Below are 101,077 nucleotides of genomic sequence, written 5' to 3'. Positions count from 1 at the left end.
GCTCAGTCATTAAGTGTCTGCCTTGGGCTCAGGTCATGATCCTGGGGTCCTGGGATCGAGCCCCGTATCGGGCTCCCCGCTCCCTGCTTCTCCCTCTCCCACTCCCCCTGCCTGTGTTCCCTCTCTCACTATGTCTCTCTCTGTCAAATAAATAAATAAAATCTTTAAAAAAAAAAAAAAAAAAAAAGGAAGCCACAGGTCCCAGGTGCACCAGCTGAGCTGCAGAGCGCTGATTCGTAGACTTGATGTTTGTAGACTTTCTCTTGGGGTGCTCCAGGTGAGAAGAAAGGACCCTGTGGGGCATGGACAAGGCTGGAAGTACTGAGCAGGGAAACAGAGTCGGGGAAACTGTCAGGAAAACAGTTTCTTTCTTTTCTTTTTCTTTTATTTGTTGAAGCCTAATTTACATATATCAAATGCACAATGAGTTTTTTAAAAAATGTTTTTGCTGCTTTATTGACGTATAATTGACATATAATAAACTGCACATATTTAAAAGTGTAGATCTGGGGCGCTGAGGTGGCTCAGTCAGTTGAGTGTCTGCCTTTGGCTCAGGTCATGATCCCGGGGTCCTGGGATCGAGCCCCGAGCTGGGCTCCCTGCTCAGCAGGGGAGCCTGATTCTCCCCTCTCCCTCTGCCCCTGCTTGTGTTCTGCCTCTCACTTGCTCTCTCAAATAAATACATAAAATCTTTTTAAAAATGGTTTAAAAAAATATAAAGTGTAGATTTGATGATTTGGAACATATGAATACATCTGTAGAACCAGCACCACAATAAAAGTAAGAAACATACCCATAACCCCCCAGTGTTTCCTCCTGGCCCTTTGTAATTCTCCTTCCTCTCTCCCACCCACCTCACATGGAGGCAGCCACTGATTTGATTCCCATCACTATAGATGAGTTTACATTTTCTAGAATTTTATATAAACGGAATCATACACTGTTCTTTTTTGTCTGACTTTTTAAAAAACTCATATCATAATTTAAAAGATTTTATTTTTAAGGAATCTCTACACCCAATGTGGGGCTCGAACTCACAACCCTGAGATCAAGAGTCGCATGCTCCACCGGCGCCCCTTAAAACTCAGTATCATAATTTTGAGATTCATTCATGGTGTTGCATTAGTAGTTTACTCCTTTTTATTGCTGGCTTATATTACGCAGTAAGATTGTACCATATTGTCTTCACCCATTTGCCTCCTGATGGCCATTTGAGTTGTTTCAGCTTTGAGATATCATAAATAAAGCTGCTGTGAACAATTGTGCATGGCTTGATGAGGTTTGTTTTTTTTTTACGATTTATTTATTTATACGAGACAGTGAAAGAGTACACGTGAGCAGGGGGAGGGGCAGAGGGAGAGGGAGAGAATCTCAAGCAGACTCCCCATTGAGCATGGAGCCCACAGAGGGGCTAGATCTCAGGACCTCAAGATCACGACTAGAGCCGAAATCAAGAGGTGAATGCTTAACCGACTGAGCCACCCAGGCGCCCCACTTGATGAGCTTTATCTATGGGTGCTTGTGTGCAGCTATCACCCGGATCAAGATATGAAGCGTTTCCAGCACCCCAGAAGTTCTCTTACGCCAGGTGATACTCCCCCAAGGGTGATCGCTGTTCTGACTTTCACCATAAATCCATTCTGTTTGTCCTAGAACTTCATATAAATGGAATTAAACAGCAATGCGGTACATTTTCCTTTGCGTCTGGTTTCTTTTGCTTAACATCATGTTTCTGAGATTACCCTGTGTTGTCCCCTGTAGCTGCAGTTCGTGCCCTTTTTCTGCGTGTAGCATGCCACGGTGTGGACACATCACAAAGAGTTTATCACATCCTCCTCTTGATGGACGTGTGGGCTACTCCCAGGTTTTGGCTATTATAAAGATTCGATGAACATTTGTGTTATAGTCTTTTTGCAGACACATATTCCCTTTCTTCCTGGTGCCTGAGTCATAGCTAGGAGTGGAATTTCTAGGGGAAGTATGCTTGTTACATTTTTTACGTACTTACAACATTTTTTTCAAAATAGTTGTACCATTTCATACCTGCACCAACAGTGTAAGAGAGTTCCAGTTGCTCCACTTTCTTGCCAACATTTGGTATTGTTAAGCCTTCTGATTTTATTTTTTTTTAAAGATTTTATTTATGTATTTGAGAGAGAGAACACACATGCATGAGTGAGCATGTGGGGGGGAACGGGCAGAGGGAGAAGCAGACTCCCTGCTGAGCAGGGAGCCCCAACTCTGGGATCATGACCCGAGCCAAAGGCAGACACTTAAAGCCCCAAGCCTTTTGATTTTAGCCTTTCGACTGGTGAGTGGTGGTATCTCATGGCGGTTTTGTTTTGCATTTCCCTTATGACTAATGATGTTGGGCATTCTTTCATGTGATATTGGATTTCATTTTTCATTTAAAGGCTGTGTAATTACGAAACATGCTTAACATAAGACATTCAACCACAGAAGTATATGAAGCAAGCACAAAAAGAAAATTTTACCTTATTCTCCCAATTTCACTCTCTATCATTAGCTAACAGTTTATTATATAGCCTACACAAACAGATATAATTGTACACACACACACACACACACACACACACACACACCCTTACATTTCTAAACCACACATACACACAAAAAAATCCTCATTTTATTGAGCATATACTATGTGCAGATTTTAGGCTAAGGGACTGACATGCAACATTATCACTGAAACTGTATAGTAAGGATGATAATTAGAAGAGGAGACTGGGGCCCAGAGAGGTTAAGACAGTTGCCAAGGTCACACAGCTCGTAAGTGTCATTGTCTGTACTTGAACTCAGGTCTCTAACTTCAAAACCCCAGGTGGATTAAATGAGGTGCTATCCTCTTCCAACCTTAGATTCACTCACTCATTTGTCTTTTTATTCAACCATAAAGTATTCTTAGAGCCTATGCCAGGCACTCCCTTGCCTCTCAGAGCCACAGATGAGCTGAAGAATCAGGTAGATTGACTAATGCAATTTACGGAAAAAGGAGTATGATGATAGATGTAGAGGGGGCCAGCCTGACCCACCTTTTGGGTCTAGAAAGGGTCCTGGAGTGACTCCTAAGGGATGTGTCAGATGCCCACAGGAGAGGGGGTCAGGCTTCAGAAACAGCACACATGCAAGAAGGTGCACCTGCAGGGAGCCCATCTCTTCCATAAGGCGGGGTGGGGATTGAATGGAGGCAGGTGAGGTGGAGAATGCCAGCAGCAAGAGCTCATGGCCACCTTAAGGAGCCTGGCCCCATCCTGAGCCTAAAGGGCTGGAGTCATGATTTTCAGATTCCAGGGCTTTAGATTTTAATTTCCTTCCATTCCCATCCTACAAGATTCTTCTGCAAGGAGCACAGTGTCCCGGTGACTTGGAAGCCACCCAGGCAACAGCTCCACAGCTGTCCCCAGCCCCAGATGCTCCTGTGGCGGGCTCCAGGCTGCCTTGCCAGTCAGGAAGGACCTCATTGCCCCCTGGCGGTGACTGGGACACAGATGTGGAGGGAAATCTGACTTCTCCAGGGCCTGGGGAGAGGGAGGGCAGGGAGGGGTCCAGTGGTTCCCTTCCTCCCCCAGACCTCCCATCTCAGTCAGCAGCACCCCCCGCTCCCCCAGGTGTTCACTTGGGGTTCACTCTTGAACCCCCTCTTTCATTTCACTTCCTCTTTGCTCTTCTCCCCCTGTGGCTCCCCCAGTCACCACTACTCTAGTCTCTACACAGAAGCCAGAGTGGTCTTTTTTATTATTATTAAATAAAATTTATATACAATAAATTGTACAAATCCTAAGTGCATAGCATGATCAATTTTTATGTATGTAATCACACATGTAAACACCCACCCAGATCAAGATACAGAACATTTCCAGCTCCGGAAACCCACCTGGTCCCCCTCCCCCCACAGATCGCGACCACTACAGATCCATTTGGCCGGTTTGTCGAACTGCAAAGAAAAGGAGTCACCATATAATGAGCACTCTTCTGTGTCTCGCTTGTCACACTCAGTGTTACAGCTTTGAGGTTTAACTGTGGTGTTGTGTGTACTTTGCACTGGGGTTGTTTCCCATTCGAGGCGAGTAAGAATAAACGGCTATGTACCTTCCAGTACAAGTCTTAGGTTGACATAAACACTCATATCAATTAGGTACATGCCCAGAGGTGGAGCTGCTGGGTCGCTGGGCAGGCAGAGGTTTAGCCAAATAATTTCAGGAAGTAGACGGACGAACCAATCCCCAGTCCACTCATCATGTAGGAAACGAGAGCAGTTTTTTGAACTTTTTATTTGGAAATGATTTTAAGCTTACAGAAAAGTTGCAAGAATGAGAATAGTACAAACAGCCCACTTGTACACCCTTTGCTCAGATAAAATTATTTCATATCATGGGGAGATACATATATATCCCTAGATATACACAACCATTTGCACGCATATCGCAAGAATGTATAGATAGAAACACGTCACGTAGGGTTATATATGTATGTGTGTTATATGTTATAACATTCACACATGCAGGGGTATGTATATATGCTTGTATATAACTTGTTCTGAATGATTTAAGCATAGACTTTATACCTCTGGTTCTTTATACATAAAGACTCCAGTGTGTATTTCCTAAGCATAAGGATATTCTCCTACATAACAATAGTACAGTTAGCAACTTCAGTGGAATTATGTTGATTTAATAGTTTTATTTAATCCAGCACTCATATTCTTTTTTTTTTAAGATTGATTTACTTATTTGAGAGAGAGAGAGAGCACAAGCAGCAGGGGTAGAGGGAGAGAGAATCTCAAGCAGACTCTACTCTGAGCATGGAGCCTGACACAGGGCTTGATCTCATGACCCTGAGATCACGACCTGAGCCGAAACCAAAAGTCACCCCCTCGACTGACTGCACCACCCAGGTGCCCCAACCACTCACGTTCTTACTGTGTCAGTGGCACCTTGTCTTCTCCCCTCACCCTGCTGGATCCAGTCTGAGGTCAGGCATTGCACGTAGCTATCAGGTTTTTGCAGGCTTGTTCAATTGAGAACATTCCATGGCCCTTCTTTGCTTTTATGACTACAGCAGTCATTCTCAATTGGGAGCGACTTTTGCCCTCCAGGGTCCATTTGACAATATCTGGAGACACTCTGGGTCGTCATGACTAGGAGTGTACTACTGGCATCTAGTGGGTAGAGGGCAGGGATGCTGATAAACATCCTACAATGCACAGGACAGCCCCCCTACAACAAAGAATCGTCTGGCCTAAAACATCAATGGGTTGTCAAACCATATACTAGGGTGATCCTTTAAAAAACATGGAATTACATCTCATCACCTTCGTGCTGAAATCCCTCCATGGCTTTCCATTGCTCTCGGAATAAAATCCAAGCTCTTTATCACAGCCCAACTGTGTGACATGGTCTCACACCTCATAGCCTCCCTCGCTCTTCCTTGTTTGCTATGTTCCAGCCACACCAATTGGTCTGCTCCATAAATGTGCCTTGGTTAACCCTACCCCAGGACCTCTGCACTTCCTGTTTCCTTCACCCAATATCCACGCAGTAGATTCCTTAGGTTCAAGTCTCATTTCAAATGCTCCACCTTCGGAGAGGCTGCCTGACAACACAGATTCTTTATCCCATCATCCTGCTTTAGTTTTTTTCACGACACTTTTTATTATCTGAAATTATCTTGTTTATTTAATTACATGGTTATTGCCGGTCCTCCTCACCAGAGTGAATGCCACATGGGGGCAGGAATTTTTAACCATTTTCTTCACTCCTTATCCCCCGCCCCTAAAACCAGTCCTATCACATAGTAGGCATGCACCAATTTTGCTGAATGACAAATAACGACAAATAATGATTACAAGAATCAGCTCTGAGTCAGGCAGACCTCAGACTGAATCAGTGTGCTGCTCCTTACCAGTTGTGGAGCTTTGAGTAAAGACTTTTCATTTCTGAGTCTCTACCTCTACCACAGGGGAGCCATTGATCTGATGAACTAGTGCTTCTAGACTATTTCTGGGCCCATAGTAAGTGCTTAATAACTTGTTATTTGCGGTTCAGACATAGACGAAGCAGCAGGTATGGATGGGAAATAGGATGGAACCCATCTAGACTCTTCTCTTCCCATGATCCCAGATGCAATCCTTCTCTTGGCCATTCAAATCTCTTACAACACTTCACTGCATTTTCTAGATGCCTCCTTCCTTGATAACTGCCTAAGGGCAAAGGCCCTCTGTCTACTTAACACAGCACCTGAAATACAGGAGCTAGAGAAGGCAGGGAGGGAGTAAGAGTAGGAGTGTTTCTGCCTGTGTTCTTACCACAAAAGAGACGAGATCCTCTGATGAGATGCCAGTGCTGGGTTGGGGGAGGGAATGAGAATAGGAATGAAGGGTCCAGGTTTTAGAGTATAAGGTAATGGGAACGGGAAACAAGTGAGGTACTAGTCTAGGGTGCAAAACTTAAGGGTGGGGCGTGTATGTGCCAAGAATCTCAGTAATCAAGATAAATAAGAGTTTAGGGCGCCTGGGTGGCTCAGTTGGTTAGGCGACTGCCTTCGGCTCGGGTCATGATCCTGGAGTCCCGGGATCGAGTCCCACATCGGGCTCCCTGCTCGGCGGGGAGTCTGCTTCTCCCTCTGACCTTCTTCCCTCTCATGCTCTCTCTCTCTCTCTCTCTCAATAAATAAAAATCTTAAAAAAAAAAAAGATAAATAAGAGTTTAATGAAGTATTTTTTAAGATTTTATTTTTTTAAGATTTATTTATTTTAGAGAGAGGTGAGTGGGGGGAGGGGTAGAGAGAGAGGGAGAGAATTCTCAGACTCCCTGCTGAGCATAGAGCCCGATTTGGGGCTCGATGATCTCACAACCCTGAGATCACGCCCTGAGCCAAAACCAAGAGCTAGACACTTAACCAACTGAGCTACCCAAGCACCCCAATATTTTATTTATTTATGTGAGAGAGAGACAGAGAGAGCACAAGCAGGGGGAGGGACAGAAGGGCATGGAGACGGAGAAGCAGAATCCATGCTGAGTGGGGAGTCCGACATGGGGCTCCATCCCAGGACCCCGAGATCACAACCTGAGCCGAAGTCAGACACCTAAGTGACTGAGCCACCCAGGCACCCCATTAATGAAGTATTTTCTAAAGATTTTATTTATTTATTTGTCAGACAGAGAGAGCACAAGCAGGGGAAGCAGCAGGCAGAGGGAGAAGCAGGCTCATGGCTGAGCAAGGAGCCCGATGTGGGACTCAATCCCAGGACCCTGGGATCATGATCTGAGCCGAAGGCAGACGCTTAACCGACCGAGCCACCCAGGTGCCCCTGATGAAGTATTCTTAATTAAAAATTAATGCCAAAAGTTCCATGGTGAACAAAATATCAAACATTTAAACAAAACCAGGACCCGGGCAAGAGGAAAATTACCCATCCCACTACCCTAGCCCTGGCCCTCGGGATCCTGCAGTTCCTGCCGTTGACCTGCAGGTGGTAGGGTCAGCTTCGTTTTAGAAAATAGTCTTTGCTTGGCTTTTGCTTTCTGGATCTGTGGAACTGGTGCTTGAAGTCCATGCTGACCTGGCTGGATGGGCCTTCTGTGAAACTGGGTAAGGCCCTTCCCTTCTCTGGACCTCCGTTTTCCTATCTGTAAATGGCTAGGAGCTCAAATTTCATTTCTAGCTCATCAGCCCTGGGTTCTCCTTCACCCTCACTCTTCTTGCCATGCCATTTGGAATGTCATTGTTTTCAATTTAGAACCCAATTGTGGTCTCTCTCTTATCTTATCTCTGGTTGACTGAATGCTCAACTACAGGAAACCTGTGATTTTTCTGAAGGGCAGAAGCTCCACTGTACAAACCATTACAGCCTTCCCAATGTGGAGAGCATGGTATGAGAGCTCATGCAATGCTTAAATAACATATTTTTCTGGTTAGAGAGTTATTTGTGTTTTTTCTTTTTTAGTTTATTTATGTATTAAATTGACTATGTTCCTAGTGATGAAACCTCTTTTTTTTTTTTTATTGAGAGAGAGAAAATGATAGAGAGCATGAGAGCGGGGAGGGTCAGAGGGAGAAGCAGACTCCCTGCTGAGCAGGGAGCCCAATATGGGACTCGATCCCGGGACTCCAGGATCATGACGTGAGCTGAAGGCAGTTGCTTAACCAACTGAGCCACCCAGGTGCCCCTCTTTTTTTTTTTTTAAATTGTGTTTTAGTACCAAGGTAATGTTAGTAAAATGGATTATGAACTCTCCATATTTTTCCTGTGGTTTAGAACAGTTTACATAACCTAAGAATAATCTGATCTTTAAAGGCTAGATAAAATTCAGTTGTAAAACCATCTGGGCCTGGTGCCTTTTCCCCACCTCTAACTTTTTATTAAAAATTTCAACCCTAAGGGTGCCTGGCTGGCTCAGTTATTAAGTGTCTGCTTTCGGCTCAGGTCACAATCCCAGGGTCCTGAGATGGAGCCCTGCATTGGGCTCCCTGCTCAGCGGGAAGCCTGCTTCTCCTTCTCCCGCTCTCCCTGCTTGTGTCCCCTCTCTCGCTGTCTCTTTCTGTCAAATAAATAAATAAAGTCTTTAAAAAAATTTCAAATCTATAGAAAAGTTGAGCACTCTTCACCTACATTCACCAATTGTTAACATTTTGTTACATTTGTGCGTTCTCTCTCTCTCTCTCACACACACACACACACACACACTCTCTCTCTCTCTCTCTCTCTCTTTCTCATGTTCTACTTTGTCCTGTGTCGACTTAGCTGGAATCAAGTTTCCTAGAATTCTTTCCCCTGTGGGTTGGCCACAGAATCAGTTTGCTCAAGATTTGGAAGGAGCAGCCATTTTTTGTGCTCTGAGGTTTGATGGAAGGCCTCAGGCTCTTGCTGGAGGCGGCATGTGGCTGTCACTGATCTGCTAACTTACCTTGTTGATTCTGGGCATCCTGGGCCTGTAACCTCCCTGGTTCCTGCCAGGTCTTCTCCTTTGACTTGTCTGAGTACTAGGATCAGGTAGGTGTACAGCCATGGCAAAAGACACCAGTACTCCTGCAGGTCACCTGTGTCACTGAGGTTGAAGAGGGTGAGAGACAGATGTGAACTCTATTGTTCTTGCCCTCACGCAGATCACTGGCATCCCTCCAACTACCAACAGGTATAGAGGCCTTGCACAGTCTGTGCACGAAGTCTATTATTCCATGTCACTCATAGTGGCCCTGTTCTTCTTCACACACACACACTCACACACACACACCACATTTAACTATTTGAAAGGTGAAATGCAAACATTAAACACTATTCCTTAGCACATTTTTAAAAATGTATCTCGTAAGATTTAAGACATTCTTCTACGTAAACAAAATCCCATTATCCCAACCAAGAAAATTCCATTATCCATCCAGCAGAAACTGAATGTAATAATAGTATCTAGCACACTGTCTATATTCAGATTTCTCTGTCCCAATAATGTCTCTATAGCTGTTTTTTTTTTCTTTCTAACTCCAGAATCTAATCAAGAAGCTTCCAGTGCATTTGGTTGTCATATTTCTTTAAATTTTTAAAAAAGATTTATTCATTTATTTTAGAGAGGGTGAGGGGCAGAGGGAGAAGGAGGGAATCTGAGCTCAGAGCCCAACTTGGGCTTGATCTAAGAACCCTGAGATCATAACCTGAGCCAAAACCAAGAGTCAGACCCTTAGCTGACTGAGCCACTCAGGTGCCCCAATGTTTCTTTAATTTTTGAATCTAGAATAGTTCTGTCTCTTTTTTCCTCTCTTTCATGACTTTAATTTTTTTAAAGATTTTATTTATTTGATAGAGAGAGCACAAGCAGGGGGAGCGGCAGGCAGAGGGAGAGGGAGAAGCAGGCTCCCCACTGAGCAGAGAGCCCAATGTGGGGCTCTACCCCAGGACCCTGGGATCATGACCTGAGCCAAAGGCAGACGCTCAACCAACTGAGCCACCCAGGGGCCCTGTCCTATTTTTTTAAATATTTTATTTTTAAGTAATCTCTGCACCCAACATGGGGCTTGAACTCACAACCCAGAGATCAAAAGTCACACGCTCTACCTACTGAGCTAGCCAGGTGCCCCAGTTTGTCCTATTGTTGCCCCCAGAGTCTTTTGGGATGCAATCTCTTTGTCTTTCTAATCTCTTCCATGGTTCTTAGTCTGTTATTTCCACTTTTAAGTCAATTTTGATAGTTTATGTATTGTTAAAAAAATAATCTATTTCCTTTTGTTATTCCAATTTATTACCGTAATATTTAAAAATAATTAATAACACCCATATCTGCATTTGTATTGCCTTCCTCATTCCTAACATTTCATATTTTTACTTTCTCTCTTTGCTTTCTTTCTTCGGACTTACTTTAGTTAAGATTTCTCCCATTTTGGGCGCCTGGGTGGCTCAGTTGGTTAAGCGACTGCCTTCGGCTCGGGTCATGATCCTGGAGTCCCTGGATCGAGTCCCACATCAGATCAGCTTCTCCCTTGGACCCTCCCCCATCTCATGTGCTTTCTCTCTCTCATTCTCTCTCTCTCTCAAATAAATAAATAAAATCTTAGAAAAAAAAGATTCCTCCCATTTCATTTTTCTCTTCAAACTGACCTTTTTTCTTTTCAAACAAATTTTATTTATTCTCTTAGTGTGTTTTTCCCATTTCATTAGTGTTCCCTTTCATCTTTTTTTTCTCTCTCCTTTTATTCTACTCGTTTTTCTAATTTCTTAGGCTGAGTCCTTGTTTCACTTACTTTGAGTCTTTTATAAATAAAAGCATTTAAGACTGCTAATGTTCATCTAAGTACAACTTTAACTGTGTCCCATGGGGTTTTAGTGTAAAAAATTCTCTTTATTTCCTTTTTGAGATTTTTTTAAATAAATTTTTAAAAGATTTTATTTATTTATTTGAGAGAGAGAATGAGAGAGAGAGAGAGAGCACATGAGAGGGGGGAAGGTCAGAGGGAGAAGCAGACTCCCTGCTGAGCAGGGAGCCCGATGCGGGACTCGATCCTGGGACTCCAGGATCATGACCTGAGCCAAAGGCAGTCGCTTAACCAACTGAACCACCCAGGCGCCCCCTTTTTGAGATATTTTTAACAATAAAGGTGTACTGTCTTACTTGTGTAATGAAAAGTGATGAAAAAAAATTACACATAGTCCAATGACATTCCAGGATTTCTCTGCTGCTGTAAGAGGAGAAAATGCAGGGATCAGGAATGGTGATGGGCACAGCCATAGCAGAGGATTTGGAGATGGGCTCTCTTTCAGCACAAGCTTCAGAAGTTGGGTCAGCAGAAGAGGGGGTGGGTAGCAAGATATGGGTCTCATAGAAAAACTGCAAATGGCAAGAGATTCATCTTCAGAGTAAAATAGGTTTGTTTGTTTGTTTAAGCAAAGAAAACAACAAGGGAAAAAAAATAAAAGCAAGCCATAACCCATAATGCAGAATGTCAAGCCCTGTCTCCTCCTTCATGAGGCCCCATCAGAGGGAAGGTTGGGGGTGTGGGGGACTATTTGTAGTCTTCCAGTGAATCCAGGCAGAGAACTACTTATAAATATGCTCAAACAGCTCTTGGGTGGTCGTGCTTTTGCCATGGAAGGCGGCAGGCATTTTTAGGCCCTAGGGTGGGATGTCGAAAACAGATGGCTTCGATTGTTGGCAATCCATTCAACAAAATAACCGCTATTTTTGTTTTGTATATTAAACATCTGCTCAAACAGCTCCTCCTGTATTGGGGTGTGGCTGTGAGGTGTTTAAGGGGGGGGGGCCTTATGCACAGCTAGGGGAAGGGTCACTGCTTGGAAGGGAGGGAGGGAGTTGGGGGTCAAGAAGACCCCACCAGGAACCCCACACGGGGATGTCCCAAAGGTCTGGGCAGTGAGCCCTGAGCTTGAGGACAATCAGACCCAGGACTCAAAGCCTGCCTCACCTGCTTGCCCAATGACAGGCCCCTGAGACCCCTCTGGGGTGGCCAGCTGGTGAGGAGGGGAGCCAAGTCCCCCCTAGATGGACCCCCTTGGCTACCTGCTTCCTGACTCAGGAGAGAGCTGGAGACACTCAGTGTGACTCAAGACAAGGAGCCCAGGGCCCAGCTTATGCATAAATGGGAGGGAGGGAAACTGACACCAGAGAGAAAAAGTGCCAGGCCTGGGCCACTCAACATGGCAGGACCAGACTCTGAATGCTGGACTCCTGGCTCCCCCGAAGCTGAGAGTCGGGCTGAGTCTGAGGCAGGGTGGGGAGGGCTCTGGGCCCTGACTCTCTGTAGGGTAAGGTGGGAAGGCGGCTGCTGTCAGGGAGAGGGGTGAGTAGGGAAAAGCGGAGGTGGGAAGACAGTAGACAAAAAGAGGAGAGGGAGGGAGGAGGGGCGTGGAGAAGAAGCAGGAAGCTGGAGGGGCCCAGAAAGACAGCCTGTGTTTCATCTGAGTTGGGAGGGGCGGGCATCCCTGCTTTTTTTAGGCTATGAGAGATTTTCAGGGTCTGCTTTAGAAGACACTGGTGTGGGGGGTGGCCTGTGATGAGGATCCCAGGTGCTCTGTCAGGAGGTGGAGCACGGGTTAAGGTATTGCAAAATAACTCTAGAGTCTCGGGCTGGAGCAGCCATTCCCCCAAGCCACCCTAAGAGCCAGGGCAGGTCCAGGTTTTGCAGGTAGAAGCCTGAAGCTTCGACAATATGGGGTGGGGGTGGGGGGGAGTGCTCTCTTTAAGAAAGAGAAAACACAATTCCAAAAATGAAGTTAGGTATGGAACCTTGAAAGGGGCCTGGCTTCACAGCACCTCCAATGTGCTCAGAGCCTTCTCTGGTGTCTCCTGCTTCATCCTCTGTAACCCAAGGCCCACCACTCCCCTAGGGGGAGGTGGGAGCAGGTGGTGCCAAGAGCACAGACTTGGGAAAGTCAGACAAACCTGGGCTGGAATTCCAGCTAAGTCACTTCCTGTGTGACCCAGACAAGTCACTTCATTCTTAAAACCTCAATTTTCTCATCTGTAACATGGGCAGGATAATATTTCTCTCCTCAGGACCACAGTAAAGATTAAACAAAATAATAACATGTAGAGCAGTTAGCACAGTGCCTGACATATCACAAACACTCAATAAATAGTATGCCTGATATGCCATAAGCATTTGGTTTATGATTATAATAATCATCCAAAATGATTCCATTTCACTTCAAATGGCACTTCCTCCAGGAAGCCCTGTTTTAAAAAGATTGAAGTATAACATGGGGTGCCTTCCAGTTGGAAGAGCATGTGACTGGATCTCAGGTCGTGAGTTCAAGCCCCACCTTGGGTGGGAGATAACTTTAAAAAAAAAGTCTTTAAAAATTGAACTGGAGCGCCTGGGTGGCTCAGTCAGTTGGGTGTCTGACTCTTGATTTTGGCTCAGGTCATGATCTCAGGGTTGTGGGACTGAGCCCTACATTGGACTCTGTGCTCAGTGTGGAGCCTGCTTATCCCTCTCTCTCCCCCAGCTTGTATGTGCTCTCTCTCTCTCTCAAATAAGTAAGATCTTTTTAAAAAATCTTAAAAAGGGGCGCCTGGGTGGCTCAGTCATTAAGCATCTGCCTTCGGCTCAGGTCATGATCCAAGGGTCCTGGGATCGAGCCCCGCATCGGGCTCCCCGCTTGGCGGGAGGTCTGCTTCTCCCTCTCCCACTCTCCCTGCTTGTGTTCCCTCTCTTGCTGTGTCTCTCTCTATCAAATAAATAAAATCTTAAAAAAAAAAATAAAAACAAAAAATCTTAAAAAAATAAAAATTGAAGTATAACATATATCCAACAAAGTACATAATTAAGTGAGCAGCCTGGTGAACTTTTATACAAATATCCACCCTTGTTACCACCACCCAGATCAACACATAAGACACAGAACATTTCCAGAGCCCCAGGGGCCCTCTCATCTCTCTTCCCAGTCAGTATCCTTGCCCTCCACCCGCATGTGATAGTCGTTATCCTGAGCTCTATCATCATTGATTAGACGGTTCTTGAAGTTTTATATGCATGGAATCATAGTGTATCCTTCTGTGTCTGGCTCAAAGAAGCCCTGAAATCTGGAGGTGCAACAGAACTGTGTGGTTAAGGGGCACCTGGGTGGCTTCCAACTCTTGGTTTCTTGGTTTCAGCTCTGGTCATGATCTCATGGTTGTGGGATTGAGCCCCATGTCAGGCTCTGTGCTCAGTGCAGTCTGCTTCAGATTTTTTCTCTCTCTCCTTCTGACCATCCCTGCTCTCATGCTTGCTTGCATGCTCTTTCTCTCAAATGAATAAATAAAATCTTTAAAAAAAAAAAAAGAACTGAGTGGTTAAGAGTTCAGGCTTTGGGCTCAGATGTGCCTGGTTCAAATCCTGGTTTGGCCAGGAATTTGCTATGTGCCCCAGGATGTGCTGAGTCTCAGTGTCTGCATCTGTAAAGCATATAAATCATCATACCTACTTGATAGTATTTCGAGGGTGCTTAAATGAGATATTGTGCTTGAAGCATTTGGTGAACAAGGGTGCCCAGGAAGTGGCAGGTGCTATTTTGATTCACCTTAATTATGTTCAGCCCCTCCCACGCCCACCACAGAAGAATCCCAGAGACTCCACAGCTCTGACCTGAACTATTACCCTAGCCTCCCTTGGTGCCCTCATCTCTGATCCAGCCTCCAGTCTGGGCTGCTAAGTGGGCTGTGCCAACATGGCCACAGATGGGTTACTGGGCCTTCACCCATGCTGTTGCTTCTGTTCCGGATATGTCCCATCACCCCCACCCCTCTTTCCCATGCAAACTCAGCTAAGCTTCAAAGTCTCAACTTTGGGGCGCCTGGGTGGCTCAGTCGTTAAGCGTCTGCCTTTGGCTTGGGTCTTGATCCTGGGGTCCTGGGATCGAGCCCCGCATAGGGCTCGCTGCTCGGCGGGAAGCCTGCTTCTCCCTCTCCCACTCCCCCTGCTTGTGTTCCCTCTCTCGCTGTGTCTCTCCCTGTCAAATAAAATCTTTAAAAAAAAAAAAAAAAGTCTCAACTTTGCCTTTCCCAAGAGTCCCTTCCAGATCCCTGGCTGGACTGGGTGCCCCTCCTCAGGCCTCACTGGCTCCCTGTTCCTGCCCTGGCTCAACCCTGCACTGTGTCTATATGCTCACCCTGGAGTGCTCAGCACCTGGCAGAGGGCCCAGCATACCACAGACACCTGATGAATATTTATGAAATGTTAAACGGATAAATAAATAAATGTCACTTCCATATTTGAAAACCTTCCGTGGCTTCTCATGGAGAGAGAAATAAAGTCCAAACCACAGAGCACCATGTTCTACCGTCCAGCCTCACCTCCCACGTGGCACGGTGTGGATCCTGGCCCTTTCTTTTGTTGGCTGTGAGCCCTTGGACAAATGGCCTGGTTTCCTCATCTGTAAAATGGGGATAATAATAGTAAATAACTTATAGGTGACCATTAGGGTTAAATGGATCGATATATGTAAAGAGCTTGGAATGGTGACTGACACACAGTATGTCCCACACATGCTTGCTGTTGTCCGCAATAGTCTCCTTCTCCTCAACACTATTCTGCTGGGGGAGGGGCAGTCGCCTGGCTCTGCGGATGAGGACCGGGGACCTGGGCCTGGCGGCAGGACTGCTTTTCTTTACAAGTCCTTTGTTTACTCAGCCCTATCCTTCATTCGCATCTTCCAAAGTACCTGGTACCAACGAATCCTGAGCTTCCTACAAGGTATGTGGTTGAGTCTGGTCTCTTTTTGAAGATTTGTGTTTCTACCTCCTCTTCTCTATGCCATCATTAACCCTCAGCCACATGCTGTTCATCTTCCAGAGTTTTGTCACTATCTCTCATCTCCCATTCCCTCCTTTTTCTGTTCTCTGTGTCTTGTTTTGTTTTTTGCAACTTTTTTTTAAAGTAGGCTCCATGCCCAATGTGGGGCTCAAACTCATGTCCCTGAGATCAAGAGTCACATGCTCTGCCGACTGAGCCAGTCAGATATCCCCATTCTTTGTGTCCTTATGGATTTAAACTTCTTATAATTCCCCTGCTATTGCTTTAGCGGGGTTTCAGGAGGGAAAGGATTCCACATTATATAACCAGATCTATTTTTCTATCAACAAACAAAATTCTAAAGCTAAACATTGATTTATTTTGGGGGAGGAGCCACATGGGAATTTGCTTTACTGCTTTGCTGTGTTTTTAAAATGTTTTGTTTAAAAAAAAGAGAGAGGTGGGGCACCTAGGTGGCTCAGCCGTTTAGCGTCTGCCTTCGGCTCAGGTCATGATCCCAGGGTCCTGGGATTGAGCCCCACATCGGGCTCCTGGCTCAGCAGGGAAGCCTGCTTCTCCCTCTCCCACTCCCCCTGCTTGTGTGCCCTCTCTCGCTGTCTCTCTCTGTCAAAGAATAAATAAAAATCTTAAAAAAAAAAAAAAGAGGTTCTCCCCTATTCAAAAAAGTGCCCTTGATCCTGATCTGTGGTTTTCATCTAGCTGTTCTTCTGCTATCCTGTCTCTGTGCACCCCCGGCTCCCCTGTACTTCTCTGGCCATTTCCCTCCTGCCTCCTTCTGGTGTCCGCTCCTTCTGCTCAACCTTAAACTGAGTGTTTCCCAGTGTCCTTCACATAACCAACCCTGGGTCATCCCAGTCACTATTGCTGGTGTCATCCATAGCCTATGTGCTGACAGGGACATCAGATCTGGCTTCTGACTTTTGAACTCACATCCAATGGCTTCTCATTGAAGCCCAGCCTGCCTGTCTCTCCCCTTTAAAATGCAAAACTAGGGGTGCTTGAGTGGCTCAGTCAGTTAAGTGTCCAGCTCTTGATCTTGGCTCAGGCCTTGATCTCACGGTTGTGAGTTTGACCCCGCGTTGGACCCTGCCCAGCATGGAGCCCACTTAGAAAATAATAATAATAAAATAAAATAAATAAAATGCAAAACTATTCCCTGCCCTTCTCCAGGTCTACTCCTGATAACCCTACTATTTTTTAAAAATATTATTTATTTGTCAGAGAGAGAGAAAGCACAAGCAGGGGGAGCGGCAGGCAGAGGGAGAAGCAGACTCCCTGCTGAGCCGGGAGCCAGACGCGGATCTCCATCCCAGGACCCTGGGATCATGACCCACGCTGAAGGCAGACGCTTAACCGACTGAGCCACCCAGATGTCCCTCACCCTACTATTTTTATCATAGCATTTATCACCTTCTAACACACTATATAGTTTATTATTTACTTATTTATTATGTTTCTCCCTCTAGGATGTCAGCTTCATAACCAATGGGAATTTTCTTTCCTGTTCACTGCTGCATCTCCAGTGTCTAGGATGCTGTCTGGAGCATAGTAGGTGCTCAATAAATATTGCTGCATTGATGAATACCACTACACTTGGCTTATGCCAGAGGTTCCCAAGCATGGTAGCCTCTCTGTCATTTTTTTCATAGCATCCCAGACTAAAAGAAATACTTATCAGCTTTGTTGGTAGCTAACTACCAGTTGTTTAGTCCTAACTACTTAATAGCCATTTGAAAAAATAAGGGGAGCCTGGTTGGCTCAGTTGGGAGAGTGTGCAACTCTTCATCTTGGAGTCATGAGTTCAAGCCCCATGTTGGGTGCAGAGATGACTTAAATAAATAAATAAATCTTTAAAAAAGGAAAGAAAAAATAATGCCCATAAGTTGAAAGAAAAGATATTTTTAAATAATTCTTTTTTTTTAAGATTTTATTTATTTATTTGGCAAAGAGAGAGAGAGAGAGAGAGACAGAGAGAGAGGGAACACAAGCAGGGGGAGTGGGAGACAGAGAGGGAGAAGCAGGCTTCCCGCGGGGCAGGGAGCCCAATGTGGGGCTTGATCCCAGGATCCTGAGATCATGACCCGATCCGAAAGCAGGCGCTTAACGACTAAGCCACCCAGGTGCCCCTAAAATAATTCTTAAGTAACCACCATTACTTACTAATGGTGTAGGTGCATCTTCTCAGACCCTGGAATCACATCAGACATTGACTCTCTCCTTTCCTGTTCTACATTGATTTGCATGAGTTATTTGCTTCTTGTCACATCAATTGATGAAAACCCAGCTTTATAAAGATGTAATGTCACAGAAAGGAATGTAGGAAAGTCTGATGTTGAAACTGTGAACTACTTCCAGCTACTAGTTTTCAGTGTCCAACAGATGATATCATTGTTTCTCTCCAAAATTTAAAATATTTTGCTATGCTCCTGTTAATTTGGGAACAGTTTGGGAACCATGGGTCTATGCTTCTTTTTTTGTTTTGTTTTTTAAGATTTTATATATTTATTTGACAGAGAGATAGAGCCAGAGAGCACAAGTGGGGGGCGGGATGGCAGAGTGTGAGGAAAAAGCAGGCTCCCCGCTAAGCAAGGAGCCCAATGCGGGGCTCGATCCCAGGCCCCCAAGATCATGACCTGAGTGGAAGGCAGACGCTTAACTGACTGAGCCACCCAGGCGCCACTATGCTCTTTTCTTGATTGGATTTGATCTCTCTCTTCTCAGCTTCTAGGCTCAGCTCAACTGCCACTTTCTTCCATGAATCTTTCTAACCAAACTGGCCAGAAGCAAAACACATCTAAACAAAACTATTTCCCCAGTTGGAATGAAAATTCCTTCCTCTGGGATCTTATAACAATTCAATGTAAAGTATAAAAGACACAAATTGTTCTCTGATACCCACAGTGTAAAAAAGTCATATTTCTTTCTTTTTCTTTTTTTTTAAGATTTTATTTATTTATTTGACAGAGAGAGAGAGAGACAGCGAGAGCGGGAACACAAGCAGGGGGAGTGGGAGAGGGAGAAGCAGGCTTCCCGCGGAGCAGGGAGCCTGATGCGGGGCTCCATCCCAGGAGACTGGGATCATGACCTGAACCGAAGGCAGATGCTTAACGACTGAGCCACCCAGGCACTCCTTTATTTTTCTGAATCAAATAAAAGCAGCTTTAAGAGGGTGCCTGGGTGGCTTGTTCGGTTGAGCATTTGCCTTGGGCTTGGGTCTTGATCCCAGGGTCCTGGGATCGAGCCCTGCTTTGGGCTCCCTGCTCCACAGGGAGCCTGTTTCTCCCTCTCCCTCTGCCTGCTGCTCTCCCTGCTTGTGCTTGCTCTCCCTCTCTCTCTCTGTCAAATAAATAAAAATCTTTTAAAAACAAAACAAAAACAAAAAAAACCAGCTTTAAGCCCCCACTGGCTGAGGTCACTGAGACTTCTAGTATCTGACATGTGGGGGTAGCTTTTTCCTTATTCCTGGGATTTTCACAGTCCAGGCAAATCTGAACTGCCCACATCAGCTATCTGTGGAGGCTTCCACTACAGTGTTCACTAGTCCATTCGAAAGTGGCTGGCCCTAATCTCTGCCCCAGAGCCAGGCTGAGCAAAGGGACTCTTTCCTGGCTCTCAGGGCTGAGTGGGAAAGGTTTTGGTGGTTGATGCCAGGTATTCACACTACCATTACGCCTGTCCAGAGCCCTGCCCACAATGGGGCTCTATGTGAGTTGGGTAAAAGTCAGGGCCTCTCTGGGAGCCTGCTCAATGGGGGAATCCAACCTTTCCCTTTGGTCCCCCAGAGTTTTGCAAGTAGGTGCCTTGGGGGCTGCATGTGGCCCTCAGATGTGTTTTGTTTGGCCAATGGTGGTGTTACTAAAAAAATTTTTTTTAGTCCATAGCAATACTTAACCATTGGGAGATGTCACAATTCTTACCATCAAGATCCTTGGCCGCTGCGTGGAAACTATTGATTAGAGCTGAGTAAGGACTGCCTCTCTGGGCAAGGCATGTAGTCTGCAGTTGGCCACATCTGTGGTTGTTACCTCCACATGGCCTCTACAGTCTTTGGAATTTGAGACCCTGGCTAGACTTTGCAAACAAAGCCCTTTTGATATTATATTCTGACCTAAAATACAAAAATCTGTTAACTCACTCTTGGGCGCAAAGATGTACCAAACTCAAGGACTCCAGGCCCAGCAGCTCTTTGTAGGTTTGGGGACTGTGGGTGGCTATGATGGAGACAATTACTTTTTCATCCTCTGCCAAGAATCTACAGCATCAATAAAGGCAGGACACAGCCTCCTGTTATTTTTAATGATATTAATAGCTAACATTCATTGGGTCCTTACTAGGTACCCAGTACTAGGTAAAGAATCTTATAAATATTATCTTGTTGAATTCTTTAGAAACTGCTTCTAAAAGAATGTAGCAGAATCTAAATGTCCAGTGGCCATGGGAAGGGATGGAGGTGAACATGGAAAAATGCAGTTGATGATGCAGCTTTAAAGCAGAAGAGGTAGGAGCAAGCCCGAGACTGCGGGAGAAGGGCTCTCCAACAGGCCCTGGGTGTGCAGGGGACCCAAGCCAGTGGGTCCACAGTATCAGTAGGTTTGGTGGCAACAACTATACCCGTTGCTTCTGTCTCAACTTGGTCAGCTCCATTGCCAATTCAGGCTCATCTGTTCCTCTCTCCCCTCTCTTGGTCCCTTCACGCTGCTCACAGCCCTTATGCTCAGACCTCCAGTTTCTCCCCGCTCTGCTCTGCATCCGTTCCGCCCCCCCCCCCTCACCTGCCGGTCTCCTGGAAGTGCAACGGCCAAGCCACAAGCCGGCTCACCGCCGTCACATGGCCCGTGCGTAAACCACAGGCCTCTTCCTACCCCCAGCGGCTACTCGGCACCAGGGCTCTGCAGAGGCTGCAGGCCGCGCATGCGCAGCTGCAAGCGCACCTGCCCGGCCGCGGACAAGCCCAGCGCATCCTGCGGCCGGCCGCAGCCCCGCGCTGAGGGCTCGCCTAGGTACGAATTCCCAAGAGGTCCAGGTTCTGGTTGTTGATATGCCCCCAGCTAGCAGTCCACACAGCCAGACCTCTCTAAGGAGAGGGTCAGGGCACTGGGGCTGCGCCTAGGCGTTGGACGTTCTCCCCTGGGCATCAGAAAGTCAGAGCGCGAGTCCCCGGTCTGCGCTTAGAGCCATGTGACCTTGGGCAAGTGACTTGACCTCCCTGCGCAGCAGGAAAATTAATAATAGCACTGACCTCCTGGGGCTGTAGTGAGAATTCAGTGAAAATTCATGAGGGCCCTTTTCTTGGTGCCTGGGGTGTATCAAACGTATATGCAAATAAAGAATACAGAGCAGGGGCGCCTGGGTGGCTCAGTCGTTAAGCGTGTGCCTTAGGCTCAGGTCATGATCCCAGGGATCATGGGATCGAGCCCCACACGCGGCTCCCTGCTTGGTGGGAAGCCTGCTTCTCCCTCTCCCACTGCCCCTGCTGGTGTTCCTGCCCTCAGTATCTTTCTCTGTCAAATAAATAAATAAAATCTTTAAAAAAAAAAGAATACAGAGCAAAGGGTAATAGGCATGATGACTGATGGAGGATTTTACCTTAAGGTGTAGGTCATCTGACTGTCTCCTCTATTGTCCTTGCTTCACAGATGTGGAAACCAAGGCTCAGAGATGTCAGGAGGTCTCAAGCCAGGCTTGGATTCCCCATGCAGGAAGATTCCAATCCGCCACTCCAGAGTCAGGGGTTCCTGAGTGAGCTCACAGTCTGTCACCCCACTTGCTTTTTCAGCCATCCTATTTAGAATAACACCCGTTCAGATTTTTGCCATCCCTAGTGAACATCTCAGGTACACATCCACAGGCAAATATTTCTTTTTTTGTCCTTTCCTCTGCAGAAAATAACAAGCTGCTATACTTTATTTGCCTGTGACCTTTGAGGAGGTCCTCATACAGATTCCAGGCTACCAAAATGTCCTGGAGCCTTGCAGTGAGGCCTACCCCTGGGGGCTTTCCTCTCTACCTGCCCCTCAGACTCTCCTCCGGCCACACTGACCCCCCTCTCCGTTCCTGGAAAAGCCAAACTCCTTTCTGGCACTTGGTCCTTTCATTTTCTGTATCTGCCTGGGACACTCTCCCAGACCCCTCTTGCTACCTGCCCTGACTATACCTCACCAGGTCCACTGCGTCAAGCGCTCCATCACTCACTCTCACAGCCCCTGTCCTGCTTTAGCACTTATTAGGACAGTAACTCAATGCTGTGACTGACTCCTTGATTCCTGTCTGTCTTCTCAGCTAGAATACTGGCTCCTTGAGGATAGTCTCTGCTGGCTAAGGGGGGAGCATGCAGCATTACAAGTGCATCCTAGGTTCCCTCACATTTACGAATTATCTCCTCCTTCCCCAAATGCACCCTGAGACTATCAATACCTTCCTTGGGTAAAAGGCAGAGCCCAGACGTGAAATGATAGACAAACACTTACTCTCCCTGTGAAGCCATGTGAAAGTTCTGTTGGGGTAGATTGGGGTGGGGACAAGAAGATGGTCAACTCTTCCTGCCCTGGGGCTGGTAGCTGAACTAGGACATGTGGCCTCTTGTCCTGGCTCTGCCATTCTTCATTGTGTATGACCTTTGGAAAGTCCTCCTGTGGGCCTCAGCTTCTTTAACTGCTCAGTGTAATATAATGATTCAGAATTCAGATTCTGGAATTGGATCTTTCCTTTGTCACTAGCAAAGCTCTTATCCTCTCTGAATCTCAGTTTTTTCATCTGTAAATATTATATTTCTTAATAATATTAAGAAAAGAGGACTTAGGGACACTTGGGAGGCTCAGTTGGTTAAGCATCTGCCTTCAGCTCAGGTGCTGATCCCAGGATTCTGGGATCGAGTCCCACACTGGGCTCCTTGCTCGGCAGGAAGCCTGCTTCTCCCTTGCTTGTGCTCTCTCTCTAACAAATAAATAAAATCTAAAAAAAAAAAAAAAAGATAAAGAAAGAAAGAAAAGAGGGCGCCTGGGTGGCTCAGTTGGTTAAGCGACTGCCTTTGGCTCAGGTCATGATCCTGGAGTCCCAGGATCGAGTCCCGCATCGGGCTCCCTGCTCAGTAGGGAGTCTGCTTCTCCCTCTGACCTTTCTCTCTCTCATGCTCTCTACCATTCTCTCTCTCTCTCTCAATAAATAAATAAAAATCTTTAATAAAAAAAAGAAAGAAAGAAAAGAGGACTTAGCTCACAGAGTTGTTCCAAAATTTTAATGAGTAGTCAGTGATTTTATGACTTCTAGCTCTCCTGTCCTTTTTAGTTTTTAATTGGCTCAACTCATTTGCTTTTCTTTGAAGCCAGAGGTGAGTCCTGTGCCATATTTCAAAAGTAACATCCCTCGGGGCGCCTGGCTGGCTCAGTCGTTAAGAGTCCGCCTTCGGCTCAGGTCATGGTCCCAAGATCCTGGGATCGAGCCCCACATCGGGCTCCCTGCTCCGCAGGAAGCCTGCTTCTCCCTCTCCCACTCCCCCTGCTTGTGTTCCCTCTCTCACTGTGTCTCTCTCTGTCAAATAAATAAATAAAACCTTAAAAAAAAAAAGAAATAGTTAAGACTTAAAAAAAAAGTAACATCCCTCATTAATAAAGAAAGTCCATCAGAGGTGCACCAGCTGGGTGGCTCAGTCAGCTAAGCATCTGTCTTCAGCTCAGGTCATGATCCCAGGGTCCTGGGATCCTGCCTCCCTCTCCCTAATAAATAATAAAGATTTTATTTATTTATTCGACAGAGGGAGAGAAAGAGAGAGCACAAGCAGAGGGAGTGGCAGGCAAAGGGAGAGGGAGAAGAAGGCTCCTGGCTGAGCAAGGAGCCCAATACTGGGTTCGATCCCAGGACCCCAGGATCATGACTAGAGCCCAAGGCAGTCGCTAAACCGAGCCACCCAGGCGCCCCAATAAATGAAATCTTAAAAAAAAAAGTCCATCAAGAACTGACTTGAGACCACTTTGGTAATGTGGACTCCTGCAAGGAGATGCTGAGACCTGAGCTGTCCTACAGCATATTCCTATCAGACTTGGGACTTCGAAATTTCTAGCCTTTTGAGCGCCCAAAGACTCGAATCCGAGTCTGCCTTATACATGGCTGTAGCTCCAATGCCCAGAATAGTAGCTTACATAGAGTAGTGGGAGACCACTCAATATTTGCTAATGAATGTTACACAGCCCGAGAGCAACCCTAGTGCTCAATTCTCTGAGCCTCGGGTTTTTTTAATCGGAAAATGGAGATTAAAAACAATTCTTAATTACTGTGAGGATTTAATGAGATGATGCAGTAAAGCGCTTAGCGTGGAGCCTGACACATAAGAGCTCAGTGAATGGCGGGTATGTGGATATAGGTACCCAGAGAGAGAGATGATGTCGATAAACCTCCAGTTATGTTGTGGTTAGGAGTCTCTGAGTTCCTTATGTGGGCAGGCGAAAAATGGAGGGTTCCCAGAAAGAGGAAAGACAGGACATAACGTGGTTTCAGGAAGAGGGAGCTTGTCAGTATCCTGTGGCCAGGTGCGGAGGCGGCGGAGGGGACTTTAGGACCCTGAGCCCCAGGAGCGCGCGACTGGCAGCAGGGTGCGCGCTGCGCGTGAGGTGAGGGGGAGGGCGCGGCTTTCGCGCCAGCCAGGGACCGCCTCGCGCTCAGCCGCATCTCGGCGGGCGGGGCCGAGCTCCCGGGCCGCAGTGCGATTGGCGGAGGCGCGCGGGTGACGCTAACGGCTGGCACAAGGCCCCGCCCCCGGCCAGCCCCGCCCGCGCGCGCGCCGGCAGGTCGGCAGCCTCGCTCTGGCTCGCGCCGCGCCTCCGCGACGAGTCCGCGCGTCAGTCGAGCCCGAGCGCGGCTGCGGAGCGGAGGGCTGTGGCCGGCAGAGCGCGCTGACCCGGGGAGGTAGCAGTGTCCGCGGGCGTCGCCTGAGGAGACCCGGAGCCCGGAGACTCGCGCAGCACGATGGCCCCCATTGGCCTCAAAGCCGTGGTCGGAGAGAGTAAGTGGAGTGGGGGTCCTCCCGCGGGCGAGGGCTGCGGCTGCCCGGCAGGAGCGGGGCGCAGTACCTGCCCGCGGCGCCCCGGCCTCCGCGCGGGCTGCTCGCCCCGCCCGGCCGGGGGGCTCGGGGCTGGGAGGGTCCCGTTATTCCGGCGCCGCCCTCCTCGCAGGGAAGTCCCTCCCGGCCTCCTGCGGCCGGCGCCCGCTTCCCTGCTTCCCCCGCTCTCCCCTTCCCGCATTCCTCCCCCTGCATCCCACCCCTCCCCTCTCCACCCCAGCCTCCTTCACCCATCCCTCCCCTGCATCCCCCTCCCGCTCTTCCCTCTTTACCATCCCATCGCTCCCTCCTCACCCCCATTTCTCTCCCCCCACCCCATCCCCCTTCACGCCATTCCTTCTTCCTCCCCCTTCACGAACCCCCAGCACCCCATCCCTCCCCTTCACCTCGCCTTTATCCCCTGCAGCCTATCACCCACCCCTTCTGCACCCATCACCCTCCCCTGCACCTCCATTCTTCTTCACTCCTATCACCTTCCCCCCCTCCCCTCTCCCCTTCCTTGCCTTCTTTATTCCCCGAGTTCCCTGATTCCGTTCCGTTTTCTGCCTCCAGTCCCTCCCTCTTTCCCACTCTGCTTGGTGGTGAATCGTGACGAGCGAGATCGCGGCCCGCGCCGCCACCCCCACCCCCTCCGGGAGCCCGAGCCGCGGTCCCCGGCTGCGGAGACCCACCTGGGAGCCGCTCGGCGCGCACCGCCCGCGACGCGCCGCTCGCCCAGCCCCGGCTGCTGCTGGCCGCTGGGTAGGAGCAGCCTGTTTTTCCAAAGGCTTGGCTCTGCTAAGCTGAGGCCGCCTCTCTCCTCCTCCCGTTCCGGGGTCGTGGCTGCAAGGGCGGGGTCTTATCTGGGTCCCGAACCCTCTTAAATCACTCGGGAGGAGGCGGAAAGCTTTAGTGTGCGGCGGCTGGAGCGGCCCTGCCCTGCCCAGCACCGCAGTCTGCAGTCTCCCTGTTGGCAGGACTCAGCCCTGGCTTGGCTGGACGTTTCGGGCAGTCGAAACCACTGTTGCAGGGAGGAAATGGTTGTTGATGGGTTTGGATGAAAGGCTCAGCGTAAATGGATTTTTAAAAATGGGTGGCGGTGAGTGTCGGCTGCAGCGGAGTGAGGGCTGTTGGTGATGATATTTGGAAACGGTGTCCTCGGTGCTAAGTAAGATTGATGATAGGTGTAGACACATAGTGCCTCTTCAGTATTTTGGCGATTTCTTTAATAAAAAACGTGTAAGGATTTCTGTGGCTTTTGCTACCTCTTTCGGATTTAGGAAAAAATTAAAACTGGGTTTTTCTCTTCAGGAGAGCATAAGAAAGGAAATAGAATAAAAGTGGTGGAAATGACGGTTTCCTTTCCAGTGGATTGTTATTTCAGCGCTCTCTCATCAAATGTTTTTTAGCTGTGCAGCGTTCCTTTTGAGCATCACAACTGTTTTTCTTCCCCAGTTTTTCCGTTAATATATAGGAAATACTCCCACTTGTACAACATTTCCTGACATATTGCATCAGAAGAAAATTGTTATAAAAACTAAAGCCTAAATGGGCAAGTTTTTAAAAGTGCCCACAATAACACCTGCCCTCCTCATGCAGTAAAGTTTCTGAATCATCTACCTTCTATTTTCTTAGGAGAATCAAGGCGTTTAGGGCTGGAAGTACCCATGAGGGATCCTCTAATGTCATTTTACCTGTGGGAAAGAAATGGAGGCTCGTAGCAGTTAAATGACTTGCCAAAATCAGTGTTAATTAATTTTTTAAAACCTGATGTCCATTTCCTTGCAATATTAGTAAAAAAATAAAACAAAAACCACTTTCTTCATTATTCTACATACACCATTTCCTTTCAGTAGCCTTTTTAAAAAGTTTTGAAATATGGAATGTTGTGTTACATGTTACATTCTTTCAGATGTTATATTTGAATATTGTGCCTTTAAAATAAAAACCTTAAGTGTTATAGAAATAAGTTTTTGCATCCTTTTGCCAGGACCCTTGTTGATGCGGTAGCATCTTAATACACCACTTAATACACTACTCCCCTGCCTTTTTAGAAGCCATCATAAAGGTTAAAAAAAAAATCAATAATGCAATATGGCCAAAATTTCTTTTCTGAAATAAAGCAAGACCACTGTTTATGGAAAGCAAATCAGTTTTACATAAAATTGGTGAATGCGTGAACAGCATCTATTCTGATAACATTTGAGTTATGTATAAATTTTGGGGAAAATATTATTGCAATTCTTTGTCAGTGACACAGGTTAATTCTGGCTCCTAATTTTGGACAGGGTTTCTAGTTTTTCCATTCTCTAAAAATAAAAGTAAAATAAAGAATTTTTTAACCAACATGCACCAGTTTAAATGTCCACTATGCCGCCTGGTCTTCCCAATCTAAATTAACACCGGATAGTCACTGTTGATTGTGTTTCCTCGTTTTATTTTCTTTGTAGCATTTCAAATTAACTGAAATGATCTTGTTCGGGCTTGTTTTGTTTTTGTGGTTTTCTGTTTGTTTGTTGTTTTGGTATTTCTTTGATTGTTTCATCCACTTGAATGAGAACAGGGTCTTTATGTGGCATGTTAACCACTGTACTCCATGCTAAGAACAGTGGCTGACTCCCTCAGCCATCAATAAATACTTATTGAATGTCAATGAATGAAGCATACAATGGAGAGCAAGATAAACGTAGTTTTCGGCTACTTGTCACATCTTTCTCATTTGCGTTTTAATGGCCATAGCTACAGACCCAACAGAAGTAGAGGAGGTAGGTCAACTCGAAACTGTTCATTCAGCAATGTTTGTTCACAGCCTGCTAGGAACTATGGGAGACTAAAGTAAGGGAACACTCATACTGTTGTGATAGACATAGACAATCCTGGGGAGCTTTCTCTGTTACTCCCAAGTTTTCCCTGTCACCCCCTCTTTAACTTCTCCCACACAGGATATACTCAGTGTATTGCACGTCTTTGTTGTTAGTCTTGCCCAGCTAGACCAGAAGTTCCTTCAGGGGAGAACAGAACCTTGCCTTACTCTTGTCTATCCTTAGTGTTTGAATTAGTGCTTGGGACTCAGTAGATATTGAATCTTTACGTATAGCAATTCAGAGAATGGCCTCTTGGAATTAGACTATCTGGGATAAAATTCTGGCTCACTACCTATTAGCCACGTGACTTTGGCAAATAAGGGAACCTTTTTGCGCCTCAATTTCTTAAACTGTAAAATGAGTAATAGCACCTACCTTGTGGGGTTCTTTTTTTTTTAAGATTTTATTTATTTATTTGAGAGAGAGAATGAGAGATAGCATGAGAGGGAAGAGGGTCAGAGGGAGAAGCAGACTCCCTGCTGAGCAGGGAGCCCAATATGGGACTGGATCCCGGGACTCCAGGATCATGACCTGAGCCGAAGGCAGTCCGCTTAACCCACTGAGACACCCAGGCGCCTACCTTGTGGGGTTCTATGAGTGTTTATGAGATAGTGCAGCACTTAGTACAGTTCTTAGCACACAGTAAATTCAGTAAATATTATCATCATGAAAAGATCCACAAAAAGGGTCAGTACGGGTTAGAGGATTTTGAGCACAAGATAGACTAGCTCTGCCCTCTGGGGGAGGAAGGAGTCTCAGATAAATTTCTTCTTGAAAGGGGCACCTGGGTGGCTCAGTTGGTTAAGTGTCTGCCTTTGGCTCAGGTCATGATCCCAGGGTCCTGGGATCGAGTCCTGCATCAGGCTCCCTGCTCAGTGGGGAGCCTGCTTCTCCCTCTCCCTCTGCTCCTCCTCCCTGCTTGTGTTCTCTCTCAAATAAATAAACAAAATCTTTAAAAAAAATTATCTTGGGGCGCCTGGGTGGCTCAATCGTTACGCATCTTGCCTTCAGCTCAGGTCATGGTCCCAGGGTCCTGGGATCAAGTCCCACATCTCCCCCTCTCCCTCTACCTGCTTGTGTTCCCTCTCTCCCTGTGTCTCTCTCTGTCAAATAAATAAATAAAATTTAAAAAAAATTATCTTGACAGAGGTGCAAATGAACTGGAAAATGGGAGAATTGGCCTGAAGAACCTATGGACAAATTGCAATCTGATCCAACTTCTATTTCCAGTTCTACTCTTTATCTTTACCCTTTCTTTATTTTCTTTCTATAAGATGTATTTGTTTTCTGCTCTCTACAAAGAGAGAGCAGGGAAGGAGGATTTCATTTCCTGTGGCATTTTATATCTATTTTATGTCAGTAGATGACGTTTCGGTATGTAAATCCATGTTGTAATCCAGAGTTTATTTCTGTTCCCTGAAGTTTTCTCAGTGTGTTACAATGATGCAAGGAGTTCAAAATGTACTATTTGTCTTTCTTGTTGTTTCCTAGCTGCTAGCAATTTCTCCTCATGTTTGTTTGTAAGAATCACATTCCCCTGGAAAAGAATGCAGTTTCGATTTGCACATTAAGCACATACCTTTTTCACATGGGTCCATGATTCATAGGATGTGTCAGAAATTGAGAGGACACCTAGATAGAAGCAGTCTTCATTCATTCTTACACTTCTCTTTTTTCTGTAGAAACTTTGGTTAGCATACATACAACAAGTATTTTTTGAAATATATTACATACATACTGTATTTTTTCCAGTTTTAATATCTATGTATAATTTGCATACAGTAAAATTCACCCTTTTTAGTGAACAGCTCTTCACATTTCAGCCATTACATACAGTTATGTAACCACCAAAATACCCAAAATTCAGAACAATGTCATTACCCCCTCAAATTCTCTTGTGCTGCCCTTTCTAGTCAACCTCTCCTTCCACCCGCAGACCCGGGCAAACACTGAACTGTTTTGTGTCCCTATCGTTTTGCCTCTTCCAGAATGTCACATCAATGGAATCATACAGTATGTACCTTTTTGAATATGACGTCTTTAACCTTAGTATCATGTGCTTGAGAGTCATCATGTTGCATGTTTCTATAGTTTGTTCCTTTTTTGTTGACTGCTTTTCTTTTGTGTGTCTGCACTACTTGGGTTATCACTTTGCCAGCACTTTGCCACTTCTAGTTAGTTATTTGCATTTGGACAATTGCATTCACACACAGGTTTCTGTGTGAACAGATCAATTGGATATGTAAATATCTAGGAGTGGAATTAATGGGTCATATGATAAGTGTATGTTTAACTTTATAAGAAACTCAAATTGTTTTCCACAGCCATTTTGCATTCCTACCAGCATCCTTGTTAGTACATGGTATTATATGTTTTAAAAATTTTAGCCATTCTGGGGAGCCTGGGTGGCTCAAGTTGGTTAAGCATCTGACTCTTGATCTCAGCTCAGGTCTTGATCTCAGGGTGGTGAGTTCAAGCCCAGCGTTGGCATACATGCTGGGCGTGGAACCTACTCTAAATAAATAAATTAATTAATTAATTAAATAAATAAATAAACCAAGCCATTCTGATAGGTATTGGTATGATGGGTTTTTTTTTTTTTTTTTTAAGATTTATTTATTTATTTATTTATTTGAGAGAGAGAGGGAGAGAAGCAGGCTCCCTGCTGAACAGGAAGCCCGATTCGAGGGCTCCATCCCAGGAGTCTGGGATCATGACCTGAGCCGAAGGCAGATGCTTAACCCACTGAGCTACCCAGGTTCCCCTGTATAATGGTTTTAATTTGCCTTTTGCTAATGACTGATGGTGAAGAGAAGCATTTTTCCATGTATTTAGTGTCATCTGTATATCTTTGGTGAAATGTCCAAATGTTTTGTATATTTTTTATTGGGTTATTTTCTTATGATTGAGTTTTAAGAGGTCTTTATAATTCTGGGTGCAAGTCCTTTATCAGTTATATGATTTACAAATCTTTTCTCATAGTTGTGTCTTGTCTTTTCATTCTGTGAACAGTATTTTTCAGAAAAGAAGTTCTAATCTATCAATTTCTTTTATGGATTGTGTTTCTGGTATCCTATCTAAGAAATCCTTGCCCAGCCCAAATTCACAAAGCTTTTGTGTTTATATTATAAATTTTCTGTGTTTTCTTCTAGAAATTTTATAGTTTTAGGCCTTATATTTAATCTTTGATCCATTTTGAGTTAATTTTTTTGTATGGTGTGATTTAGGAGGTTCATTTGTGTGTGTATGAATTTTTTTGTATGTGAGTGTCCAGTTCTAGCCCCATTTGTTGAAAAGACTATCCATTTTTCCATTAAATTGTCTTTGTTCTTTGTTGAAAATCAGTTGGCCATATATGGGTGGGTCCATTTCTGGACTCACTGTTGTGTTTCATTGATCTATATGTATGGTTTCACCAACATCCATTCTGTGCCAATTACTGTAGCTTTAAAGTAAGACTGGAAACCAGGTATTGTGAGTTCTCCAACTTTGTTCTTCTTTTTCATAATTGTTTTGGTTCATTTGCTTTTCTGTATAAACTATAGAATCAGCATATCTGGGATGCCTGGGTGGCTCAGTCAGTTAAGCATCTGCCTTCAGCTCAGGTCATGATCCCGGAGTCCTGGGATTGAGTCCCACATCTGGTGGGCTCCTTGCTCAGTGGGGAGTCTGCTTCTCCCTCATCCTGCTGCTCCCCCTGCTTGTGCTGTCTCTCTCTGACAAATAAATAAATAAAATCTTTAAAAGAAAAAAAGAATCAGCATATCTATTTCTATTTAAAAAAATCTTTCTGGGGTTTTGATTGGAATTGTGTTGAATCTATAGATCAGTTTTTTTTTTAAAGATTTTATTTATTTATTTGAGAGAGAGAGAATGAGAGATAGAGAGCATGAGAGGGGGGAGGGTCAGAGGGAGAAGCAGACTCCCTGCCGAGCAGGGAGCCCGATGCGGGGCTCGATCCCAGGACTCCAGGATCATGACCTGAGACGAAGGCAGTCGCTTAACCAACTGAGCCACCCAGGCGCCCTGAATCTATAGATCAGTTTGGGAAGAATTGACATTTTAACAAACTTACTTTTAATATTTTAGTTTCTTAGGTATATTGCAATGTGAAAATCATAATTCTTCAGCTTCACAAATAAGGGAGCAACCCGAAGAAGAGAATTGCATATAGTTTAGCAAAGTTGTGGAATACAAAGTCAGTTTACAAAAATCTATATAGAAATTGAAATTTAAAATAGTACCATTTACAGTAGAATGAAAAAACTGAGATATTTAGTATAAATCTAATGGAATGTGTTCTAGATCTATATGCTGAAAGCTATAAAACACTGATGAAAGAAATCAAAGAAGGCTTAAATAAATGAAGTGATATACCATATTCATGGAATAGAAGAATTTATGTTACATTTATTTTTATCTTATTTTTATTTTTTTAAACATGTCATTTCAGTTCTCTTGGGTAGATACCTAGGAATAGAATTGCTAGGTCACATGGTAACTATATTTAAGTCTTTGAGGAAAGAGTTACCTTTTCCTTTCCCAAAGTGGCTGCACATTCCCACTAGCAGTGTATAAAGATTCCAGTTTCTTTTTTTTTTTTTAAGATTTTATTTATTTATTTGACAGAGAAACACAGCGAGAGAGGGAACACAAGCAGTGGGAGAGGGAGAGGGAGAAGCAGGCTTCCCGCCGAGCAGGGAGCCCGATGCGGGGCTTGATCCCAGGACCCTGGGATCAATGACCTGAGCCGAAGGCAGACGCTTAATGACTGAGCCACCCAGGCGCCCCAAGATTCCAATTTCATAATGTCCTTGCCAACACTTGTTATTATCTGTCTTTTTTGTTATAGCCATCCTTGTGGGTATGGAGTGGTATTCCATTGTGGTTTTAATTTGCATTTCCCTGATGGCTAGTGATAAGCATTTTATTCATGTGTTTATTGGCCATTTGTATATCTTCTTTGAAAAGATGTCTACACAGATCCTTTGCCCATTTTTATTTATGTATTTATGTAATTATTATTTTTATTTTTTAGAGGGGGTTGGGACAGAGGGAGAGAGAATCCTAAGCAGGCTTCACACCCAGTGTGGAACCCCATGCAGGGATCAATCTCACAATCCTGAGATCATGGTCTGAACCAAAATCAAGAGTCAGACACTTAACTGGCTGAGCCACCCGGGTGTCCCTCCTTTGCCCATTTTTTTTTTTTTTGAAGATTTTATTTATTAGAGAGAGAGTAAGTGAGAGAAGGAGCAGAGGGAGAGGGAGAAGCAGACTCCCTGCTGGGCAGGGAGCCCAATGTGGGGCTCAGTCCCAGGACCCTGGGACCATGACCTGAGCCAAAGGCAGATGCCCAACAGACTGAGCCACCCAGGAGCCCTTCTTTGCCCATTTTTAAATTAGATTGTTAAAATTACATTTCTAATCTACATATTATTTTCATTTGAAGTTATTATTTTTATTCTGTCTTTTAAATGTAAAAGTAGAAAGCTTCAATAAACGGTATGTACTTAAATCTAACCAGTTATCTATTTCATTAATCTTCTACCTTTTATCTTTTTTCTGTATACTTTTGATTCAAAACAATTTTTTCTTGGGGCACCTGGGTGGCTCAGTCCATTAAGCGTCTGACTTCAGCTTAGGTCACGATCTCAGGGTCCTGGGATTGGGCCTGTATTGGGCTCCCCACTCAGCAGGGAGTCTGTTTCTCCTCTCCCTCTGCCCCTCCCCCCCCCACTTGTGTGCAAGCGCTATCATGCTCTCTCTCTCAAATAAATAAAGTCTTTAAAAACACAAAAACAAAAAAAAACCAATTTTTTCTTGTAGTGGTTTTGATTTGGTCCTTTTAGACAATTCATTTAAAATTTAAAAGTTATTGTTGCTGAGTGGTCCCATTGTGTCTTTATTTCCAGTTTATTAATTATATTTTTAAAATTCCTTATTTAAGGGTGCCTTGGTGGCTCAATTACTTGAGCGTCTGACTCTTGATTTCAACTCCAGTCATAATCTCAGGGATCTGGGATTGGAGCCCTGAGTGGGCCTCCCAGCTCAGCACAGAGTCTACTTGAGATTCTTTCCCTCTCCCTCCCTCTCTGCCCCTCCCATTGCCTGTGTGCACGGGTGCACTCTCTCTCTCTCGCTCTCTCTCTCTGTCTCTCAAATAAATAAATAAATACATAAATAAAATCTTAAAAAAAAAACCAACCTCGTGGTGCACCTGGGTGGCACAGTCAGTTAAGTGTCCAACTCTTGGTTTCAGCTCAAGTGGCGATCTCAGGGTTGTGCGATCCAGCCCTGCATTGGGCTCCACCCTTAGCATGGAATCTGCTTAAGATTCTTTCTCCCTCTGCCCCTCCCCCTTTTCTAAAATAAATACATAAATAAATAAATTGATTGATTAATTTTTTAAAAACCTCCTTATTTATTTATATTACATTATATTTTATTTTTAGTAGGCTCCATGCCCAACATGGGGCTTGAACTCATGACTCCAAGAGTCACATGCTCTACTGACTGACTGAGCCAGCCAGGTGCCCCTAAACTCCTTACTTTTTTAAGGGATTCTAACGTTGTTGTCTTACAGATAGTACAAAAAATAGTTACAATTGTGCTAAGAATTACAAAGAAATGGTACAGGACACTATGAACACATTTAACAGGGAGGCCTGGCATAAGTCAGGGAAGGTTAGAGAAAGCTTCCCTGAGGAAGTGATATTTGAACTATTTCTGTTTAGTTCCAGCTTACCAAGAGTTCGTTTTTTAAATCAGTATTAACTACTTTTTCAGTTTCTTTTGAAATGATCATATGCTTTTTCTTATTTAATCCATTAATGTAATCTAATTAATTATAATATTGGATATCATTGCATTTCTGAAACAAAGTTTACTTTGTTGTCATGTATAATCCTTTTTCTGTATTGTTAAATTCTACTTATTATTTTTGCATATATATTTATTAATATTGGAGCCCTCTGGCTATTCTTGGATCATTTCAATTATATTCCCATATCAGGGCTTTGTATTTGTTGTTCCCTATGTCTGAAATAGGCTTGTTCCCTTAATTCCTTTAAGTCTCTGGTCAAATGCCACCTACCCAGTGAGATTTTCTTTGACTACTTTATATAAAATGGAAACTTTCCTCCAGAATTTCCTATCCCCTCCTTACTGTGCTGAACTGCCACTCTCTGACATTTCATACTTGTTCGTCGCTGCTTCCTCCAGCCAAATGTAAGCTGTCTGAGAACACAGACTGTTTTGTTCACTGTTTTATCCCTAGCACCTAGAACAGTGCTGGTACACAGTAGGCACTCAATACATATTTGGAATGAACAATTTAACACCATATTTTATGTATGTGTATTTTTTCTCTCTTTTATATCTTTTTCAGATCTTCTGTATCAGAATTTCTCTCTCATTAAATGAAATGGGAAGTTTCCCATCTTTTTGTGTGTTTCAGAATAGATGAAGTAACATAAAAATTCCCTTCCTTGAATGTCAGAAGTGATTTATCCATAAACTTAGTTGAATTTGTTGCTTTTTGAGGAGCGAGGATAAATATTTGATTAATTTATTTATCCAGATTGTCTACTGTCAAATAAATAAAAATCTTAAAAATTTTTTTAATTTATTGACTTTATTTTTTTAAAGATTTTATGTATTTAAAAAATTTTTTAATTTATTGACTTTATTTTTTAAAGATTTTATGTATCTTAAAATTTTTTTTAATTTATTGACTTTTTTTTTAAGATTTTATGTATTTATTTGACAGAGAGAGACACAGCGAGAGAGGGAACACAAGCAGGGGGAGTAGGAGAGGGAGAAGCAGGCTTTCTGCAGAGCAGGGAGCCTGATGCAGGGCTCAATCCCAGGACCCAGGGATCATGACCTGAGCCGAAGGCAGATGCTTAACAACTGAGCCACCCAGGCGCCCCTAATTTATTGACTTTAAATTAAATTTGTTAATTTAGAAAATATCTCCTTTATTAGTTGTTATGATCCTCTTTGTCATTTTACCCTGTTTGTGCTTTTATTTTCATGGAAATATGTGCTAGAGACTTGTCTATTTTAATTCTTTTTTATTTTTATTTACTTTTTAAAAATTTATTTATTTGAGAGAGAGAGCACATGCAAGCACACACACAGGGGAGGGGGAGAGGGAAACTTCAGCAGACACCCTGCTGAGCACAGAGCCCCACTCCAAGCTCGATCCCATGATCCTGAGATGAAACCAAGAGTCAGACACTTAACGACTATGCCACCCAGGCACCCCTTAATTGTCTTTTTTATTTTTATTATTATTTTTTAATTTATTTTTTAAAAGACTTTATTTGAGAGAGAGAGAGCATGAGCAAAGTAGGAGCAGAGGGAGAGGGAGAAGCAGACTCCCTGCTGAGCAGGGGCCCAATGTGGGGTTCAGTCCCCGGACCCTGGGATCATGACTTGAGCTGAAGGCAGGCACTTAACTGACTGAGCCACCCAAGTGCCCCCCTTGTCTTTTTTAAAAAAACAGTTTTTTCCTTCTATGTTGTGTGCATATGTGTTCTTATTCTAATTTCTTGAATCAAATGATTGGTTAATTTTTTTCCTCACAAAGTATCAAAGGATATGAATTTTCATCTGAGTACAGCTTTGGCTTGCCATTTTTTAATTTATTTGTTTGTTTATTTTAGAGCACACAGGAGGTAGGGAGGGCAGAGGGAGAGAGAGAATCTTAAGCAAGCTCCACGCCCAGCACAGAGCCTGACACGGGGCTTCTTGATCTCACTACCCTGAGATCATGACCTGAGCTGAAATCAAGAGTCAGAGACTTGGGTGCCTGGGTGGCTCAGTTGGTTAAGCGACTGCCTTTGGCTAGGGTTGTGATCCTGGAGTCCCAGGATTGAGTCCTGTGTCGGGCTCCCTGCTCAGCGGGGAGTCTGCTTCTCCCTCTGACTCTCCCCCCTCTCATGCTCTCTCTCAAATAAATAAATAAAATCTTAAAAAAAAAAAAAAAGTCAGAGGCTTAACTGACTGAGCCATCCAGGCATGTTCCCCACCTCTTTTCTAGCAGTTTAAATTGGGGCAAAATTCCCTAAGAGGTGGTCTGGGACTCAGGTAACATGTGTTACCCATCAGATGTAAGAGAGCATGTATCTGCCACAGGATCTATAAAGGGCTTATTGAATGTGCGCTGAAAGATTTTTTCTCTGGCTTTTTTGGCATGTAGCACCTCTTAGACAAAACAGGTGTTTGGCAGCTAATGAAGTATCTTTTCTTTAGTGGAGCAGTTAGGTCAAACTTTATAGTCATCACTAGCAATTCAACAGCCATAAAATTTGAACCCTAGTCCCATGGCTCACCTATTCATTGAGAAATGCTTGGAGAATCCCTAGCTTGATCTTTTTGATTGCTTCAACAAGTTAGTTGCTACTGTGTAGGGCTGTTCCTAGCACTAAAGTTAGGGTGAGGTGTCCAAGACTTCATCTGAATTTCAACATGTAAGAGTTTTACTTACCTTTTTCCCCTCTGTGCATTTTTTTGGAGTGTGTGTGTGTGTGTGTTTGTGTGTGTGTGTGTATTTTTTTTTTTAATGAGAAGCAGTATTGGGTAAGTGGAAAAAATTCTGGACCAGAAGTCAGAATATCCAGCTGACAGTCCCAGTTCTCACACTTAGTGGCTAGGTGACCTGGACATCTTATTAAACCTCTTTTTAATTAGGAATGCTGATCACAGCATCACGCAGTTCTTTCAAGGCTCACATTAAATAATATACAAAAAAATTGCTTGGAAGACAATGAAGAGTCACTATAAGGAGTTATTATTACTTTACAGATACAATTCCAGAGATTAGTTTATTGCTCAAGGTTAGTGAATAAGTTATTAGAGGAATCAAGGAAATGAATCGCTATGCTTTTGATAGACACAGGATCTAATAATCACTAGACAACAGCTAGCTGTTGTCCATTCTGATGCCCTTTGGGAGAGTTTGCATTGCTTAAAACAAAGCAATTTGCTTCTGATATACACTGATCTGATCTTAATATGTGTCTCTGGGGCTCTGAAGCAGGAGTAACTATGGATGGCTCAAATTGCAAGCTCTCGGAGGGCAGATTTCCAGTATCCCTTTTTTTTTTTCTGTTTCTCATGCCACTGATATTTCACTTTATTTATTTATTTTTAAGTAAACTCTACACCCATTGTGGAGCTCAAACTCACAACTCCAAGATCAAGAGTCTCATGCTCTACCAGCTGAGCCAGCCGGTGCCCCATGATGTTTCACTTTAAATCTCTACTAATTATTTGGCCTAAAAGCTGACCTTGTAGGAAGTGAGCGAGATATTAAGTATTTATCACACTAGGAAAACCCATTTCAATCTTGGGAAGAGCAACAACAAAATTAGAGAGAGATGGAGAAAAGTAGAGAAAAACAAACAAATTTTTAAAAAATTCGTGGAGCCTAGCTGTGAAGATAACAGATTTGAAATCAGACTTTCCAACAGTCACTCCTTGTTTGGAGGATTTCTGAGATGTCAGAGAAACCCCAACCATATATCACAGCTTGTTTCCATTTCAGCATGCTTCAGAGGGTTCTGGGACCAAGATTTTCACTCATTCAACCAGTATTTATGCAGTCCTCTCTGTGCCAGAAGCTGTGCTAGGGGCAGTAGATATGACGGCGTATAAGTAGATCTGGTCCTAGTGGAATTCAGATAGGCAATGGTAGCACATCGGGGTAAGTGCCCTGAGAGGGGCACGATGGTGGGATGATATTGAAGCACATGAGGGAGCCTCCGGCAAGGCTGGGGAATGAGGGAGGCTGAGGGAGACCTGGAGGATGAGAGGAGTTAGCCAGAAGGATGGTGTTGGTGGGGCCCCGGGGAGAGTCAGTCAAGTAGATGAATGTTCCAGCTTGGCAAGAGAATGAGAAAGAAAAGTTCAATGTGGCTGGAGCTATGGGGTGAGGGAGTGTGCAGAGAGAAGTTGGAGAGGTGCTTGGGGCTTTCTTACCCTGTGAAGGACTTTTATCTTTATTCCAGGAACAGTAGAACACCACTGACGGTTTTAAGTCAGGAGGCGACATGGTTAGAATTTAGTTTAGGGGGTACCTGGCTGGCTCAATCAGTAGAGCATCTGACTCTTGATCTCAGGGTCATGAGTTCAGACCCCACATTGGGCATGGAGCCTACTTAAAAATTAAAAAAAAAATTTTTTTTAATTTAGAAAGATCTTTGGTTGCTGCATGAAGGCTGGTGGGAGGGAGAGAGACTGAGCACAGAGGATCCCATTAGGAAGCTCCTGTGGTGACCCAGGCGGGAACTCTGCCAGGGGTGGAGAAGTAGCAGTGGCTGGAGAGAAGGTTGACGTGAAGGAGTCATTGGAGGTAGAAGGGTCGGGTCATCGTGAATGCTTGGATGTGCAGGATGAGAAAAAGGAGTTGGGAGAGTTCCATTTTTTGGCTTGGGCAGCCAGTTGTAAGGTTGTGCCATTCACTGAGATATGAAAGGAGAAGAAACAGGTTTGCAGATGTGCCCAGAAGGTCTGGGCTGGAGATTTGGATCGGGGCATCATCAGGTCACTGAACCTGTGGGATCAGATCAGATCACAGGAGAGGGTGTAGGCCAGAAGAGGGCCTGGGTTTCCCCCCAAGGGACACCAGCATTTCGGATGGACATAGGAAGAGTAGCCAGCTGCCTTGAGAGTCAGAGTCAAGAAGGTGAATCTAGCAGAGCAGTGTCTATGATTTTGTGACTCATCGGACCCATCGTCAAACTGTCTGAAAGCAAGCTTGAGTCGGCAACCCAGACACCTTGTTTAAGAGTGAGTCTTTGCTCTCCAAGCTGGGAGGCTTGGCACTTGGGTACTTTTCCAGAGTTTTTCTCTCTGTGTCTTAAAGTCTGTATGAACTTCATTGTTCAGGATTGTTGGAGGAGGAAATAAGGATAGAGTTGTAAAGCTCTGAGGATTTGGGATTTATACTATGTCAAGGTGGCATCAAAGTATAAAATCTTGGCTCTGGGAACAATCTTAGAAGTGTCTAGTCCAGACTCCCACCCAGAGCAGGAAGTCAGATTGTACTAGTCTGTTGGATGAAACACGGTGGCAGGTTTTTTTCCCTTCTCTGTGGCTATTGGGGACAAAGTATTATTTTCATGTCTGTGCCACTGTAGATTTTCACAGTGACAGGTATAAGCTACTAGCAGTGTTACAACAGTGAGGGAGGAAAGGCCACTTATACTGTGCTTAGATGTAGCTCAGGACTTTCCAGTTGATTCTAATCCAGTCACAGATGATCCTCATGAACTTCCTTTAATGGCAGTAGGAACAAAGCTGCTTCTGTTTGGCAGCTGAGGCCGGGGGGAAGGAAGACCTTTTAGGCTTAGATGGTTTTCAGAGCCCCCGTACTGAGAGTAACACAGAGAAGCAGAGCTTGGCCCCTGCTCTCATAGTGCCTTTTCCACCCATCTTCTTGAGTCCTAGGTGTAGCCCTAGGAGAGGAAGGAAAGAGGCCTCTCGCTGGTCTCGGGACACATCAATATTGTTGGGACTAGTTGCTAGGGATTTGAGGAAAATAAAACATTGCAGCTGAGCAAGAGTCGCCCTCTGCTCTGTTCATTTCACACTCTAGGCTTTCCGCAATAGACGACTGTGAGGCTGACCCCTTAAAAATTACTCAGTCTGCAGACCTAATCATGTTTTGGGTAAAAGTCCTTCAGGATTTTAAGATGAGGCAATCATGTAGCTGCTGAGAGTTTCCAGTTTTCCCTCAGATAATCCTAGGGTGAGTTACTTTGAACTTTACTGTTTTGGTTATGTGGTGGGGTGTCCCTCCCTCTGTGTCATCTCACCCTTCCTACTTATCCTTTAAGGAACTTTGAAATTCAAGTTAAAGTCATGAGTTTTTTTTTCAGGCTTTAACTGAGGCTGAAAGATCTGGTCAGTTTCTCATACAGTGGTAATACCCATTCTTTCCCTGCTCCCAATCTTATTAAAAATGTCCAACATACTTGGGACGCCTGGGTGGCTCAGTCGTTAAGCGTCTGCCTTCGGCTCAGGTCATGATCCCAGGGTCCTGGGATCGAGCCCCGCATCAGGCTCCCTGCTCTGTGGGAAGCCTGCTTCTCCCTCTCTCACTCCCCCTGCTTGTGTTCCTTCTCTCGCTGTGTCTTTATCTCTGTCAAATAAATAAAATCTTTAAAAAAAAAAAGGTCCAACATACTGAAAAATTGAGAGTAGTATAATATCACCTACTTACCTTCTAAGTTTTAAAATCTAAGTTTTAGATTAATTTAAATTAAATCTATAGATTTAACAATTATTAACCTCTTGCTATCTTCGTTTTTATCTCTCTTTTTACTGAAGAGTTAGAGTTAGGGGTTAGACATTGCAGAAGAAAAAAAAACAGTGAACTTGAAGATATAGCAATAAAAACTGTCCAAAGTGAAACATAGAAAAAGACTGGAGAAAAAAACCAAAAAGCATCAGTGAGCTGTAGGACAACTTCAAAGGGCCCAGTATATATAATTGGAGTCCCTAAAGGAGAGAAGAATGGGGCGGGGGGGGGGGGGGGGGGGGGGGGCCGGCATGCAGAAAAAGTATTTGAAGAAATATTGGCTGAACTCTTTCCAAATTTGATGAAAACCATAAACTCTTAGATCCAAGAAGTTCCGTGAACCCCAAACATAAGCAACTCTGCACCAAGGCACATCATAACCAAATTGCTTAAAAGCAGTTATAAAAAGAAATTTTTTAATTAACTAGAGAGAAAAGACACATTATATACAGAGCAGAGATAAAGATGGTGCAGATTTCTTGCCAGGAACAATGTAAGCTGAAAGTCAGTAGAGCAGTAACTTTGAAGGACTGAGAGATACAAAATATTAACCTAGAATGCTAAACCCCAGAGAATATACTGTATCCTTCAGTAACAAAGCCAAATAAACACTTTCAGACATTAAAAAACAAAAACAAGAAACGTAGAAAGAACCATCAGCGGCAGACCTGCACTACGTGAAATAATACTACAGGGGAACCTTTCATCTACACAATGGAATGCAGGGCACCAGGCACGATGACTGTGTGGGTGGCTATAAAGCCACATTATGCTGAGACTGGTGGTCTTCCCTCTAGTGCACCGCTGTTACTTGGGACCTCCATCTATTCACCATCCTCCTGGGATTTTTTTCACCTCATTTGTTTTTTAATTAATTAATTGATTGCTTAATTAACTAATTAAAGTAATCTCTGCACCCAGTGTGGGCCTCAAGCTCAATGACCCCAAGAGCAAGAGTTGCATGATCTACTGACTGAGCCACCCAGGCGCCCCACCTCTCACATTTTGAATCATCCTGTCTTCTGTATTTCATATCTTCCTTTCTTGGTTTACTCTCTCCTGTTTTGGTGGAGCTCACTTCCCAGGAACTTCTGGAAAAAGGGAGGTAGTTTTTTGGAGACCTTATGTGTCAGAAAATATCTTTATTTTACTCTCATACTTAATTGTTAGTTTGAAGGAACATAGAATTTTATGTTGGAAATTGGTTTCCTTCAGAATTTTGAAAGACTGCTGCATTGTCGGGGCACCTGGGTGGCTCAGTCGTTGGGCGTCTGCCTTTGGCTCAGGTCATGATCCCAGGGTCCTGGGATCAAGCCCCGCATTGGGCTCCCTGCTCAGCGGGGAGCCTGCTTCTCCCTCTTCTGCTCCCCCTGCTTGTGTTCCCACTCTCCCTATCCCTCTCTGTCAAATAAATAAAATCTTTAAAAAAAAAAAAATACTGTTCCATTGTCTTGTTCCAGTTTTGCCTTTGAGAAGTTTGAAGGCATTTGATTATTGATCCTTTAGTATGTCTCATATCTTCCCCTCTGAAACTTCCACTCTGTCCTCAATATTCTGGACTTTGATAGTGATTTGCTGTGGTATATGTCCGTCCTTATCCATTGTGCTGGACGAGGGTCAGAAAACTTTTTCTTTAAAAGGTCATGTAGTAAATACTTTGGTTTTTGTGGTCCATATACGATCTCTGCCACATCTTCTTCTGTTTTTCCCACCCCTTAAAAGTGTAAAAGCTATTCTTAGCTTAAGGTCTGTACAAAAACAGACTGCAGACTGAATTTGGCCCACAGGCCATAGTTTGCTGATCCCTGTACTAGACATTCAGTGGGCCTTTCCCTCTGGCAACTTACGCTGTTTACTTCTGGGAACATTTCAAAAATAATTTCACAGGGGCACCTGGGGTGGCTTAGTTGGTTAAGCATCCAACTCTTGGTTTCGGCTCAGGTTGTGATCTCAAGGTTGTGAGATCGAGCCCCAAGTTGGGCTCCATGCTCAGCGTGGAGTCTGCTGAAGATTCTCTCTCCCTCTCCCTCTGCCCCTCCCATCCCACGCTCTCTCTCTCCCTTGATGATTTTATTTATATGAGAGAGCAAGAGAGAGAGAGAGCGCGCAAACAGTAGGGAGAGGCAGAGGGAGAGGGAGAAGCAGACTCCCTGCTGAGCAGGGAGCCTGATACGGGACTGGATCCCAGGACTCTGGGATCATGACCTGAGCTGAAGGCAGACGCTTTACCAACTGAGCCACCCAGCCACCCCAATAAATAAAATCTTTAAAAAAAAAATAATTTCACAATGATTTCCTCTCCTGAGTTTTTTCTTTATGGAATTAGTACTATTTAGATGTTGAAGCTCTTGGACTAGTCCTCTAATTTTCTTTTCAGTTATTTCTCTCTTTGATTCTTTGCTGTGTTTTCCAGATTTCCTCAACTTTATTTTCCAACCTTTCTATTTAATTTTAAATTTCTGCTGTCATATTCTTTAAAAATTTCTAATAGCTCATTTTAGTTTTTTTTGTAGCCTCCTATTCTTGATTCATGAATATGGTATCTTCCTTTATGTCTCTCTCTTTAAAAAAATATAAAAATAAAAAATTATCTGCATAGTCTATTTCCTCCAGGTTTTGTTGTTGTTTTGGTCTCTATTTTCCACGTAGGAACTTTCTTTAGTTGGGTCTGGCTGCTTATGATGAGAGACTTAAACACTGATTGGAGCTCTGGCCTTCTGGATGGGGCTGAAGAAGGTGGGCTGTTGGGGAATCCCCAGTGTCAGTGTCTTTGGATTTTTCTTCCTGGGCTTGACTCCTGAGAGAAGTCTGTCTCCTGCTTGGAGATAAAGGTCTGGCTACCAGAATTCTGGGAGCTGAGTAGATGAAGAGGACCAGAGGTATGGAGGGTAGTTCTCAACAATCTGTACACATGGTCATTCAGTACCTCTGTTTTCAGTATTAGACTCAGGCCCCGAACTATGCCTTGAGTCTCACAGTCCAGGGACCTGCAAACTCTACACTCTCTGGAGAGGAAACTTTCGGTGTTCTGCCATGCTGGGAGGACAGTCACTCAGTGATGGGAAGTGATAGAAGAGATTTAGGATATAACTGTTTCCCAAATACCTTTCTACCAACATGCCTTATACTTGTCACACGCCACCCCCCTCGCCCCACACACATTCTTTTAAGTTCCAGAGGTACCTGGTGCTTCCAGTTCTTGAAACTGTTGAGGATACTTTTATGTGCATTTGGTTGGTTTTCAGTGTTCCCTACTGCTGGCTTAGGATTCCACTTCAGATGGATTCAGCTTTCCTAGGTTTGCTAAGTCACTTACCACACATCTACTGTAGAAAATAAGACTATCATTTATAAGAACTGCATTCTAGGAAGGAAGGAGAGGAGTGGCCAGCAGCCAGAAGCTGGGGACCACCACACCCTAGATTCTTAATATAACAAAATGACTGGCTCTTTTGGCCACTTTCCCCCTGCCCCTTTCTTGCAGAGAGGACAAGAAACCAACTCTCTGTAGTAAACAGCAGCGTCTTTTCTATAGGGTATGGAAGACTGGCTTGAGGAAAGCCCCAGCCTGCATATTCAGTAAAAGTGCAAACTCAGCTGCTTCTGGATTTTCAGTCTTTCTTCCCAGAGCTTCACCTTCTTCCCATGCTTGATCCTGGGCTCAAATCCCTGGAGGATGTTTTCTTTTCCTGGTATATAATTGTAACCAGTTACATGGATTTGGGAAAAGGAAGCAGCCCTCCTGGAATTAGACCTTTTTATGTGTTGGGGGCTTGGAGTGGTGGTGGGGGGAGCATTTCCTCCTTCTGGAAGCTTCCCTGAGGCTTTTATCTTCTGTCAGTTTGACATCTCTGCAATAGCTGAATTGTTGGTTCCAGAAGGAGCTTGAGCTTATGGCCTTGCCATGCTGTGTAAGATTAAATATTTTTTAGCATCTCAGACCTGATTAAATCTTAGAACAGAACAAATTGGGCTGGTGAGAATCTTGGACTTGAAAATAAGATGATTCCTACTACCACTGTCACAGACAAGTCACTTATCTCTCTTGGGTTCATTTTCTTTATAAAATGGACTGGATCAGGATTTCTCAGCCTTAGCACTATTGACGTTTTGGGCTGTATGAGCTTGTGCACTGTAGGATGTTTGGCAGCATCCCTGGCCTCTCCCCCATAAATGCCTGTAGCATCCTCCAGCCGAGGTAATCAGAAATGTCTCCAGACATTGCTGAATGTCCTTCTTGGGGGCGCATAATCACTCCCCCACTAAAAACCACCAGGCTAGATCTTTTGTCTGCTCTGGGTTTCTGGAATTATATGAAATATCCCATTCTTTCTCCCTCTTTCCAAAGTACATTTTCTCTAATCCTTAGTACTTAAAGGGAGGAAAACCCCCACTTAGGTCAGGAAATGTGATTTGAAGCCATTAAATGCTGCATCTACAAATTTAAGATACTGGCCACATCTTGTGTTCCTGCCAAGATCAAGCTAGATACCTGTTCTAGGTCCTTGCAGTTCAAGGAGGAATTACTGCAGGCATCATAGTCTGTACTAAGAGGAGGACAAGCTGTTTTTTTGTTTGTTTTAAGATTGATTTATTTATTAAAGAGAGAGAGGCAGGGAGGGGTAGAGGGAAAGAAATTTCAGCAGACTCCATGCTCAGCATGGAGTCTGACGTGGGGCTCAATCTCATGACCCTGAGATCAGGACCTGAGCCAAAACCAAGAGTTGGACGCTTAACTGACTGTGCCACCCAGGTGCCCTGAGGACAAGCATTTTGCAGAAAAACAGATACAGGCTGGCAAACCAAATGGGACATTAACAGATGAGGTCTGCTGCTGTTGGTGATGTATATGGGCAGTGTGTTTTCTTTCTTTCTTTTCTTTTCTTTTCTTTCTTTCTTTCTTTCTTTCTTTCTTTCTTTCTTTCTTTCTTTCTTTCTTTCTTTCTTTCTTTCTTTCTTTCTTTTTCTCTCTCTTTCTCTCTCCCTCTCCCCCTCTTTCTTTCTCTTTCTTTCCTTCTTTTTCTTTAGCCAATGCAAAATGCTTCCCAAATAACTGCATGATAGTATCACTATCTTGTATAAAAATGGCCCTCATTCTTTTTTTTTAAGATTTTATTTTATTTATTTGAGAGAGAGAGAATGAGAGACAGAGAGCACGAGAGGAAAGAGGGTCAGAGGGAGAAGCAGACTCCCCGCCGAGCAGGGAGCCCGATGTGGGACTCGATCCCGGGACTCCAGGATCATGACCTGAACCAAAGGCAGTCGCTTAACCAACTGAGTCTTGAGTCCTTTTAAAAATGTCTTATTCAACAATGCTTATGAGATAATAGTAGTGCTGTCTGTCCTAGAATAATTATCTCCATTTCACCATTTTGTGTCTTTGGTCTTTTGTGCAAAACATTAATATAACTAAATAATATTTACTACTATAAGCTGTTGATTTTTTTTAAGATTTTATTTATTTATTTGACAGAGACACAGCGAGAGAGTGGACACAAGCAGGGGAAGTGGGAGAGGGAAAAGCAGGCTTCCTACTGAGCAGGGAGCCCAATGGGGGGCTTGATCCCAGGATTCTGGGATCATGACCTGAGCCAAAAGCAGACGCGTAACGACTGAGCCACCCAGGCGCCCCTTAAGAAGATAGAAATTGTTTTAGTTTCCTTTTTTATTTTTATGTTATTTATTTATTTTTTAAGATTTTATTTATTTATTTGACAGAGAGAGACACAGCGAGAGAGGGAACACAAGCAGGGGGAGTGGGAGAGGGAGAAGCAGGCTTCCCATGGAGCAGGGAGCCCAATGCGGGGCTCGATCCCAGGACCCTGGGATCATGACCTGAGCCGAAGGCAGACGCTTAGCGACTGAGCCACCCAGGCGCCCCCTAAGTTTCCATTTTTAATTGATTTTTCTATTTGTGTGTATTTGGTGATTTCACAGCTCCTTTAATCCAAGGGATATTATGTGGAAAGCAACCTTAGGAAGAAGAAAATTTCTTCTTTGGAGCTGTCGCTTTTTTAGACTGCATCTAAAGTGCTACCAGGAACTCCTATTTCTAATCTCGTTTTGTCCTCACTTTGGGATTTCCTTTCTACTAATCAAAATTCCAGGGTCTGTGAGGCTTTGCTTTAGAGAGTAGCTCCTTAACTTTTTGGCTCTAAACTTTAGGAAGCAGAGTGGGGAAAATTAGATGGGAAATGAGACTCTCCTGTAAAAGAGACAGTAAATAGTCCTCCCTGTAACTCCATCTGGCATCTTCATGGGCCTGAGGTTAGGATTTGGTCTCTCGGACATCAGGCATTTATTTATCATGCTCTCAGCAGCCCAAGTGTTGGATGTCATAACTTTGGGCATTTGAGTCTTATGTAATCCGTGGGTGTGCTTACAAGGGCAATGTAATCAAGTCATTGTTCACCAGTCTCTGAATGTTCTAAAGCTTGTGACAACTCCAACAATCAGCCTTTCCCTTCCCTCCCACTCCCCACCACCCAAAAAGTAAACCTAAACAAGAACATTCCCAGGTTAGGCAGTTGTCACTGAACAATTACAGGGAGCGGTACCTTGTCCTTGCCCTGTGGCTGACAATTTATGATTTCTATTTTGGTCTCTCACTTTCACAAAGTACAGTTCAGATACAAAATTATAATAAAGTATAATTTTAGGTAACTGATGTTTTACAGGAGTGAGCCAGGGTACCTGTCTTTAGATTAAGACACTGGAACAATTTCATAATAACCAAAATGGCATTTGTTTTTTGAGTTTGAAACTTTCATCTAAAACTCTCTGATGACTTTTTTTTTAAAGATTTATTTATTTGAGAGAGAGAGAGAGGGAGGGAGCGTGCACATGCAAGCAGGGGGAAGAGCAGAGGGAGAGGGAGAGAGACACTCCAAGCACAGTGCACGCTGAGCGCGGAGCCTGATGTGGGGCTCAGTCTCAAGACTCTGAGATCACGACCTGAGCAGAAACCAAGAGTCGGTCACCCAACCAACTGCACCATCCAGGTGCCCTTCTCTGATGACTATATGTGTGTGTGTGTGTGTGTGTGTGTGTGTGTGTGTGTGTGTGTGTGTGTGTGTGTGTGTGTGTGTGTATATATTTTAAGATTCTATTTATTTATTTCAGACAGAGAGAGTGTGCACGAGCAGGGGGAGGAGCAGAGGGACAGGAAGAAGCAGACTCCCCGCTGAGTGGTTAGGGGCACCTGGGTGGCTCAGTCGGTGAAGCATCTGCCTTTGGCTCAGGTCATGATCCCGGGGTCCGGGGATCGAGCCCCACATTAGGTTCCCTGCTAAATAGGAGCCTGCTTCTCCCTTTCCTCCGCGCTCGTGCTCTCTCTCGCTATGTCTCTTTCTCTCAGATAAATAAAATATTTAAAAATAAAAATAAAAATGGGAGTGATTTTTTTTAAAGATTTTTATTTATTTATTTGTCAGAGAGAGAGAGAGAGAGCACAAGCAGGGGGAGCAGCAGAGGGAGAGGGAGAAGCAGGCTCCTCACTGAGCAAGGAGCCCAATGTGGGACTCGATCCCAGGACCCTGGGATCATGACCTGAGCCGAAGGCAGACACTTAATGACTGAGCCACCCAGGCGTCCAAATGGGAGTGATTATAATACTTAATCTTGGAGGGTCACAGTGAGATGATTCATGTAAAATGTATAGGACAAGGTATTCCACATAGTAACTCTTCAATAAATGTTAGATGCTACTACTATTGTGGGCACTTTTAAAAAATTAAGACTGAATTATTGATTGAGCTTTTTCTTATTATTTTTACTTATTTGACAGAGAAAGAGAGAGCACAAGCACAAGCAGGGAGAGGGGCACAGGGAAAGGGAGAAGCAGGCTACCCGCTGAGCAGGGAGCCTGATGCGGGGATCGATCCCAGAACGCTGGGATCATGACCTGAGCCAAAGGCTGATGCTTAACCAGCTGAGCCACCCAGGTGCCCCTGATTAAGCTTTTTCTTTAATATGAGTTTTTGGAAGTATTTAGGTTAGGTTGTGATATCTCAGACACTGGTTAAAAAAATTAATAGAGAAATGCTAAGATGGCAGAAACTTTGGATTTGAGCATTTGTATTTGTATATTCACATAATACCCACACTCCTCACTGCATTTGAGTGAGGAGAGTTAAGAGAAGAACATTTCTAGATCTTTCCGGCTTGCAAACTTGGGGCTAGCCAGAATAACCATAGTGTACCTGTCATGTTCCTCAAGAATGAAGAGTTCTCTCTCCCCAGCAGTCCCTGTGAAAGAGTCCCTGAGACTTTTTTTTTTCTGGCAGTCATCTTTGAACTGGGAGTTCTGAAAATTGGGGGGTGTCAGGAGAGTGGCGTCCCTGGGAGGGGGTGTGTAGGTGGTTGCAGTGAGCTACTGGGTGGAGTCACCTTACTCGGTCCTGAGATACACTATGAACAGAACCGCTCATTTCACTCCCAGCAAGCACTGCTCAGTTATGCCACCCGGGGGTTCATTCATTCTACAGGCATTTGCTAGATCATTATTTTATGCCAGATGCCAGCGACAGGGTGGCAGTTGAAGGTACAGGGATGGGAGGGAGTTGTCATGTTTGAACGTGAATGAATGAGGCTTAGTATTCCAGGAGCAGAATACTATGTATGACTTGTGGAGTCCCTAGTAAGGAGTTACTGCTTTAAAGACAATGTGAGACTCTGGGGCAACCTCTCAGAGCGCATCCTGAACCTTTCTTTCCCTCACTGAGCTTGCTGGGTCTCCCCATAATTGCTTTGTCTTTATTCCTGGACTGTACTACTCTTGATCCTGACTTGAGGATTTTGCACCTGCTCTTCCTATGCCTGGAAAACTCTTGCCCCCAGAATGACAGTGTCGGTCCTCCTGTCACCTCCTGAGAGGACCTTCTCCCAAACCCCTGTCACATTCTTGTTGATTAACCTTTGTAATTTCCTTTGAGCACATGTCACTCTCTAGAATGATCTTGTTTACTTCCTAGTGTTTATTGACTGTCTCTGCCCTCCATATCAGGTGTAAGCACCTTAAGAGCAGGAATCTTGTTTAGCTTGTTCACTGTGGTCTTTGCAATGTTGGGAAGGAGGTCTAACATATAGGTGTTCAATTAAGTCATCATTGTTGAGTGGATGAAAGAATTTGTATGCAGAGAAACAAACTGGAAAACAGGAGACGTCACAAACTCCATGGAGAAACAATAAGAAACCAGTTGGGGGGCGACTGGGTGGCTCAGTCGTTAAGCGTCTGCCTTCGGCTCAGGTCATGATCCCACGGTCCTGGGATCGAGTCCTGCATTGGGCTCCCTGCTTGGCAGGAAGCCTGCTTCTCCTTCTCCCACTGGCCCTGCTTGTGTTCCTATTCTCACTATCTCTCTCTCTCTCAAATAAATAAATGAAATCTTTTAAAAAAAATAAGAAACCAATCGTAAATTTTTGGCTTCTTCCATCCTAGGGAGGTCAAATACCATTTGAAATAGATGATGATATTGATGGTGATAACCAACAGTGTTAAGTACTGAACTAAGTGCTTTACACACATGAACTTATTTAATCCCCACAATAACTCTATGGGGCCTGTGTGGTCATTCCCATTTTATAGATGGGAAGACTGACACAGATTTAATAACTTGCCCAAGGTCACAGCTGGTAAGTGGAGGATCTGGCTCCAAAACCCATCTGAATCACTTAGCTTTACTGTGTCAAGGTGATCATTGAAATGAAACAGAAAAGCACACCCAGCTTCAATTTCAGAGTCCAGTCCATGCTAGAGCCCAAGAAACAGTATGTGTAGTGGGAAGAACATTTGTATGGGGATCCAGAGACCCATTTCTGCTCACTCTAGAGTGACCATTTAGTGGCCTTGCCTACTCCAGAAGGCTCTGTTTTGCGAGGGGTATTTCAATCCCAAAATGAGGGACCTAGACTCTGGTTTTAAATGGTCTCTAAGGTTCTTTCCAACGTAAGGGTTCTTCAGCACCAAAGAAGGGAGAATCATGGAGAGTTACTTAACCTCCCCAGGCCTCAGCCAAGGAGCCATGAGTGTATGTGCCTATATTCCCATATACACTTGTATATGCATAGAAGAGGACCTGTAAGGGTGCCCACTAGACTTGTTTGTGGTGGTTTCCCCTGAAGAGTGGGAGTAAGGAGGAAAATTTCATTTTGTATTTATACATCTATTTGAATTTTTCAACAAAAATGTGCTACTTCTGTATTATGAAGAACTATGTAAAGGCAAAATGGTAAATAATTTGTAGCTAGGTTACCAATAGTCTGTATAAATAGGTATTTCTAAGGGAAGATCCTTTTTTTTTTTTTTTTGAAAGATTGTATTTATTTGAGAGAGAGACGTGCGCGGGCGAGCACAAGCAGGGGGAGAGTCAGAGGGAGAGAGAAAGGGAGAATTGGACCCTTCACTGAGCAGGGAGCCCAATGCAGGGGCTCGATCCCAGGCCCTTGGGATAATGACCTGAGCTGAAAGCAGCCGCTTAACCAACTGAGCCACCCAGGCGCCACTCTAAGGGAAGATCTTGACAGGACTTGGAAGTCTTGTTTTCAAGTATTTGAACCATTTCCTCATGTGTTGTTTAGCTCTAAACTCATTCCACCTGGGAGGTACCGTTGTTTAGCAAGGAGACTTTCCAGCCCAGAGCAAAACAGAGACGTGGTTGCCATCTTCAGGTATTTGAAGTGCTGCCAGGGAAAGAGGAATAGACTTCTTGTTGCTCAAAAGCAGAATTGCCAGTGGCGGGTAGAATCGAGAGGGGTGCAGTCCCAGCCCAGTATGCCGTGGTAAGCAGCGGAGCTGTCTTCCTGAAATCTGGTTCTGGTTGCCCCGTAAACATCCTGCTGGTTGTTTTGTGTTTATTTTGTATCTGCCACCTTCATAAGGGTTCTAATGTGATTCCCATGATTGCTGCAGGCAGATATTCTGCGTCCTCCTTACCAATTTTATACGTCATTTTGTTTTCTTGTCTAAGCGAATTTGCAGAATGTTAAGTAATAGCAATTTAAAAATATAGTCCTGTGTGTCTGTGTTGGGCCCCCACCTGTGCTTCCGTTTTAATGCATCCCTTCCTAGATAAACAAAGGTCTGTCTCCTCAGAAGGGGTAGAAGGAATCTTCTGTTCAATTTTATATTTACATTTAAGATTTATATTGTACACATTGACACATTCGTGCTGTTATTCCAAAAACGTATTACATGTGTGTTGGGGGGTCAGAGAAGCTTTGAGGTTTTAGGTGAAATACCTGTAGAGATTGTTATCTAATATTCTTGTGATTATTTATTATTTATTTGTTTATTTAAATATTTTTAAAATTTTTTTAAAGATTTTATTATTTGAGAGAGAGAGAGAGAGCACATGAGAGGGGGGAGGGTCAGAGGGAGAAGCAGACTGCCTGCTGAGCAGGGAGCCCGATGCGGGACTTGATCCTGGGACTCCAGGATCATGACCTGGCCTAAAGGCAGTTGCTTAACCAACTGAGCCACCCAGGCGTCCTCTTGTGATTATTTAAAAACTGTATTTTGAATATGTATTTCTTCTTAATAGGTTTTTACATTTTATTAAAAATCTTGACTGGTGGAAGCGATGTGTCATAATTTTCATAAGGAGGTAATTCCTTGTCTGTATGAATAACATATTTTATAGTGACATCACAATAGGTGCCTTTTGTGGAATGCCAGGCACCAACTAAACATTGTATTTTATTAATCTTTATAACAGGCCATTATAATTTTGCAGATAAGAAAACTGAAGCTTAAAACATTTTATTTTTTTTTTTAAGATTTTATTTATTTGAGAAAGAGAAAGAGCATGAGCAGGGGCAGAAGCAAAGGGAGAGGGAGAAGCAGACTCCCCACTGAGCAGGGAGCCCGATGTGGGGCTCCATACCAGGACCTCGGGATCATGACCTGAGCCAAAGGCAGCTGCTTTACCGACTGAGCCACCCAGGCGCCCCAAGCTTAAAACATTTTAAACTTGCCCAAGTTCACATAGTCAGCAAATGCCTAAACCTGGATTTTCCTTGGTCTAACTTTAGCGCTTCCCATGATTTTTTTTTTTTAATCATGAGGGGTGGGGGTGACCTTTTCTTAACTACCCTTATATTCAAGAGGGTGTCTTTTAGAAGAACTCCCCACTGTTTTTTTAAGATTATTTATTTGTTTATTCATGAGAGACAGAAGAGAGGCAGAGGGAGAAGCAGGCTCCCCAAGGAGCAGGGAGCCCCATGCGGGGCTCGATCCCAGGAACCTGGGATCATGACCCAAGCTGAAGGCAGATGCCCAACCATCTGAGCCACCCAGGCACCCGAAGAACTCCCCACTATTAAGCCAGAACGACTCTGGAAGTTGCCTGTACTCTGAATTGGTAAAGAGAAGGGCATTTGTGGCCTGAGTTTAGACTCCCTTAAATCTGTAGATTTCTTCTTCCTGTAGAAAACTTCTTCCTGTCTGGTGGCATGGGACTCCTGGTGCATCTGACCCGGGCAGAGCATTAGCATATTTGAATCCCCCACTTAAGGGGGGATTTTAAGGACTTTAGTGATGCTCACATTTCTCCCAAACTTCCAGCCCATCTAATATTAGTCATGCTATTTCAGACGTTTTGGTGTGCCATGGGCTTAGGTGTCCTGACACACGTCACTGTGAAAGGCTTCCCAAGAGGGGACGGGTTTGCAGCTATCCCTAGAGCCTTTCCTTTAGGACTCCACTTAGTATATTGGGTACATGTGAAGATGTCCCAGATAATCTTAGCTACCTATTTTTCTCAGGGCATGGGAAAGATTTGTTGAGTTTGGGAGTCACCCAGGACCTAGAGCCTGTGGCTGAGAAGGAACCTTCTTGTTTACCCCTTGTCCATGAGGGAAGCAAAGTCCACCAGGGCTTTGGTCCTCGTGATTATGGAGAAGTTGAAGCTGCCCTGGTGTCTTCTGTTCTATCTATATAGACTAGCTGGGTGGTAGAATGGACGTTTTGGCTGTTTATACACACGGTTTGGTGTGCAGAAATAAGACTGCTGGTTGGACTGGCCTCAGAAGACTTTGTTTCTTTCCACAAAGAGGACTTACAAGAGAGATGAAATGTGATTGCCAGGGATTATTTGTGGGGAAGTAGCCCAAGCTACTTGATTCTTAATGCAAATAGGGCTCTAATCCTTGTTTCCTTTTCGGTATTGGATTAGAAAAATGTAGGGCAGCATTGGAACTGGCTGTTAACAATAGCCACGACAAATATATCTCCTGAGAATTTTGGAATGGGAGTACCTAGGAAGGAAGGATTGAAGTCCAAATTTTTACCTCCAGCTGAGGTCACTCTTCCAAGCTCCAGAGCTACTTCCAGCTACCGGCTCTCCATCTCCCCTCAGATGTCTCTCAGCCATCTCAATCTTTAATTAAAAAAACAAACAAAAAACCTCTTGGTATTCTCTTACAAGTCAGTTCTTCCTTTAAATCTTTTCTCTATGTATCTCCAAATGTCTTTGCATCAATTTCTTTGCTTGTGCCAAAAACCCAGGAGTTATCTGTCTCTTCCCCATCCCCCAGGCCCCCACATCCAATTCAGCGGCTAACGCTGTTGGTTTTACTTCCAAAATATGTTTCAAATCCATCCACTTCTCACCATGACCCCTGCCACCAATCATGCTGATTTTTTTTTTTTCTGATTGCAAAGGCCTCCTAGCACTACACCCTGCTTCTGTTCTCATCCCCTCCAATCTCCCTTCTACAGCACATCAGATTACATCCCTGCCTTCAGTGGTGTTCCAGTGCCCTTCAGATAAAATCAAGGCCCTAAATGATCTGGCCTTCAATCTCGAAGCTTATAGTGATCTCCAGTTCCAAGAAGATGTCCAACTCTTTTTCCAGCCCAAGCCTTTGTGCCTACTCCTTCTCCTTTCCAGCCTTTGCATAGCTGGCATCTTCATTATGAGGTTCACTTCCTCAGAGAGGCCTTGGCTGGTCCTCCCTTTTGGGTAGCTGTCCACACCTTTTTTTTTTTTCTCTATCATAGCCTTTGTTTATTGACCTTGGAGAACACTTATGAGAAGCTGAGATTGCACTTGATTCAACGTCTGCTCCCTTCACCAGGCTGTAAGCTCTGTGGGAGCTGTGCCATGTCTTCTGTGTTTTCATTCCTGGTGCCTAGTGGAGTAACAGTGGTTACTCAGCAAATGTTATCGAATGAGAGAGTGGATGAATGAATAGATATGTTACCATATCATTATTTCTAATGAGTACATTGTATTCCATTATATGAACAAAACCTAATTGACTTAAGCACTGCCCTATCATTGGATGTATTTGTTCCCAATTTTTCACCACTGAAATATGGGAAGTCATCTAAATGGCTATTGGGGAAATTGTTGACTAAACTAGGGACTATTATGCGGCATTTAAAACCAGGAAGCATTTTTTATTAACATGGGGAAAATGAGCTTATTCATGAAAAAACATAATAAAAATTATATATACAGTATGATCTTAACTATGTAGAGTTGCATGGAAAAAACTAGCAGGAAATAAACTAAAATGTTAATTATGTACTTGAAGTTGGTAGGATTACAGGTGATTTTTCTTTGATTTTTTTTTATGTACACAAGTAGTACATGGTATTTTCTTCTTTATACTTTTTTTCTGTTTTCTATGCTTACTGCAGTGTGGTTTTTTTATAATCATGTAAAAAATTCTTAAAGATTTTTTTAAAAAGACTTTATTTATTTATTTGACAGAGAGAGCACACAAGCATGGGGTAGTGGTAGAGGGAGAGGGAGAAGCAGGCTCTGCAGGGAGCCTGAGACAGGACTTGATCCCAGGACCCTGGGATCCTGACCTGAGCTGAAGGCAGACGTTTAACTGACTGAGCCACCCAGGTTCCCAAGTTCTTAAAGATATTAAGAAACTTTCATGACATGTCAGATTATTGAACATGATCAAAAGCAGAATTCAGAAATGTGCTCTAGATAATGACCTAAATGTTTGAAACACACTTGCTGGTGGCAACTGCTCACCTTTGAGTCCTTCCAGGCCTTTGTATTACCTAGATTTAGAAAGAGTGGCAAAAGTTTTATTTCCTGTGAAAACTTCATGGTAGACGGTGTGTGGTATGGAATTTCTAGGAACTGTGGCTTAACAAAATGGTGATTTGGATTGGGAGCATCCCACAGCTGTGCTCAGGGTTAGAAAGACATCATCACAACTGCCCTTCACATCTGTTTTTGGAGCTTGAGGGGGCTCATGTGGCCTGAGGTATTGTCATAGTCTCTTACCCACTTAACTTAAGGCAGTGGTTCTCAAAAATCCGAGATCCCGTGGGGAGTCCCTGAGCAAAACTGTCTTTATAATAAGACTAAGATATTATTTGCCTTCTTCATTCTTATTCTCTCACAAAGTGCACAGTAGAGTTTTCTAGATGCTATATGATTCATAACAGATTGCAGAACCAGATAGGAAGGAGAACCCAGCTGTCTTTTATGAAGCCAAAGAGAGTTGCAGAAATGTTTTTTAAAAAAGCCAGTATTCTTACTAAAAATTGTTTTGTTGTAGAAAATATAATTACATTTCATTAAAATGCTATTTATGTTAACATATAATGAGTTTCTTGTATGTATGTATGTATGTATTTGTTTATAAAGTAAGCTCTATGCCCAATGTGAGGCTAGAACTCATGACCCAGAGATCAAGAGTCAGCATGCTCTACCGACTGAGCTAGCCAGGCACCCCTCTTTTTTTTTTTTTAAGATTTTATTTATTTATTTGTCAGAGAAAGAGAGAGAGAGAGAGAGAGCACAAGCAGGGGGAGTGGCAGGCAGAGGGAGAAGCAGGCTCCCTGCAGAGCAAGGAGCCAGATGAGGAACTCGATCCCAGGACCTTGGGATCATGACCTGAGCTGAAGGTGGACACTTAATAGACTGAGCCACCCAGGCATCCCTGGGCACCCCTCTTGTTATTTATTTTTTTTTTTAAGACTCAAGGCTCAAGACCTGAGCTGAGATCAAAAGTCAGACGCTTAACCCACTGAACGTCCAAGCACCCCTCCTCTTGTTATTTTAGGTGAATTAATGATTACTTAAAAAATTTCTCAGTTTAATTTTTTAAAGATTTTTTAAAAAGATTGATTTATTTGAGAGAGAGAGAGAGAGAGAGCATGAGCAGGGGGAGGGGCAGAGGGAGACAAGCAGACTGCCCATTGAGTGGAGAGCCTGACATGGGGCTCGAACCCAGGACCCTGAGATCTTGACCCGAGCCGAAATCATGAGTCAGATGCTTAACCATCTGAGCCACCCAGGTGCCCTTAAGATTTTATTTTTAAGTAAACTCTATACCCAGCGTGGGGCTTGAACTCCCAACCCCTGAGATGAAGAGTTGCACACTCCACTGACTGAGCCAGCCTGGCACCCCTCTTAGTTTAATTTCCAGTATGGTAAATATCAATAGATATCTACCCATTTAACAAACATTCTTTGGAGTCCTCAATTTTTAAGAGTGTAAAGAAGTCCTGAGACCAAAAAGTTTGACAACCACCAAATTAAAGGAACAGGAAGAGGGGCACCTGGCTGGCTCAGTCAGTAGAGCATGCAATTCTTGATCTTAGGGTCATGAGTTCAAGCCCCACATTGGGCCTTGAGCTTACTTAAAAAAATTTTTTTTTTCTTTTAAAAGAATAAAGGAAATAGAAAAGTTTGTGGTAATTTGATTACGGATCAGTAAGCAGATTGGTTGAATTGCATGACAGAGAAAACAAAGCCTATGGGGGGAAATGACCTAGTCTAATATAATAAGCAGGTGTTGAAAGTCGTTAATATTGCATTAAACTTTCCTCCCTCCTTCCCTTCCTCCCTTTCTTCCTTCCCTCCTTCCTTCCTTTTTTTCTCTCTCCTTTTTTAGAGATCATGCATGATGTGATAAAGAAGGTGAAGAAGAAGGGGGAGTGGAAGGTAAGTAGAGCACAATTAATGGCCTTAACAGGTGAGTTCATGTGGAAAATATAAGAATGGTGAAAATATAAGAAAATAGAGTTGGAATAAATAGGAAATCAAGACTTTTGCTGTGTCCAGAGAGTACCAAAAAAAAAAAAAAAAGGTAATCTATTCTGCTTCATTTTATGCAGTCCTGGTGAAGAAATCTCTTGGTCATAAAGCTTCTCTTAAAGATCATCTGGTAGGACACTTTAGCAGTGGAAACTCTTTTATTCAAACAAAATGTTGTCTGGAACCTCTTCTGTGAAGTGGAAGGAGGTGAAATTATTCTGCTTGCTACAAGAGAGAAGGAAGTCCCTCTGGTGACCCGAAAGCATCTCCATGGAGCCCACATAACAGTTTGGAAAGCCCTCGTCTGGGCCAGCCCTATGTATCTGTGACTATATACGACAAAAGAAGGAAGCTTGTTTATTCATAGAACATTGAGAGCCATGCTGGAAGCAAGTCCTTAAGCCGGTCAGATTGATTGTGTCCTCACTTACCAGAGTGGGTGATTCAAGTGGGAAAGCGTGCTGTCCTCCACTCAGAAATTCACTTGGTTGTCTGGAGCCAGGAAAACACGCTGTTTTACTTGAACTTCCCCATGTGTCATTGGAGGGTTTGTACCAATCATTCTTGCCCCTAAGTTGTCCCACAGTCAAGAGCCCACATATTTTCAAGTCCACTTGGTCCAGGAACAGCAGAGCTGCGTGGACAGAAGGGTTTTGGTCTCCGCTTCAGCCTCGTGTGCTTCTGTTTTAGCCAGCACGTCCATCCTCCTTTTATCTGTGTCCTGCTCTTTCTCCCTGGGGACTTGTCAGTTTTATTTTTTAACGGAGATTTTTCTTTTTCTATTGGTGGCCTGCCTTCTTCCCCTTGATTTAACCTGCCTTTCGGCACAAGAAGGGGGAGCAGCAGGGGGAGAGGGAGAAGCAGGCTGAGCAGGGAGCCCGATACAGGGCTCGATCCCAGGACCCTGGGCCAAACCTGAGCCGAAGGCAGTTGCTTGACCAACTGAGCCACCCAGGCACCCAGGGACTTGTGAATTTCAAACTAATCTTGAGGAAATTGCCTCATAAAATGAAAATTAATTGGTTCTTAGAGCTTTCTGGTCCCCACTGTGTCTAGCTCCTGTTACCTCGGTTTATGTCATTAAAGAGGAGGAGAAATAGCCTTGTTTTAGTTAATGGCTTCTTCTCTTCACTGTGGGCTGAATGGAGATCGGAGTGGTTAGCTGAAGAATCACGGGTCTGGAGCTTTTAGACCAGGACTGACATGTTCTTGTTCTTCCAGTCTGGACTGAGGTAGAGAATGCTCCCAGACAACACATGTGCTGGTACATCCTCATGGTGTTGGCAACAAAGTCCTCATCTTCCATGCCATATGTGTGGCACGAGTGTTCATTCTTCTTGTTAAAAAAAAAAAAAAAAACTTATGCTCTGAAAAAATAATCTCCAGTATGGTTTTCTCTGAGTGTGTGGGTGCTGTAGATGATTTTTTCTTTTTTTTTTTTTTCCTGCCTTTTTTATGAGTAGTCATTTTCTTCATCATGGAAAAACTTTGATTTTGTAAGCTTATAAAATTAAGTCAGCAAGAACAAACTCAACTCCTAGAAGGTTAGGTTTGGGTGTGGCTTGGGAGAGAAAATCTAGCATGTATGTTAGCAAACTTCTGGCCCATAGGAAATATTTATAACTTAATATTCTATTTTTCTGGGGCACTTTTTGAAGTCTGACACAGCAAGCTGATGAGAGAATCATAGCAAATCCCATGCAGGCCGTAAGCTGTTCTTTTTGCTTCCAGGTGCTGGTGGTCGATCAGCTGAGCATGAGGATGCTGTCTTCCTGCTGTAAGATGACAGACATCATGACCGAGGGGATAACAAGTGAGTGCAGCTCTCTCTCCGCCCTTGAGTGAAACTCAGGCCTCCTCTTTGTGGCGAGCTTTCCCCCTCCCTATTCGTTATTATCTCACTTGACTTCACATTCTTCCAACAGCCGGGGTGGTAAGGCTGTCTCTTGAGAGAGACCCAAGGCTTTCTTGTTTATCGCTAAATCCCTACCACCCAGTATAGTACTAGACGATCATTAAATATCTGGTAAAGGTGCCAAAAGGCAGATTAAATTAAGGGGAAGAAGGCAGGCCACCAATAGAAACAGTGCACAAAAGACCTGAACAGCCACTTAACAAAGAAGAGATCCAAATAGCCAAGAAATCCATGAAACGTTGCCCTTGGTTAAAACCAGAATGAGATCTTGCTATACATACTCATCAGATTGGAATATTTAAATTCTGTTGATGCCAAGTGACAGATAGGATGTAGAAAAATGGGAACTCCTATATGACAATGTCCATTAGTATGGTTACTTTGAAAAACACTGGCAGTGTCTGATAGAGTTGAAGGTGTGTGTGTCCTACAAGCCAGACCATTAGACGTGTGTCCTAGACAATCTCAGGCATGTGTGCCCAGAATGTACATGCAGGGATGTTCACGGAGCATTGTTTAAATAAATCATAATATAGTCCCATAGAATACCATAGACAATGAAAATGAACGAACTCTGGCTATTCACAAGCACATGGGTAGATCTGATCTGATACACATAAGGTTGAGCAAAAGAAACAAGATACAAAAGAATATTTACAGTGTGATTTCATTTATATAAAGTTCAAAACTAGGCAGAACTAAGCTATGTTGTTGTGAAATGCAGTGTACGTGTTAAAACCATGAAGAGAAGTGATCTCATTCAAGTCAGGACAGTGGTTCTCTCTGGAGGGAGGGGAGTGAGGGTATGGCAAGTGCACTTCTATTAGTCCTGGCCAGTTCTGTTTCCTGACTGGGGAGGCACTGACGCAGGTGTTTAATTTGTAATTATTTGTATGTTTATGTGTTATTCACTCTTTGGACTGTGTGTTATAATTTCGCAACAAATAGGCTTTTTAAAAAAGTTAAGTCACCTGCTCAAGGTCACTGGCCAGTGTCTCACATCTGAGACTAGGACTCAGACCTCTGGCTCCTGTCCTTGAGCTCTTATTCACATTTGTGTGTAGCTCTTGTGTTACTCAGGGGCTCCTTTCAAGAGGGATCCTGTATTTTAATCTTTGGAATAACATTCTCTTCTGAGTTATCTCAGAAGATTGAAAGGCAATACCTTCTGAGCTATTGTTTCAAACAAGGAAGTTAACCTTTATTTTTCCTCTGAAAAAAAAAATGTTGGGTGGAACACACCTGTTGCAATTCACTTCCTAATTTTTTTCCCCTGGAGACTTCATATGATGTGTGGCTTGCAGACTGTTGCTGGTCTTTATCAAAATTACTACCAAACCACAACCATGGGAGGAAGAACTAGGAGGGTTGAGATTTCATTAAGCTAAATGAATTTAATTCAACGGTTTGTCCTTTATTCTAAGATTATGTCTTTCCTATTATTTGGTGTTAAAATGTTTTTAAATTGTGAAATTATGGTGATAATATATCATGGATTTTCTTATTGATTAAATTCTATGTGAAATATATACATATGAATATATATGTAATAATTTGGGGGGTATAATCACACCTTGGAATGAGTCCTTCATTTTTACTTTAAATTTTTTTTAAGATTTATTTATTTATTTGACAGAGAGCAAGCACAAGCAAGGGAAGTGGGAGAGGGAGAAGAGGCTCCCCACTCAGCAGGGAGCCCGATGTGGGGCTCGATCTCAGGACCCTGGGATCATGACCTGAGCCGAAGGCAGTCACCCAACTGACTGAGCCACCCAGGCACCCCAAGTCCTTCATTTTTAAAAACACTTTTCCAAATGCAGTATATCTGTCACCAGAAACCTAGTCCTATAAATGAGAGTACATAGTTTTTACTGTGACTCCTTGTCATTCAGTGAGCGAAGACTGGGCTTGCCCCTGTTTTGAGATTACAAAGTTATTTTCTTCATTTTTTTTAAGATTTATTTATTTATTTATTTCAGAGAGAGAGAGAGAGAGAGAGAGAGAGAGCCAATCCCAAACAGACTCCCTATTGAGTGAGGAGCCCAATGTGGCTCCACCCCTGGACCCTGAGACCACAACCTGAGTTGGTCACTTAACTGACTGAGCCACCTAGGCGTCCCTCTTCATTGAATTTTTAAAGCTATTTTTTTCCTCTCTCAAAGCAAAAAATGCACAAAAGTTAAGGGGGGATAGAGCCAAATGGAGCTAAGGAACTTCTAAGGAAGAAGCAGCAGCATCCTGGCCCCCACTCCTTTCTCCCTCAGGGTCTGCTCTTTCTTCTGTTTATCCTTTTGATATTTCTAGATAAATACTTAGCCTATTATCTTTGGATTCATTGATGGCAGATATTATCTTTTAGCTCCCTGTGGTAGATGAAGGTTCAGCTCTTCCCCTGCTGCACACAGACTTTTCCCTACTCCCAAAGGTGCGTTCTAAAAAAGGTCCCTTTGCTTGGCAAAATTGAAAAGTTAGCAATTCCTATGTGGAACCCCCAAAACATTTTGGGGGAAGTATTGTTTGTATATGAAATTCAGAAATCTATAACTACTGGTAAAGTAGGTGGTTGAAGGATTTTGGTATTTGAACATTATTTGGGGTGAAAAGTCTTTATAAATGTTACAAGGTATCATCCTAAAGTGATACTTGTATTTGCTTAAATCCTCTGCATGGGAAGAATGGCACCAAGTGATTGTGCTATTCTCTCTGGACCAGAGGACGGTACAGCAGAGATAGAGTACCCTAAGCTTTATCAGGCAGCTGGTAAGGTGAGGATTATCCCAGAAGCTCTTCTTCCCAGGTGAAGTAGCTGATATAACTGTAAAAGAAACAAGCAAACCAAATGCTTGTGGTTTAACAAAATATAATGTTTAGTCTTTGAACTATTGGGAAGGACTGAGTTATATAGAGGGCATGTTTGGAATATCTTCATGTGACATACAGAAGAAAATGATAAAAACTATCCAATTGTTGATAAACTCCACCTGGAAATTCTAAAGGAATTGGGATTATTTAGGACAGGTGAGAAAAACCGAAGGAAGGGGTAAAAGACTGTTGGTGACAGAAAGAGGTAGGATTTTCCATTTTTAACCATGAGATCAAGGGGTTTCCTTAAACTGAAAAGGGAAATACTTAGTGTGATAAAATTTCAGGTTTTCTAACCTCTTGAGCATTGTGAGGCAGTGGAATGTGGTAACTCCAAGGAAGGGGCAAGTGATTTCCAACCCTCGCCCCATAGATTTTCACCTGCAGCAGTCTGAAGGGGGCCTGTCTAGATTATTTCTAGATCTATGATCACTGGTTCTGTTTTCTTATTGATTGTGGGTTGCTGTTTGTTGTCTAGTTGTGGAAGACATCAACAAGCGCAGAGAGCCACTCCCCAGCCTGGAGGCTGTGTATCTCATCACTCCGTCTGAGAAGGCAAGTCCCACCCCCAGAGGAGCTTTGGCTGAGGTTGTACGTGCCGGCCTGGCGTCTGTGGGGCAGTGTCTGACATTTCTAGGTTAAGTGCGCATTTAACACACTGCTCTGATTAAGCGTGCAATCCACAAACAGGGAAGGAAGGGTTCAGTGTGGAGTGAGAGTGCATTAAGCTCTCTGAAATACCACCGCTGTCCAGAAGGCCAGGCCCGGGTCAGTCTAATTCCCCCCTCTTGCACTCCTTCTCTAGGGAGGAGATCCACTGTGTCTAATTAGTGACCCACCTTCAGAACTCTGGCATTTTATACTTTTGGGTCTATATCATCATATCCAGGTTGTGTTGAAAATTACCTGTCTTAACATTTTGGGAGGTTGGTTCAAGTCTGTATCCAGACAAGATGCACCTCCTTGCATTTGGTCGATAGTTTTCTTAGGTCTCTTAATCTGTATAAATTCCCTTCAGTTTTCCATTCCCTTTCTTTTCACTTTTGAAAACTGGCTTACATCTGAAGTTGCCAGAACTTCATCAGTGTGAGTTTCCTGGAAAGTATTTGACCCGTTTCCTCTTCTGTGAATATCTTCTCAGGAACCCAAGTTATAGTGGCTCCAAAGAACAGACTCTGTCTTCCGGAATGAGCTAAGAAGGCTTTGTTCATCTAAAGTCTGAAACAATCCTAATTTTAAGTCTTCAGAACTCCGTTATGGGCAAACATGAATTGTACATTAAAAATCCCCTGCTATTTTGCACAAGCAGCTTGGATTTAACCCAGTTCGGGTATAGGTCCCATTTGCTTCTAGAACTGGATTCAGTTCCCTCTTTTTTTCCTCTACAGTCTGTCCACTCTCTCATCGGTGACTTTAAGGACCCACCAACCGCTAAGTACCGGGCTGCGCACGTCTTCTTCACGGACTGTAAGTAGAGCTGGCAGGTGCCACCCCTGTCCTTCCAGGTTAGTGTTTCTGCACAGCAAGGCTGATCAGTAGGGAAGAAATGGGTTGTTGCCATGTTTCTCCTGAGCTTTTATACTCTCTTCAGAAGATAAATTGCATAAGAGACAAAAATAAACACATACAAAGACAAACCTACTCGGTCATGCCGTCCTTCCTGATGAAAAATAGCATCTCTTCTAAGGACTAGAGGGTTTAATGCTGAGAATAATTTTCCAGTGCTAGCTTTGATGTTTCACTGTATAGACTTCCAGGTATCACCATAAGCTGTTGTATTTCCATCAGTTTTTCAACTACAAAAATAGTCCAGTCTGGCGGTGATGGTAGCAGACGGAAACTGCATCATTGTCCTGGAATTCACTTTCTTATTTTGTGGAGGTTTTGCACATGGAGCCTAGTGCAGAATCGTCTTGGTCAGTTTTGTTAATAGCAAAGAGAGAGGAGTCGAGCTGGCTAGCTTAAAACTTCAGCAACAGCAGTGCTCCCACCATTCTTCTCTTTAGGGAAAGCCCCACAGAGCTCACCACTGAGAAAATGGGAAAGGTTCTTGCAAAGAGTAATTGTATACTATTTGAATATGCATAAAAAAGGAGCAGAGAGGTGACATTAGTAATAATAAACCAAAAATGCATTTCTGAGAATGCAAACCCATTTGTCTGGCCCGGGAGAGCCCCTGGCAGTCCCAGTTTCCCCATCAAGTGGGTCTCTTGTGCAGCCGAGCTCCTGCAGGTGTCCCAGAGAAATGCCTGCACCACCTTGCCAGTGGTGTCACTTTTCCTTATTGCATTTTTCATAAACTTGTCAGATGTGTGGTGTCTGTTCGTATCACAGGCCTTTTCCTCATCCCTTGGGTTTTTTCCTTTCCTTGATATCAGAAAGTAGTTTTATTAGCTTATTAGCTCTCAGTATCTCAGTATCTTTTTTGCCATTTGCTTCTGTTAGATGTTGAGGGCCTTTTAGGTGGTTTTACATTCCTTTTGTACTCTAGAGATTGGGGATATTCTAGGATGGGACGAACTTTCTAGTTGCCTTCTTAAACTCCTAATAAAATAGAAAATCCCCCAGATGTGCGCAACTGTTGAAATGGATGGGAAAACTTGCCTCCTTTTGTGCTTCTTGCAGCTTGTCCAGATGCCCTGTTTAATGAGCTGGTGAAATCTCGGGCAGCCAAAGTCATCAAAACTCTGACGGAAATCAACATTGCGTTCCTTCCCTACGAGTCCCAGGTGCGGCTGAGTGGGGAGTGTGTAGAAAGTTTGCATCCTCGCTGCTCCGTAAGGAGCTCTGGCAGGTCCTGACAGGGGTGCAGTAAGCAGAGTGGGGGAGGAAGACATCGTATTCTCAATTGCTGAATGGACGTTGATGGAATGGAAACAAGTGTTCCTTATGCTCTGCCGGAGGCCCTCATCTTACTCTCTAGTTATTTCTGACTTTTTTTTTTTTTAAAGCCCTCACGCCTTTCTCTGTGTGCATTTCATCCTTGCTCACAGTGTTCACTTCTACTGGCTGACTCCTTGAATAACCAAAGGTAGCCAGTCCAGAAAGAGCAGGGAAGGAGAGCAGGGGAAGGGATCAGACAACACCCATCTGCTGCACAGGAGACTGGTTTTGTGCAGAGATCACCTCCCTCACGCTCTGCTGGAGGAGCAGATGGTAGCCTTCGTCAGTGGCTGTTAACACTTCAGTTGCTGGAGCGTGGCGACAAACCTCTCCCCTTGGGAAAAAAACTAGGCTTTTAAGCCAGTAAAGGTGAAGCTGATTGTGAGAGAGCGTACAAAATTTATATCTTCATTTTGTAAGATCGGTTAACATGTCTTCTCCTGGCAAATAAGAAACAAAACTAACAGAACTCTTAGGCATTTTGTAAAAGTTGACTGTGGCTTATGGCATCTTTATAGATTAGCTTCTAGACATAGAGAGTGACCTGTTCTTGGGTAAGGAGGGATGGAGAACATACAGTGTGAACGCTTAAAGACAGTGTCTTTCCCTTAGCACTTAACGTCAAGGCTGTTTCCAGCTTTAAAGGCAGGAATTTTTTTCTCTGTGTGAGCCTACCTGGATTTAACAAAACACAACTTTAGTATATTCAACCAGATTACATTTCATATATTTTTAAAAAGTAATAAACTTTTTTTTTTTAAACCACAGGTTTTCTAGAAGATCAGGGTAGTTGACAAAAGTGAGATTCTGAGAAAATACTGATAGCTGATAGACTAGGTAATTTAAGAGGAAATTTTAAACTTCTAGAATAAGAAGAAAAATACTGACAGTGTATTACTGAAGATAGGAAATTATTAAATCCATAAAAAGCTCCTTTATCTGCCCCAGTCACAGATGATTTCCAGCTTGTCCCTTACTTATAAAAACCTAAACTTATAATGGCCTAGAAGGTTTTATACTAACCTCCTCTCCTGTTCTTCTGGCCTCCTCATTGTTCATCAGACACTCTGAGCACATGCCTGCCTCAGGGCCTTGCCTCTAGCTATTGCCTCCATGTGGAAGTCTCCTGCTGGTGAGAAACTCCTCACCTCCTTGAAGCCCTTGCTCGTACATCACCTTCTCAAGGAGGCCTGCTGTCCTCCCTCCCGGCTGCCCTCCAGGCATTCTTTCCCTGCTCTGTCCTGTTCTCATACACTTAAACCAGTTTCTCACATATCATATAGTTTACTTTTCATTATGCTTATTGTTTATGGTTATGTTATTCTTTTGTAAGATTGTACACTCCTCGAGGACAGTCATGTTTTGGTCACTGATAGTTCCCAAGTGTTTAGCACAATGCCCGGCCTGCCACAGACACCCAGGACATATTTGTAGAATAAATGAGAATATGTTTTATAGACTCACTACCAAGGTTGGAGAAAATTCCCCAACGGTTCACCATTCTGGATGCAAACATGATATATATTATATAATTTTTTTTCTTGTTTCTTTTCCTTCTCAGGTGTATTCCTTGGACTCTGCGGACTCTTTCCAGAGCTTCTACAGTCCCCACAAGGCTCAGATGAAGAATCCTATACTGGAGCGCCTGGCAGAGCAGATTGCAACTCTGTGTGCCACCCTGAAGGAGTACCCAGCTGTGCGGTATCGGGGGTAAGGCAGCGCGCCAGTCTGCCTTCAGTGGCCTCCATGTGCTCACCGGGCGAGTAGCTTCCTTTTGTCTTGAGATTCCTCTGGCGGTTGTCTCAAGAGGGTCAAGATTTAAGTATCTTGTATTATAATCGTTCTTCCAGTGTTTTTGATAGTCTTTAAATTTTATTGTGAAATGTAATAATGCATCCAGAAAAGGGCATGAAATATATATATTCAATTACTGAATAGCTAAATGTGAACCCCTGTGTAACCACAATCCAGGCTTCCTGTGGATTTTTAGCTCTTTCTAACCTTTCAAAACAAATACCGTCTTTGTAGAAGGTATTCTGGAGTAAGATAAAATACAAGGATAATTCTCCAAAGGACATATTCCCTGGATTTTATAAAGTCATTCACTTATTACTTATCTGCTATGTGCTTAGTGCTGGAGAGAGAGTACTTACCTTGAAGGCACAACCCCGGCGCTTAGAAGCCCTTGATCTAGAAGTGTGGGTAACATGCATACTGACACATGTGTGCATAAGCTGTGCATACCTAAACTACAGGGCCTACAAGACCAGTGCCTTAGCACAGGACAAGGGCCTGGACATCCAGAGTCGGGAGAGGGCCCTTTGAGCCGAGGGGTCAAGAAGGGCTTCAGACCAGAGGTGACATTTGAACAAGGTCTTAAAGGGCAGTTTCAGATCTCAGTAGACCGATGAGGAGCACAGGGTACTTTGTGTGGACAGTTGGCTCTTGCCGTTGAGATGAATAGAAGTTTGGAGTTGGGAAAGCAAAGGGCAAATTTGAGGAGGATTGGCATTCTGGCAGAGTGACTGTGGAGGGCTGTGGGGCGTCTCTGGAGGGCAATTCAGTGGGCCCAATCTGAAGCCATTCCTGGAGGCCTTGGAGGCCAGGCTTGGGATTATGTTGTTCAGTGGTTATCACTGGGGACCTTTGGGGGAATTTGCATGGGGGAGTGAGAGCAGCAGTGAATCAGGGAGACCCGGGGGGTGGCTGCTGCAGGGGGAGGGAAGGGCCTGAACTGGTGGTGCCGAGGACCATTGTGGCGGCCTGTCCTTACTGACTCCTTGTCTGCTGGAATGTACAGCCATGGAAAAGCCCCTCCCTCTATTATTGGTATTCGCTGACAAAAGCCCGGTGGAAATTAAGAAATGGGGGCCAGGCCATATCTCCTGACAGGATCGGGAGAGCTTGGAGTTCATTCGTGGAGGGAGTGGAATGGGAACGGAGCTGCTTCAGCACTGAGCCTGGCCAGGTGACAGGCAGCAGCCACACACTCTATACAGTTGGGAGGAGCCCCGGGAAGTGCTGTCAGGCCTGGCCAAGGGGAAAGGTCCCCCGGCTCTCACTTACATCTTTCTGGCTCTACCAGCAGAAGTGTCACCTGCCAACAACACAAAACAAGACCCAAGAGGATTTCAATTGAGGGAAGTGAGAATCGGGTGGGTTGAGGCTCAGACAACCTGATCATGGGAGGAGAGTGGATGGCCAGGACCCTCTGCTGAAGTGTGGTGGTTTTTCTGAAGCCAGTGGGAAAGACTGCCTCTATATCCGTTTGGATTTTTTTTTTAAGTTGTTATTTATTTATTTGACAGAGAGAGGCACAGTGAGAGAGGGAACAAGCAGGGGGAGTGGGAGAGGGAGAAGCAGACTCCCCAGTGAGCAGGGAGCCCGATGCAGGGCTCGATCCCAGGACCCTGGGGATCATGACCTGAGCTGAAGGCAGATGCTTAATGACTGAGCCACCCAGGTGCCCCTGGATTTTTTTTTTTAAAAGGAACTAGAAAATCATTTATGTTCCAGGCACTGAGCAAAGTGTTTTATTTGTCATTTTAAATTATATGTGTATTACATGAATATATCCTCCGTGTAAAAGAAGAATACAGGTGAAGCTTATCTCCCCTGACCCTCCTTGCACTTCCTGCCTTCCACCCTGAGGACAGTCAGTGCCGTCGGGTGGGTGCATGGCCAGTTCACCCTGTGTCACTCCTCCTTTGTCAGGGAATACAAGGACAATGCTTTGCTGGCTCAGCTAATCCAGGACAAGCTCGATGCCTACAAAGCCGATGACCCAACAATGGGCGAGGTAAGTCTGGAGTTGGTCCACGTGGCTCTCTCGCCAAGTGACCACAGTGTTTGTATGGCAGTCCTGGGGACAGCTGGGTTCTGTTGCTCACAGAGTGTGCATGAGTGTCACTGTCCTACACATTGGCCTTCAGTGAGATGCTCGAGCCCTTGGGTGGGGGAGATACAGATTCTGCTCCGTGTAGCCAGGGTGCCCAACCTGTGTCTGTTTGCTGGGACTTTCCCAGTGTTAGCACTGAAAGTCCTGCATCCTGGGAACACCCTCAATGGTAAGTACAGTATGAAAACCAGAAAATTGATACTGGCACAATCTCCAGCCCTTATCACATTTGACTAGTTTGTATGTGTACTCGCATGTGTGGATGGTTCTGTGCAATTTCATCACAAGTAAAGATTCACATAACCCCCGCTGCAATCAGGACAGAACTGTTCTATCACTATCATAATTTTAAAACTAAAAGTCCCAGGTCCTGGGAACCCCCTGGGTCCCAGGCAGACTGGATGGTGGGTCACCCTATTTATAACAAACCCAGGTGGTGCTCTCCTTCATAAGCTCACTCTGGACCTCAGCCACAGTTTTGGATCTACTTTAAAGGACCCTCATTAGGAAATAGACATACTGGATTTTTGCTTGGTGTTTACTGGTGTTCCTGTCAAGCAGCAAATGAACTAGTCAGTGCTATTTTAGTAGGTTTTATCTCAGAGGTCACTTCCTGGGGCTGCTTTTACAGGAGGGGCAGCTGCACCAGTGGGAGAGGCTGGAGTTGTATGGGTGGCTTGTGAAAGCCTTCCCTGTGTCTGTCCTTCCAGGGCCCAGACAAGGCGCGCTCCCAGCTCCTGATCCTGGACCGCGGCTTCGACCCCAGCTCCCCCGTGCTTCATGAATTGACTTTTCAGGCTATGAGCTATGACCTGCTGCCCATTGAAAATGATGTATACAAGTAAGTGTACAGACCCGGTACACCTTTGCAAGCAAACCAAATGCACCTCTGACCTAAGAAAAAGGATGTCTTTCATCCCAGGGAAAGCAGATGCATTGATAGAGTCTTGCTAATAAACCTGCAAGCTTTTCTGTGAGTTCCCAAATCTATGTGGCATCAGCAGCCAGGAGCTCGTGCCTGTTTGGGGAGAACAAGAACTTTAGATCTTTAGTTCACGGCTCATGTCACCTCAGCTCAGAGCCTGCTCGAGGGGTTCATATGTTGGGGGTGTGTGTGTGTGTGTGTGTGTGTGTGTGTGTGTGTCTTTGTGCGCACATGTGTATGCATATCTTATTCGGAGTTAAAACTTCTTATTTATAGGTCATGAAATATAATAAAATATATCAACAGAAGTTTCTTACTTTATTTGCAAAGGAGCTGTTTTCTTCATTATAAACAATATTTTTCTTGGTAACAATCACCCGAAACTCAGTTTCTAAAAACTAATTTTTCTTTTTTTGGAAACAGACTGTATTGTTCTCATGTGGTTTCAAAACTAAGGTTCTAAAAATGTGACTGAATGTCAGTTTTCCTCCCTGTTGGTACTTGTAATTCTTGCTTTCCCTTAGATGTTCGTGATTTCACATGTAAAAATATGCTGAGGGCCTGTTGCAGGTACCTGATTTTAAAACTGAAAATTTAGGTACCACATGTTTGAGGATGGTATCCTGGTCCTTCCCAGGAAGGAGCAAGCGTGATCTTTGACTTTCCCTTACAAGTAGCTCTGAACACACCTGTATCCCGACTTGAGTACATACCGGCTGCCCCTGCAGATTTTAAAACATTGACTCTGGGTCTCTCCCTGCCCGAGAAACTGCTGCTGTGTCAGGTGCTGATCCAGCAAACCTGCTACGGACAGTGACCCCTCAGGTGGCCGCAGGCCTGTGGTAGAATCATCCGTGAGAACATCTCTCTGCTGAGGCCCGTAAGCTCTCATCTGTTACAAATCGGCGGGGCGGTTGGATGAATTTTGTGGGGATGCCTCCTCTCTAGGTACGAGACAAGTGGCATTGGAGAGGCACGGGTGAAGGAGGTGCTCCTGGACGAGGATGATGACCTCTGGATAGCCCTGCGCCACAAGCACATCGCGGAAGTGTCCCAGTAAGAGCCCCTTGCCCCCACCTCTCCCCAGGGACCCCAGCCACCCCCACCACCCCAGCTCCAGGGCTCGCCCCAGAGTACAGGCCAAACTTTTTCTCCAGATGGCAGTTGCTCATGTGCACACTCTGGGCAACTAGCACAGAGCTGCTCAGTGGATGAATTCACCCACGTGATAACCGGTGATGATGAAGCCCTTCTAATCTCAGCTCGAGGGACACCAACTTCACCAAGTGAGAAGGTCCACTCTGTGTTCAGGTGGCTCTTAGTATTTTTAGAAAACATCGGTAGCTCTCAGGAAATGCTTTGTAAACACTAAATGTTTAAAGCCAGTGCCTGGGGTGTCTGGCTGGCTAGGTCAGTAGACACGAAACTCTTGATCTAAGGGTCGTGAGTTCAAGCCCCACGTTAGACATAAAGCCTACTTATAAATAAATAAAGCCAGTTCCTTCCATTGAAAGATCCAGATTACACTGCATCAATTCGATTTTCTTTTATATAGCCTGTGTGTCATCTTCTTCCACTATTGTCATCCCTAAAATTTCCAAGCAAGAGCTGATGTGTATATATAGAACCGTACCTTGCTCTGAAGATGTTTCAAAATGTTTATAACACCTGAACTTTTTTTTTTAAGATTTCATTTATTTATTTGATAGAGACACAGTGAGAGAGGGAACACAAGCAGGGGAATGGGAGAGGGAAAAGCAGGCTCCCCACCGAGCAGGGAGCCCGATGCGGGGCTCGATCCCAGGACCCTGGGACCATGACCTGAGCCAAAGGCAGACAAGAGGTGCCCCTTTCTTTTTTTTTTTTATAAAGATCTTTTTATTTATTTGACAGAGAGACAATGAGAGAGGGAACACAAGCAGAGGGAGTGGGAGAGGGAGAAGCAGGCTTCCGCTGAGCAGGGAGCCCGATGTGGGGCTCAATCCCAGGACCCCGGATCATGACCTGAGCTGAAGGCAGACGCTTAACGACTGAGCCACCCAGTCACCCCCAATTTTTTTTTTTTTTAGATTTTGTTTATTTGAGAGAGTGTGTGCACAATCGGGGGGGAAGGGGCAGAGGCACAGGGAGAAGCAGACTCCCTGCTAAGCAGGGACCCCCCCCCCAGACTGGCACCAGGGCTTGACCCCAGGACTCCCAAGACCATGACCCGAGCCAAAGGCAGATGCTTAACCAAATGAGCCATTCAGGTGCCCCTAACACCTGAATTAAGCTATAAATGAAAATTCTGCTTTTGCAGAAAGACATTCTTTTTTTAAGATTTTAGTTATTTATTTGACAGAGACAGACACAGCAAGAGAGGGAACACAAGTAGGGGGAGTGGGAGAGGGAGAAACAGGCCTGCGGAGCGGGGAGCCCGATGCGGGGCTCGATCCTAGGACCCTGGGATCATGACCTGAGCCAAAGGCAGACGCTTAATGACTGAGCCACCCAGGTGCCCCTTGCAGAAAGACTTTCTGTCTGCTACATTGAGTTGGTGATATCCTCAGTAAATTCACAAGGAAGAGTGGGAAAATAACACAGTCTTGGATAGTTCAGTTGTTCATAAAGTGGCCCCAAACTTTTTGGATCACTCAACCTTAGGAAAATGTTGCTTCACATTTCCAATACGCAAGTTTATTTATGAATTTACTATATAGTTAATTGTAGTAATATATATGTTTTACAGTATATACAAAAGCATAAATTTAAGAAGGATGGAGTAAAGTAAACATAAATAGATGTACTAATAATTTCTTCTCTCAAATCATCCTGTACACCCCCCTCTGGAGACCTTGGTTTAGAATATTAGTTAGGAAAATGATGTATCCCTCTCTCTCTTCTTCACAAATCACTTTTAACTGCATACCTTACTGGCAGGAAAAGTTGCCACATATTCCTAAAGGAAGAATCTCGCACCACTTCTGTAGCGTCCACATGGAGGCCCGAGGCGTTGCTGTGAAACTTAGCTGCCTCCTTCTGTCTTCTAGGGAAGTCACCCGTTCTCTGAAAGATTTTTCTTCCAGCAAGAGAATGAATACTGGAGAGAAGGTAAATGCATACTAGAGCTCCAATGTCCTTTAGGCTAATTCTGTCTTCTTTCTGGGAGCTGGTTGGCAGGGTGCCTCCATGGCACAGGACTAATGAGTTAGGGGCTTATTGTCACCTCTTCATCTAATATCATTTTGTCTTATTTTTGCAGTCAAGATTGAGATCGGAGCCCTCATCTTTTGATGTTTATAGAGATCTTCATTTTGTTACCCTGAAGATTAATATTTACTGTTTTAGATCATAATTCAGTTTAAGCCAGAAGAACTGAAAACCTTTTTTAGCTTGTGGTGGAATTAGAATTCATAACTTACTGATCCTCTCCTTACCCTGACATGGGTTCATCAGAGGTGGTTTACCCATCGTGGTCAAGGCAAATACAGCTCTGATTGTATTTTAAGCTTGCTTAAAACCATTTGGTGACTCTGTTCCCAGTAGAAGTCTCACTCACTCATGGACACACCTTATAGCACCAGGCCATCAGGCTCCCCAGACTCTCAGGTCTGCCCCCCACCTGCTTGTACCCACCACCTTGCTCCAGCCATGCCTGACTTCCTTGCCTAGGCCTTGCCTTGTGAAGTCCTGGTCCTTTGGCTCAGTCATCATTTTCTCAGGGAAACCTTCCCTACTCCCCCCTAGACTAGTGAGGTGCCTCTATGCACCTATGCAGCCACACTTGTGATTTCCTGAAGAACACTAATCATCTCAGTCAGAATGGCTCCTCTGCTAGATGGTAGCTCCTCAAAGGCAAGAAGCTCTCTTTTTTGTTTGTTCTGTTCTTGTCTCTCTAGCACCTCATCTGGTATATAGTAGTAATTCAATAAATTTTTTGCTGGCTAAGAGTGGAATTAGGTGGGTCACACAGTTAGCAAGTAAACTTTCACCTGTCAGGGTGCACATCCCAGCCCTTTCCCAGCTTCTTCCTTCTTTCTACCTGTCTAACAACTGTAGCCTTTCTGCTGGGATGAAATGTGAACTCAATTTCAAGACTGCTTGAGCTGAGTATGCAGAAAAGCAGCATGGGGAAGAAAAATTGCTCTTTCCTGGCAAGAATTCTGCTCTCAGTAACTTTCTAGTCCAATAAATAAAACATAATTGCTACCCTTTGGAGTTCAGTTCCCCACCTATAAGATGGTTACGGTATTTGGATCAATAATTTTTTGAACCAGAGGCCTGGAAATCTAAACCCATGGTGATCTCGGGCTTAATAGATTCGAGAGTTTCTGAGCATGCACTCGGGAAGTCTGGTGCTGGCTCCTGTCCTGCTCTGTGCCTCCCACCCTTGCAAAGCCTCCTAGGTCAGGACCATTGGAGTGAGACCATGTGTTTTCCTTCCCCTTGTAGACTACCATGCGGGACCTGTCCCAGATGCTGAAGAAGATGCCCCAGTACCAGAAAGAGCTCAGTAAGGTACAACCATCCCAAATGATGGGTTTGAATCTTGAGTATAAACAGTTGCAGTAAGACCTCTCAGAGCCCCTCTGTACTGACTGATACATTGAAATCCACAAGTTTTTAATCAACTTCCAGTTTTATTAGGAAAAGCTGTGAGGCTGGGTAACTTACTTCCTATGACTTTCTTTTCTCCTCTTCATCCTTTTCTCTCTTTATCCTTCAATTCCTCACCTCATGAGCCTCTCCCCTGGGCTGCTTGAATGTGCTCATGACAGGGCAGCTGGCCTCCTCCAGAGTGAGTGACCTGAGGGAGAGAGCCAGGAGGAAGTCACAGTGCCTTTTCTGTCCTGACCTGGGATGTCCTACATCATGTCCTCCACACTCTGTTAGAAGCAAGTCACTGAATCCAACCAACACTCGGTGTGTGGGTTGGGGGCGGGGGGATTAAGCTCCACCTCCTAGAAGGAGGGGTATCAAAGAATTCTTGGACACATTGTAGAACCATTGTATCACCCTACCCTCATAAAGGATTCCTCCCTCCACTTGCCTCCTTTAGGAATGCGATTTGTTCCTCTCTTTTGACACACAGAATTTTCTGTCATGATATTTGTGTTCCTGCTGGAAAGCATGTTTTATCTCCTTTATGAGGCTGGAATCTCCTCGTGGCATTGCACAGTGTTTATACGTTGTAGGAGCTCAGTAGATGTTGCATGAGTGATTTCTTGTGAGCGAGTGATTTCTTGATTACACACTCTCTGCTTTTTCCCAGTATTCGACTCACCTGCACCTGGCCGAAGACTGCATGAAGCATTACCAAGGCACCGTGGATAAACTCTGCCGAGTGGAGCAGGTAGGACCTTTTCCTTCTCTTTCTGCCATGCCCACTGACCCAGCTGAATGGTAACATCTGACCTTGAACATCCCGCAGAATCATAGGATATAGAAGTCTACTAGATCACGTTGTCTCAACTCTGGAGCCAATCAATGCACTTCCACTCTCAATGGTAGGGACTAGATTGGTCTGGAATGCTGTGTCATTTGGATTTTGCATGTCTGACTTTCTACTGGCTCCTTGGAATGTCTGAAGAGAGATACATGGATCTCTGAGCCCTACACTGACAAGGCTGGCTGAGTTTTATATTCTGAGTGTATTCTTCTCCTGCTGTGACCACACCAGCTTTGGAGACCTAGATGCTGAGAAAAGCTAGTGCAGTAGCATGTCAGAAACGCACCCACAGCCTCCCTGATCACGATTAGGACTGAAAGTCAGCAGTTTGGGATTTGAATTCTGTTGATTGTTTGATGTGCCTATTTCTGCTTTATTTTCCTCATCAGCAAAAGGAAATAACAATGCTGCCACATTTTCCAGGAGTGTTGTGTGGAGTCACTAATCCTGGCCCTCCATTCTCCAAGTGTGAGAACATTCCTCAGCTAGGGTCAGCTTCCAAGGCAAGGGAGGGCATTAAGCAAGTGTGAAGCCGCAGTGAGAAAGAATGGCTCAGGTTCTCAGTGTGAAGCTAAGATTTGCATCTTCTGGCGTGATGTGACAGGCCAGCTTGGGTTTGTCAGACCTGTCCTGATTCATTGACGCTCTTCTAAGGGGAAGTGACCCTGCAGAAGTCCATCAGTTTCATGGGCGATCTTGGCAAAAGAACTGGACTGTCTGGAAAATCCCTATATCAGTAAAAATGCCGTCGGGGTGAATCCTTCAAAGCATACATTTTTTCAGAAGTGCTCCATAGTATTTGTTGAACTTGTTATATTTGATTGGACCTTTAGAGAGTATTAGACTCAGGTCCCACTGCACAAATGTCTGTTGAGGATGGTGGTAGCTCTGAGAGGTGAAGGGGCCTGGGGGCACCCACCTTCCTCGACCTGGACAGACCATGAACTCGAGACCATGATGGTTATGGACTCATGGGGTCTTTAGAGGAGGGAACCTTCAGGCAAGCCCTGTCTGGGCTCCAGGGGGAGTTGCAGCCATTGGTCTCTGAGAACAGAGTGAACGGTTCATGGTTTCCTGAGGCTGATGTGCCACCGTCTCTGGCCTCTCTACAGTGGATATGACTCTTCCCTGAGTCGTGAAGTCGGGGCCGTCACTGTGCTCTCTCTCATCCTCCCTCTTTTGCCAGCCCCTCTTTCCTCCTTCATCTTTCTGGGTTGGATTTGCAAGTTTGGGAGCCCTTGTTTTTCTCCTCGCCCTGAAAGTGGTTGGAAGATTAAAAACAGGTCAAAAACATAGAGTAGCTCAAAACTCAAAAAACATGGCCTTCAGCGCCAAGCGGGAGCACATGGGAAGAGTCTAGCCAGGCAGTGGCCCCTTAAAATGCCAAAGCTTTTCATGTGTGGGAAGGCAACCCTTTCAGCCCCGATCCCTCAGCAGGGCTTTGTACCTCTAGAGGACCCACCAGGATTGAATCTTGACCCACGGAGTCAGCACAGCTACACGGGCACTCACCCGGAGGGAGCAGCCTACCTTCAAACAAGATGGCAAAAAAATCATGGTGGTTTCTGTTTTTGCAAAGTGAACCCTGGGGCTGTCATCACTTTTCACTGACGCTATATAAAACAATGCTGATGACACCAGTGCTGATTACGGGGCATTGTGAGAGCAGAAGCCCCTACATAGGACCTTCCCCAGCCAAGTGGCAAATCCCGTTTACAGACCACCAGTTGTCTAATAGTTCCCATCCATCCAGACCATCGCCAGGGATGGGGCCAGTGTGGTGTGTTTTCTGCAGGACCTGGCCATGGGCACAGATGCTGAAGGGGAGAAGATCAAGGACCCCATGAGAGCCATCGTCCCCATTCTGCTGGATGCAAATGTCAGCACTTACGACAAAATCCGCATCATCCTTCTCTACATCTTCTTGAAGAATGGTAGGAATGGTGGGATGGAGAAGAGCGGAGAGGCCCATCCTTGGGCAAGTGAGGCAGGTGGGAGAGAGAAGGCAACGTAGAAAAGTAGTTTAGGAGACATGGAAAGGATATTTTTTTTTTAAGATTTTATCTATTTATTTGACAGAGATACACAGCGAGAGAGGGAACACAAGCAGGGGGAGTGGGAGAGGGAGAAGCAGGCTTCCCACAGAGCAGGGAGCCCGATGCGGGGCTCGATCCCAGGACCCTGGGATCATGACCTGAGCCGAAGGCAGACACCTAACGACTGAGCCACCCAGGCGCCCCGGAAAGGATATTTAATACGGAGATCCCAGGGGCTCTTTACATTTGGGGAAATGTAAGCAAATGAGTTGCAACTAGAGGCAATTAATTCTAGAGGTAATAAAGGTGTGGCATCTCTGGAAGAGACGGGTGGGAGCGGGGAGAGGCCACTGACTGCAAAGCCAGTTTGTGAGAGCATGTCTGCCAGATACTGGCATCACATGGGTAACTCTGCCTTTAAATAACTGATTTTTACCCACATTATAGTTGCCCATAAGTGTCCATTGTGCAGGAGATGGACACTGAGACTCTTGACTTCGATGTGGGTGGGGGTGGGCAGGGATGGCTGAGAAGCAGGAGACAGGTGGAAATATAGACCATAATGGGGCAGTTGCTGGTGGTCAAAGCCTGGGACAGAGTGGCTAGAGTGGAATCAAAATGCTGATTTTGTCCTCATCTTACAGTAAAGTTGATGTGGTGAAGATTCATTTCTACTAACCCTGAGAAGGGGCACTGTCCCCCCTCAGGCGACTGGTTCTGCTTCTGAGTGTGTGATGCATGGTGGTTGGGTGTGGTGACCAGGGGTTTTGTTCTCGCAGGCATCACTGAGGAGAACCTGAATAAACTGATCCAGCACGCCCAGATCCCCCCAGAGGACAGCGAGATCATCACCAACATGGCGCACCTGGGGGTGCCCATCGTCACTGATGTAAGGCGCCAGCCTTGCATATGGGGAGGGAGAGGCAGAAGAGAAGCTGGCGTGTCTTATCTTTTCTCCCAATTTACTTAAGGTGGCTTATGATACATACACTCAACATTGAGAAAGAAAAAACATAAAATCAGAGGAATAAAGGTATAGAGAGATGTAATAAAATAGAAGTGTTACTCCCAGAACCAAGATCTGCACAGAGTCATTAAAGCTGAGCTGTGTCTGCACCAGCCTCAAACAGGAGTCACGCTGGCTTCATTCTCTGTGTCTTGAGGTCAGTCTGGCTCTGCCTTTGCACACCCACGTCCAGCATCTTCTCTGAGGGTGAGAGCACAATGCTTAGTTAGCATCAAGCAGGTTTGCCACTTGGTTCTTCACTGGTGATGATTCAGAACCAGGCCAGGGCAGGCTGTCTGGGAAGCCCGACCCCACCGCATGCTCTAGAAGAGGCTGGGGGTCGGGGGGGCTCCAGAACTCAAGGAAGAGGCCCAAGCACTCTTCAGATCTCTCTGCTAGGAACCTCACTCTATACTTTCTTCCTATGGGGAGTTGTTCACACAGTGGTGCTATAAAGCTGGAGTTGCAAATGTACTTCTTTTGGAATATTAGAGTCAAAAACTTTGTCCCTGAGCCCAGACCAGGGACCTAGAACTGGAGGTAGTTTGGTGTTTTTAGATTCTTTTTCACAAGAGGCACCCAAATGGGAATGGAGATGGTTTACTCATGCACCCAGACTGTCAAAGCAAAATCAAAGACCAAGTCCTACCCAAAACAGTCTTTTCTCCTATAACTGAAGCAAACTATGTTTTTAACTACCAGGATTTTTTTTTTAAAGATTTTATGTATTTACTTTAGAGAAATGGGGAGAGAGAGAGAATGCATGCACCAGTGGGGGGAGGGACAGAGGCAGAGGGAGTGGGAGAGGGAATCTCTGTCTCTTTTTTTTTTTAAAGACTTAATTTGTTAGAGTGAGCGAGCACACAAGCGGGGGCGGGGGGGTGACAGGCAGAGGGAGAAGCTGTCCCCCCATTGAGCAAGGAGCCTCATATGGGACTTGATCCCAGGACCCTGGGATCAAGACCTGAGCCAAAGGTAGATGCCTAACTGATTGAGCCACCCAGGCGTCCCAGGAGAGGGAATCTCAAGCAGACTCCCCACTGAGCACAGAGCCCAACGCAGGGCTCAATCCCATGACCCTGAGATCCTGACCTGAGCTGAAACCAAGAATCAGATGCTTCACTGACTGAGCCACCCAGGGACCCCACTACAAGGAGTTTTTTGAATGACACTTATATATTTGGCCCACATTTGCCATTTTTCCTGGCTTTAAAGAACCAAGTTTGCTCCAAGTTCTTGGGCAAAAGCCCAAGGGGCACACGCTGGACTTTTCCAGGAAAACCCCTCCCACTTCGTACTCTGCCAGTGCTGACTCTCTGAAGGGAGTCCTCAGGAGCAATTTCGAAGGGCCAGCAAAGTCGCAGGGGCCCAGATGACCCCTGACTCCATCTAATGTCACGTGTGTTTGCACTCAGTCCACACTGCGCCGCAGGAGCAAGCCAGAGCGGAAGGAGCGCATCAGCGAGCAGACCTACCAGCTCTCGCGGTGGACCCCAATCATTAAAGACATCATGGAGGTCAGTGAGGGAGGGCTGTGAGGGTATGTGGGGGACAGCCAGGGCCTGGGGCTCTTTGCCCACAGGCCCAGAGGCCTCCAGCTTCACCTGCTGTGGGCTGGTGGTGATAGCCTGGGGTGGTTATCTGTCCCGGAGGATTTGTATCCAGTTTCAGAGCTCTTCTAGGCCCCATAGCCTTGTCCTCAGGGTTTAGGGAGAGCTGTCCCCAGAGGCCACCAGATGCAGACCCCCATGATCTATATGACATAGCCCCAGAGTAGAGACCCCTCGATGGTGCTGTATCCAAAGGACCAAACACATCTGGCACCTATAGGTCAGATGAGTAACGAGTGCTACTCCGAGGGTGCAGGTGTGGAGGGGCCTTCAGGATGCGACCCGAGCCCATCCCTCCCTAAGACACCCCATCAGTCAGGGACCCTCCCAGGCATGGTTCTGCCTCTGCTCGTCTGTTCACATCCATCCCTTGCCTGTGGTGCTCTCCCTTTCCACTTCTGAGCCCTGCCTGCCTTCAGAGTCCCCATCGGGTCTGACGGTTCCCATGCACTGCCCCTGTGTGACCTCCCGGCACCAAAGAGGCTGCCCCAGACTCCTGTAGTGTGTCGGGGCTGCTCTTTACATACATGTATCTGTTCAGTGTTTGGAGTCAGCTTTTTATACCTTGACCTCTGCCCTCAACTCATGTGTCCTCTGGCACTGTGCCTTGGACATAGTAGGTGTTTCGTATCTGTGAAGGTGAGTTGTCTCTCTGCTCTCTGCTTGTAGCTCAAGAAACCCCGCTTAGAATCCTGCCCCACTGGACCTTCCGGGTGGGTCTTGGAGCTACCTTGTCCAGCTCCTGCTCTCTGTAGGTGGACAAGACCAGGGTCCTGACAATGAGGGGACTTTCCCAGAATTCCTTTGTCAGTTCAAGCAGTCTGTGTTCCTGCGGACTTATTAAAATAAGTATACTTTAAATATATATAGTGAGTCAACTTCCTGTTTTTAAAACCCACAAACCAAAAGGATGGGTGAACATGAACATCTAGGAACCAGTTACATTTCTTTGTAATATAATTAAAGCCCACCTCCTATCTCATTTGCTCCTTCATTCTCTGCTCCCTTTTCCTGCCCCTCTCCCCCTCTCCCTGAAGAGCCGTGTGTGTGTGTGTGTGTGTGTGTGTGTGTGTCAGCTTCCCATGGTACCTGTTAGGAGGCATGGGGATTTCTAGACAGCAGGAGGTGCATAGCTGGAATCTGCCCACTGGATAATTAGACCCTTGGAAAACTGAAGGTGTAAGATCTTGTCTTGCCCGAGAGACTGCCTATGTCTAGTTTCTCCAAGACTGATGGCAAGTGTCAGGAATTTATTGGACAGAATGCAACATTTATAACCTCACATAGAATGTAAAAGAAAAAGAAAAAACAAATTAGAAGGGAAGCAAGAAAAATGAATGCGGTTTTGTTAAAGTTTTTTTTTAGTCATCGCTACACCCAACATGAGGCTTGGACTCAGGACCCCAAGATCAAGAGTCGCATGCTCTTCTGACTGAGCCAGCCAGGCGCCCCATTGCAGTTTTTTGTTTTTTTGTTTTTTTTAACTTCTCTTAAAGAGGCAGACCTGCAGACTGATCTCAGTGCACCAGCCAGTTGTAGGGCATCTGGTCCCTGAGGAGCCCAGTGCTAGGCACCTGGGTTGTTGCAAACTTGGCCGTGTCACTGTGCTAAGTGACTTGCTCTTTGAATCATCTTGCCTTGGTTCTGTTGGCCCTTCTCAAACAAATGGCAAAAGCCCAATATCTGTCTCTTTTTTTTCCAGGACACAATTGAAGACAAACTTGATACCAAGCACTACCCTTATATCTCTACTCGCTCCTCTGCTTCCTTTAGTACCACCGCGGTCAGGTGAGTGAGAACCCTGAGCCCAGTGAGTGGGAGAAGTGGGCCCATCTCTGGTTGGTTTTCAGGTAGTCCTGTTAGGAAGCAGCAGTAGCCACAAGAACCCTCCCACTGCTTCTCGTCACAGCCAGAGTGCAGGCCCTTCACCCTCAGGCTTCCCACTCCACTCTGACTCATTCCTTGCTCCTCCCTTTGTTCTCTCCACTTCTGCCTCACTAGCTTCCTTCTCTGCAATGTCAGGCTTACTTCTGCCTCAGGACCTTTGCACTTGCTTTTCCCTCTGCCTGAAATGATCTGTCCCCAGTATATCTGCGTGGCTTGCCCCTTATCTCCTCTACCTTCCCTAACTATCCTTTTTAACATTACACCAGTGTTCCCAGCTGTGCTATTCGTAATAGCTCAAAAGTGGAAACGACCCAAATTTCCATCAACAGAAAAATGGGTAAACAAAACATAGTGTATTCATACAATGGAATATTATCCAGCCTAAGAAAGGAATGAAGCACTGACTTGTGCCATAACATGGGTGAAGTTTGGAAACATTATACTAGGTGTAAGAAGCCTGTCACAAAAGCCCACACATTGTATGATTTCATTTGTATGAAATGTCCAGAGTGGGCAAATCTGTAGAGACAGAAAGTAGATGAGTGATTGTTGGGGATGGGGGGCAGGCGTTGGGGTGGTGGAATGGGGAGTGACTGCTAACAGGTATGGACTTTCTTTCTGGGGTGATGAAAATTGTCTAAAATTGACTGGTGATGGCCCACGGTTCTGTGACTATACTGAAGACCACTGCATTGTACACGCTAAATGAAGGAATTGTATGACGTGAATTATCTCTCAATAAAGGTGTTACAGAAAATAAAGAAAAAAAATGATAGCCACCCCCCAACACCTCCTCTCCCCCTTCCTTTTTTTGTTCACTCCATACATTATGCCAGCATGTAGTAGAGTATTTGTGTTTCTCTTGCTTACTGCCCGTCTCCCCCAATTAGAATGTCAGCCTCACGAGGGCGGGGATTTGTGTGTCTATTTTAGCCTCAGTTGCTAAAACAGAGCCTGGCACATAGTAGGTGCTCAGTGTATTCTGCTTTCACTTTTGATTATTCAATTGAAGGGGATGAATATGTTGTCTGCATAGAGCTGCGTTTCTCAGAATCATGCTTGATGGAAACGTAGATGATGGAAGTGTGGATGCCTTGGGTTTATTGGGTTTCTGCCACATACCTGGTGATGCTCAGATATTTCAGCTTGGAGATGTGAGTAGACAGCAATCCATACTTCTGTCCCTGGGTTCTCCAACACTGTGTTTTCTTGGTTGCTCACGGTATCTTCCAGGGTCTGTTTTCAAAGGCGTTTCCTCTCTTTCTCCTCCTGCCGTGCATCGGGAAGCCTTCCCTTCTGTGTTCTGTGAGGATGTCTGAAGGCGTTTTGCCTCCAGACTCTTCTTGGCCTCCCTCGTCTGTGTGGTCCAGGCTGTTCCCTGACCCACAGAAGCATCTGTTACCTTTCCTGAGGTGGCAGCCTCCGAGCCAGGGTGCTACTGTTTTTCTTTGACAGTGAGAGCCTGGGGTGGCTCCTGAGAAGAGTCAAGGCTGAATGAACCTTTGAGCTTGGAACAGGAGCATCGCTAGCTCCAAAGAGGGCGTGCCGGGGCCCTGGAGTAGCATTTAGCCCCCAAGATGAACACTCTGCATGCTTATCCTCCTGCTTGTGCTTTGCCTGCCATCTCTCTTGCCTCGCAGCCTGCTGCCCTCACTTTTATTTTTTTTAAAGATTTTATTTATTCATGAGAGACAGAGGGAGAGAGAGAGAGAGTCAGAAGGAGAAGCTCCCTATGCAGGGAGCCTGAGGCGGGACTCGATCCCAGGATCCTTAGCCAAAGGCAGACGCTTAACAGACTGAGCCACCCAGGCGCCCCGCCTCTGATGCCAGTGGAGGCCAAATGTCGATTGCCAACATTGGGTAAAATTCAAAATCCCCGGTAGTGCTGCACAATGGCAGACTGTCAAAGGATTTTCTCTCTGTTGACCCCATGTGCCCCTGGCACCTTCAGGATCAGAAAGTGACTTTTTTTAACGCTGTCATTAGGAAGAAGTACAGAGATTTCACTAGAGACTCTCTCTCCTTGTTTTGCTTTTTGTTTTATTTCCCCCATTTTCTTAACCTGGAAGCAACCCATTTCTTATTGTTTCTGAGGATAAGGTGAAGACTTACTAAGAGCACCTCAGGGGCAGTGGGGGGAACTGCCCCACCACTGAAATGCCTGTCTTGCAGGAGGAGCTCAGTGTCACGTCTCCTGGGAAGACTTCTCTGGTGATGCCCGGATGATGCTAGAAGGCCCTCCCATGTGTGTCCTGATAGCACTGAGCTCCTCTGTAGCACGATTCTGACCTGCTTCCTTCTCCCCACCCACCCCAGTTAAACCGCGAGCTCTCGGTGGGCACAGCTGAATCTTCCTCGGGGTGGCACCGCGGGGCCAGGGGAGACCGTAGCCCGGTGAGGTTCTTGGTGCATGAATCAGCGTCCCGACCTGAAGGCGGGCCTTGACTCTGCTCACTGCCAGCCGAGGGTCCCAGACAAGCCTAGAAACCCGTACGCTCGAGGGCAGAAGCCTGACAACCACTGTGAGGGGCGAAGCTGGGGGGTGTAACACGCCAAACTTTAAAGCTAACTCGAGCCTGCCTGTCGCCTCGTGTTTCTGAGGGAGTGACAAGCTCAAAGCATGGGCAGCCAGACCCCTTGGTATTGTGCACAGCGGTTCAGCTCAGCCAACACTCGCTACTACTCTGTTTTGGTCACTGGTGTACAGAATGAATGTGTAAATAAGTCATTGAGGTATGAAGTGCTAAATGCTTCAGTGCAGATAAACGTAATTAATCTCTCTCTCTCTTTCCTTCTCTCTCCCTCTTTCCTTCCCTCTCCCCTTCTCCCTCTCCCCCCCCCACCCCAGCGCCCGCTATGGGCACTGGCATAAGAATAAGGCCCCAGGGGAGTACCGCAGTGGTCCCCGCCTCATTATTTTCATCCTTGGGGGCGTGAGCCTGAACGAGATGCGTTGTGCTTACGAGGTGACCCAAGCCAATGGAAAGTGGGAAGTGCTAATAGGTGAGTGGGGGCATGTGTTCTAGAGGGAAGGGGCTGCTTCGTTGCACTTTGACCCATTCCACGCTTTAGTGTTTCATTCTGTCTTCGATTCTCCATTGCGCCTGCAAAACTTAGTCTCTAGACATGTTTGTGGACAGCAGCAGCTAAGGGGCAAAGGGTTCTTTCCTCGTGTCTGCACTGTGTCTCGTGATGAGAGGCAGCTGTAAGCGATGGGAAGCGCCCGAGCACAGACTCCCGTCCCTGCTCGGCCACTGCCAAGCGGGTCACCTTGAGCAAGCGCTCCACCTCTCCATGCTGCGAGTTCCTTACCCAACCAAACGGGGTTAAGAACACCCACTTACAGCCCTGCACTGGGCCTGAGATGGGACTTGTCTGTTTCCTGGCATTGGGCCTCATATCCAGAAGATGCTCAGTGAATGGAAGGTAAATTATCGCCCCCTTCTTTACCTGTCCATTGGAGATGGACAGACACAGCCTGCGAGCAGATACTGCATGAAGCATACTGGCCTGACTGCTGGAGTCTGCGAAGGGGTCCTGCCCCCCCTTGTTCCTACCACTTCCAGGTCGGCCATACCCTTTCTGGCATTTCCTTTCCAGAAGAAAGCAAGCAACTCATTAAGCTGATTTAAAGACTCCTTTTTCATGCCTGTAGGAGCTTCCACAGTTTCTAGGGCTGGAAGGGGAAGAGTGAATTCCAGATGCCTTCCTTTTGCCCCATCTTGCCCTTAACAAAATGGATTGCACCTCCTGGGCTGCCTCTTGACATTGACAAAAGGCTATCGGCGCATACTGCCCTAGCCTTGCCCCTGATCTCTATAAGCTGTGTCCGTTTTACACCTCCGCTTTGGGGTAACCAAGTCACAGTGCCCCCTAAGCTCTCAGAGTGAGCAGGTTCTACAGACCAGTCTATGTGGCCATTCCTGGGTGAGTCAAGAGGGACCTGGCACTGTCAACCGCCTTTCTAGAGACCACCATTCAGTGGGGAGACTGGACATCCTCTCCTTCCCCTCCCCATTCCCTGGAACTTCCCCAGCTGGTCGCCATTTCTCCCTGTATTGTTTTCTTCTTTTTTTACGTGGACCCCATGAGAAAGCTCCCTCTGTCCCCTGCTTGCGTATGTGTTGCATGCATGTGTCTGATAATTCTCCACTCAAATACAGCTTTCCTGGGCAGAAGCTGTCACAGCCAGGCTTTGGTGTAAATCTCCCTCTTCGACTTTGGTCCTGACTTGCAGTTCCCTGTTGGGGGGTGGAACCCCGGGGTGATAAATTTGCCCCCGCAGATTCACGGAGAGGCCTTGCGCAGACAGCTGACGTCCGCAGCGTGGCCTCACCTGCTTTGTGCATGCCGGCTGTCCTTGAGGCCTGTCCTTGAGGCCTGTGTGTGTGTGTGTGCGTGCTCGCGTCTTGCTTTCTCGTACCTCATTGGCTGCATAAAACATAGGCCTGAGTTGGCATGTTCCTGTAACGTACCGTTGTTCAAGCAGTCAGCTGGACTCTGTTCTCCCACAGGTTCTACTCACATTCTCACTCCCACCAAATTTCTCATGGACCTGAGACACCCCGACTTCAGGGAGTCCTCTAGGGTATCTTTTGAGGATCAGGCTCCAACAATGGAGTGAGAGTCAAAGAAACAAAGTAAAAGCAGCTTATTACAGAAAAGAAACTCTTCCACTCTGAAGGGTTTTCTTTGATTATTCCGTCACTCTTTTTCTTTCTTTTTCCCTTTTTAGTTTATTTATTTGATTTTCTTTCAACAAGAAAATGCTTGCAGTTCTTAACCGATTGAAAATGTGTCCGGTGCTGCCTTCACAGACCCTGCCACGAGAGCCTCTGGGCCCCGGCCTGCCAGCTCACTCGTGCCCTGGGTCACCTGCTGCTCAGTCAGGCAGTGCTGCCCCCTGGGTTTTAATCCAAAAGTGATTATAACTGCTGTGACCCGTCCTTCAGAGGAGCTGGAAGCTGAGGGATGCCTGGAGGCATGGCACGCAAGCCTGCTGGCCCAATTTGTAGGCACCAGGCAGGGAACACATAGCCTCCTGCTTGTGTGGGGGTTGTGCGAACTTGAGAGTGAGGCCAGCAGTCGTTCAAGGGACCATCATGTCTAAGAAGGCAGAAGTCCAGTGGAGATACGCACGGGTACCTGATCGTGAGGGAAGCTCGTTGGAGCGTGTCAGAATAGACTCCACGCCAGGGGTAGTTAGACACAGAAATTCCTTTTTCCCAGGACAGGCGCTCAGCTCGAGGAAGTTTCTAGGGGGTGATGGGGTCATGAGCCATCGTGTACTTGGTGAACTCCAGCCACCAGTGCAAAGCTCGGGTCTCATGTTCGTCTGGGGGAAATGGCCCTTCGTAGTTACTGTTTCAGTAATTGCTTTTATTTTCATTCTCCTGTGGATTTTTTCTAGTGTTGAGTCATCACACCCCTCCCTCCCACTGAAGTCTCTTGGTGAGATCTGGGAACCTTTGGGTTAAAATTCGTTCTTCACACAGTGTGCTGTTTGGCTGTCTTCTCTCCTACCACGCTTATGCCTTTGCCCGTTACCCAGGAACCTGGTGTCCGTCTGGTAGATTATCCGGATTTTACTCTGTCCTCACTCCTCTCTCTTTCCATCCCTCACATGTGCTGGGAACCTCCTTTGCTGTGTTATGTGACGGACGGTTACTGAGGAACTCCACTGCAGCATTAGTTTTTCCATAGCTTTCTTATGCAGTCTGTGATGAGGCCACACTCTGTGTACCTGACTTCATGCACTCCACCGACCCCCACCCCCACCCAGGCTGAGATGGGTCACCTGTGAGCAGTGGCGAGGCCTGGACTCTAGCCCCAGCTCTGCCAGGAGCACCTGTGGGACTGCAGCAGGCACCCCCCTACACACACACACACACACACACACACACACACACACACACACACACTGTGCAGAATGCAAGGCCCCAGGCTCCTACACACACACACACACACACACACACACACACACACACACACACACACACACACACACACACACACACACACACACACACACACTGTGCAGAATGCAAGGCCCCAGGCTCCTTGAGCTCTGACCATCTCATTCAGTAATTCAGATCAGGGGCCTCAAAGCTTGCAGTCCTACCCTCATGCATTTGCAATCTCTGATGAACCTCAGGGGATTGGGCCATCAGAGCCATAACCAGGGAGCACCAGAAGCGTGCTTGTTTGTATAAACAGAACATGCTCAGGCCAGAAAAGGACTCGCCCTAAAGGTCGGAACAGGCAGCTGTGCAATTTGTCTCCTCTTTCCTCCCTGTGGCCTAGAGATGGCTCCCCCTGGGCTGTAGTGAGGGGAGAAGCCACATGTGGGATGAGCCTGCACGGTGCACAGTGGGCTGGCTGTGGCCCTGGGCTGCCTCCCATCCTGCCCAGCTGCCTTCCCCTAGGAAGTGCAGCCAGTGGGTGGTGAATAAAAGCAATTGTTAAAAAATAGTCATTGTTAAAAAAAAATCGTCATTGTTTAGAAGTACCTTGGTTGGTTGGTAATCAGAGACATCTGGTTCTGTGTACAGAGGGCAGATAGGTGATCAGCATTTGCTACGGGATGTATTGTGAGACTTACTGAGGACAGGTGTTCAGTCCAGGCTACAGCAGTGGCAGAGTGCTTGCAGGCTTTGAAAGACTCAAACCCACAGCTCGGAGGCTCCAGCTAGGATTCGCTCTGGGAGTCCCTGCTTCAGAAGCAGCCTGTCCCTCGCAGGCTGGTTTCCTTTGTTTTATGTTCAGTCAGTACAGAGGGTCTCAGCTGACATCTGAGCAGAGAACACGAATAGACTTGAGTTGTGTACTCTTGGCTTCTGAAATGCTTTTTTGGGGCAGTGTTGTGTTTTAGAGAGTTCCTTTAGGAAAAAGCGCGACTTGGAGCCCGAATCCTGGGGAGGTCGGAGGCAGATGAAACTATGACTTGCCCCCTTCTGTTGTGATTATCCAGGTGATCAAAGACGAGGACAATGCAGGACAGGAGAGGGCCAGGGTTGTCCCCTGTCCAAGTCAGTGTCTGCAGTGACTTAGCTTCTAGGAGATGAATTTTCCCGCTCAGCAGTGAGTGAGCGTGTCCCTGGCGGGCCCCGCCTGCAGGTGCCAGTGCCCACTCCGTCCTCTGGTGCCTCTCTCTCCCCCACGTGCCGGTTGAAGAGAGCAGGTGTGGGTAGCCGAAGTGCACAGATGCTACCAAGCCTCACCTTAATCCCATTAATCAGTCATCCCTCCGTACCGTCCAGAAGTGAAGTCTTTGCATTAGATCTTCACCCCAAGCTCTGGGGGGGGGTTGTGTTAAAAGTACCAATCCTGAGGGAATGTCCAAGGGGCCGCCTGGAGCCGGTGGAGGTGCACCGAAAAGCTGTCCACAGCACTTGCACTGGGGAGAAAGTTTTTGGTTTTTTATATTGAATGTTTTGCTTTATTCCCATTTGGGATCAGAGAAGTCTCATTTTTCGGTGGGACTCAGATCTGAATCTGAATTCAGAGCGAACCCATTGCCCAACTGCTATTTAAGCATTCGCTTATATGACCCCTATCGGGGCCAGGAGCCCAGTGTGCCCAGAATTGAGACCAGTGGCCTGGCTTCCGGGCCTGGCTGTGCCACCAAAGGGCTGCAAATGAGCACTCTGCCGCTCTGGGCTTCGTTCTCCCATCTTTAGGATGTGGGGTGGGCCAGAGCATGTTTCCCAAACCTGGCAGATCATCAAACTCTTCTGGGTTGCTCTTACATGTACACATTTCCTGGTACCTCCCTGGATCTGCTGAGTTGGTAGGTGCATTTCGGCCAAAGCCAGCAATGCCTAGACTAACCGATCTGTAGGAACACCCTGATCTCCAGATTTTCTCAGTGAGGAAAGATTTTGTCCTGGCAGAGCTCACTGGGTCTGGCCCACAGCTCTGACTGTCTTTCAGATGACTGTGTTTGGAGACCACCATTCACATTTCTCAGTCTTGCACTTACGGAGCATAAGAGAGACCCTCAGAGCAGTGGAACCCCCTTGCAGTTCTGAAGGGCCGACCTGGTCAGCTCCCGTGGGTTCAAAACATGGGTTGGCTGCATGTGTATTATAGGCTCATGCAGCTCCATTTGCAGTGTTTGTGGTGGTGGAAAGCTTGACCAGGGTTTTAATTCAGGTGATTGGGTGACAAGAATTAGCTCTCAGGTGATTCAGATTAATACCAGCTGGTCTGGATCCTTTAAAGACACCCATTGAGTTTGGGCACAGAATACTCAGTCCTGAACATTTTCTTCTTTCACTCAGACTGGGAACACCAGATGGTCAGCTATTAGATAGTAAAAAGTTCTAGGAGCATGGATTCCTTAACCTTTTTTGGCCTCCCTCAGACCTTGAATTTGCATGTAAGCGAGGGTAGGGAGCACTTTGGGATAGGCATCTGACCAGAGGCTCCCTTTTGATTTTTCCAGGAAATCAAGTCTTCTGTCTTGTTTCCCCGAACTCAGCTGGATGGCGTGGGAGGGCATTAGGGACGGTTTCTCTAGCATGTGCACTGGTCGCCTTTACCTGGAAAGCCCCCAAGTTAATCTCTGCACAAATACCCAGAGGCTTTCTAGATGTAGATGCACAGACTGCATGGAGTTGAGATTTGGAAGACCCTCACTCTGGCAATGGTTCACTGTTAAGAATTTGGCAACATTTATTCCTGTTTTCTCACTTAGGGAGTAGTAGCCTTTGACGTTTTTTAGGACTCATAGGAAGATTAGCAATGTCACAGAAATGAGTCTACCTTTGGTACCTCTGTGGGAGGGCGGTGCTGTAAAAAGGCCCAGGAACATAACTGCTGAAAGCCCCGTGGCCTTTCCTGAAGGCGCCTCAGGTGTGCAGGGCAATGGGTCAGTGCAGGGGCTGGTATGGGCTGGAAGTAGCCAGGGACCAGTTCCTCCCTCGGGGCAGTGACAGAATGGCTAGAGCTTGAACTACAGAGGATGGGATGTTGGAAGAAGCCCCTCACATTAGAGGTCTGGACGGACCAGGCAGGTTCAAGGCCTGCAGTCCCAGCCATCGCGGGTCAGCTGAGCACATAGTGGTCGAAGGCACAGGGACCCTGGTATTTGGAATCAACCCCACCAAGCCAGCCAAAGCCTTCTTTTGCCTACCCTCCGGGTGGAAATCTGGCAATCTGCAGTTTCTGTCCCCACTCCCTCAAGGCCCACGCCCTCGCCCGCACCTCCAGGGAAGCACATTTTCAAGTACGGATCTCTTTTGTTCGGTTCTTCTCTCCCACCGGGATCTCTTTCTTTGAAGCCCGCTGCTGCATGTGTGCCGGCCTCATGTTCACACCGGTCACTTCTGTTCTGTTCCAGTAAAGTCCATGTCCAAGCCACACGGTCCATGCATCTTTTTTTACTGCACTTAGCTCTCTCTCTCCTTATGAAAAAGGACTTCATCTATTTATTTTATTTTTTTTATTTTTGCAATAGAAGTATATCTAATTCCATTAGCTTAAGTTTTTTGCAAGCATTTCTAGTCTCTTACAATGTGCGGTCTCTGCAAGGTAAGGCCTCAGGTACCCTGGCCCTTTCCCTTTGACACCTGAGGTCCCCCCCACAAGGGCAGTCCCAGCCCGCTGGCTCCCGAGGTCAGTGGCTTCCCCCAGGCACCCCCCAGGGTGCCCTGCCCATCACTCCCTCCCTAGCAGGCACCATCCTTTCCACACACAGCCCCCTACCCACCCCCCGCCCTCTTCCCAGCCTCTCCCCTGCCGTATGGTTTGGAATTCCTCTCCCTGGCTTCACCGCGAGTGCAAGAGAGAATCAGAAATGCAGCCTCCCTGTCCCCTGGCAGATGACACTGAGCCCAGATGGAGAGGCGGGTTCCTTCCTTGGTATAGCCTGGGACCCTGCCTGAGCCAGAGGATGTGTTTTGTTTATCCACAGTCCCCAAATGTCTCCCAGGCCTATTGTGATGTGGCCCCAGCACCCCACCCCTGGCCCCCTCCCTGCTTCCTCTAGACCAGGGTGTGGGTGGGGGAACGGATGCGGAGCTGGGGAACGGAAGAGCAGGAAAGGAGACATGGTGGGAACCGGAGCCAGCAAGCTCACTGTCTTTTCTGCCCCCCAGGATCCACGCACATTCTCACCCCACAGAAACTGCTGGACACGCTGAAGAAACTGAATAAAACAGATGAAGAAATAAGCAGTTAAAAACATAAGCCACCCCTCCAAAAAACGAACCCTCTTCCCACAGTGCTGCAGCCCCTACCGCTGCCCGCCTCAGTTACTTTGCTGACCCCGTCCCTCCACCGCCTCCCCCAGCTCTGCACGCCCTGGCCGGCACTGTCGCCACTGCGTTCTCGTGTTTAATGATGCCCTCTTCTTGTGTGAAACAAAAGAAAATAATGCATTGTGTTTTTTAAAAAGAGTATCTTCTATATGTGTCCTAAGAGGAGAAGTTCCCGAGTAAGGGACACACTGCTGGAGAAGTTGTAGAACCGTCTAGAATGAATGGACACCTTCTCCCCATTATTAGGATTCCATGACCTTGTATATAACCCAGTGCGACATGCACAAATTGCTTGAGTATGGGAAGGTAGACATTTGGGTGTTTTACAAAATCTGTTTTGGGTTGTTCCTGTTCTTTTCGGGAATCACAGAGATGTCTGTTGCTGGAATATTTCAAACTGAGGATTAATCTGTTGGCTTCACTCCAGTTCTTACCCCTCGGCCTGCTCTCATCCAGATAAGCTTGGCAGTGAATATCAGGTGACATCTTGTGAGGTTTGAGCTGGAAGCGACCTCTTAGCCTTCCCCAGTGGCTTATCCTCCCTGTGCTGGGGCTGTGGGAGGGGCTGGAGGTGTTCCTGTGAAGTCAGGCCGGGTGCTGGCCTGCGTGCGTGCAGCCTGTCACCGCCCCCCCCTTCCCCCGGCCCAGCCCGTGTCTACAGGGCTGTGATCCCAAGGGAAGTAATTTTGCAGCCTAAGTCATGGTGCCCAGCGAGTGCAGAGCAAGCTCCCACCAGGACCTTGGTCTCTTGCAGAAGCAGTTCGGCTGGCCTTTTTGGCCAGACCCTTTGCTTCCCCGGGCACCACCCCTAATAGGGCTCTTCCTTCTCAGCGGGGTCAGCACGGGCAGAGCTCCCAGGTGAGGAACAAACTAGAACGGAATGGGTTCCGCAGGCTCCTGGGCAGAGGGCCCTTTTCTGTAGAGAAGGGTCTGCGCCCCTAAGACTTCAGACCATGGGAGAAAAACAGCCCATTGGATTTATGCAGACCCTGTTCCCGCTCAGATTATCCTCAGTTTAAGATACTTTATAATACTTTATTTTGTGTCATGTGGGGTCATATGTCGTCGTGCTTGTAAGAGAAAATGATCATTTTATTCTCTGTATAAAACTTAGCTCTAAAGCAAAAATGAAAGAAGCAAATGCAGAAAGGATGTCTCGTCATCCTCAAGACTCAGCAGCTCTCCGTTCTCTGATGGTGAGCGCACCATGTGTTCTGCTGCTGTTGTCACAAAATATAATGACAGTGGAAGTCACAAAAATGTCCCCTGCCCCGCACACCGCCGCCCTTGAACCCCTGCAGACCGTGTGCATATTACTGTCTCGTGCTGTCCTTGCAGACGTGGTGTGTGCTAGCTCCATGCGGCCGCCCGCTTTCCTTTCGGAGTGCATTCCTCGCCCTCCCTGGTAGCCGCTTCGTGGTGGCCTCTTCCCAAGGCTTCGGAGTCTCCCCGGCGCACTTGGATTAGTTTTCAGGCCTCTTCTCTCTGTCCCCCTCTCCCGTTTCCTTAGGACAGAACTGTAGGTGCTTGCCCTGGTTTGTTTCTCGCTGCCGCTGCTTGTTTCATCCCCTCCCCTGGACCAGACGGGGCTCACGCTTCAGGGCCTTGTGCGTCGAATGTGTTGGGTTTCCTTTCTCTGTTATTTATATAAAAATAATTTATCAAAAGGATATTTTAAAAAAGCTAGTCTGTCTTGAAACTTGTTTACCTTGAAATTCTCAGAATCTCAGTGTTGGAAAGTATTGAAGCACAAACATGTATCATCTCTGTACCGTTCTGTACTAAAGCACTCGAGTCTAATAAATCAATCAATCAGCACCCATTCACGGTGTCCGCGGTGACTCCTAGTCTGGCTTTACCTTGAAGAGTCGAAGCAAGAAGGCTGCTGCGGTGGCCCGTTGCAGATGAGACCACCACCCCGGCTGTGGCTCGGAGTCTTCTGGAGCCCAGTCAGCATCGCTCCCGTTGAGCTCTGTAATGGTCTCACATTCGAGGACAGTTCACGAAGCTTGCCTTGGGCCCCGGGCAGCAACAGGGCACTGCTTGTGGTCAAGGGAGCTCTTCTGGGTCTTATTGCTCCTTATCGGAAATGTCTCTCTAGCTCAGAGACTGCAGGCCTCCGTCTTTGCAGATGCTCCCTACTCGGTGGCGGTGTATTTAGGGCATGCAGTGCGGCACTTTATCCATCTTACTGTTCTCCTCCTCTCTTCCCACTGCCACACCCTCTGGCCTTATGAACTCTCCAGATCAGGACCTGGTGGGCGTCCTGTTGCTCCAGAAGCTTGTTCAGAACCTGGACAGACGGAGATGGGTTTGGCCCAGCTGGGGGAGTAGACCCTTGAGTTAGGGTTGGGGTCACACCGGAAACCTGCTGGAATAGGAGGCACGAGGGAGTGGGGTTCTTTGTAGGAACTTCTGATTCTACTCTTTGGTCCTCAGTCAAATCCTGATCTCCTTCAAGGCATGAAGACACCTCACAACTTGACGCCAGTTGGCGGAAGCTACACCTCGACCCAGCTGTCCGCTGGTGAGACTTGCCTTATAGGGAGGTAATGACGTCCGTGACCATTTATTGAGTCCCTGCTCCACGTCAGACCCCTTGTGTCCTGCATCTGTTGGCTGGCTCCCTTCCCAGGTTCACACATGAGGAAGCTGAGGCCAAGAGCAAGGCAGTAACCCACAAAGTCCACTCCAGCTAGGGGACATCAGACACTCACTGTCTTATAATAGCAATAGTCGCTGCCCCAGTAACCAAGCCCTGGAATGAGATCCAAGATCAGAATGTTTCAATTCTAAATTGTTCTAAATTGAGTTTACATTAAAGCAAAGTAAATGCCATTTGCTCCTTCCTTCCAGGCCACCCATACTCTCCAGGCCCACGCTAGTGGCTTGCTAGTCTCTCCCCGACTGTCTCTTTCGTGCTTTGACCCAGGGTTTCTGGCACCTCCCTCCATTCCCACCACCCACCTCGCCACCAGCCAGCAGCAGAGATGTGGCCCTTTTTATGCTTCTGGCAGTTTTGTGTTACACGGCACAGATGGAGCCTGTGGGCCGCCCCTCCAGAAAGTCTCCAGTGGCGTTAGATACTCTTGGAGGAACAGGGGGTTCTGAAACCAAAGCAGATGGTGCTGACTCAGTAACTGAGCAATCCTAGACCAAGACAGGTCTGAGAGCTGTAGCCGGTCCCTCTGCCTTTCCAGGGGCCAGGGCCAGGTGGGGGGATCTCACCCAGACCCTGCTCGGGGGCCTGTCCACCTGCCTTGGTGTGATACCAGGCATTCCTCCCTAGGAGACAGAATGGCGGAGTGGCTAGGAGCACAGGCCTCAGCCTCAGGCAGGCCTGGGTCAAATCCACGGTCAGTCTCATTCCACGTGACCCTGACGAGGGACTTTGTCCCCTCCTGTGAGGAAGCCCGTGGTGAGTACAGGAAGCGCTCAGTGCTGATAGTGCTGCTGATCCCTGGCTGAGTCCATGGGCGAAAGAACAAACATGCCCATCCACTGGGAAAAAACCATATGTCCGTCAGCTAGAGCACGGGTAAACTGTGGCTAACTCTGTGGCAGTTAAAGATGCATGACCTATACCTGTCAACGTGAATAAATCTCAAAAAGTTAATATTGAGTGAAAAGAGCAAGTTACAGAAGAATACATACAGAATGATGCGTTTATATAAGGTGGCAAAGCCTCATAAAAAGCGCTACATAATGCTTATGGATACCCATGTTGTTAATGTGCAAATGCATGTACGAGAATGGTAAATACACCTAAGTCAGGACAGTGGCCACCCATGAGACAAAGGATGGTCATTGTGGTGTTACCTTATATCCCCAATTACACAATGAATCCGTGGCTTAAAAGTGCTTCATTGAATAAAAGTATAGATAATAATTCTAATTGTAGTTAATATATGTTGAGCAATTATTACATGTCAGGCATGAGTGTTTATATCTATCTTGCTAATTCATCTCAATTTTAGGAGTTAGATGTCATTATTAACCCTGTTGACAGATGGGGAAACAAAGACACAAAGAGTAATTTGGCCAAGGCCTCCAGGTGGCACATGGCAGAGCCTAGATTTAAACATGGCAATCTGATTCCAGAGCCCAACTTCTCTACTATCAGAAAAACATTACCGGTATAAAAAGATGACAGGATTCTGTTGTGAATACAGAACATGAGTCAGTATGGGCTAAAACCAATAAATCTTTTAAGAATCAGTTTAGGGGCTCCTGGGTGTCTCAGTTGGTTGAGCGTCTGACTCTTGATTTCTGCTCAGGTCGTGATCTCAGGGTCATGGGATTGAGCCCTGCATTGGGATCTACGATCAGCAGGGAATCTGCTTGAGATTCTCTCTCTCCCACTGCCCCTCCCCCACCCTGTGTGCACGTGTGCTCAAGCTCTCTCTCTCAAATAAATAAGTAAATCTTAAAAAAAAAAGAATGATTAGTTTACACAGCAACCAAAAAAAGAAGAGTGGAAATAAAACATGGAACAATAAAAATTGGATTTTCCAGGACAGCAAGCTGCAGCTCCCTGGTTCCCCGTGCATTACCTGTTATGAAGGAACACTGTCAGAGGGTAAGTACATGGGCACAGTGACCTCGTCCATAAGCCAAGCAACTTTCCTCACACCAGTCACAAAAGAGTATATTCTAGAATGAAACCAAGTCATTCCATCGCTAAAGGTAGGGAAGAAACCCAAACTATAGAGACAGCAATCAGAGTTCTACTCCTTAGAGTAAAAAGTAGCATCGGAGGTAATGTTGCCAAGAAGCTTGTGAAAAACCAGCTGCTGCTGACCTCCAGCATCCTTTGAACAAATGACAATTTGCCTGATGGAAACAGTCATTTAGAGAGTGAAAAATGATTTGGAGGACCAGTTGTCAACACACAGGCTTCCCTTTTCAATTGAATCAAACAGTGATGAGCAGGGGCACCTGGGTGGCTCAGTCCTTAAGCATCTGCCTTTGGCTCAGGTCATGATCCCAGGGTCCCTGCTCCGCCGGAAGCCTGCTTCTCCCTCTCCCACTCCCCCTGCTTGTGTTCCTGCTCTTGCTATCTCTCTCTATCAAATAAATAAATAAAATCTTTAAAAAAAGAACAGTGATGAGCAGAGTTTGAGGGAGGGCTCCCTCTGCAAAGGCAGAGGGCTCAGAGAAGGCTTGTAGGCTTGTTCTCTTCATTAAAATCCCATGTTCAGATGACACCAAAAGCACAGGCAACAAAAGGAAAAATAGTTTAAAACACATCCAAATTTAAAATTTCTGTATGATTATCAAAGGACACAATCATTGATTTAGAGTGAAGAGGCAGCCCAAAGAATAGGTAAAAAAAATGTACAAATCATATAGCTGATAAGGAGTTAATATCCAGAATATATAAAGAACTCCTGCAACTTACCAACAATCAAAAATGAGCAAAGGACCTGAATAGACATTTCTCCAAAGGAAATATACAAATGGCCAATAAGTATCTAGAAAGATGCTCCACTTCACTAATTATGAGGGAAATGTAAATCAAAACTACGAGATACCATGCTTGTCAGAATGGCTACTATCAAAACAAACAACAAACAAACAGAAAACATGTTCTGGCCATGGAGAAATTGGAACCCTCCTGCACTATTAGTGGGAATGTAAAATGGTACAGGTGCTGTGGAAAACAGGATGGAGATTCCTCAAAAAATTAAGAATAGAATCAACATATTCTGAATCTGTACCCAATTCCAGTGTGTGGGCATTTTCCCCGCATCAAGCAATTCTCCAACACCATCTGGATGTCCCACAGTTCAGCTCCAATCTGACACCGTCTACCAGAGATCAGATCCCACAGGTTAAGAGCTCAGTCCCATAAGACTGCCCTGCCCCCCACGTCAGCCACCAATCACAGGTCCAGGGTGTTACTCTCCTGACCCACTGGCTGTAAATCAGTGGTTCCCACAACCCCCTCCTTGGGTTCAATTAATTTACTAGAGCTGCTCGCAGAACTCAGGAAACCAGTTTACTCACTGGATTACTGGTTTATTACGAAGGATATTAAAAGGATATAAATCAACAGCCAGATGAAGAGATACATAGGGCAAGGTCCCAAACAAAAGAGCTTCTGTCCCCAAGGAGTTTGGCGCCTAGCACAGGGACCCATGGATGGCTTCTGGTTCGTCAACCCGGAAGCTCTCTAAACCTAGTCTTTTTGTTTTTGTTTTTGTTTTTTTTATGGAGCCTTTATTACGTAGGCATGGTTGATTAAATCATTGGCCACTGGTGATTAATTCTTCCTCCAGCCCCTCCCCCCCATCCCTAGCAGTCAGGAGTTAGGACTGAAAGTTCCAACCCTCCAGTCACAAGATTGGTTCCTCTGGAAACCAGGCCCCATCCTTAGGCGCTTTCCAAAAGTCACCTCATTAACATAAATTCAGGTGTGGTTGAAAGAAGTTTGTTACGAATATCGAGACACCTTTATCACACTTATCACTTAGGAAATTACAAGGGTTTTAGGAGCTCTGTGCCAAAAACAGAGATGAAGACCAAACATGTATCTCTTATTATAAATCACAGTATCACACATATGACCCAGCAGCCCCACTTTTATGCATGTACCGGAAAGAGGTGAAAGCAGGGTCTCTAAGAGATATTTGTATAATGTTCATAGCAGCATTCTTCACAATAGCCAAATGCTGGAAGTAACCCAAGTGTCTGTTGATGGATGGATGGATAAACAAAATGTACCACAGACACACAATGGAATATTATTCGGCCATAAAAAGGACACCTGCTACAACATGAATGAACCTTAAGGACATTAGGCTACGTGAAATAAGCCCATCACACAATGACAAATACTGATTCCACTTATATGAGGTATGTGGAGTAGTCAAATTCATAGAGACAGAAAGTAGAATGGTGCTCACCGAGGGCTCAGGAGAAGGGAGTGGGTTGTTAGTGTTTAATGGGTAGAGTTTCCGTTTTGCAAGGCCAGAAGAGTTCTGGAGATGGATGGTGGTGGTTGCACAACGATGTGAATGTACTAATACCACTGTACACTTAAGATGGGGGCGCCTGGGCTCAGTCGATTAAGCGTCTGCCTTCAGCTCAGGTCATGATCCCGGGGTCCTGGGATTGAGCCCCGCATTGGGCTCCTTGCTCAGCAGGGAGTCTGCTTCTCCCTCTGCCTCTGCCTGGAGCTCCCCCTGCTTGTGCTCTCTCTCTCTCTCTCTGACAAATAAATAAATAAAATGTTTTTTTAAAAAATGGTGAAGATGGTAAATTTTATATGCATTTTACCACAATTTTAAATAAAGATAAATTTTTAAAAATCCACTATGGATTGAATGTTTGTGTCCCCCCCCCCAAACTCATATGCTGAAAACCTAATGCTCAAGGTTAATGGTATGAGGTGGGACCTTTGGAGGGTGATTAAGGCCTTTGGAGGCTCTGCTTTCATGAATGGGATTAGTGCTCTTCATAAGAGAGACCTCACAGAGCTCCCAGCCCCTTCTAATTTGTGAGGACACAACAGTAAGTCTGCAACAGGAAGAGGGCCCTTGCCTGACTCTGCTGGCCCCCATCTCAGACTTCCAGCCTCCAGAACTGTGAGAAAGAAATTTCTGTTGTTATAGGCCACTCAGTCTGCCATTTTGTTATAGCGGCCCAAACAGGCTAAGACACTCCCATGCTCAGAAGTGGTTTTCTGGCTGGTTGATGCTTTCTTTGTGAGCCAGTGTTGAAAGAGCCCTGTTTCCAAGAGCAGTGAGGACAGCCCAGCTCCGTGACTGCCCGGCTTCCATGCCTGTGCCCCCAGTTGGCAGTGCCTCCTGATCTTCATGCAGTGCTGGAAGGAACAGAACTTGTGACTGCAGTCAAGTTCAAGCCCTGGGTCTTGGAGGTTGTTCAGCATGCCGGAGGAGGCACTGAGACTACATTTCCACACGGAAGTGTGAGGGACACAAGGCTGAAAACTTCTCTTCACAATGCTGAGTAAGCCACCTCTCTGGTAGCAAGGAGCCTGTTCAAAGGGTTTATCATCAGGATCTGAGTGGCCCCATCACTCCAGAGCCAAGATACCATGCTTTTGTTAAGACATATTTTAAAACTACACCAAATCGCAGAATGAAACTTGAAGAAATTCTTTCCAAAGCTGAAAGCAAAGATTGGGGTCGATTGTGAAAGTGGCCACCATGCTCTGCATCTCCTTGCCTTTCATCTGGGCTGCCTGTGACCTGCTTTGACTGCTGGAATGTGGCCAGAATGGGCTTGGACTCACCCAAGCCTAGGCCTCAGCAGGTGTCACCACTCCTATTCTTAGACCCTTATTGACTCTCCGACTGCCATATTAGCAAGCCGGACCAGTCTGCCTGGTGACAGGAGGCAGTCCCTCCATTGCC

General features: G+C 45.6%; 1 protein-coding gene across 4 annotated transcripts; it reads left to right on the top strand.

The window, feature by feature from the left end:
• The first annotated feature begins 24,564 nt into the window (after positions 1 to 24,564).
• Positions 24,565 to 94,520, top strand: STXBP1 (syntaxin binding protein 1). Of its 4 annotated transcripts, none has more exons than XM_035723599.1 (20): positions 24,565 to 24,757; positions 57,842 to 57,891; positions 59,716 to 59,797; positions 63,240 to 63,316; positions 64,150 to 64,228; positions 65,387 to 65,490; positions 67,206 to 67,354; positions 69,359 to 69,443; positions 70,253 to 70,383; positions 71,416 to 71,523; positions 73,497 to 73,557; positions 74,899 to 74,964; positions 75,719 to 75,799; positions 77,691 to 77,829; positions 78,711 to 78,820; positions 80,353 to 80,454; positions 82,250 to 82,335; positions 85,283 to 85,437; positions 86,949 to 87,074; positions 92,535 to 94,520. In XM_035723599.1, exons 1-19 carry the CDS (start codon positions 24,721 to 24,723, stop codon positions 87,056 to 87,058), a joined length of 1,812 nt encoding a protein of 603 aa, XP_035579492.1. In that variant the 5' UTR covers positions 24,565 to 24,720; the 3' UTR covers positions 87,059 to 87,074; positions 92,535 to 94,520. The 4 variants fall into 4 exon arrangements, with proteins under 4 accessions (XP_035579492.1, XP_035579493.1, XP_027471158.1 ...); XM_035723601.1 differs by lacking the exon at positions 24,565 to 24,757 and adding an exon at positions 25,451 to 25,555; XM_035723600.1 differs by lacking the exon at positions 86,949 to 87,074 and having other exon boundaries at positions 24,567 to 24,757.
• The last annotated feature ends 6,557 nt before the right edge of the window (positions 94,521 to 101,077 follow it).

The sequence above is a fragment of the Zalophus californianus genome, chromosome 13 (assembly GCF_009762305.2).
Source record: "Zalophus californianus isolate mZalCal1 chromosome 13, mZalCal1.pri.v2, whole genome shotgun sequence".
In the NCBI taxonomy this organism is placed as follows: domain Eukaryota; kingdom Metazoa; phylum Chordata; class Mammalia; order Carnivora; family Otariidae; genus Zalophus; species Zalophus californianus.
This window is presented reverse-complemented; position numbering and strand designations above follow the sequence as displayed.

What these genes read in the sequence shown, in the direction of transcription:
- STXBP1 (XM_035723599.1), top strand. Translation starts at nt 24,721, where the DNA reads ATGGCCCCCATTGGCCTCAAAGCCGTGGTCGGAGAGA. An exon ending in CACATCGCGGAAGTGTCCCA is followed by an intron (nt 71,524 to 73,496) that starts GTAAGAGCCCCT and finishes TCTGTCTTCTAG; the next exon opens with GGAAGTCACCCGTTCTCTGA. An exon ending in AACTCTGCCGAGTGGAGCAG is followed by an intron (nt 75,800 to 77,690) that starts GTAGGACCTTTT and finishes TGTTTTCTGCAG; the next exon opens with GACCTGGCCATGGGCACAGA.